The sequence below is a fragment of the Stegodyphus dumicola genome, chromosome 3 (genome assembly GCF_044657685.1).
Source record: "Stegodyphus dumicola isolate Sdum_Otavi_A_Nest chromosome 3, ASM4465768v1".
In the NCBI taxonomy this organism is placed as follows: domain Eukaryota; kingdom Metazoa; phylum Arthropoda; class Arachnida; order Araneae; family Eresidae; genus Stegodyphus; species Stegodyphus dumicola.
Genome location: NC_140770.1, coordinates 92,726,616 through 92,839,782, shown reverse-complemented (window position 1 = coordinate 92,839,782; position 113,167 = coordinate 92,726,616). Strand labels below are relative to the sequence as shown.

The 113,167-nt window shown below is 31.7% G+C and overlaps 1 protein-coding gene across 1 annotated transcript; it reads left to right on the top strand.

Moving 5' to 3' along the window:
• The first annotated feature begins 32,152 nt into the window (after nt 1-32,152).
• LOC118190746 (MARVEL domain-containing protein 1-like) lies at nt 32,153-67,897 on the top strand. Its single transcript, XM_035361520.2, has 6 exons — nt 32,153-32,296; nt 37,239-37,371; nt 46,152-46,328; nt 48,636-48,734; nt 57,397-57,557; nt 63,250-67,897. The coding sequence occupies exons 2-5, from the start codon at nt 37,255-37,257 to the stop codon at nt 57,553-57,555; spliced, it is 552 nt and encodes a 183-aa protein (XP_035217411.1). The 5' UTR covers nt 32,153-32,296; nt 37,239-37,254; the 3' UTR covers nt 57,556-57,557; nt 63,250-67,897.
• The last annotated feature ends 45,270 nt before the right edge of the window (nt 67,898-113,167 follow it).

The window sequence follows — 113,167 nt, the reverse complement described above, 5'->3', positions numbered from 1 at the left end:
CTTTAAAATCGTTGAGTTTGTTAATCAAAAATTAAGTATATAATAAAACAAATTCGAGATTCAAAATTCAGTGTTAAAAGTGCCCATGATTGATCTAGGTACCGTCGTTTTTTCACAATGCGAGAAACATGCAGAATATATATATTCATGCAGATTCTTTATTAATTAATTTCTTTAAATATAACACAGGGCGATAATATTTGATGGCAACAAATTAAAAATGGATACGCTATTCATGGTGAGCCGAATCAAAATGTCGTTTCGAAGTTAATAGCACTTCTGGGCTAAAAAAAAAGTGAAAAGAAAAAAAAAAAATTAAAAATTTCCCGGGAGGCGGATTTTTTACCGTTAGGTGAATAAAATAATATTTAAGCATTGTAATGAAATGTGAATTTCTATAACGTATTTATTTTAATTTGTGAATATTATTTATTAATAAGAAATCAAAAAATAAAAATTTCACTCAGCCAAAATAGTTTGAAATTAAAAAAAAAAAAAAAAAAAAAAAAAAAAAAACTATTTTGCACAATTTTTTATCAACTCTCATGTACCCCAATAAAGGTTTTGATCCAAGGATTGCTCACACCGTTAGCTTTGCAGAAATGGGAAAGAAGTGAGCATAGAAATACATAATTTCAAATATAAAAAATCCAATTGAATAACAGAATAAGTTAAGGATTACTATGGTACTGCATGAGAGTTTTGATAAAAGGTTCAAAATGGCAAAAGCAAACTAATAGTAGACTAGAGTTCAGTAATGAGTATCTCAGGATTACGTTTTTCAACGTGAATCTCAGTAAACAATTACCAAGCGGTGAGAAAGTCATTATGTGCGTTTAATACGTCGAAGCGTTACTTTTAATATGCACTATCAATCATGCGTTTTTAAAAATTCTTCGTTTTACTGCGAGCTACAAAATTCCGGGAATTCTTCTAAGAGTATCAGAGAAGGAAGCTGCTAGTTTACTTTCCGTATGTATTTTGAAAGGCAGTCCACAACTTTTTTGCAACTTGAAACTTCCTTGCTTTAATTATATATATATATATAAAAACAACCTCCCCCGGGAAAAAAGTCGGAATAGGTTTATTTATATATATATATATATATAAACCTATTCCGACTTTTTTTCCGGGGGAGGTTGTTTTTATATAGAAACAAAACTTTATCGATTATTGTAGGTACAAAGAATGCAAATTTAATCTTTTATGTTATTTCAGGGAAGATAAATAATATGAATAATGTTGAAGACGAAGTATATAAGGATATAGACGAAAAGACTATGGCTGTTGATGGTTTCAAAGACAAAGTGAAGAACTGAAGTAAGTATGAAGACGATACACAACGAAGAAATCTTCATAGGAAGCGAGCAAAATCAATTAAGACACTAGATAAAATGTACTAAGGAAGGAACCAAATGAAGATTTTTCTTTCTGCTGTTGCACGAAGACGAATTATCTAGATTTAATGAAATTTATCATCCTACATTGAGAGATTCATCAAATACGGATTGACATAACTATATATATATATATATATATATATTTAAATTTAAATTTATATATATATATATATATTATTTGAACCATTTTGGAATTAAACAAATTTTAATTTTTTTTTTTTTAATTTATATTTTTTGAAGCCAAAAATTCTGTGACAGAATGATATAAAAAATATGGAATAAGCAAAATTCACTTTAAAAACATTATGGATTCAGTGTATTCCGCGAAATGAACCAAAAATTCAGCATTTCAGAGAAAAGAATTAAAACCCACCAATCCAGGTATAATTAACCATCCATTAGATCATTATTAATATAGAAATGCTTTTCCGAAGAATTTTTGCCATTACGTTAAGTTACAACATTGATACATCATTCACTTGCGCTTGTAAATGTTGCCATAGCTTGAAACATAAAGTGCTTAATTTAACTTCCACATAACTTTCCCATAACTAGTTCTCGGAATGCTGCCATTTAGAAAAAAGTTGGATTTTTACTTATTTTTAGAATTTCATTAAGCTGTAATTGCTCAACTACTCTATTTCCCGCAGCAGCAATGGAAACATGCGATAAGTGTCTTCTTCTTTTTTTTTTTTTTTTTTTTTTTTTTTTAACCACGGTAAGGATCCAAAGTGCAGTTCTAGCTATCTACCTATAATTCTTTTAACTTTTATTAATAAAGTATTTGAAAGAGTTATTCAAAAAGAATCTCCGAATGTATAGAAAAATGTAATATCATTTAGAAGTTCGACTTTCGTACATGTCATCAAGTTCTGAATTTTACTGAATTTATCTCAGCTTCTTTTTGCAAGGAGGATTCAGATGCTGCATGCTTTCTCGACTTCCAGAAGTTATTTTGCCGAGTCTGACATCAAAGACATTTGCAAAGTTTAAAGTAATATTAATTTCAAAATTTAAATTAGAAAAATTAAATTTTATTTTTAACTTAAATTTTATTAAATTCTTTCCATGGTATATTTAAAGCAAAATTAAATAAAAAAATTCCAAATAATTCCTGAAATTATTAACATACTTTATAAATCAAATATTTTCATTGAAATGTTTTGTTGTTTGTTCATACTATAAACATATATGTAATTCTGTGAATCAAAAGATAAATATTTCAGTAATTCACTAATTAAGATATTATCTTGCATGATTGTAGGGGCAAATTCTAGTCTACTTGTTTAAACATTGCTCTTTTGAATGAAAATAAAACAGCAAATTAGGCAGGTGCACATGCTTAACAAGCAGGTGCATGGCTAGTGATATCTATTGCAATTGGAAGCAAGTTGCAGTGCTTGAAAATAATCAGTTTTATTCATAAATGCTACCTATGTTTTAATGCTAAGCAGCTTAAAGAAATAAATATTATTTGCGAAAAATGTACTGTAGTGATCCAAATATTAGACGATCTTGAAGTTTTGAAGCCATTTTTGAAGTTTGCGGGGGGGGGGGAATAGACTGTAGAAATTGTTAGGTTTTCGAAGCCAGAAAATACTAAAATACAAAAAAAAAAAAAAAAAAAAAGTTGTACTGTCATCGGAATTTTAGCCATGGATTTTCCAGTTGCTATCTGAGTCTTTTAACCACTTTCACTACAAAACGCTGTAATTCTTACGAGATTTGCATATGAGAATGTCTAGAGCAGGTCTCGGCAACCATGACCCGGGAGGGGGGTTGTCACCGAGACACTCATTTCATAGTTTCAAGTGACCCACGTGAGTTCCAAAAGTAAAGTATTATAATATATAAAAAATAAATTATAAAACATAAATATGAAACGAGCACTTGAAGAAAATAAAATAAATAAATTGAAAACAAATAATAATAACAATTTTGTTTGATTACAAAGTTGCAGTAACGAAAATGCATTTTTATTTTTAAAAATTAAAAAATTGTAATATAATTTGAAGGAGAAATTGATAAGTATAACAACGCTGATTCATAATCCACAGGCCCGCGCCAAGCCTAATCGGCGCCGTCGTGCAAATTTTTAGCGAGCGTCTTTATGCAGTCACGATATTAAAGGGACATTGCTTATGGTTAACATTTAAAATGAAGCATTATTAGCATAATAATGTGAAAAACCAAAAAAATTACATTTTACCTTTTAATTTGTCTAAATGTGCAAAGATTTTGTGTTTTGTTAAAACCCACATTCAAACATATTTATTGAAGAATTATACTAATATTTTTGTTATAAAAAGTCGCCCAACCGGTATAGTGGTTAGCGTTGCTGACTGGTGTGCCGAAGGTCCCGGGTTCGAATCTCGGAGAAGGCATGGATGTTTGTAAATGCATTGTACCCGTGCTGCATGGGGGCACTCCAAATATGCGAGGTAAAAGTCCTCTCGAAAGGGGAAGAGAGGTGGGAGACGCTTGGACCCATCCCCTAGGATGCTCTCCATCAAAATTGGGGGCGAAACTAAGCTAAATAACTCTGTCACCTGTAAAGTGCTCAATGTTGTTGCCAACTACAGGCTTACCTTGCGCTGCTTAGATTACGAGAAAGTTCGTCGGCTTGGGCTGACTATAGGTTAGACAAGTATCTAATAAGTTTGCACTGAATAAATTATTGTTCGCAGCGTAGTATATACGACTAGGTTCAAACGATGATTACAACAGAAAATAAAAAATGCTCTAGGGCTGTAGAGCTGATATATTCAACATTCTTTTTTTGCACACCGCTATGTTGTTACCAACGATGTAGCTTAGAGTTTCAACTGGCAATGCGACATTTCCTCCAAAAGTTTGCAAAAACTGTGGTTCATGCATAAGATCTATAGTATTTATATCGCTTTGATTTTTATCAGTTAATGCTTTTGCAGTTTTTAGCATAAGTTGAGCCTATCAAATATATGTGAACGAAAGTACCTGATGCCTATGCGCATGTAAGGGTAGACGCAATCGACAAATCGCTTAGTCCTTATTTTGTGTCTGCTGTTGCATTCGTAGTAATCTGTGCAACATTTATCTTTTTTGTGATTTTTTTCGGTGATTAATTGTTGTTATTGTTATTCTACATAAAAAAGTTAAGTGTAGTTACATATTATGTTAAACTTAGATTTTTAATTAAGAAAAGCGACGATTTGAGCATAATTACTCGAAAAATGTTTTTGTACATGAACCATTTGTTTATTAAACTAAAAAGTATTATCTTTCGAGAAGTGTGTGTGTGTGTGATTATGGCAAAGCCTCGAGGGCTATCTGCCTAAGGGAAGGGATGCCTTCGTGGAGGACTTTCTAAGGGAAACTGGCTCGTATACACGTTATACATGGGGAAAACCACGAAAACGCCCATACAGCCAGCCCGTTCGCGGGATTCGAACCTCGAACCAAACTACCAGTGTTCAGCGACTTTACCGCTCGGCCGCTGGTGGGCACCTTTCGAGAAGAAAGTATTAACATTATTACAGAGTTCCACTGCATTTTAAATATACCTATCCGAGAATTGAAGAAGTAAAAATATATAAGGTATTCTAAAATCAAAAATTGGCCATTTTCCGATTTTTAACTATATGGAAAACCGAAGGAAAATGTTCCGTTATTTCATTACGTTTTAAATACATACTTTAAATTTGATTTATTTACTTTAATAAACAAAAGAGTACTACCTACTCCTTGAATTATTTGGTATTGATCTAATTGTTCATATATTTTCCAAGCAATGGTTTAAGATATACTCAGTTTTTCAGAAGTAAAGTAAAATATTTCAAACAGTGACTTTTATTTACGCAATAATTCTTATAATAATTATTTTCTACTTTTATTTTTTCTTCCACTTCAGTTTTCGCTTTTCCTCAGATGTCAGAAGAAAAACATAAAAAACTGTCTGAGGATCAGAATGCAATGAAGAAAAAGAAAGTGAGAGGAAGACTTGATAAACCATAACTTAGTTTTCTCCAAACCCAGAGAATACCCAAGCTGACGCTACTAGCACTAGTTGTCCATCAACGTCTCAGCTGCCAGTGAAATTACCAAAAGAAACTAAAAATCAGACCCATAATCCGAAATGATCTATAATCCGGACCTCAAAGCTACAAGCTTTCGCGTTGACGCATGCGCGTAAGACCTTTACGGCTGCGAATATGCTTGTGCGCGTGCGCAATATATGTTTACGAGTGCGCGTTTAATGTATAACGGACGGTATAAGCTAAGCTAAAATTTTCTAATTATCTATTTGAGTTAATGTTGCAGATTGCGTTGTTCCTTAATCTTCGAATTGGATCCGGCTTATTATTTTTTGCAGACTGTTAGATCAACTTTATAAAAGTAAGCTTGAACTTTCGATTACGTCAAATAGAATTTCTGATATATATTTATTAATATGTAAAGGATCTACAAAGCGAAAGTATATTTCGAAGTTCATTAAACAAAAAGTGGAACTACTTTTATTTTTACTTCCGCTTCAGTTTTCGCTTTTCCTCAGATGTCAGAAGAAAAACAGAAAAAACTGTCTGAGGATCAGAATGCAATGAAGAAAAAGAAAGTGAGAGGAAGACTTAATAAACCACAACTTAGTTTTCTGCAAACCCAGAGAATACCCAAGCTGACACTACTTAGCACTAGTTGTCCATCAAACGTCTCAGCTGCCAGTGAAATTACCAAAAGAAACTAATACTCAGAAAGATTTAGAAAGTGTTTTCACCTGGGAATTACTTTTAACTTCAATGCAGCCGGTCGAAAAAACAAAAGAAATACAAGTGAAATCTACACTTTCTGCAGTAAATACGCATTTTCCTATGCCTGATGATTCCGGCTTATGCCCAAGTCCATTATTGCCATCCCAAGTTCAAGCCTTAATAGAAAATGTTCCTGGATATCCTGGTTTCGAGTTTCGGTTTCCCAAAAGACAAAAATGGACGTAAGTGTTTTTAAATGTACTTTTGTCGAATCTTGCCAAACAACAAAAGAGTTGAAAGGTTGCTAAATTCTGCTGAAAAAAATTATGTTTATTGTTTTTGTTGCAAAATTTTTAATAGTTTCAGCAAAGCAAAACTGAGTAGTTCTGAATTTAACGAAAGGAACCACTTAAATGAGCACTTAAAACTTCATGGAAAAAATTAAATTCATTTCCGGATTCTACATCTTTACTCCGATTTCTTAGAACGATTACGAAAAAATAAATCTGTTGATTCGGTATTTCAAAATTTATTTAAAAAAAGAGACTAAGCATTGGCGCGATGTTATTAAAAGAATTATCTATGCCCTTCAGTTTTTAGCCAAACAAAATTTAGCCTTCCGGTGTTCCAGGAATAAGTTATTCGAAAGAAATAATAATTTTTTAAAGTGTATAGAAATGATCACAAAATTTGACCCTATCATGTCTGTACATATTAATAAAATTCAAACTGAAAAAAAATATGCTTCATTATCTTGATCAAATTCAAAATGAAACAATTAACTTATTAGGGGATAATATAAAGCAAATTATTTTAAGTAAGGTCAAACCAAAGTATTTTTCTATTTTACTTGATTGTACTCCTGATGCCAGCCATCAAGGGCAGATATTAATTTGTATGAGGTATCTTAATTTAGAAAATACAGACATGAGCATTGGAGAAAGGTTTTAATATTTTGGTGTTACAACAGATACAACCGGTGAATGACGAACAACATTCTTATTAAAGAATTTACAGGAAAATGGTTTATATATTAGTAATTTATATGGTCATATGGTCCCTGCCAAGCCTGAAACAGCCTGAACCAGTCATGACTCCAGTCCTGCGGAGACTGATTTTAAACACCCGTGGCCGAGACTGCCTAGGTACAGATCCCAATTAGTAGCTTCCCAGGTTTTACTTGAGTCGACCCCGAACAGGCTTTCAAATAAGAAAAGACAAGCAGCGAAACGAACTGCTTGTTTTAATGATTGCCCGGTGCCTCTTTGACTCGCCGCCGTCGTGCGCCGCACGACCTTGCACCTGTTGTCGGCGCGGGCCTAATAATCCATAATTTTAAAAAATGGCTTTGACATTCTGTCCACATTCAGTTCAACTTATAAGTGCAAGCAAATATTTTCACACATGAAACTTATTTTACGCTAGAGCAGGTAAAGATTAACTACCGAAAATTCAGATGCTTATATTCATCTTAAGGCGACTAAATATACGTCAGATTCAATTAAATTGCCGTCAGAAGTTTGGCTCAGAGAAACCACTGATTATCGAAGAGAAAAATAAAGTTCGTTCAGTTATGCTCTTGTATTTGTAATAATTAGAATTATAATTTTAATTTTTATGTTTAAATTTAAAGGGAATTGTAATTATTTCCTTAAAAAACCTTATTACTTACCAACAAAGATTGTTGTAGAATGAAAATACCACTGACCTGAAACATCTTAATATAAAAATTTTGTCTGATTTTGATCCACAGCCAAAAATGTTGCCGACGCCTGATCCAAAGTAATAAGCTTGAACCTACATTGACAATATATTAGAGAAAAGACAATTAAATTATATCTGGAAGGAAAATTAAGTAAAATTATTTTATTGGGTGTGAAAGTAAAAAGGCAGATAAAAAATTATCTTCATGTATTTAAAAAAAATTTTAAACACATAAAAAAATTGAGTTTTTCAAGAATTAATTTTTACAAGTAAAAAAATTTTTCTGCATTCAAGTGAGTATGATACGCTGCTATGTAATTAAAAAAAAAATCCTACCTCAGTTGAAAAAGAACATTAAATGTATTTTTATAATGGATAATATTCATTTAAAAGATAAACTATATTTTTATAATGAGTAATATTAATTAAAAAAGGTGAACTATATTTTTATGAACAATACTGAATTAAAAACCATAAATGTCAGTAAAGCATTGTTAACCTTAGGTAAGTCATTTATTTATGTAATTTAATTGCTAATAAATTTTATCAAACCACTGTAATTTGACTTCTTATCTTCCTTGCAATACATGAAACTTTTCATATAAAAATATGACATGCAAATTTTAATTCAAAGCTTTCTTTTATTATTGTTTTGAAACAATTGATAGAGTAATATCTTTAGTCTAGTAAAGTCCGCTCCACTATTCTAGTACAAAATATCAGGAAAATTTCTCTTTATAGTACCTATTTCTGAAAATTATTTCAATATATTAGTATAATTAAGATATTATCCTGCATGACGTAAGGGGAAAAAACCTAGTCTGCTTGGTTAAATATTGCTTTTTTTTAATGAAAATAAAATAGAAAACTACGCAAGTGTACGTATTTAACCACCAGGTGCATGGCTGCTGATATCTATTTTTTCATATTGCTTTTTTTCAAAGTAATATTGTGATTTATGACGATCACTATCAAAAATATAGAGTAGCAGTAACTGTTTATTAAACTCTACTTTTACTTCTATAATGAAATCAGAATCTCTGCTATATCCTAGAATGAATCTAACAGAAGTAGGGCGTTTCTTTCCTGATAGGAAGTTGTTCAGCACTTTTATTGATGAGTCATAATGAAATGAATTGCAGTAACCGAAGGAAATGACTGTAGCGTACAGAACTTAATCAAATGAACGCGTATAATGTTGATGCAATTAGAAACTCTTTCAGTTATCCAATCAACGACAGTTCTTTCTGTGAAAAGGAACACGCAGGTACAATCATGCCATGCTCCTGGCAATAATTTTATATATAAATTCGAACTCGGTTGTTATATGAATATCCAAATGAAATTATATTATATTAAAAAAATTTCTAGATTTGTATGAAACAAGCAGACCTTAATCATGGCGCTGCGTCTTTTCTCTCTTTAAAATAAAAATGATTTTCAATATATTTCTCTCCGCAACTTTCATTTCAAATTTCCAAATCTAATATTAAGTAATCGACGCGTTTTCTAAGATAACTTCAAAACTAAGACTCCAAACTCAAATTATTATGAAACGTTTGTAAGGTATTTTATTTTAATTAACCAATTATTAAAATTCAAGTCTTTACTATAACTTTCCATAGTCCTCACCAAAATCAAATTAGCTGCTTTTTGTATTTAAACAGAGGATTTAAATGTTTAGATTAGAGTTTCTGGCAGCCACGTCTTGCTGTTAATATCTTTCGTCAGCTATGCCTAAGTTGCATTCTGGCTTTTGAATTTTGCTATTCGACCTTTTAAAATACGCGCCGTTAAAAATTTGGGCCAGCTCGAGTAGTCTATTTTACACGAAGTCTCCGACTACATTACCTACAATTGAAATCTAACTTTCTGTTATGTTAATTTTAATTCCCGAAAGTCGAGGAGTGTCGCACAAGCTGACCCTTCTATGCTTTTAAGATTTAAATAAAATGCTTGTTTTAACTTGATTCACGTCTGTGATTGTTTTTCAAACGCTGTTGCAAGGTATTTTATTTTAATTAATTAATTATTATAATTCAAGTCTTTACTTCTCTTTTCCATAGGCCTCACCAGAATCAGCCCACCAGCGGCCGAGCGGTAAAGTCGCTGAACACTGGTAGTTCGGTCCGAGGTTCGAATCCCGCGAACGGGCTGGCTGCATGGGCGTTTTCGTGGTTTTCCCCATGTGTAACGTGTATACGAGCCAGTTTTCCTTAGAAAGCCCTTCACGAAGGCATCCCTCCCCTTAGGCAGATAGCCCTCGAGGCTTTGCCATAATCACACACACACACACACACACCTCACCAGAATCAAGTTAGCTGCTTTGTGTATTTAAGCCGTGTGTTCAAATGTTTAGATTAGAGTTTCTGGAAGCCGCGTCTTGCTGTAAATATCTTTCGTCAGTTCTACCTAAGTTGCATTTCGGCTTTAACGTTTTGCTAGTCGACGTTTTAAAATACGCACCGTTAAAATATTTGAGCCAGCTTAAGTATCCATTTTTATATGTAGTCACCGACTATGTTACTTACATTTGAAATCTAACTTTCTGTTAATTTTAATCCCCGAAAGTCGAGGAGTCTCGCACAAGCTATAGCCTTCTATTCATTTAGGATTTAAATAAAATGTTTATTTTAACCTTTCTTGTCTTCTGTGATTTGTTCAAACGAAATGATAACTCGCTATCAGTTTGGTAGGACTTCAGAACGTTGATGTAAGCTTTTAGATAAAGTAGAACCCTACAAGTTCCTTTTAATTCTTTTTACACTTCAAAACCAAATACCGTATTTCTTCTAAAGCTGCACCATTTTCCCATAATAAGTTCGCTAAAACTGAGTAGGTCTTGGCATCGATGGCATCTTAAAATTTTTCTGAACTACCCAGATTTTTCTGAACTGCTAATTATTCCGAAGTAATGAATTTTCAAAAATTACTAACTTAAATATGTATACTATATATGAGGGTTTTATTTCGTTTATTTTACTTGTTTAGGATCTTGTTAAGTCTTTTATTCCTTTGGTTGTACTGACTCTTACCACAGACGTCGTCTTAGAGGAGTTAAATGTGGTTAATCAAATGATTTAAACTTAATTAATCTAACATGGGAAAACTCGAATTCATTAATCAAAACTGGGAATTAAAACTGATTTCCAACACAGTTTATCACTGACTACGTTTAGGTGTAAAACTGTTTTAGATAAAATAGCAATGCACTGCTGTAGAATTTTCGATGTTTAATAAGAAACCCGTTTTCAGCACCTGTATAAACTTCTGAGATAACTGAAAATGTGGTTAAATAAAGCATAACTTTTGTTAAGACACGAAAAGAGGTTTTTGTAGCTTTGGTCTTCAAAACAACATTGAAAAATTTTTGTAACAAATTACAAAAATTTTTCAAATCAAATAATCCGCCATCTCTCCGCTCCCCAAATAATAAAAGTACAGGAAAAATATTATGAACATTTTCTATTCTAAATAGTCTTTAGCCGTTCTACTTTATTCAGAACAAAACTGAAGAATAATCTTCCGGGCTACTGATATCCAAATCGCTTCTTCCTCATTTTAAAACGCACACCAGCGGCCGAGAGGTAAAGTCGCTGAACACTGGTAGTTCGGTCCGAGGTTCGAATCCCGCGAACGGGCTGGCTGCATGGGCGTTTTCGTGGTTTTCCCCATGTGTAACGTGTATACGTTCCAGTTTCCCTTAGAAAGTCCTCCACGAAAGGCATCCCTCCCCTTAGGCAGATAGCCCTAGTGTGCTTTGCCGTATTCTCAATACACGCACACATTTTAAGACAAGTAAAATACTTTTTTAAAGTTATTCATATCAATTTTAAAGTCATTCATAAGTTACTTCGTTGATTTAAATAATTTAAAAAGATAATGTATTGTTACGAAATGTACAGGCGCGGTGAGATGACTTCCCCGCAAAGCAGTTTTAGGGTTGCCATAAAATGGCAAGGGAAGGCAGGGTTTCCTCATTTGTTGAGAAATCGCCCATTTGGCGACAAAATTGGCGATATGCCATGGACTGATGGAGAACCTTCTGGAACGAATTCTTACCGGTTTAGCCCAAAATGTTCTCGAACACAAGCCGAAAGCTATATAAACCCTGCTGGTCCGCAGTCAGTGTGTGTGTCTCGTCTAGCCAGTCAGTCCGTGCGGAGTCGATCGAGTTGACAGCCGGGCAACGAGTGCCGAATGGGTCGTCGAGTGCACCGAAGGAGTCTCTTAGTGTATCGCGGTTAGCGCATCGTCGAGAGAGCGTGTTGAACTCCGGGAACGACTGAACCGAAGAGTCGGGAGCTGTGCTCGTGTGTTGTCGAGTGCATCGCGAGTTGTGGCGTGGAGAGTCTCGAGAGTACGTGGAGTTCCGAGAACAACCAAGTAGAGTCAGGAGCTGTACTCTGGTGGTTTTCAAGAAACTGTCTCCATCACTATTGCCTGACAGTGTGAAGACTGCATCGCTGATTGTTCCAGCGTGTTTATAGTAGTTCATCGACGACTGTAAAACGTGTTTTGGAGCTGTTCTGACAATATTGGTAAATAAAGTGTGTTTCGATACTTCATCAAGTGTCGTTGTTATTCACTCCAAATCTACGAACACCGTACGAATGTGAAGGAAGGATATATGCAATAACTGGTGTCAGAAGAAAAGAAAAACCGTAACAGTATTATAATATACATTTTTCTAAATAAAAAAAAATTAAGCTAGTTTAAATATATGTGTACATGACATGTAGTGGTTTAAATGTATAATACGTGGATTGAATCATGATATTTGGCAAAAATGCGTAATAAAAGTTTCTATTAATAAAAGTTCTATTTAGTTCTATTAACATAATCTTGCGAGTCTAAATTAAGCAAATATTTACTGTATATACAATATAGCACTGCTTCCTACGTATCACACATGCAACTCCGTGCAAAAATTTTAGAACAACATTATAGTTTTTATTTTTTGGAATTACGCAAAGTATAATTAAACACATGTACCATTTCATTCTTAAGAATGTGTAGTTGAACTTCAAATAAGCGAAACCTTATGGGAACAGAAAACTTTCAGGTAATTTAAAATTCGATTTACCGAAAAAATATATCATTAATTTCGAATTCCATATCTTAAGTTCGTCTTAATAAAATTTTCCCTTTTCAGTGTTTTGCAACAAAAGTAATGTAATACCGAAAATTTCTATTCGAGCTACTTGCCGAAACTATTTTAATGGACTTGTTATCAAATTGCATCTCTTGAGATTATTTTGGATTTTAAAAGTTCCTGCTCTACACGACTGCTAACCGCCACCGATTCGACGTGGCTGTTTCGCCGTCATGCCACTTCGCCATTTGGCTCTTTCTGCATTTACAAAGCCCTCATGTATGTCTACAGTCAATGCTGTCTTCTTGAATAAGGCATCTGTGCTCTTAGGCACATAGCTGTTCAGTATTTTGCAAAAGAAAGTAAGGTAATACCGACAATTTTTATTCGAACTACTTGTCGAAATTCTTCTACAGGACTTGTTACAAATTGTATCTCTTGAGATAATTTTGGATTTTAAAATTCCTGTTCTACAGAATCGCGCAGAATGACAAAAGAATTGGACCAGCGTACAGACTCGGTGAATTTTTAAGGGGTTAGGTTTTGTTTGCCGCCGTTGTTTCGACATGGCCGTTTCACCATCATGCCATTTCGCCGCTGTACTCTTTCTGTATCTACAAGGCATATATGCTTGGAGTCAATGCTGTCTTCTTAATTTATGATCAGTTTGACAAAACGCATATTTATAAACTCTAAAGTAGGTAGATTTGATTATGACTATTCTAATTCTATTAATTTTTAGTTATTTCAGAAATATACTTTCGTGTGATGTGATACTCTCGTGATACCTTCGTGTAAAGATGTGCGCAAATTTTTCAAATCCATATACAGATAGGATCATGGTCTTAGTATGTTGACTACGTACTCTGGCCATAGTAAGGGCTAACCTGTCGTAATGAACAGCTTTAGGCATAGAATTCGATGACTTACGAATCCGAAATACGATGTTGTTCAGCCTGTTTAATACTGCATAAGGACCATCCCAAGGTGACTGAAATTTAGGAGAGCGTCCTTTCCGTCGAAGTGGATTCCACAGCCACAGCTTGTCACTTTCGTGGAATCGATGCCATGTGGCTCTTGTCTCAAACCGTCACCAAGTTCACTCGTTCTCGTGCAAAATTGTACATCACTTCAAACCGTCCCTGGAGATCTTGGATGTACTTATCAGGCGATGAAGGCGCATCCTTAGAGCGGCCAAACAAGAGATCACAAGACAGACGGAGGTCACGATCAAAGAGCATCCGGGATGGGGAATAGACAGTAGTCTCGTGGACAGCACTACGACAGCCAGTAAAAACAGAGATAACTTCTCGTCCCAGTCCTTTTGGTTTCTAGAAACCACCAACAAGAGGCTATTAAAAATAGTTCGCTTAAATATCTCTACCATGCCGTTTCAAATAGGGATGTAAACGTGTCGTTTGGATTTTGTCGATGCCGAGTAGCTTGCAGAGTTCTTTAATTACAACAGATGAAAATTCCTACGATGATCGGAATGTAAATTAGATGGCACTTCGAATCTGGAAGTTCAATGCTATGTCATTACCTGTGCTAACGTGACAGCCTCTTGATCAGGAATAGGATACGCTCCAGGTCACTTGGTGAAGTAATCAATGGCAACGAGGATATATTTGTTGCAACTAGTAGCTCGTGGCAGAGGTCCCAGCATGTCAAAGGCAATACGTTCAAAATACATCCTACATTGTAACGTTTCAGCTTCTCTCAGCTGCGTTTCTTCGGTCTTTTTCAACCCGAACAAGCATCACATGATTGACACCATGTTTCCACGTCAGCCCTTGCCTTAATCCAGTAGAAGTGCTCTCGAACTCTATGCAAAGTCTTCATTATTCCGAAGTGGCCTCTTGTAGGACTGCTTTGTAATTCTTTAAGAATGTTCCGAACCAAAGATCTGGGAATTATCAGCTGCCGTCGGAATACCTTTCCGTCATCCGATTCGAGCTTCCGGTACAATACGCCATTTCGAATTGGAGTGACTCTCAAAAAGCCCAATATTGTTTTGTCGTAGGGCTATAGATGGTAATGTCCTGGTTTCCTATTTGAAGACTCCATAAATTCATTTATGGGTTTAATGACTCCGTCTTCCAACTGATCTTTCCTGACTTCTTCGTCACTCCATGGGTTTGGTTAGACGATGTTATATTCCTAACGTGCCGTACTATCGAACTAATCAGCTCGTATTTCGCTTCGACCCTGGAACAATATCGGCAGCTTTTTGGGCAGTCTCTTATAGACAGAGCATCGGCTTTTCCATCAGATGATCCCTTCCGATGGTGGATATTTTTGTCATATTCCTGGAATCTCTCTATCCACCTGGCTGTTTCACCTTCGAAATTCTTGAAATTTAAGAGACATTTCAATGATGCATAATCTGTGCGGAGCAGGCATTTTCTCCCGTAGAGGTAATGATTAATACTTGATAGATTATTCTCTAAAAAGTTAACTGACTAAAACTTTAGTCAATCTTACTTCGTTTCTAAGATAGTAGACTTTCTTTCTTCCAATTTGTCGCTAAAAGCGCTGCAGAGTTGCTAAATCTAGAGCTCCTAGTCACTTTCCAATTATTTACTTTCCTTATTCTACTAAAAGCAACTCTAGGAAAATTTAATTCGTTAGACCTATAAAAAAACTCCATATATAAATTTTCTAACTTGCAAACGCACAGTATTTTGCTTCTTGAACAGGAGGGCAAGCAGTTGCATTCCTCAAAAGGCCGGAGTGCTTCTATAAAACCAACATCATTATAAGGTTGAATTTTAGACATTGTTAAATGGAAGCTCATTGTTAAAACTTTTGTAATATATGTATACACTCATGCACTCATGCGCTACCTAAAGCCGCTAAATGCATCTAGCCGCATTGAATTTTACTTTTGATCACAGGAGGGCTGTCTGTATGAAGGTTTTCGTTTTTTTTTTTTTTTTTTTTTTTTTCGGGGGGGGGACGGTTTATCATAAATAAAAGCAGTTTCCCTTAAATTTCCTTCATGAAAATATTTCCCATAAGTAGACTAATTCTACTTGTCAGAATTCTACATTTTTTTTTTTTTTTTTTTTTTTTTTTTTTTTTTTTGGCTCAGTTAACGAAATATTTAGGTCCGGTTCTATGGTATAACTAAAAATCAATTTGAATATTTGTAACTAGGGGTATAATTAATTAGCTAATTATCAAAATATTTTGTTGCATTTTTAAAAATTGGCATTCAGATCTATTTCAGTTATTATTATTAAGTAAAAAGCAATATTCCAAAACACCACTTCTGAAGAACTTAATAAGGAAGTTTCGGATAATTTCATTTTCGATCAAGCAGAACTTTCATACAATTTTCAAAAATATTATTGAGCTTTCTTGCAGGGTAATTAGCTTTGACCAAAAGGGAGCTTCACTGCATTTTTTCCTTTGAGCAAAAGCCGTTTATTTTCTAATCTAAGCCCCAGATGTGGATTACTTGTTATTTGACCTTAAGTATTAATAAGCGGCCAAGAAAGAAAAGTGAAGGCTAAAACAGTTGTTAAGTTAATGAGACAGCAAGACCGAACTGAATTGGTACTCTCTTCCTGAGTAGTTGGTTCTGCTGCTTTTGTTTGATGTTGCGTTCTTGTGGCAAACTTCTTATTGTTACAAATAACTGCAGAGTATTTCAATGAGAAGTTTCAGCTGACATGAATTTCGATAATATCTTGAGAGATATAAATTTTTTTGCACTATAGCGTGCAACACTATAGCATCCAACAGAAGTTTTTAATTTTAAATATCAGACTTTAGAATATTTCATTCTTCATCATCGTACTTTATGCAAATAATCTAACTGTTTTTGCTGATTTAATCTCTCAGTATTTAATTTATTTAACTTTTATTTGCAAATTCGACACACAATATTTTGTTTGCAACATTCTGTGAATAAGCTGTTACCTTATAATAGAATAATTAAGCAAAATTGTACAAAATTCTAAATCATATTAAACACTTATGCTGCGAAAGTCTTTTTAATCCTGGAAAAATAGCTTTATAACCCCTTAATTGCATGATAGTAAATGAAAGTCTTCTTTGTTGTATTTATTTATTATTCATAATATAATTTCATAATAAATGGTTGCAATAACTATTATAATTCACTAAAATAAAAATTTCTGTTTTAAATAGGCGAAAAATGCATTCATTTGCAATGCATTTATAACACATGTTTCTTAAATATATAGTTCATTATTTTAAGCATGTGCATATGAATAAAAAAACACCGGAAAATATGTTTTTTGCATTTTTTTAAACTTCAAATCGCCCATGTACATATTTATAACGCTTGCATCGACTTCGAATTTCTTCTTTCGAAATTCTATACATATTCATAAATTAAGAAAATGTAATCTACACAGATAAGCCACAATATTTCATTTTATTCTCTTTTTGAGTTTTCTTTATTTTATGAAATTTCCAATCTAACTAGTATTTGAAAATTATTATTATTATTATTTAAAAAGCTGCGTATTGCAAATATTTAACAGTATAAAATAATTCTAAGCTTTAGAAAATGGTACATTTAATGATTGATTTTTGGAGCACTCATGTTTGGCATCGTGAAATATTGAATAAATACAATGACATTTCCTTTCTTTATTGCTTTAAAACAAGGTTTTACTAAAACTAAAGTTATAAATAACTAAAAAATAAAATCTTAATTTATGAAAAGAATTTCAAATTAAAAAGTGTTTTATAACAGATTTGTTTTTATTTTTTGTAACTTAAATTTAAAAGTTTCTTAACAACAGTTATACTGACTGATCAAAAGCTGCGTACATCAAAATTTTAAGAACTGTACCAATTCCAGAACGGATATTAATGGCAAATTACTTTAATGAATGAAACCCCTATACTCTTGTTGTTGTCGTGTCCATATTACATGGAAGAAGATTGCCAGAGCCTACTTCAAAGAGAGGCTAAACCACACGGGAGGAGTCTCGGCTCGCCGCATGTTTAAGGTGACCCCATGCCGCACAGATACTATACATTTATAAACATCCATGTCTTAGCGCAGTAGGCTCCCCTAGCCACTATACCATCTAGGCGACATCCCTGCACACTTACAAATAACATATCTATTGAAATTGCAGTTGCAGTCTACGCAGTTAGCTATACGCCTAGGCGAAGCACGTTTTTATAAATGAGCATTATTTTGCAACATATTCTTAGGGGAACATTATCAAAATATTTAAAAGTTTCCAAATTTCGAGACAGGAACCTTTCATCATAAGAAATGAAATTCTCTTCTGAATTCGAACAAAATGTCAAAAAAAGTTTGTAATAAAATATTGCAATTATTAACAAAAAGTTTAAGTAAGATGGCATCGTAATCAAATTTATGTATTGCGAAATAATGATCTATCATAAAAAGTCGCTATGTTTAGGAAAGAATCATTTCCCCTTTGCACCAAAGAACGTTTATTAAAGCTAACGTCATAAACTATAATATCAATATAAAGTGATATATAACTTGTCAAGTATGGGGCGTCACCTATTGAAATTAAATACCATTAATATCCACTTTGGAATTTCCACAGTTTTCGAAAGCTTCATTTGTTCGACTTTACTTTGTAGACCAACCTGTATAAGGCACATGAGAATTCGGATTTTATTTTTCCTAACAATACAGTGATTAATCTTCGATGTGTCTTTTGCACATAACAATAATGTTATAAATTTTCATAAGTATTCCTTCCGTAAATATGTGTAATAATATTCTGCTATTGTGCTGTAGATAATTCTATATTTGTCGGGAAATACAGCATTCGGATACCACATTACAAATCACAGATGTATTCATCCGTGCCGTAGATCCCTATTGTTTAGGGATTTAATGACTATGGCGAAGTATCTCCGATGCGTTAGCAATTAGTCGATATCTCAATCTAGAATTCATAACTAATCCAGCTAAACCATAATATATAAGGAGTTGAGATAGGCATTCTGAATTTATTTTTTAACCAATTATGATTAGAATGCAAGGGCTTTCCGCTTAACATGCCTAAGAATTGAGAATTTACTATTTACAAAATTCGGTTAAAAACTACAGTTAAGAGCTTTACCATGAACATTCGCAATGAATGTCTCTCTTTGGGGGGGGGGAGGGGGATAATAATAAAAAATAAATAAAATAAAATCTGAAAACTTTCAGATCTTATATTACGAACAAACGAACTTCTTTTCATTTACAGGCACATACACGTTTAATAATAAAAAATAAATAAAATAAAATCTGAAAACTTTCAGATCTTATATTACGAACAAACGAACTTCTTTTCATTTACAGGCACATACACGTTTCGAAAGCATTTGTGCTAACGCTGCACTGTGCTAAAAATATTTAAAAACGTCATGTCTTTAAAATTTTTTAATGACAGTCTCCCACGTTGGAGACAAAATTGTTTTATTCCCTACAGTGTTTCCACTGCTCGCTTTGAAATTGCTGAGTTTTTAATCAAAATTTTGTTAAAGTTTTACAAAATATGAAATAGACAATAAAACAAATTCCAAATTCGGGCTTTCAGATGCTCGGGAGGAGGACTATGTTATTTAAAATTTGATGACTCTAGGTACCGTTGTTTTTCACAGTGCGAGAAACATACTTACATTCATGTAAGTTCCTTATTATTTAGTTTTTTTTAATATAATACAGAGAGATAATATTTGGTGGAAACAACTTGAAAAGTGATTCGGACATTTAAAATTATCAAACGCAAAATGCCGTTTTGAGCCTAATAGCCCTTTTCGGCTAAAGCTCATTTGAGATTTTAAAAAAGTGAGAGTTATTTTAATGAAGGAATTATTTTCGATGTTTGATGATATCTCCTAATAGTTAAACCTTTATATTTTCCAGGATGATGCACCATCCTTACGTAAATCGTAATAGTCTGATGAACGTATCGTAATAGTCTGATGAATCGTAATAGTCTTCATGAACGTATTTCTTCTTTGGGGCAGGAAACAACAGAAAAGAAATTATCATGGCTTAAGTTTTATGGAGTTATCACACCCAGCGACGCCCAATAAAAGAAAAAGAAATATTAGAAAAAAAGTTTCGAGAAAAGAGCTTCTTCCGCTATTGATTTAAAGAAGGGCTATAGTAGAAATACTCTCGCTGGAATCGACGTCCCATCGATGTACCCAGAACATTCTGCAACTTAACATAATGTACTTCACTTGTTACTCTGTAGACATAGGTGGTTTCGCTTTACTCAAACAATCATATATCCCCGAAATGTTTTTTGCAATGCTCAATCACGGAGAGCTTTTAGGTCTGATAAGGCTTTTACAATTTACATTGTTCTGCAGAAAAAGAAAAATGAAAAAACTATTTCTAATAGCTCTATCTTATTTATGATAAAGAAAGAATATATATATATATATATATATATATATGATGGATGCAAGGAGTTATAATTTCTTGAAAGCAAATTTCTGTGAGATTTTACTTTTTCTTCCTTTATGTTGGCTGATTACATTGCTGGAGACAAAACCATTGTTATTTTTCATCTTGCCTGCTTCCAATTAACCTAATGTCTCTACAAGTGTACTGTAATAATACGTTCTTCTTTTATCTCCAAAATATTTTCCGGCATAGCAGCTGGAAATCATTGCCTTCGAAGAATACTATGACTAAAAGCAACTCTGTTTTAAAGCTATAGTGCCCATAACACTTGTTCTTCGTTTTATTGTTGTAAATATTAGTAACTGCTTTCAGACTTTATATCTAGGCAGTATGTTTCTGAAATTAGTCTCTGATTAATTTCAGAAATTCGAATGTGTAGTAATTAATATTAATGACTCTGTTAATTTTTTTGCTTGATTAGTATGTTTTGTTTCGCAAGCTTCTAAATATGATGCATAGTACTTTGACAACAACAATGACATTTGATTAACAATTATAAGTCTTATAGTTAACGTCAATGCTTGCTCTAGATTGCTGGTGAAAAAGCTACAATGAAACATCTTTCATCATCGACTGTCAGCAATGTACGCAGTCCTACAGCTAGTGATTTGTCTTCGACATTATGCATACATTTAACTGCTGTAGATTATCCTTTTATTTTGTAAATTATTTCACACAAATTTCCGAATGCTTGAATGTCCCCTTTCGCAGTAATCATCTTGATAAATCATTACTCATATCATGATATTAAATTTCTTTTTAATATTTCTCTGATATGCTTCGAGATTTAATTTAACCAATTTTATAAGTAACTAAAAATGGTAAGTGCTGCCAGAAGTCAGTTTAGTACACCTCAAAAGAATAAAAAGTTATCATCCTATCCATCTTCTAATAATATAAACATCAATGCTTCCGAAAAAACTTCAAACTGATTTTTAAAGTTAAACATACATAATAACTACGTATTTTCATTTTTAAATGCTGTCAAAATATTTAATTTTCTAGGTTAACATTGAAGATTTCAAACATAATTTCCTCTAACACCGTTATTCAATACAACACATACTATTCATGATCCTGGTAACAAATATAAGTTTGTCAGATTTGTTTGCTTATTTATTCAGATATCATTCGTTCGTATTTACATTCCCAAAAGTAAGGGAAGCAAGTAATTATCCTTCTCACGTTATTCTTCTCACGTTGATTTATTGGTATCGGGTTATTTAAATTCAGTTTATCGTAAGAGTTCTAAGAAAGATATATCATGTCGACACTATTTCAGTTTGAAATATGTCATCAGTGAAATATGAAACTGCATTTCGGAGATAAGAAATATTGCACTGGGATGTTCTCTGAGTAGCAAATTCTGCCTGTTCCTCGAAAAACGAAGAATAATTTACGTTTTGCAAGAAAAATACCAAGCTCTATCTTTGATAAAAATTCCTTTCGTTAGAGCAGAAGAACATTCAATTAGGTGGAGGATATTTTCTCATCTTTGCAAATGTAACTTTTAATTCCCCCTCCTTTTATTATCCATATATGATATTTTGCAGATTATTTCCTGTTCTCTAAAGAGATCGGAGTACAATATCTTAATAGCACTTCGAAAATGCGGAAAACTGCAATGCCAGAATATAAAAAAATTCCAAAATTAGTTTCTTCTAAAGAATACTGACGTTCTAGAAGTATACTAAGAAATATGCAAGGAAACTTACAAAAACTTAAAATACTATGGAAACTTTAATGTTTGCTGAAAATTCATTAAACAATAATCAAGTTTTTTCTGTGAAGTATTTGTTTTTATAAATTCATATCTTAAACTTTGTAGGTGTATTGTGCATACTTTAGAAATATAGTAACCTTCTGGGGGGAAAAAAGCTGAATTGATGTAGCTGGATGATTGCAAGTGGCTCGCATTATTTTTTTAATGCTAGCAAGATTCGATTTTGTACAATGAAACTTTTTAATACGGAAAATATGTCCACTCAAGAAATCATGTTCACGCGGAAATTTTGTTCAATAAATATATTATATTTTTCATTTGCTTCCTTTCAAAATCCACTCAAAAGCAACGCCTCTTTTAAAATTTCTCCTTCAGTTAGTACAAACGAAATTTCTGTCACAAATTAGAAATTTCGCCTTTATTGATATAATCGCATCTTTCTCGGTTTATTCAAGATTACCACAAACTTCCTAATCTAGCGTTAATTTTCAAATCTCTCAGACTCTTTTGGATTTATACCAATATTTCTCACTATTTGAACTTAAAAATTTTAGTGATGGGAAGATAGAATATTTTAAAGCATTTTACTGCCTTATTTCGAGTTTGTTTTATATATAAAATAGCGTGTTAATTAATGTTTAATTTAAGTTTATAAATACGTTTTCTTAGAAATATTGTTCTGGGCTTAAAGTATAGTAGTTTAGTAACCTGTCATCATTATCTATTAATTGAACATATAGAATAATCTTAATAACTATTGGTAATATTTAGATCTAATGAGTATCTTTTTTATATGAATAAATAGCATAACAAAGTTAACTTTCTTTAACTGTATTAATATTCTAAACGGTTTATTAAAATAAAACTATGAATAATAACTAATTTTTAGTTAATCGGGATTTAAAAATACAAAATTTTTACATTACTTATAATATTCGAAAAAAGATTCAATTTACTGGTGCCATTAAAAACAATAATAATACCACTTAACAGATAATACTAAAGAATGAAATATTTAATATTATTTATTCCTTATTTTAAAATTTATTTGTCATTAAATGTAATTTTAAGTGTTTTTTAGAAAGAGAAAAGTATTATAAACTGTAAACGTGATGAGATTCAACCAAATCTTTCGGGTTCGGCAGAAATAGTTGCCAAACATATTTTAAGTCAGAAAACCAGTTATTAAAATAGAATTTTAAATATCTAGCATTTTATTGTTAGACAATTTATTGTTATTTAGTAACTAATTTTATGGTTTCTTTACTCAGCGAACCGTTTCTTGAAATTTTTTAATAACTCCAATCATTATTGATCTTGATCTAGCCTCTTTGATTTATTAACAAAAGGTTAAAACAAAGCCTCAAATGTTTTGTCACTTCGTAAATCATTTTACTTTGTAGGAAACAATAATACAAAGCAAATGCCTTAAACCGTAAATATATCCCGAAGTTAAAAGCATTAAGTGGTTTCAAAACAGAAGAGTGATCCTCGTCAGCTGTGTAAAACAATGGGGAATGAACTGTTTTTTCTTCACCTTCTTTCCTACAGTTATTGCCATATGATATAGAAAGAGACTCATTCTTTTTGAAACAAAAGACATTCTTCTTGAATTTTATGATTTGGAGCTTGAGAGTGTGCTTGTTTTCAGTCATTCGCAATGCATCTAATACAAAAACAGCATTTCGCGTTTACTGAAGAATAAAAGAAGTACTTCTACTAATCGCTTCAGAATAAATATATTTGTATTCTTCTTACCTGCATCTTTAAACTAGTCTTATCGAATCCTTTGTTCTATATTAGAAGTACTTCTGAAATGATAATAATGTCGGTGAAAGATATATTTCTTGTCTGTTACATAAAATTATCTACTGTTCTTAATCTGCAAACAAATCTGATTTAACCAAAAATTATCTGCTAGAATTAAACTGTAAATATCGCATACAGTAATCTAATATTTAGAGGATCAGGAGCATTTAAACAGTAATATTTATTTGCGCTCTCATTATTACAAGCAAATTAAATAAAAAAATCTTTAAACTATTTTTTAATTATAAGCAATAAATGGCAAAAAATTACATCACTCAAGAAAGTAATTCAAAGTCAGAATGTAAAGAAAATAATCGCACGAATTTTATTGATCAAATCTATACCTCTACATTGACTGATGAGTCAAATCAGTTAAAAACTCTTTTCCGATTTGAATTAAATCCTAGCCCTCGATGTAGATGCTATTAAGCAATTTCAGATGCCCCACATTGACGTCAAGTAGTGAAAGCTAAAGTGCAAAATTTTTCACTTATATCATTTTACCTTTATTAGAAACTATTTTTGAGAACCATGAATATTCAAGGTATATACTCGCAATTCTTCTGACGGGGATTATTAGCCTACATTGCAGGAAAAGGCGAAGCGAATAAAAAATACGTTAAATTGAAGAACTGTTCTTATAATTTTCAATAAGGTAAACAGTAAGATAAAATTTACAGTATACAAAAAAAGGGAAACAAAAAATATCTGAAAGCTTTCAGATTTTACATTACGCCCAAAGGGGTGTTTCTTTAAACTTTTATGCGTTACCTTTATTTATTAAATATAATGTTCTTCGCATTTAAACCATAAATTCTATTCAACAGGAATATCGCAAAATAATTTTTAAATGAGCGTATCTTTAGATTTCCGATACACAGTCTTGTGCGCTGGAGATAAAAATGTCCCCCCCCCCGTGCAGTATTGCCATTGCTCGCTTTGAAATTGTTGAGAGTCCTAATCAAAAATTCGTTAAAGTGTTACAAAATAGGAAATCGATAATAAAACAATTTCCAAATTAGCGCTTCTAGATGCCCATATTCGGTGGGGGGGGGGATTACGTTATTCAAAATTTGATGGCTCTAGGTCACGTTCTTTTATCACAATGCGAGAAACATACTACATTTAAGCAGATTCTTCGTTATTTAATTTCTTTAAATATAACGCAGGGCGATTATACTTGGTGATGACAATTTGAAAAATGAAACGGACATTTAAAGTTTTCAACGGACAATGCCAAAACGAAATTAGAAACCTTTCTGGGCTAACGCCCTTTGGGCTAAAAAATACGAAAGGCTTCAGATTTTATAGAACGCAGGAAGGGGCTTTTTTATTATTTATTTATTTTATTTATTTATTTATTTATTTAAACAGCATATCTTTAGAATTTCGGATAATAGTCTCGCGCGCTGGAGTTGAATTTTTTTTCGGTACAATACTCCCATTGTTCAGTTTGAAATCGTTGAATTTGTTAATAAAAAATCCGTTGAATTTTCGCAAAATATGAAGTAGACAATAAAACATATTCCTAATTCAGGCTTCGAGGTGCTCTTCGGGTGGACTACGTTATTCAAAATTTGATGGCTCTAGGTACCGTTGTTTTTTACAATGGGAGAAACATAAATACATTCATGCAGATTCTTCATTATTTAGTTTCTTTAAATATATTAGAGGGCTCTAATATTTGGTGACAATAATATGAAAAATAATACACCATTTTTAGTGATTCAACGCAAAAGGCCGTTTCGAGACTAATAGCCCTTCTGTGCTAACGCCCCTTTGGGCTAATAATGAGTTATAGCAATCAGTGAGAATATCATTTCTCACGAGACTATTTATGATTCAGCATAGCGTGTGGCCTAAAACTGAGTTAGATAACTTTTAGCAAACAAAGTATCACTCAGCCTTAGATGACAGCTTATTCAGAAGTCAAACAACAAAAATCAGTGTTATATTTACAAAATGTTCACAGGACTAGTTTCGACGGTTTTACCGAACCACCATCCTCAGCTTCAAAACCGCAAATGAACAAGATTTTGAAAATGTACCTGTGAATTACCTGTGTTTGATGACCTGTGAAAATTTTGTAAATATAACGCTGATTTTTGTTGTTTGACTTCTGAATTAGTATTTGTTCGGCGTGTTATTGTGTCTTAATGACAGCTTATGTTCATATTATGGAGAAGAACTGTTTACGTTCACATTATGTTGCAAGAAATAAAAGATATTCCTCCTACGAGCCTATTGTGACGTATTCCTTAGCTAATTCAGGTAGCGTCTGAGAGACTTTGGTTCAAATCTTAGCGAAATCACAAAAGAATTTTTAAGAACTTCCTGCTCCAGATTTCTTACTGACTCTGTAACGTGAAATTGTAAAGAGATGAAAAAATTCAGTCTAAAAATTAAAACGTACAAGCAAAATTTTACACCTGGCTGGGGTTTCTTTGGAACTCACAAGAGCTTTCTCAAGGAACTGTTATTGCTAGAATGTGTAAAAGCAGAGAAATCTTATAGCTTTGTGAAATGTAAAATCTCCTTTTCATAATCTTATCTTATGGACGAGAAGAAAAGCTTTTACTCTAATATGAATATAACAACAAGGTGATTACACAATCAACGCCATATTCTAGAAAAAAGTTACCTCCATACATGTTGTTGCGAGCTAGGGATTCTTAGCCGTTTCCTCTCTCTGAAAGCTTGGGAAAAATCAATCTTAAGGCTTCGAAGATGCATTTTCGCAAATCTTCCAGAATGTTGGCAAGTTAGCGAGAAATTGTTAATGTCGACAACTTTACAGTAAAATCTGAGGTATTTTATGTTATTTAACCAATTATTACGATTTGAAATTTTACTATAACTTCTCTTTTCCGAAGTTCTTACCAGAATGCAAATTAGTTGTTTCTGTATGTAAGCTGAGGGTTTTAAATGTTTAGATAAATTCTGGGAACATCGTCTCTGGCTAAGCTATATTCTGGCTTTAGCATCTTGCTAAACAACGTTTAAAGAACGCGTCGTTAAATACCTTGAGGCAGCTCAAATAGTCTATTATGTGTGTAGTCTTAGACTATGATGACTTCATTTGAATCTAACTTTCTGTTACGTCAATTTGAATGCACTCAGGTAGCGGAGGTTCATTTGTTGCACAAGCTGTGCGTTTCTGTAAGAAAAAATGGTTATTTTAACCTTCTTTAGACTTTAGACGACTTCTTCAGACTGAGCGATAACTTTCTTCTAGTCTAGTAGAATCTACACGACATTAACATAAGTTTCTAGACAGTGCAGAACCCTACAAACTGTCATCAAGGCCCGTCAGAAGCATATTTGCTTATATCTCGCGTTCTATTAGAGCTATTTTTAGACTTTAAATTTTGTTGCGCTTAGGATTGAAAGTTCTACAATTCTATTCTAGAAATAAACCCTTATATATAAAACATTGTGTCAAAAATTCAGTTAACCATAAAATAATTATGCAATGAATATAGTATAAATAACTAAATAAGAAAACACACTCTATGACAATAATTTATAAAACAAACAGGGTAATTAAACTGAGTGATATATTTACAGAAATTTACATCATCATATAACGCAGAAAATTTCTCATGGAGAAATCTAATTCATGCAAAAAAAATCATCATTTAATGCATTAAATATTTATTTATATGCCAGTCAAATGCAGAAGGTAAATGTCCCGTCGTTACTAATTTATTATCACTCCTACCTATTTTTATCACTTGCTACATGTCTTTTACTACCATATTTCATTTTTTGGGGAGGCGGTCAATTCAACTCGAATATTCGACTATTACGGTAAAAGAAATTATTATAGTAGGCTTGATAAATGATGCCTCCAGTTTTTACGAACAAAGCTTCATTCTTTATTATGTATCATGACAGAAGGGTTAAATGGATCCAGCTAGTATACATTATTTCTGTGATAAAAATTCCTTTCTGTTTATGCAGGGAAACAGGATTTTGTTATACCATTGGTAAAGTGATTTTAGTAATTTCTGAAGATAATTTATTAAACTTAAAAAAATTTTCAGTAGTAATTTAAGATTAAAAATTTAGCTTCACCGTCTTCGTTTTCATGGAAACATTATTAAAGATTGAAAAAAATAGCTTCATTGTTTTTTCTATTCTTGTTGAAGAACATGAAGGTGAGGGCAGTGTTACATTCGTAAGTGGTACATTCATAAGTAAGTGCCCTACTTGACCTGAGCTTTGAGGACCTTTCCTTTTAAAACGCAGGATGTGTTTGTTATTTTTTAATTAATTGGCCTTAATAGTATAAGGCTTCCCTGAAACGAGGATCGTTTTACGATAGCAACTAGCACGACCCTTGAAATCTATGTCTGAATAAGATGCACCAAAACTGAGAAGCAGAAACTAATGTATTGATATGTTATAAGGTAGTATTATGGAGAGGACTTCGCAATAGTAATATAGTTGATACAATATTTACTTCTTTAATTACAAAGTCCTTGTAATATAGTTATCACAATATTATTAGGACTTGCAGTAGAAGTCAAACGATTACTATTTACAATTCTGTTAACTATTTAGAGTTAATTTATTGTTATTATTATTCTTGTATTAAATTTAATTTCTTTTTTTAAACTCAAAAGAGCTATTAGTCTCGAAACTCGATCTGGCGTTGATTCACTTTAAATAACATCCATGTAAATGAGCTGCTTCACTTTCTATTTGAGTCTGTTGCCATTCAGAAAACTGTAAAATATTTATCTTTCAAATTGAATCGGTCTGTTATTAATTAAAAAATTAAGCTATTCAAAACAATAAATACAGTTCTTAAGATATTTCACTTTTTAATCTGATTTGTATGATTGATTTAAATAAAAATGCATTTAATTTATGATACATCTAGTCAGTATTTTTATAGAACTGAGTCACATATTTCAAGTATAAAGAAAATATATAACGTTCTCATGCAGGTCTAAGGTACTATTCGGTTTTGAGGGCCGTAAAAAATCGCCAAACTATTGTTGATGCCAGTGCTGTCAAAAATAATTACGACAGCCCTAATGCAAGAAAGGAAGTATATAATAGTAAATAACTATCTAAGATAGATGTTTTAATTTAGATGAAAGCTTAAATTCATATAATACTTTTTTTTTATTATAATTTATATAAAAAAAGGTTAAACATGACTGAATGGAAGCATAAGAGTAGATAACTATTTCAGATCATTATTATAATTTATATAAAAATTGCTAAGCATAACTGAATGGATGCCTGCATCGCTATTTCGCTATTAAGTTATCGCTAAGGCATAATTTCATCTCGTTGGTTGTTCAAACATAATTTTCTATGATGAATGATGCTTTTTCTTTGAAAAAATTCTCGGTAAAGTGCCGAATCGCCTACTTATTTGTTTGCCGCTTTTTACAACGGTAAAAACAATTGGATTTTTGTCAACTTTTCTTTTACTAAGTGAAAATAGTGAAAATTTTTAAGTGAAAATACTTTTTAAGTTGATGTGTACATAGATAAAGTCAAGGGTGTGCGCAGTGGCATTTTTGTACAATTCTGGAATTTCTTTCCTAAGTGAAAATAGGTCGATGTGTACATGGATACCGAGTATGTGCAATTCTTAAAAACGCGTCAAGCAGTAGGTGATTCTGCACTTTACCCAAAATTCTATTGCAGACTTTTCGTCATGAGCAATTCCCAAATTATTAAATCCATAGGATATCAAAAAAGATTTAAAATCAAAAATGGATTTAAACTCAAAAAAGGATTTAAAAATTAAACTAGTATTTCAAAGGCGTCTTAAGAATTATAGAACTATATAAACTTACGCAATCTGAAATCAGCGCGTACGCTAGATATGGCGCGCTTTTAAATGGGCGCGTTTGCTAGATTTGGTGCTTTTGCGCATACATTTTCGCTGCAATTTTTTGACCGTCCTCAAAACGGAATAGTACCTTTTATTTTCATCTTCAAGCATCCTATAAAATGTTTCACTATTCCACCCGAGTCATCTATCTCTACTGATCGTAACCACTGATAAACCACATTAAGCTTAAAAAGAGCCCTTTTGGACGACCATTAAAATTTAAATCCTTTCAGAATATTTTTCTTGGTTAAAATTTTGAAATCAGTGTTTTACTGCTCGCAAGAATTCTATCAATTATAATTTTTATAATATTACACACATACGTATTTCCATCAGAAATATTTCATGCTAATTTTTTTCAAATTTCCATACGCTATTTTAAATGCCTATTGTCAAAATCCTATTAAAGCAGGCTTTTTTTTTTTTTTTTTTTTTTTTTTCTTTCGAGTTTACTATAAAATTGTATTAGCGACTATTGCCAAATTATAATACATGACATACTTCATCATCATCAGATCGTATCTGTTATAATTTAGATATTTCTTTAAGTCTTGGATGTTGCAACTGGAGCCCATTTCCAAGAAACCTTGTAATGAAATTTTGTGCTTTATTCATTTTTTAATCTTATTTAGGAATTTTTCATTACTCTGAAGCTAGGTTTCCCAATTGAACTTCAAAAGATTCGATGCTTGATTTTCTTCTTTATTTTTCTACTTTTCTTTAAAGTCTGTCCTGAAAAAAACTTTTTTCAATTATTTATTTTGAGACACTTCTGGACATGAAGTCAGTCATATGTATGGCACCTAGGATATTTGCACTAGGAGCATTTTATTTAGGATTTATTTTTATCAATAGCACATAAAAATTTTCTGTCTACTGACTGTACTCAGTTTCAAAACTCTAAATAATTTCTGGATCAAGAGGTTGTAACTTTGATATCTGTTTCGTAGGCGAAATTTTATTGCGATATTTTCTAAATTTAGAAACTTTCTAAATTTAAAAACAATTAAGCTAAAAGAGAATTTTCTTCCTCTCCCCAAAACAATAGTTTTATTAACTCCCTTTCGTTGATAAACAAATCTTTCTGTAATCATCCAGCCTTCATTACTTGCTTGGTACGAATTTGATTTTAAAATTTAGAGAAAAAACTTCGATTCTGTTTCCATCGTTTCTAGCACAAACTTATTTATTTATTTATTGAAGTTTTAAACAGCAAATTCTTGATTAGAGTAGTATATTAAATCTAAAATTTTTGGACTGCGGTTCTTTCGAAAGAGATTTGAAGTTTCCACTTAACATATAAGTTCCTCTCTCAGAGAAATGAAATTCATAGATATGATCATAATCCACAAAATGATGAACGGAAGAAAATTTAGATGGAATTCTTTGCATTGCAGTTGCGAGAAGCTTCAGACCTTTTACTTTTCCCTTGCCTTCTTTCAGTAGATTTTCAGAGTACTACTATTAGATAAAATATAAAATCTTTTGCTTAACTTTCAAATTTGAGGAATTGTTTACTGACTAACAAACTGAGAAATTTAAAAGCAATAAAAGCACATCTTGATAAATTGTGCTTTAAATATGCTTTCGTGGTAATGCATCTAATTGTTATCATTAAAATGTATTAAATTTGAAATATTATTCAACTGATAAGTTGTATGAAATTTTGCTTATAGTAATAATAAAGTTCCTAACATCATATGCTTATGTAACTAGAAACAAATTGTATTTTAAATTTTTATGTTGTTTTACGTTTTTGAAATTATTTCATGATAAACCCTTCTTTAAGGTACTTACTGCAATTTGAAACGTTCAAATTGCAATTTGTTTTCATAGTATAATGTCAAATGACACCAAAAATAAAACTTTGGGGCAACCCTTAAAGAACTAAATTGGCAAATTAAAAACATTTTAGAGACCTTAAAAACTACATCAAAATATCTTACTTATGAATGACTATATTCAGTTATTTGCATTTACCTTTGACCATTTTGATTTAAGTCTTTATCATTAAAACGATTTTATTTCGAGTTTCAGGTGACCTTTGTTATGATGATTATGTAATTATAAAATTTTTAATAAAATTCAGCTCTTTATTTCTACTTTTCAGTGCATTTTACCATAATTATATACTTTAAAAGCCTTTTTATATGCAATTTATTAAATATTTTACCAAAACCAAAATTCCAAAAAAAGGAAATTTAGGATAAAATATTTCACACAACAACACATTAAGAAAAAAAGACGGTTTTTTTAGACTTCTTTCTTCTTAGAAGTTTGATTTAAATGCATCAGATACAAATTAATTGCTTTAACAGTATGCAACATGAATTTACTATCTCTGAACTTTGCGGTTTTAAAACTTATGAATAAAAGGAGGAGGAAAACCTTTTAAAGTATACTCCTAGTTTTGTTCTTTACGGTTGGCGTGTGGCAACATATCATTCATGTTTTTATTGCCACCGCGTCCGCGTAATGCTCGGTTTATAAAACCTTCATAAATTCTAATTCTGGGAGTGTCAAACTAGAGTGACATTTTAGCGGTAAGTAAATATGAAATATTTTCGTTTTGTACGTTTGCGTTTATAGGATCTGAGCATGCTTCTCATTAGTCGTGTAGCATTAAAATTTGTGCATTTTGTTAATTAAGAAGTATATGCGGTAAAATTAATATTCTTTAAGAGTTCATAATATCTTTTAATTTGTTGCCGTCTATAAATTCTTAAATAAAGGAAACTGAACAAAATTTTAAATGTTTGACCTGTTAAGTAACTGCTGTTAGAAGGAATTGCATATTCAGTTTAAAGCTAATACACAAAAAATAATTTTTGATTTGAGTTTGTCGTATTAAGATAAGAGGTTTTGACGTGTTTTAATACTTTGAAATGCTTTTTCACGTGTTTTAATAATTGGAAGTGTTTTTTAGGAGTGTATTATATGCAAAATATGTGTTCTGTTTTTTAGCAGTGTATTCGTGCTTAAAATTTATTTCAGTTTGTTTTTAATTAGTGAAGAGTCGAATATATATGGCATTCAAATGATAAACACCAAGTCTATTGCACTCCGTTTTTGTGTCTTGTATACTATAATATGGGTGCCTTAAAACACTAAAAATTTTTATTTATTGTTTAGTAGTAAATATTTGTACACAGTAGAGGAGGAATTAATTATAATTAGACTTTCAATTCTTTAGAAGAATATCCATATTAAAGTTAACACATTTGAAGGCACTTCCCATTAGAAAAAAAGAAGAAAAATTCAATTTATCTTTTTATGTTATTTATTTATTGTGAAAATTATATTGATAATGCTGGTGTTGAATTTCTGTATTCTTCTTATTTTTTTTTTTTTTTTTAACTCAAAGTTTGAGTCATGCTAAGATTACCTGAAGTTGAAATAATTTTTATATTGAATTGTTTATAAAATTCAGACACATTAGACTAGGTATAATGTGAAATGTAAATTTTTATATATTCAATCAAATGTAGATCTTTATCACTTTTGATAGTTGTTGTTAATTTCAGTCTGTCTAAAATGAGAAACAAAATTCTGAACAGATTAAAATTTAAAAGGGTTATATAGCTTTTAACTTGGAAAAGAGTATACACAAATTAAATTTTGTGTGTAAATACTGATGTATTTGATATGTGAAAAGCTTTTTGCATTTACATACCAACTAATGATGACTTCTAAAAAATTTTTTTTAACATATTTATAAGCAATATTGCCTCATCGTCTATGTTGACCAGCAAAATATACTGAATGTTTGTTTCCATTTTTTTTCTTTTGTAGACCAAGAAATATTCAGATTTCTCTTTCTCTTTCTATTTTTTTTTTTTTTTAATGGAAATCTGACTGTCTTGTGCATTTGTATCTTTCTAATAAAAAATAGATCTTTATCTCAGTGCACAGCATAATAATTGTTATTTTGTTGCATTATGTGTATTTTTAATGTAATTTTAACAGTTTACTTTGAAGTAATATGGTTACTTGTTCAATTAAATTTTAATTATGCCATTTGCTGTTTTCTTTTTAATTGGAAAGGGATAAATACAGAATCGCCCACTTATTTCCTGTTTTTATCGATATGTACACTGCGTAAAAATAGAAAAGGGAGCCAGTTCTATATCTCCCGTTCTACTGGGCCGATTGACGAAATTCAAATTGCATTCTTCATGTCTCGAAAGTGCGACTTAGGATATATATTAGATTTATATAGAGCTCTATTCTAACATTCTAACATCTATTATTTTCACATAAAATCGGACTTTTTCTGAAATAACATACCAATTTTTTTCCATATTTCGATTTTACGACTCAAATTATGCTTAAATATGAAATTTTGTAAAATTTGGTGAGAAATTTATGGAAAAATTCATATGTTGGCTCTTTTTTTTTTTTTTTTTTCCAGTTTGTGCCAAGAATAGTTAGTTCACTTGGCGAAATTCTTAATATATGGCAACCTATTTTTCTTTCCCGTGAGTGGAAAAAATAGTTACAATCCTTTTTTTTTTTTCAAATAATGTTCTTCATATTACATTTTTAATTGTAATTGTTATTATTTTAAGTAATTTTTAAGTTATTATTTTAAGTAATTTCGAATTTCATTTTAATTGTTTGTTGCATGGTTTCTTTCAAAAAACTTTTAAACATTTGGCTAATCTTTGGAATGTGGTAACAGGTAGTTTGGCGATAAAGGTTACTACCTAAGACTTTAGCAGTGTACAAAGTCAAGAGTGTGCGCAATGCCATTTTCGTGCAATTCTGGGATGTTTTTTAAGTGAAAATAGGCCGACGTGTGCATGGATACTGTGTATGTGCAATTCTTAAAAACGCGGCAAGCAGTTTGCGATTCTGCACTTTCTCCCAATTTCGCGCCTAATCTTCGTCATGATTAAGCACTTTTGTTCCATAAAAGTTCTAGCATAAGCGTAATTCGGCTAGCAGATTGTCGGAAAAAAATGTTGAGTAAAAAAAAAAAAAAAAAAAAAAAAATTTCGTGAAACTTCTAGTTTTTGTTTGGACGCCTTTACTTCGTGAAAAGAAAATGGCGTCCAAACAAAAACTAGCAGGGTTGGTCGCCAAATTTTCACCAAAAAATCGCCAAGTTACCATAATCCAAAGATTAACAGAAAATTTCTATTTACCCATTTGAACTGCGTAGTTTAAATAAAAGGTGCATCGTTTATTTTTTTCAAATAGTTTTCTTTATAATTTTTTTTGTCTTAGTAATTATTTTATGTAATTTTTAGACTTTTATTTTAATTGTTTGTGTTGCATTGTCTCTTCAGGTAATTGTTTTAAAATTTTCTATTTATTCATTCAAACTGAGCATTTTAAATATATTTATTAATATAAATTTTCCAGGATTTTATTTTATTTATATAAATTGCGGTTCTTTCGGAAGAATACTTTGTGTCCCAGACTACGGTGCATCTGAAAACTGAATATATTCAAGAGAAAATACAGTAAAGCACAGTTAACACGCCTTTCAATGTTCCGTTCAGAAAAGATATATAAATGAGAAAGATGTATAACCGACATTTTAACTTAGGATGACTTGCATATATTGTTTTAAATAGCTTTAACATTGTGCTCATTGCTTTACACAATTTTATCATCCTACATTTACTTTCTTAAAATGTTATTCATATTTTAGTCAAATATTTTATTTTTGAATGGGATAATTCTATATTTCCCATTATATTGAGCCGTTTGACAAAATTGAAATTGGGTTTTTTTTGTGTCTCGAGGTATTTTGACACAAAATCTGACTTTTCCTGAAATAACATACCAATTTTTTCCCATATTTCGATTCTATGACTCAAATTATGCCTAGGTATAAAATTTTGTAAAATTTGGTGGGAAATTTATGGGAAAATTCAAAAATTTATCTTGGCACCTCTTTCCTATCTTTTTATGTTGTGCATGAGGGGGTTCAAAGTCGCATCATTCGTACTTTCAGATAATTTTAGAAACCACATTTGATGTTTTATCACTTTCAACAAATATGCAAAATTTCAAAACATGCCAATATATAAATTTACGTATATCTTCGGAAATTTTTGAATAAAAAACTAATTTATTGCAGGTATGCTTAGAAATACGTCTACTTTGAGATGATGGTAAAAAATTTATAAATAATAATTCAAATTTTTTTTTGAAAAATTTAAGAATTATTTTAAAATAAATCATAAAAATGGGTAATTTTATTTGGAATGAACCTGAATTTTGAAATGTGAAAGGAAGAATCAAATATGTTTAATACAAAAGAGAGATTAAGAAATATATGCCAAACTCAACATTGTGAGCTAAAATTTTGAGGTCTAATCTTTTAAAAAACTACTTGTGCGATTTTTACAAAAGGTGGTAGTTTGGCATAATTTGAGTCGTAGAATTGAAATATGGAAAAAAAAATTGCCATGTTATTTCAGGCGATTTTTACAAAAGGTGGTAGTTTGGCATAATTTGAGTCATAGAATTGAAATATGGAAAAAAAATTGGCATGTTATTTCAGAAAAAGTCCGATTTTGTGTCAAAATACCTATATTAGAACAATGCTATATATAAGTCTAATACATATCCTAAGTCGCTCTATCAATACATAAAAAACACAAGTTGAAATTCATCAATCGCCCGAGTAGAACAGGAGATATAGAATTGCCCCCCCCTTTTTTTTTTTTGCGCAGTGTACATGCATTAAAGATAAACGTTACATCCAAAGTGGATATATATTTATATTCAATTAATTATTGCATGCAAAACTTAAAAGAAAAGGGGGGATGGGAATGCCCATTCTTTTGTTATTTTCTGTCTTTGAAAAGCAATCTTATTTTAACTAATTTATTATTTTCTTTCCATTAACTGAATTTCTTTCCAACAGAATCCACTGAACAAAATGGAACTGAATTTTTTGCAGTTGTGATTAAGATGACATAGTTAAAAATCATATCGCTGCAGTTTGTGAACTTTTCCACAAGCTTCCGAAATGCGTTTTTCTGATTGCTAACTTTGTCATCTCGCTGTGAAAAATTCATATCCTTGCTGACATTAGGGCGGAATTCAGGTAAATTTTCACAATTATGATGGCTGAATTAAGTCAAACAGAAACCCATATTTTTGTAAACATATCGCAAAATGTGATATGTAAAAATAGAAGCTTTACATTGGCCAAATTTGTACATCGTAATTTCGAAAATTTAGCTGAATTCCGCTTTAAAAGCTATGAATTTATGAAATATAGATTTTTTGTGTTCATGCGATAGATTAATGAAGAAGCTAACATAAACCTGACAGATTTTCACTGTACTGATATTTTGTTTAAAAAAGTTCATTAAAGAAGGAAACTTAAACTTTCTATTCGATTTTGGGGGGTCTCTAATGTGGGGTGGCTATGACTTATTAAAATTAAGTTTTAATTGAAGTATGTTAGGGAAAACAATGAGTTATTTTCAGTTTTAACATGTTTGATATTTACACTTATAGATTATCCTCCGGGAACATGACGACTAATGTGACCATTTCAGCTCAGACTACGACAACAAAAATATCTCCAAATATTCGCTTCGATCCAACTTACGTAAAAACGCTTCCTGGTATTTTGAAAATACTTGAAGTTGTAAGTAAAATTAATTTCTTTTTAAATATCAAATTTTTCTTTTGTATATATTTAGTTTATGGTAGTGTTTTCGGTTGATCTTTACATTACGATAACTTGGCGATTTTTTGGCGAAAATTTGGCGACCAACTCCCCTACAGCAACCCTTTATTTTTTTTCCCCCGCCGCCATTTTGTCTTCACGAAGTAAAGACATGTTTCTTTTCTTCTTATCTACTGAACACTTCTTCCAACAATCTACTAGCCGAATTACACTTATGCTAGAAATTTTATCAAACAAAACTGCTTAATCATGACAAATATTCACTGCAAAATTCGGAAAAGTGCACAATACCATACACCTTACGCGTTTTTCAAAATAACACATACACATAAACCATGTACACGCCGACTTATTTTTACTTAAAAAAACATCCCAGAATTGCACAAAAATGGCATTGCGCACACTCTTCACTATATCCATGTACACTGCTTTTTTCTCATAAATTAGAAAAATTTCACGAAAATGCATGAAAATTTTGTGAATCTTTAAATCCGGTAAAAAGGACATATATGAAATTACCTGATTGCAAAAAAGTATATACCCTTTCCAAGGATGAACATTTGCACGTATAAAATAAATAAAATATCCAAAAACTTTTACCTCTAAATTATCTATTATAAATGTCACCAACAAATTCATAACGCAAACATTAAAAATGGTTGCAAATACTTAAATTATTGCCATGCACGTTTACTTCCACTGAAATGTATACGAAATTCCTACAAACATATAATTCACAAAATAACTATCATTTCATTAAAATATCACTGAACCATGTACACGTCGACTTATTTTTACTTAAAAAAACATCCCAGAATTGCACAAAAATGGCATTGCGCACACTCTTCACTATATCCATGTACACTGCTTTTATCTCATAAATTAAAAAAATTTCACGAAAATACATGACAATTTTCTCAATCTTTAAACCCGGTAAAAAGAACATATATGAAATTACATGATCGCGAAAAAGTATTTACCCTTTACAAATATGAACATTTCCACATATAAAATAAATAAAATATCCAAAAACTTTTACCTCTAAATCATCTATTACATTATACACGTCACCAACGAATTCATACATGAAGCATTACAAATATTTATTATCAAATATTTAAATTATTTCCATGCACATTTATTTCAACTTAAACATACACCAAATTCTTACAAGTATAAAATTCACAAAATAACTATCATTTCATTAAAATATAATTAAATTCAAAAACACCACTTAAAATATACATGAGCACATACATTCAATTAATAAAAATTACCTTACAATCCTAATTACTTTAAACTAAATCATTGCTAATAACAATTTTCCCAATAATACCAAATTCCTTTCCTTCTTACATTTCCAACAATGCATAAAAATAATTAAAAATACTAACTTACCTAATCTCCTTCAGAATCTTCATTACGTGGCGGATACACTTTTCTTCATTCTCTTTCAGAATCTTTAAAATCATACTTATCTTTCAAGGCAAGATACCACGTAAAATAAATAACATAATAAAACATGTTTATTTCTCTCTCACACAACCTTAAAAAACATTTCTTACTATCCTTTTCAATACCACTAAATACCCATTTCGAATTCACTTTACTTACGGCCATGGGATCCAAAAATTCACAAACACTATTTCACACAACACAGAATAAAGCCAAATACAAAATTCCCAGATTTTTCCCCATTAAAGAACAGTAATTCGTCCATTAAAATCACATGACATATCCCATCATCTCTTCTGATTAAAGAACCGTAATTCGTCCATTAATATCACATGACATATCCCATGATCTCTCATTTCCCCCACACAAAATAATGCGTAATCGGAACTCAGTACTGCTCACATTATTACCAAAGTCCCAGGTAGTAACCTTTATCGCCTCCAAAATGTCGCCAAACTACCAGTTACCGTAATGTAAAGATCAACCGTGTTTTCATTATTTATAAAACATTTTAAAATTATGACTTGTGTTTAATGAACTAAAAGCTAGTTGTATCTAGTTGTTTGTAAATGCTTATCTGTATCAAATTTGATTTTTAGTGGTTAAAATAATTATATAAATTCAAAATATGGTTAATCTTTGCATTATGGTAACTTGGCGAAAATTTGGTGACCAACTGTGAGACAGCAACCCTCTATTTTTTGTTCGCCGCCATTTTGTCTTCATGAAGTAAAGACATGTTTCTTTTCTTTTTATTTACTGAACACTTTTTCCAACAATCTGCTATCCGAATTACACTTATGCTAGAAATTTTATGGAACAAAACTGCTTAATCATGACAAATATTAACTGCAAAATTGGCAAAAAGTGCAGAATCGCAAACTCCTTGCCGTGTTTTTCAAAATCACACGTGCACATAAATCATGTACACGTCGACTTATTTTTACTTAAAAAAAATCCCAGAATTGCACAAAAATGGCATTGCACACACTCTTAACTTTATCCATCTACACTGCTATTTTCTCATAAATTACAAAAGTTTGCATGAAAATGCAGGAAAATTTTGTAAATCTTTAAACTCTGTATAAAGCACATATATGAAATTACCTGATCGCAAAAAGTATATACCCTTTCCAAGGATGAACATTTCCACGTATAAAATAAATAAAATATCAAAAAATTTTTACCTCTAAATTATCTATTATATTATAAATGTCACCAATGAATTTATACCGCAAACATTAAAAATGGTTACAAATACTTAGTGTCAAATATCTAAATTATTTCCATGCACGTTTACTTCAACTGAAACGTATACCAATTTGCTACAAACATAAAATTCACAAAATAACTATCATTTAATTAAAATATAACTAAGCCATGTACACGCCGACTTATTTTTACTTAAAAAAAATCCCAGAATTGCACAAAAATGGCATTGCGCACACTCTTCACTATATCCATGTACACTGCTTTTTTCTCATAAATTAGAAAAATTTCACGAAAATGCATGAAAATTTTGTGAATCTTTAAATCCGGTAAAAAGGACATATATGAAATTACCTGATTGCAAAAAAGTATATACCCTTTCCAAGGATGAACATTTGCACGTATAAAATAAATAAAATATCCAAAAACTTTTACCTCTAAATTATCTATTATAAATGTCACCAACAAATTCATAACGCAAACATTAAAAATGGTTGCAAATACTTAAATTATTGCCATGCACGTTTACTTCCACTGAAATGTATACGAAATTCCTACAAACATATAATTCAAAAAATAACTATCATTTAATTAAAATATAATTAAATTAAAAAACACTACGTAAAATATAAATAAGCACATACATTAAATTAATAAAAATTAGCTTACAATCCTAATTACTTTAACTAAATCATTGCTAATAACAATTTTCCAATAATACCATATTACTTTATTTACTCCTTACATTTAGAACAATGCATAAAAATAATATCCTCAAATAATTAAAAATACTAACTTACCTAATCTTCTTCAGAATCTTGATTACGTGGCGGATAAACTTTTCTTATTTCCTCTGCTAAATAAAAAGCAATCGTATGTGCGCCTGTTTCAGGATCTTTAAAATCATACTTTTAGTTCACAGCAAGGTACCAGGTAAAATAAATAACTTAATAAAACTTAATAAGCAATTTTTACTTCTATCTCTCACAACCTTAAAAAAAAACACTTATTACTACCCCTTTCAATCCCACTAAATACCCATTTCGAATTCACTTTAGATAGGGCCATGAGATCCAAAAATTAACCAACACTGTTTCACACAACACAGAATAAAGCTAAATACAAAATTTCCAGATTTCCCCCCTTTTCCGATTAAAGAACTGTAATTCGTCCATTAATGTCACATGACATATCTCATGATCTCTCATTTCCCTCACACGAAAAAATGCGTAATCGGAACTGAGTACTTCTCACGTTATTCCCAAAGTCCTAGGTAACCTTTATCGCCTACCAAAATGTCGCCAAACTACCTGTTACCATATTCCAAAGATTAGCCCCCAAAAATTTTTATATGAAGTTGCATTATTGCTAAACAACCCTTAAAAAAGTTTTACATGTTATTTTGCAAATTTTAAGTGATATTGCTCTGTATTAAATAAATATTTTTACATTATATTTCTGATTTAACCAGCAATTAGCATCAGGTATTTTATGTAAAATTTTTAACTTGATGGCAAGAGCCTATCAGTCCAATTACTGAGAATGTTTTAGCTCAGAAAGCTTGTTAGTCTCAGAACAGGATTTTCGTTTAAATGTGATCCATTGTAAAATGCATAATTCACTTTTTATTTGAGTCCATTGCCATCTGGCAAGATGTGAAGTATACATGTTTCATTTTTTTGTTTTGTTATTAACTCAGCTTTGAAAAAAAAATGTATTTTAATAAAAATATTATTGTGTGCTTACGGGTTTGTAATAGATTGAATGCTGATAATAGGTTAATTTATTCTTATTGAAAGAAATATATGAGAATGCTTGAATTTTCCTCGGAGATATTTGTACAAGTATTCACGATATTGCGCAATATAATCAGTAGTTATACTTTAAACTACTAAAAACATTAACATACAACGCAATACGAAGCATTATCAAAAGTGTAAGATAATTCAGGTATCTCAATTCACGTGGAACTGATTAAATAGCAATAACAATATTTAAGCTACTAACTAAACAAAACTGAGTTGAGATGTCTCTCTCCAGCTTTAAATAGTTTTCAACCGGCCGTGGGAGATAGTTCTAGCATTTTCTGCTTCTCAAGATTTCTGGAAATCGATAAAAGAATGGAATTATGGTTACAGCTAACATAGTGGTCATCAATATCAAAACAACTTACGGAGATATCCATTTATTCAATGTTAAATGTATTCTGTATTTTTACTTTTCCAGCATAGCTTTCTCTTAAAATTTGTCTTGCGCTGTATTGCACGAGGAAATAAAACAATTTAAATTATAATTCTACTAAAATTATCTATCGAAATACAAAATTCGTAACAATATAATTTTTATACTTTAAGTTCTTTTATAGAGTTGTTACATATATTTTCATTTTTTAAATATGTAGAAGATATAGTGTTCCAATATTAGTCAAGATATGTATTAATATAGTATCCTGTAAAATGTTTCACTGTTATACCTGGGCCATTTATATTTATAATCTACTGAACTTAAAAAGGAACCCATTTGAGCAACTGGTAAAATCTAGACCCTTCAGAATTTTTTCTTTCTTTTTTTTAATACATTTTTTCATAGTATTTTTGTGACGTTTACTTGTTTAACGTTTTCCTTTTGAAATATTCTTAAAATACAGCATCCGATGAATATGGATACAGGAGGGGTTGACTTTCCAGAGCCAGATAAATTGCTATTTCTAAATTAAATTTATGTGATGAGATATGTAAGAGAGAGAGTGTAGTCTTGGAAAATCAGATTTTATCTGAACAGAAATCTCTTCTTCTTTAATTTTATTGGGCAGTCTTATTTTCATAATATAATTCATAAATTTCTCTTTTTTCTTGAGGAGAATATATAAAGCAATAAAGTAGTAAGTCTAACTTTGTTATTTAGTGAGTCTAACCAATATTAAAATAATTTAATGTCATTCCATGTGTCACTTGTTTAGAAGCTTTGTATTTTGCTTTTGTTTCGTAAAAAAATTATGATATTTATTGATATCAACCACAGCCACACTTTTGGCCCTTGAATGTTTGTGAAGGACTCGGATTCATTTTATCTGAGTAAATTAATACGTAAAGCAACAAGACATATTTGTTTGGAGTGGGGTGTTGCTCATAATGATTTTCTTTCATTGGCCTGATCGTTGGGGGGGGGATTTAGAGTCCAAAGAACTGAAGTTCCGTCAACATAGCTACTTACATTCGTAACCCTTTGACGGGCAGTGGGACGCTAGGTATCTTAATCAGTTTATCTCCCTGATAAAAGCTGCAAAATTCCATTTAAAATACATACAATTATGCCTTTTAGTTCTCTAAATGTATAACAGATGGCAGCACCAGTTTTAATTCATGGAAATAATGTAAAATAAAATTTCTTTGCAGACCTAATTTTGAAGCAGTTTTTTTTTTTTTTTCTTAATTTCTAATGCAATTTAAATGGTCTGAACAACAACATTTGGTGTTAGAATGAATATTTTTATGTGAAATTTTCCTTTTCTAATAAAAATTATTATTTGAATTCATATATATTAATTAAGAACGGTTTAAATTAAAAGGTGCGACAAATACATCCCACAGCGCATGTAGGAAGTCCTGCTACTAGATGGCAGCACCGTTCAAATATTTTTTAAATCAAGTGTCACGTTCATTTTATATGTTGAATATACAAATTTATATTTTTCAATAAATTGCAATAATGTTAAAACTTGAAAAATATTTAGTATTTTTCCTGAAATAAATGAAAATATAACTCTGTAACATGAAATGTCATTGTAACAGGTTGCTGAATGGATATGTGAGTGTGATTTACCATAGAAAAATATCCTAAACATAGGAAAGAGAGGTGAAATGTAAATAAACATGACGGCCTTCTAAATATCTTCCTTAGCAAAATAGCAAAACTGTAATTATAGCAAAATTATGTAATTTTTTTTTAGAAAACTTTTATTTTATTTTTCGAATGTGATAAATATTTTCTAGATAATTATTCAAAAATGTTTTTTATATCTTACATTTTCATTTGGTTGCTAAAACTAGCACTTTAGATAAGTATATTAGGAAAATTTACGCTCACATGAATTACCTTAAAGGTTTACCTGTTTTTTTGTTTTTTTTTCCATGAAATAACATTGTATTAGGGGCTAATTATCTATGTGTAAAGTTATTTTTTCCGCAAAAAAATTGTTTTTTTATGCTCCGAACCTCAAAGGGTTAAACTTTATAATTTATTAGTTTTGCAGGCTGTTTTTATTACAGCTATCTCATTAAAATTAAAGTTTGAATTTTTGTTTTGCCAAAAAGTTACTATTCTGGATCTTCAAAGCAAAAGCATATTTGGTACTTTCTGTCTATAACAGCTTTGGAAAAATTCCAGCTTACGAAAGTGCAATTTTGAAATAATTGAGACCATTAACATAGTTTTGATGTAGATTTTGAATGCTACAGAAGGGGAAATATATCTGTCTGTAAAACTAAAGAAAATATTATCACAGTAACAGCTAAAACAACCACATTGAAATAAGTATTTAATAACAAACAAGCAATTATTTAGCTCTTTTTTTTGGGGGGGGGGTAAATTTAGATTCCTTTTAGGTCATAAATGCTTAATAATTTCATATTTTTAATGTGATAATTTCTGCATGTTATCAATTTAGATTTAAACCGGTGATCTAAAATATGGAAATATCCAAAATCCAAAATTGTCAAAGTCCTGATTGTTCCATATTTCAGACTTTGTACTGTAATTAATGGTCAAATGCACTGATTTCTCTTTGAAGGAAAAAACATTCTTTAGTGTATAGAGACATTAGGTATTTTGGAAGCAGGCAAGATGAAAAATTAGCAATGCCTTCGCTGGTAATCGAACCACGGACCTCTGGAATACCGGTCCAATGTGCAGAACCACTGCACCACGAAGGTACGTTAGAAAAGGCGGGAGAAATACCGTATATACTTCCCTTTTTAAAGAGCAACTGGGGTTTTAGGGTACCCAATCACCAAATCCTGGGTGAGGAGAATCATCATCCAACACCTTTTTAGTTCGGGTGCCACTGTAGAGACATTACATATTTTTAGGAAGCAGGCAAGATGAAAAATATGCAACGCCTTCGCTGGGAATCGAACCACAGACCTCGCTGGGAATATATTCTTTTTTCATTTATGAGCATAAAAATTAATTTGAAAATATTCTTTTTTGATACATATACATTTTTTTTAAATGTGGAGTACTGGATGCATATACATTTTTTTAAATGCTGCATTTCTTTAAAAAATTTTATTATTTACTTATTTATTTTTATTTCCTCTGAAAGTTCCCTTTTTTTATCTTAGTGCGGTTTTTCTTGAACTGATATTTTCCTTTTATGTAATTAATTGTACATAAAAATGGTAATACTCTTTTATTTCATAAATCTTACCTAATTCTTAAGATATGAATTTGTTCTGTTTAATTATTCATATGCAAATAAAACAAAATTAAAAGACATGGTTTGTAATCTGAAAAATTCTTTAATCTCTGCAAACCCTTGGCCTCAAGATGTGCAGATTATATTCATTATGAATTTTATTTTCTTTTTTCCCCTTCCTAAATTTTTAGTTAAATTTGTATTGTGTGAAAGAAAAGAGAATTCATAGTGTGTATGGATTATCAGAATTTAACTTTGTCCTGACAATGTATAAATATGTATCTGTCTGTTTATTATTAGCCCCAGAATTGGCCGAATGGTTAAGATGGCAGAATACTGATATTTCAACACAATTCAATCACTGATGAATAGTTAGTTATCATGATTTTCTTTGCATGTAACATGAATATGAGCCACTTTCTCTTAAAATGACCTCCAAAAAAGTATTCCTACCTGTAGGCAAATAACCCATGTGTGCTTTGCCATATTCAAATGATCATATGTAATTTGTTGACAAAAAACGTTGCTTAAGGTAGAGCATATAGTACTTGTCATGTCATTGTATGAGATTCTTAATAGTTGCAGACTTTTTTAAAAATTAACATAATAAACTGCCTTTTATTTTCATGCAATCATAATGCAGAACTCTATTTTTTAGGTTGTATGTCTCATAGGATTTATATGTGTACAGACAATACCCTTTGCAGCATATAGATCAGCTGGTGGTTGGTATGTCTTTGTGGCTGTAACTGGATTTTGGGTCACTTTATTATTATTCCTTGCATATTTGTTTCATTTTGTGGAGCGATTACATTGGCTTCCATGGTTACTAGTAGTAAGTATATTAATTTTGCTGTGCAATTTATAAAAATTTTATCTAGTGATAATATATGTGTGGACATCAAATCCAGTTCCAAATATTATAAGAATTTTAAGCAATATTGAACGAAACAAGTTATTGAAATTGCACCAAATGAAGTTAGAGAAATCATTGCATAGAATCGTAATATATGTTATAAAATAAGCCTAAATTGAATTCTATTTTATTATTTTTTTTCTAATGTGGTTATCAGTTCACTTGCAAAATGCATAAATAAATCTGTATATCTTATTTTGCCAAATATGAGTTATTCACTTACTCTTTGTAAAAGTGAATAAGTTTCTTTTAACTGTTTTGCATTTAGAAGCTTTATGATTTTTTGGACATCAGAATCCCTCATAAATTAATTTTATTGCTTTGATAGTTAGTTAAATTATCAAAATCTCTATCTTGATGAATTTGATATTCATGCATGTCCATTAAATTACATTTCTGTATTACCTATTCTGCTTTTCTGTTAATTTCTGTGTTTTGTCTTTAATATTGCAAATCAGCATACAGTACAAAGTCCGAGATCTGGACGTCCAATATCCGGAATGATCTAAAATCTGGACCTCAAAACCCCCGCCAACTTTTTTTTGTTAATGCTCTACGCTTGCAGATTTGGTTTTCTCCCTCCCCCAAGCAGATAAAACATGTGGAGAGTCCTGATTCTTAATTTCCCTTGGGCACTAAATAAATACCTTGTTATTGAAGAAACAATAATTTAGCATACATTTGTGTGATCAATAGTTTTGCCTCGTAGCTGCATATCTGCTTTGTCATATATCTGACACCAAAACATTCTAGATAAAAACATTGTTGATTTTATACCTACTAATTAATATATTATATCCCTGACACCAACTGGCAAATCATTATTTATATTATTTTGCTTTCATCACTGCATATTTATCAACACATGACAGCTTGAGTAATGGCTCATGCAGCAATGCCAAAATTTTTTTTATATTAGTACAAAGAGTATAGTAACCTGGCATTCTTATGCTTGGCAATGATTACAGATCTAAGTTGAATGCACTAAGAAATATTGACGAGGAAAAATTAAACAAAAATTTCTTTCCATATGCCAAAAATAGATTTTGTTAATGATACTCAAAGGCCAAAAGATTACATTTAGTGCTATTTGAATTAAAAATAATACCCCCCCCACGTAAACCCAGAACTTATATGGCCGCACCGGGCAGCAGAATTTAGGGAAGATAAGATTTTTGGAATTTAGAGAAGCAACGAGCAACAAAATTAAAGGATGAAAATATTTTTAGAGTTTAGGGAAAGCACTGGGATCCAAAGTTTAGGGGCCTCAAAAACTTGGAACTTAGGGAGGCATTTGGTAGCAGAATTTAGGACCTACAGAGATTACATCAGGCAGTAAGATATCTAGCACCGATCCTCAGCCTTAAATATATGTAGGAATTTATTTATTCAAGATTCAGATAAGCCTTAAGATTTATAAAAATTATGTTCAGAATATTGTAGTGATCTACTAGGTTGTTCATGTTTCTTTAAATAATGACTCGAGCAGGAAGAAAGGAACAGTTATGGGAATGAGCAGAATATGCAGCACACACATCACAATGATAGCTGGAAGAAAATTCAGGGAGAGTGCATATATTTAGTAATTTTTCCTGAGAACACACTATAAGTCATAATCCTCAAATGACTCTCAGGAAAACCGTAACTAGCAGTTCAGCTAACCGTGAAGTCTCACAGCTGATTTGCAAATGATTCGCAGCTGAACTCCCTAGCTCTTCGACCTGTATTTATACTGTGCATTATGGGCTCGGAAAACTTCTGAAACAAACAATTGAACGGTTTCAAAAATATATTTTTCAAATCTTCCAGAAAGTTGCCATGTTGGCAAGAAATGTTGCCAAGTTCCCCTCAATTACAACTTGAGATATATGCAACAAAATTGCATATATCTCAAGTTGTAATTGAGCTATTTTTACAATTCCAGAGCCATTACATTCAGAATTGCAACATTTGCAATTCTGAATGCGCACTTAAAAATAAGATAAACTGAAAATAAGCCAAGAGATGCCATATACGCATTTACGCCGTATAGAGTTCAACAGCAAAATCACCAAAGTTTAAAAAATAGGATAGCAGTATATGCATAGTGTTAAGTGTTGGAATATATTTATTGTTGTACACACACACATGAGCTGAATTTTTATGCACCACACCGTATTATTATTATTATTTTTTTTTTAATATATATTTACTGAGTTTCTCTATATGATTTCTTTTTAATTTCAGGAAACTGCATACAATGGTACCTGGGCTGTATTTTTCTTCATTGCATCTTGTGTATCTGCAGCAAATGCCAGTACTGATCCAGGATGGGGTGCTGCTGCTGTAATTATTATTTTTACTATTACTCTTATAACTGTATCTTATAATTTTACCAATATGAAGAATTATATGAGTTAGCCATACATATTATCAAATTTCGGAAACTGAAATTTAATTATGAAGGGAAAAAATTTGTTCATTGTAGAGCATATGTTACTAAGTTTTGAGACTGAGTTTTTCCAAATAATCTCAAACAATTTTCCAAATACTGATTACCAACACACTTCTTCCATTCTGTAAGGCCCACCAGCAAACAAGAGGTACAGGTGACTGCATTAGAGTATTGGAAACATGTGATAACAGATGTCTCAGTTGGAGAGGTAACTATGCAGGGAAGTAAATGGAAAGTGTATCTGAATATCCCCCCCAAAAAATTATAATTTTCTGCAACCAATTAAAAGAAAAATAATTCTTGTATTCATATATAAAGTGTTTAAAAAAAGTTTTCAAATTCAAGTCCCCAAACAAAATTTCAGTGATAGAAAGAAATGCTGCCTATACTGGTTCAAAATTTAAACATTTTTTCAAAAACTATAATATTACACAATTATTAGCTACTGCTAATAGATCACAAACTAATATCAAAGTAGAAATAGTTAATTAATTTAATTATAACCAGATTACATGTAAATTGAATTTTTATCAAGGTAACATCACATGAACAAAATTGTTGCCTCAGGTTTCCAAAAAATATATTAATATATACCTTTTGTAACAATATCATAACATTAATATAATTTGTAACACTATAATATACCTTTTGTACAAAATTCTCACAGTGTTATTTAATGTATGAAAAATTACCATATGGTCCATTAATCGAAGCTCAAGATCTGCATCCATTAATTGAAGAAGCTAAAATTTCTCAGTAAAGGTCTGAAAATTACCATAATGTAAACAAGCAAAGATATGACACCTGTTTTAATGCAATTAATTTTAAACCTGGTGATTTAGTAATGTATGAGAAATTTCAATATCCAAATACCAGAAAACTTTCTTTTCCTTTTTCAGACATTTACAAAATTTTGAGACAATATTCTAAAATTACTTTTGAAATATATAAACCAAATTTTCTTACTAGAAAGAATGTAGACCTTTTAACCCAGCAAACAAATTGAAATTAATTCTTAGAAATAGTAGAATACCTTTTGCTACTAAAAATTAATTAGCTTTTACTTTCCAAATTATTAATTAAAATTACTTCAGACTTATTAAAAAGAAATTGTAACCTTTTCACTTCAACAAGACCTTAAATCCTAATTGTGAAAATTTTACTCCCAAATTTGACTTCTATGGGTCTTCCTTATCTTCCCAGAGTTTTTCCATTCAGAATTTTTTGGGTATGTTCTCCAAAGCCCAGAGGTAAGAAGAGGAAAAATTCTAATCCAATGTTTACAATCTTTTGTTAACAATCTCTTCTAATACCAAATTCTTAGAAGATGAAAGTTTTTTTTACTGTGCTCTGACCCAATTATTACATTATGTGTATTACTCCTTGCATTTTTTCTTTATGGAGTATGTCAGCAGTGATAGCACATGACCATTCTCCTCCTACGTATGCTTCTAATACTGAAATTAATTTTTTAGGAGAGTGAGCTACAGCTATGAACTGTTTCACCGGTCACATTCCTCTAGTCATATTTTAGCAAAAAATGCTATCCCCTCCACACGCACACTGCACAGGTTTAATTTTTTTTTTTACATTATTATTGTTGGGTAATGTAAAATTTTATTAAGGTCATACAGAAATGAATGACAGAAATGCTGCTGCAGAGCGGAATACAATTTAGTAACTAAAAACTGATACTACATCAGAAATAATCCCCACCCAAGTCAATACACTTCTGCCATCTGTCTGATGAGGGGCTTTGGTAAACCAGTCTGTGGGGGTGTTAGTGCACCACCTATGGACAATTGCATGCAATTCGGCAGAAGATTCAACATCCTGGCCCCTGACTGTGTCCTTCATCTTCTCAAGTAAGGCATAGTTCGAGCTTCAGCTCAATGCCTCGTGAGTGCCACGGGTGTTCTGGCTGGTGTGGGGATGTGCTGCAACAGCACATGCCATACCTGTTTGCCTGGACAGCGCTGTTGAATGTGGCATCGCATCGTTCTAGCAAACTCACAGTCGCTGTTGATAGTGCACTCAGGCTCCAGCTAGTACACAAGAAGAATACCCTGGACGTCGCATTTGTTTCGCGTATTTAACGCTGGCCTAGGCTTCTTGCAACATGAACTTGATGTGTGCTTCCACCTCATGGAGCTGTGCGTCGTGCAAAAACCAAGAAACCAAGACCTGTGACCAAGCAGGCAAAGAAGTCGTCCGGATCGGCATCATGCTGTGCAAGAAGTTCTTTTCAGATGTCGATGCACTTCGCCTTTTCTTGTGGTGCAAGTGCCTCAGGCACTCACTTTGCACACACACCTTTGTCATCTCCAAATCATCATGCACTTGCAGTGTTCCTTGCTCAAGCCCTGTCTCTTCCTGCATCTTGTTGAACATTATGCAGCTGTTCGCCATAATCAACTCCGACACGGGGGCTACGTTTGCTGCTGTATGTAATGTTGCTGGTCATCCAATGTGGTCTCCACATCACTGCTGAACTTTGGCCAACCAATGGGGTATGGTACGCTTTGAGGGTGCTTTGTCTCCGCACACAGAAACTATGCAACAATGGATATCACTATCCTTGTATACCTTCCTTTTATAGGAACCACGCTGACTGTGATCACCTTCCATCATTACTGTCATGATGACGGTGAAAAGGACGGTGCTGACTTATACCGTTCACTTGTGGCCAGCGCCATCTATGCATTCTGAATAGCTCATGCCCCCTTGTGTTTATTTCACTTGTCTTCCCTGCCACTAGTGTAATAGTTTTTGTTGTGAGAGCTGTTGTATTGATCATTTCTTTACGATCCAGGTATTATTTAAATTTGTAAGACCAAACTTAAACATACAAGTTATTAGTCTTAATATGAATTTTTATATATTTTTATTTCAGTTATGTAACATCGAAGAATTTTATCGCTATACTTCAGAATTAATAATTTTGATACATTTTTACAATGCTAAAAGCCATTTACCTTGTGTAAGAAATGAAGGTTTTTATGTATAATTGTATTTAAGCATCCCACAGCCATCAGCAAATACACTGCTCAACTTTCAAAATGCAACAAGAAGAAGGAGTGGTCAGAAATTTATGGAAATTTTAGAGTAGACAAACAGCAAGGAGTTATGCGAATGATGTGAAATGCGCAGCTCTCCAACGCACGTGAAGTAAGATATAAGGGAAGGAAAGTGCATAATGGGCAATATTCGGGTCGTTATTTCTGCCAGACGAATTATTGAAGAAAGTTGATTTTTGTCCCGGAGGATAAGTGTAATATGAGAGAATGCCAGGCCACTGTCAACAAAGGCATTTCCAGCAGATAGACGATTTTACGAGGAGTATGGTGATCGGACTGAGAAGGGCGGGTTGATCCGCACGCCAAATCGCAGCTGATACCCAAATGGATGCGAGCACGGTGCATCGGCTATGGCGAACATTGTTGGAACAACGAAATATGAGAAGAAGGAGGGGTGCAGGTGCAGCCAGAGTGACATCAGCACTTGTGGATCGATGCATCTGCTGACAAGCTGTGGCAGTCCCGCAAGTCACTTTAACCGCAATTCTGCAGCATGTGCAAGATACCCTGGATGTTCCCGTTTCGACCACAACCATTTCCCGTTGATTGGTTGAACGTGGCCTGCACTCGCGCTGTCCGTTAAGAAGACTGCCATTGACCCCACAGCATAGATGCCAACGTTTAGAATGGTGCCAGACTGGAGTGATGTGGATGACAGAATGGCGAAACATCATGTTCTCAGATGAGTCGCGCTTCTGTTTATGCAGTGACAGTCGCTGCGTACGTGTGTAGCATTGACATGGAGACAGATCTAATTAGGCAGTAACTCTGGAACGCCCCAACAACGTGGCATAATGGTTTAGAGCGCTATTGCCTATGATTCCAGGTCACTTCTAGTTTGTATTCAGGGCACTATGATGGCCCAACGATACTTGGATAATGTACTGCGGCCGGTGGGAATCTCCTACCTTCAGGGGCTGCCTAATGCAATTTTTCAGCAGGATAACGCCTGACCACACAGTGCTCGCATCTGCCAACATGCTCTGCAAGGTATATAGATGCTTCCTTGGCCACTGTACTTTCTTGACCTGTCACCAATCAAACATGTGTGGGATGTGATTGGATGCTGTTTGCATACTCTGCCCCTGCCTCGTTCAGAAGATGAACTGTGGCAAATGGTTGAAAGGGAATGGAGAGCCATCTCTCAGGACACCATCCACATTCTTATTGACTCTATGCCTAGAGGTGTTTCTTCATGCATTGCTGTCTGCGGTGGTCCTACATCCTACTGAGCCAATGCCATTCTCGCTCTGTATTCTGACTATCATTTTGAAATAAAGATCACTTATTGCTGCTTGCTGTCTCTGTCTTTTTTCCAAATTTCATCACTTTCTGACCACTCTCTCCTGGTGTTGCATTTTCAATGTCGAGCAGTGTAGTTATGCTGGTTCGCTTGTGAGGACCGCCCCCCCCCATATTTTTTATCAAGTAGTATTTTCTTATTGTACTGTATTTTATTATTTCTGTTTATTAATTTCTAAATGCCATTTTACATTGTTTCACAATAAGAAAATGTGTTTTATATTGAATATAACACTTTTGCCAAAGATTTTCAACAGGACTATAAGATAATGTTATTCAAGCAATATTTTCAAGAAATGTAAAATTTACAATTTGTTGAAAACATGTAGAACACTCCAAAATTAGGACAGTTTTATGATACTTGGAGAGAGAATTTTAATACCTTTAAATCCAATTTAAAGAAAACAAATACTTTTAAAAATTGGTTGTAGATTTATTGTAAATTTTTTGTAGTGCTTTTAAATTATATTTTTATATGTCATTTTGTATGCTTTAAGATATGAGAGAGTTTGGATGCGGCATAGTAAAACCGAAAGGCTTTGCCCTTGAGGAGGGACATTTTCTTTCTCATTGAAAAACATACACAGTCAAAAGTCTTTAATCCAGACTGTATTCCAGATTGTCGGTTTTTCCGGATTATAGATCATCAATTTAAATATGGTAAGATGACATGCAGAAATTATAAAATTAAAAATATGAAACCGTAATTTATGAAATAATTATGATCTAAAGAGTATCAAAATTTACAAAAAAAAAAAAAAAAAGCTTGATATTTATTTGTGTACTTTATGAAATATTTCTTTCAACGCGCGCATACATAAAGCATACATTACACATAGTCAAAATTAGAAAATTGCAACCAGAAAACTATTTGATGTGTATTCGTAATATTTATAATGACGACGAATTTGATTTAAATCATATCAAAGACGGAGTACATCGAGATGAAATACTACATTTAGTAAGGATGTAAGCCGAATAAAATAAAAACATCTGCCCTGAAGATAAGGATAGTGCTGACAGATCAACTTCCAGTTCATTGCGCGCTGCGACGTACTCCCCCCCCGGCAGAGCAGTGTGAAATTGATAAACAGATTTCAGAATGGTTAATGAAACAAAGGATATGCCTTTATCCATTTTTTGCAGCAATTCCACTTTTTGTTTGATGGACATCGAAACATGCTTTCGCTTTTTAGATCCTTTGGCAGCTCCAAAATCGGAAATTGTTTTTGACATAATCGAAAAGTTCAAGCTTACTTTTATAAAATTGCTCTAACAGTCTGCAAAAAATAAGCCGGATCCAATTCGAAGATTAAGGAACAACGCAATCTGCAATATTAACTGAAATAGATAATTAGATAATTTTAGCTTAGCTTATACAGTCTGTTATACATTAAACGCGCATGCATAAACGTATTATGTGCATGCGTAAACAGATATACGCATGTGAAAACGCATTATGCGTTTATGCATGCGCAGAAAGTTTGTAGCTTTGAGGTTCAGATTATAGATCATTCCAGATTATGGACGTCCGAATTAAAGACTTTTGACTGTATTGTATATATTGTATAGAAATAATCTTCATTTTCTATTGCTTTTTTCTAAAAATATTTTTTGTCACCAAGCCTTTTTATCTTTGAAGGGGGGATATGTAAGAGATAAATTATGAAAACAAATTATTAAATTTAACAGTAATCTTAATTCTTCATTTTAATTTGGCTCTGTCCTCTTCCTGAGCTAAAATTACTAATTGTTTATAATATGTGAATCTAAATTATGACATCTTAAAATTTAATCAGTTTCATGCCATCTTATGTAAACTTACCATTGCGAGTATTTCTTCCTCAAAATCAAAAACTTTTGATTATATATCTCGTATTTTCATGAATGTGCACTTACTTTCTCACTTTCCTTTTATTCTGCTAGCATATGCAATTCACCACTCTATTTTGTCCACTGTCTAAAGATGTGAATCGCTATGCAAAATTGTGGAGATCTTATTGCACCCAAAATGATATGTGGTTGAGAATATGTATCTCAAGAGTTCTTAGTAATAAGTTTTGCTTTGTTTGCCATGTTTTGTTTTGTTTTGCCATGTTTGCAAGTTTTTCTTCTTCATTATGCATCTATGTTGTTGCTGGCTTTTGACAGGTTAATACAATGAATCAGCACTCCATATATGCAGTAAAACATCTCAAGTTATTTATAGAATTTATTGCATGTATGCAGTACAAAGTTTAAAATCCAGACTCGTCAGGACTTTGACGATTCCAGATTTGGGAATTTTTTGGATTTTAGATCATCAATTTAAATCTAGTAAGATGACATGTAGAAACTGTAAAATTAAAAATCTGAAATTGTTTATGAAAAATGAAGCATTTATGATCTAAGCATTCTTGAGGGAATCAGAATTTGTAACAAAAAATTACTGAATATTGGTTTGCTTTATTAAACATTTCTTTTAAGTTAATACTTTTTCTTTGATTTTACAGATAGGCATAATTTCTTGTTCAGTTACAAAGTCCTGTAATTACCATGTCGAGAGTTCTCAGTAAATTGTCAGTTTTTTTTTTTTTTTTTTCCTTTCATCAATCACTGTTTATTTCTTCACTATCTCTAGTGAAATTTTTGGATTTGGAACCTTGCCACAGATTTCGCCATCCATTCATTGTTGCAATGGAAACTGTCATTCATTGTTATTGCATTGGAAAACATGTTATTGCATTCTTTATTTATTACCACTTCTCCATAAATTCCATTAATTGAGAAATTTTGCTTTTTGTTTGCGATATCTGAAAACCTACAAATTGGCGGTTATCGTAAAGCATAGTGAGCATCTGCTGTATACTATTAATGACTAAAGAAACGTTGTTCCACTAAAATTTATCTTTCTTCTATTGAACTCTGAGGAAATTAAGCCTGAATTATATTGTTATTTATTATATTTACATCTGTTTCCCTTATATGCTTAAGCCTTACCCAAGTCCTGATGAAATGACTTCCCTACGTACATAAAGTGGTACTTTCCATTGTGCATGCCATGAATTTTGGCAAATAATAGCTTATAGATAGCAGTTGCACACCCCATGTCAGGTGATGTCTTATAGAACATCACTTGCCATATGCAAAATATGGTGCATAGCAAAAAAAAAAAAAAAAAAAAAAAAAAAAATACCCGTAAGGCTTATTAATAATAAACCACTTCTTAGTTTGAACAGCACTAAATGGCATATGGATATCATTTACAAAATCTATTTTTAGAAATTTCTGTTAAATTTCTTCGTCAATGAACTTAACACTTCACAATGCAGTTGACTTAAACTTGTAATCATCACTAAACATAATATCAACATAAATGGTTGCCATGCTGTTTGATAGTCATTTATTGATATATAAAACATAAATTGTTGTAAATATTGCTATGTGAGTTATTTTTCAAGCTGCTGCAAGTTGATATCCATGAGTGCTGAAAGCAAAAAATAATAAAAAATTATTCGCCAGGTTGGCATAAGATTTTATATGATATTCAGTAGGAGTAAAATCAGCGATAAACTTTGATAGAATATTGGTTTGAGATGTATGCCGAGCAATAAGATGGCAATGTAGTCAAATTATTCATTATACAGATTTATGCTAATAAATGATTGTGTTTCTTCAACATGAAGATGTTTTATGTGATACCGAAGTGGAATTAAAAATAAGTACCCTCTTCATGTTTTATTATAAACAAGTGTCTACCATGCATGCATGAAGCATATACTACCATTGGAATATAATTCTTTCTGCCTTTTCAAAAAATTTCTGAAAAAAGAAAACTTTTTTTTAGAAAAATATTTTTAAAAAAATTGCTGCTGGTGACCATTGGAATCATAATTCTTTCTGCCTTTTCAAAAAATTTCTGAAAAAAAAAAAAACTTTTTTTTAGAAAAATATTTTTAAAAAATTGCTGCTGGTGATTTGGAGGTCGGGATATTAGGCATCTGGATTTGGGACTGGTTTGAAATTTATATTATTGTATTAGTTTTGCAATTCAAATAGTTGATAGTTATATTATAATGTGTTTCATGGGATGTCAAAATATGAATATGCAAGCTGTTTTTCTGTAATGCTTGAAAAAAGTTACTTTGTTCTTCATTATGTTCTTAATTTAGACTGATTTTTTTTTTTTATTTAGTTTTTTGGATTTGGGAACATGTTCATATTTGGCTTTGATACCTATTTGAAGTTTAAAGCATGGCGAGGTGGTGAGATTGCCCAAGGGGAAAGGACTACATCACCTAGTTCAGATCAAAATACCCCATCTGCAACTGGTCCAAGCTATCCAACATACTAGAGGTAAATTTTTTCTGTACTTCACATTTTTTTTTTTTTTTTTCTATTTCTAAGGTGCTATCTGTTGTTAAAATGCATACATATGTGTTCAGTACCACTAACAAGGTAATCTTTTTGAAGCAATTAAGTATATTAAACAAAAGGCTAAAACATATATAACAAATGTTTTATTATTACAGAATTTGAGTAGTGTTACTAGTTTTATCAATTTAGAATCCCATTCTTTCAAGTTGATGATGATATTCAAAATCAGAGATTACTTCGCATTTAGTGTCATATGTTTTGGTAGTGTCTAGCCTGATTATCTCTTAATGTCATCACCTAAGCCTCTGAAATTTTCAATGATGCAGTATTTTCTAAAGCAGGAAAAAAAATTGTCATGGATCAAGTACAAAGTGAGATAAAATATGAAATTTTGCTTCTGGGAGGCATCCTGTATTTAGAGATGTTTATATAGAGCTAAAGTGCATTTGAGAATTGAGAAAGTATTGCAGTTATTTAGTAATGTCGTTGATTATTGCCTATGATAAATAACTTAGCAGTACTTTTCTCCTTCAAATTAATTACCCCTTAATAGCTTAAAAAGAAATATGCTCAGCTAAATTAGTTTTAAAAAAGGAATAGAGCTGACAAAAAAGAATTCCAATATCCAAAACTTAATTTTTTGTTCTCTTGAGTTTCTCTAATAGATGCACACAAAGGTGAAAAAGAAAACAGGCTACAATATTTACTGTACAGGGTGGAATTAAAAAATATTTAGTTTATATGTGTGTTTGTGTGTGCATATGCAGGTATGTGGGTGCATATAATGAAAATGAGCCTTTGTCATAGGTGAAGCTTGACAAATTTTTCAGTTAATGTGAAGTCACAGCCATTTGACATTATTATATTTTGTTTTTCATTTGTAGTATAAAATACAATAATATAAGCACAGGTTTTGCATATTAAAGCATTGCTCAAAGGAGGGATGGCAGACAGCATATTTGTTTGGTAGAAACAAGTGTAAAAAAATTCAAAGATTAGGATATTGACACTAGATTAAAAAGAGTTATAGTTTTATGTAATTTCTTTTGGTTGATTTAAAACTTTATTTTGAGAATTTATTGTTACTCTGCGAAAAATGACTTCTATTTCACTTTTTTGATTATGTAAGTTATAAGCATAAGTAGCATTTAAAAAAAATCATATGACAAGGTTTTATTTGAAATGGCACACTTGAAAAAGATTTATTTTAAGCATACTACTATTTCTGAGATAGAAACAGGAAACAGCCAATTAAAAAAAAGAGACTTAAAAACTTATTATAAAGTTAGTATTTTATCTTAAAGGTACACATATACGCACATTCACAAACACTATTGTGGGTCAAAAATACTCATGGTCACAAACAATCACACTGTGTCAAAAAATGCACCTTTTTAGTAAAATCATTTGACAGTCTTGAAATGTTCATGCTAGCCAATGAGCATACAGAGTGGTTCTAAAATGCATAGGAAGCTTGTATCCCAAACACATATGAAATAGAATACTGGTTGCTATGTCAGTTCGGATTGCTTATGATCTATTATTTCCACTGTTGAAGAATTAAAAGGCATGTTCAGTTAGAAAGATGTTAAAATAAAATATTCTCTGTTCACATGTTAAAACCACATTTAAATGAGCAGAATCGGAGCTTTGCCAGATGACCAGCATGCTTTATGAGCTGGGTATCAGTTCTTAAATGTACAGCAAACCTGCTGAAAGCAATAAAAGAAAGGAAATTTAATCGAGCCATTCATTCCAGCTCCTAAGCAAATGGGTTATTTGTAGAAGCTCCTATTTAACTTGTGTTTAAATGCTATTTCGAATTATGAATATAAATACCATAAAAAGATATCCATTCATTGGTGGTACAACCAACTGAATGAATTGAACAAAGATCATATCACTTTCAGATAAGTAAGCAGGTCATACCATTAAATTACCGTGCATGGTGATTAAAGCAGTGATGTGGCCCAACGATATTGTTACCAGAATTTGCAGCAGATGTTCACAATCATTGTGGAGGTAGCTAAGCTTAGGATGACATCTGTGGAACAAATGCAATAGTGAGAGGAATTGTCATAAATATTACACTAGCATCACTGTCATTCAGAACCTCTTGTCCAGATCTGAACTCTAAAAATTATTTGTCCAAATGAAGAATGCCCTTGTGGAAGACTTTCTGAAATAAATCAATTTGGAATTACTTAGTGTTATATTTTAAGCAGTTAATGGCTGATAGTTTTTCTTTAAATCTAAGAGTCATTTATCACTTATGCACCAGAGATGTACATACGTATGTTTTTATAACTCTGAATAATAATATCCAAGAACTGCATAGGTACATTCAAAATATTTTATGCAAGAATTAGTTTATTTTATGCATGATAGCTGGACCATTAGATGGCAGCAGTAATGATTTTTGGCATTTGCATGACATTATTTACAAGTTAAATTTTCTTTCAGAGAGAACTGTGTGATTGCTATAAAAGGATAAAAGCTTGGTTTAAAATAAAATGGATTTAATATTATACATAGAATTTTTCTAAATCCAAAAGAATTATTTGAAAGTGAGGTGGATTAATGCATTTCTGAATTTTATTTCCTAATGTTTTGGTAAAATTCTGGAGAAGAATTTAATACTTTGATTTGTGTAAACTTCTCCTACTACTGAAAATATCAAATTCCTTTATGCTAATTCCATTACTAAAAGTTGGGGGGGGAGGCAAATGGAAAAGTTATATTGTCAGTAATGAAAATAAAATACTCCAGGAAAATATGCTCAAGCTGCCCTGAAAATTCTGCATTTTGCTGCATTCATTGGGCATTCTTTTGGGAAACATAAATAAATAGATATCTTGTATAAATAAATATTGTGCTGTTATTCAGAACTAAGAAAAGAAATATAAATTTTCAAGATTTTCAAAAAAATGCTGGAAATTATGTGGCCAAATAAGAATTCAATAACAGTGTTGTTGGGTGTATTGTTGCGTTTTTGTACAGGTATGTGGATTTGGACTAATTAACGACAACATTTGATGAGGAATGAACACACAATTTATTAGCCAGTATTATTTAGGACAGCTCCAAAAACATGTTTACAGTCGTCAAAAAACTACGACAAACACACTGAAACAATCAGCAGCACAGCTTTCAGGCTGTTAGGTTATAACAGTGAAGACAGCTTCACGGCAAAGCACTGGAGTAGAGCTCCCGACTCTGTTCGGTTGTTCTCGGAACTCAACGTACTCTCGAGTCTCTCCACGCTACAACTTGTGCTGACACTACTTGATGGCCTCGCGATCGACTCGATAGACTACGAGACACTACTCTACTCCGCATACCAGCAGGGTTTATATAGCAATTGGGCTGCCTTCGAGAACATTCTGGGCCTAACCAGTAAGAATTTGTTCTCTAAAGTTCTCCATCCGTCTATGGCACATTGCCAATTTTGTCACCAAATGGGCAATTTTGGGCCTGCCTTCCCTTGCCATTTTCTGGCAACCCTAAATCCACTTTGAGGGGAAGCTATCTTACTGCAGCTGAACATTTTGTAATAGTATAATTATATTCACACATGTAGGTAGTGTTGTAATGAGCAGTTGTTTGTTGTTTTGCTTTAGGTTCATTTGCACATATTAGAATTAAGTAGTGTTTGCCTTGAAAATTTGTTAAATTTTATAAATATTGCAGTAAAATGAGTAACAATCTGCATTTAGGTGACCAAATGAGGTAAGATTCATTAGTGTATTTAAAAGCTGGGCAGTCCCAATTTCAGATTCTAAAAGAGCTTAATGTAAGTTCAGTGCCCTTTACAATTTAAGGAATTAATTTCAGGAGACCAGATCCATATGAAGAAGGCATGTGAAGATCCTAATGCCTCAATGTCCAATGAAGATTGGTATTGGGCACCTTCAACTAAGGGCCAAAGGATTACATAGCTCTTTCATGAGCTCCCATCTGTCACTGTTTTTAAAGGCTATTATTTCCAAACTCTTCATGATGGCTTCAAAGCTCTTTTTTTTTTTTTTTTTTTTTTTTTTTTTTTTTAACCCAGAAGACCAGCTAGTTTGCATCCTGTTGATTTCCTCATATAAAAGAGTGTATCTCTCATGGTGCAGAGAATATTGACCCTGGACCTAAATTCAATGAGTCCAAGTTCTCTTCAGCGATGAGTCCAGATTTAGATATTTTACCGAGTCTTGATAGACCTTCATTTAGAGAAAAGTGGCAATCTATTCTATTCCTCCAACATCAGGCACAGTGACCCATTATGGTGCCAGAGGGGCATGTTGTAAAGGCATCATATTAGACAGCCTCACAGCACTCCATACATTTGAAAGGGGTTTCCTGATCAGACAGAGGTATGGAGTCTCTGAGCATTATTACTTTTCAGAGGCACAGTTTGGCTTTAGTTATTTATTATGGATAACAATACTTGTTGAATAGGACTTAACTGGTGATTAAATATATCTTAAGTGAAAATATTTGACAGATAGATTGTGCAGCCAATTCTCCAAACATATAAACCTTATAAACCACTCTGTGTCTCAGACTTATAAACCACTCTGTGTATGAATCACAGAGTGGTTTATAAGTCTTTATCTGGAGAGACCCTGGGCCAACTATCATCCGTCTAAACATAAGGGGCACTGATAACTCTGAAGGAAATGCAATCCTCGCGTGGGTGAGGCATCAAATTAAATGATCACACACCACTGCACATATTCAGTGCAAGCAGTATAAACCATACAATGCTATAAAAATGATGGAGCCTTTTAGAGGGAGCTGTCTGAGAGGACTTCGTTTTTATGAACAACAATGCAAAGCCAACTCAGTTGTTCAATTAACAGAACTCAGTTGTTCAACAATTTCCTGGAGGAAGATGGTATTCATCACATTGTATGGCCAGCAAAACCATAATTCCTATAAAGCATACTAGGAATGCACAAAAAAGAGCCATTGAATGATATCATCCTCCGAAAATCTTCCAGACATTCAAATTCTTGCTGTTAAAAGAATTGGATTAGCTGTCCCAAGTTGTGACCAGCAACTTCATTTACTGTGTAGTTTCCATTGTGATACATGTAAAACTTTGCAAAGTAAACACATGCCTTATTAGTTGGATCAATCTAGAAATATGAGGTGTCATGTTTTGGTCATATTTGGTTTCATTTGGATACCACAAAACATTTAGCAAAATGTTCAAATGTCTCATTGGGCATCTTTGTAGAAAATTTCCTTACATGTATTTCTAACCTTAATTTTGTGTGTTAGTATATTTAAGAATGTTTTTCACTATTTTATTACAATTCATGGTTAATATTTGATATTAAAGTGATCATAACAGTAGATTTCTTATGCAAAATTGAGGTTCTGAATAAAATCTTAATAAGAAAATTAATTTTGGAAGAAATCATACTGTGAAAAATGTTTTAGCTGCATTACTTGTGTTTTAAATTGTTTTGAAAAGGTATTTTTTAAATAAGCTGAATAATTAATTTTATGTATTTTTCATTCTTTAATGTTATATTTAATGAAGTGTCTTTATATATTTTACTCTAATAAAAAAGTGACTAAAAATAAGATATAATAATTTCTGTCTTTATATAAATTATTTCTAATATGCTCTTATAGAGGTTGTTATTGTCTTCATATTTAATTTTTTTTACAGATGATATATTGACTGAAGCATAATATAAAAATGGGACAGCAGCTCCTTGTCCTTTGTAACATTTGGCATTGATGTCTATTTTAATTGTTAATTTTATTTGTTAAATGATTTTTATTTATGAATTTATCATGAAAGATTGCAAATGCATGTGCTAAATATAAGGTGTAATTAAATATTTAAAGTTCACCAACCTCATATTTTGTACAAACTTTTGTGTTTATTGTGTCTAAATATGAATATAGATAAATATATGTATATTTGATCATTTTTGTTCTAACAGAACTACAATGTGTATTAGCTGTAAATGGACTGCTTTTTTTTTTCTTTGCTCAAATTGTTTTTAAATTATTATAAATTCTCAGAGTTTATAGAACTGTTCTCAACATTTCATAGTCTATATGTCAAAAAATCACTTTATGTAATAAAATGTGTAATACTTAACTTTATTATTGAAATTAGTTCTCAGGGTCTGATTTAATGCACAGTAGGAAATTTTAAAATAATACTGTTTAAAAATTTTTTGCTAATAAATTTTAATTAGCAGTATTTTTCTGTTGCTATATGACTTGCATTTAATTTTAAAAAAATTTCCACATCTTATTTAACTACTTGGGTATTAGATGGTGTTTAGTTTATTGGTGTTTTACAGTAAGTATTAAAATGTCATGCATTTTCTTTGGGATTTTTTTAAAATTCTAATAAATGATGATTTTTAATTTTTATTCCGCTACATAATGCAGATAGTAAACTGTTTCATTAAATGAATAGTTCTAGCGAGGTGTGACTTGATCTTAACTTCATAAGTATAGAGTTGAATATTGGCAGGTCTGGTGTGAAGAAAATGAAAGTAAAGAAGTTGTCTTTATTGATCTTTCCTTTTGGAAATGTAGTTCTGCAGCATCTGTTATTCAAAATGATTTTAGCTTTCTAAGTCACAGTTTAAATAACATATCATGCTATGCTTATTTGTAAACAGCTTTGTTCTAAAAGCTTGAAAAATGTATATGGACCTTTTGTGTACTTCATATTTACTTTTCAGCATAATATATATGCATATATTGTATTTGTTCTTTGAAAGGATTTGTGTCTATTTTTGAGAATTAACATGTATAAAATAATTGTACTAATTCATTTTTTAAAGAGATTATCTTCCATTGTTAAGTAACATTTCTATAATGTAAATGTATGGTTAAACTGCAAAATGCATGAATATAAATGATGAATTTCTTGGACTTCAAATGCATTATGAATTTTCCCATTTTTTGTCTTTCAATCCAGCAACCAACACTTTATATACTGAAATACATATCTTAGAATATTATCCCTCTTTATAATAGTATAGATTTAAAGCTAAGAGAGAATTTAATAATTCTGTGTAAAAGATCTTTTTGTATATGTTTATTACAAAGCAAATTTATATGCATTTATATAACATGTAATACATTTATTTGCATGGAACTTTTGAATTTGTGAATAAATACGAATGGATTGTGGCTGACATGCTTTTTTTTTTTTTTTTTTTTTTTTTTGAAGTTTTAGAATTTACCATATTTCTGTAATGCATGCTTTATAGTTGCATGTATCTTTTATAAGTACTAATAATAAAAGTGCCTTTCCCTAGTTTTCCTAGATAGTTCATTTTTTTAAGCAGGAATTGATACAGGAAAAATAAATTTAAGGATTTAACTCATATTAATGAATTATTGGAGTGAATATTATGAAATATTTATACTATATATTGATTGCTCTGAAAGTATATAATAGTGAACGAAAAAGAAAATATTTTTAAATGGATATTTATATTTAAGACTATTTTATTCTGCTTATTGCAATTATATATCATTTCTTGTAAAAACTATGTAAAATTATTCAATTTTCATATAATATAATAATAATGTACAAAAAATCAATGATTCTAATTATATTAAGTCGTATCTATATTCGATATTTTAATTTCCTATCCCCTAAATACTGTAAATTTCAGATTTTTAATATATTTCTAAAAATATTGTGAAAATATTCTAAATTGCTGTTTTCTTATATGAAAAGTAAAATTATGAAAGAATTGCTCTGCAGTAAAATGAAACTAATGAAGGTCATTTTAAGTAAAAAAAAATTTCTGTGGTAACAAAGTTTCAATTAAGAATAGAGATAATATATTAATGTAACATGAGAGAAATAAAAACTCTGTACCTTTTATATTGCATAATGGAAAAAAAAATTTTTTGGAGGGGTTATCATTCCTTTAGAATACAAAGTTTTTGAATGAATAGCTGTCACTTTGCTATATTTTTTCTAGTTAGAGGCAGGCTTGGCAAATGAATATTTAAATGCATCGATAGCATTTAGTTTTTTAAATGCAGACTATTTTGAATAGTAAATTGCATATCAATACCTGTGGTAAATTTTTATAAAAAGTTTTTTGAAGTTGTAAATTAAGTATAATATACATTTTAACTGAAAATAATAAATTTCAATTTTTATGTGTACCTTTATATCAGATATACGTAAATTTAATTTTTGCTTATGAACCTCTGTATGAGGTATACTTAAATATTCAGGAGTAATTGGCCTATGTTATATTGCATTTAAACTGAGATGCAAAATTAAATGCCATTTTTCATCTCCTTTCTAGAAAATATTTCACATTCACCTTATTCATAAATTTGTCCTCATATACAAACTAAAGTGCTCTTATGTATTTGATATTAAGAATGTTAACGTGTTTCTTAAAAATTTATGCTTTTAGTGTAACATATATTCTGAAACTTAACAATATTTTTGTGCAGTAGCATGCATTAGTACTTTTGGAAAAGTAAATAATTCTAAGCATTTAATAATTGATGTAAATTTTTATATTGTTTATTTGTAATCACTGAAATACATGTGACTGATGTTTTGTCACTCAAAACAAATGTCACGCTAGAGCACTATATTGTTGGCCCAAAAAATATGTATGTTCATCATATTGTTATTACTGCCTCTTTAGGAGGGGTATTTTGTATTGCTGATTGTAGGAAATTCAGAATACATCTTATAGTACACAAATTTCAAATAAGCATGGATTCATCTAAACCTGTTGAAAACATTCCATATTCCTCCATTGTAAATTTCAATGTTTTATTCGGTAAAGTATTCAGAAATATAATTTTGTTCCTAAATGCTCAGTTAATCACTTTAAAAATATTTATATGTTTGATTTCTTAATTCTGCTGATTTCAGATATTTCTTTTGAAAGATTGTATTCTTCTTTAGTCTGATGTCTGCTATTTATGGAATTCTGGTCTTGTTACATAGCAGCCAACTCTACCGGTTTTACAGGATGATTAGCGGTCTTTTATCACATTTCCAGGTTTTTAATTTTTAGCTTTATTTAGGTATGTTTTTCCCAGCATAAAAAAGGAAAGAATATGATACTCAACACACAAAAGCAGGTGTGTTAAAAATGTGGCTTTTATCCTAACTAATTGAAATTCCTGCATATAATTTTCTAACACTCCTGGCTGGGGAGTCCAATAACAATACATACTCCATGACAAATCACAATACATTGATTAATATTGGCCAGGATCACACTTTCAACCATTGATTATGGCCAGCGTTATGTATTTTACATATTGCTGGCCATACTCAATTGTAATTGCTGTAGGTCCTTAATTTTGCTACCCAATATTTTGCTAAATTTTTTAAACTTTTAAAACTCCCTAAATTTTTTGTCATCCCTAAATTTTACTGCTGCCCCAATCCTCTCCTAAATTCTAAAATTTGTGCTTCCTTTTTTGCACCACCCTGTGGGAATGTTTGCATTTTTCTATCTGATGTAAACGACAACAGAAGCCCCGATACTGCCATATTTTTATGTCGTCTTAATAGATTTAAAATGACGTTTTAAAATCTAGAACAACTGAAGTCCCATCCATTCTGGATCTCTGATTTTGTATTGTATTAAGAAATTTATCCACATGACAATATGTACTAATAATTTTATTTTTGACGTATTTAAAATTGCTTTAGTAGTAAAAGCTTCCCTTTGTTATTCAGGATGTTCTCGGTATAAAAGTGTAAGAAATTTAAAAAATGAAATGAGCCAAACTATATGAATTTTAGAATATATAATTAAACATTATTGTACATCAGAATCATATTAGTTTAGTTCATATTAGATAGTTCAGTAACCTGAATTATGCAAACTTAAATTTCATTTTAAGTCAGTTTGGAGGTTTTTTGAAATATCATTACCACACAGAATGAAATTCTCTTCAAAAACTCTTGGGTTGGGGCTTGAGAACCCTCTCCCCCAGTGTTTCAAATTTCAGGGTTGGCAGCTTTGTAATAAAACTAAAATTTTAGAATTTAGTAAATATTTGACTATGACTTTTGAAACAGAAAAAGTGAAAATAAAATATGAAGTCTATAATTTATATATATTTTTCTCTCATATATACTCATTGAAATGAAGCTGCATTTTCTTTTTTAATTCTGTTTATATTGGCTTTGGATGTTAATATTTGTTGCTTCTAGATAAACTTGTAAAATGGAAGAAACTTTTCATAATTATCTTCTATGTGTTTATTGTACTATCTTCATATTACAGTTAAAATAGTTGTAGCTTAGTTTAAAAATGCAAAAATAAATTTTTTAGCAAAGAGATTTGTCTGTTTACTTTTATATTTCAATTCAGTATTGAGCCGTTTTGTCATGTTCGGTGCTTTATTTTATCTTCTTTTCTTTTAAGTATGAAATTAAGTCAATTGTTTAAAAACAACATGTAATTAAAAGCATTGCAATGAATTTTATTACCGTATATATTAATATAATTAAAAAGGGTATTTTTATTGCCAAGTATATTAAGTACTTCCGTTAATTTCTGTCCAGTTCTATATTACCCATATCACTTTGTTGTTTCCATCAAAAATAAAACCTAACAATAATTTTATACAGAAGCATTTAAATTAGTAGCTGTTTGTTTTCCCCTTTTTGAATTTTCTAAATTATAGATTTAGTTTTATTAGATAGGTATAGTGGATATTATTTAAATTTCAAAAGAGTAATAGAATATAATATTTGTATTAATTTCTTTGTGGTCTGCATTTTAGCAATGCTTAATTCAGCATATTCTATATATGAGATGATCCAAAAGTCGAGCACATCAAACTTTTAAAAACTGTGAAAATCCTAAAAATTTGATGGCAGATTGTTTCAGTTGTTGACATTCCCATAGTGAAAGTACCTTGGTGGTCACTCTTTCAAATGTGGAATTTCAAGATTTGAGAAATCGCATGTACCATGTCATTTTACAAATATGCAGTTTTAAAGATTAATACCCATGATTAATTTATAATCTGAAAAGGTTGCATAATTTATTAGGAATTCTGAAGAGATTCCATTAAAGAATCTTTCGACATTTCTATGGGAAGAGTGTGCTTCAAAAACCATTCTGAAGACTTGGCTTGAACAGCTTCATCAGCAACAAAGAGATCTGAAATATCCCAAGCTAATAGATGCTGAAGAGCTTGTAGTTTTCACAAAAAGAAACTTCTTTAACTGTGAAATTAAAATCTAATGGAAATATTTGGATTGAAGAACTCCATTTCCTTAAACCTGCTCACTATGTCACCAAGGACTTTTTAAAATCTGTATTTAAATCATGTACTAAACGAAGTAAGCGAAAGTTTTGACCTACATTTCTCTTACTTACTTCTACAAACTTAGAATGGAGTGTTGCCTTCGAAACTGAATTTTATGAATATTTTTTAAAAAGTTATGTTCAATTAAATGTAATTTTCTTGAACAATGATCTCAAGACTCTCTTTGTCAAGTTCAGACATTATTTAAATGAAAGATCAAAGAAAAAAAGCATTTAATCTATAATTATCAGTTGCATAAATTTTTAAAAATATGTTATTTAGTACGATCCTTGATTAAGAGAATAATAAAGGTTGTTTTGTTGCTGTTCCTTAAAAATGTGTCATTAATTGCAGACATGGATGATGACAATGTGTGTGTGAGCTCTCCAGCAACCATGCGTATGCTTGTATGGCCAAGTATTTCGAACTGTTTTAGGCTTTGAGGTTTACTTTCAAGCTATTTATTATTTGTTATGGTGTCGAATGTGGAATTTGGATTGTGATTATGAAGACATTAATTATATTTCGGATGTCTTGGATTGTGATATTGATTATACTCCAGCTGCAATGGATCAATTTGTGACAGATTTTTTTAATAAGGATCATTATGGGCAAGAGCAATTTACAAATGGCGCTAAACTTTCGAGTAATTTGCAAGACCATATCAATTATTTTTGGAATGTTTGCGATATCTTTCTAAAGAAAACTCTCAAAAGGATGCGAGCGAGCATCAAGCAGTATTGGGTTTGCAATCTTGCCATGCAAGATAGATCAAAATATTGCAAGATAAGTGTGAAATTTTTCGGGCGCATAATAAGTCTACTGCAGATTCATGTCTTAATAATCTTGCAGGATGGGGTTTATCGTAAAAATTCTAGTGCTGTTGGTTCTAAGGAAAATTCTTATGTTGTTAATAGTGTTGAAATTCTGATGTTGATAATAGGAGTAAAATTCAGAACGTTGCTAGTTCTAGTAAAAATTCGGATGTAGCACTAATTCTGGCAAAAAGCATGGTTCATGTGATGTTGATCGGTGATGGATTTGGCTTCCCATGAAAAACTGTATGCAGTGCTAGAATTTAAAAAAACAACAGTGATATTAATCCTGGAAATTAATTTTCTTTTTTGAATAATGCTTATATGAACCAGGGGTCGCCAACCGGTGGTCTGTGAAACCTTTTGATGATCCACAGAAAAATTGGGACATTATTTATATTTTGATGAAGATTCTTTTTTGAATAAATTATAAAAGCCAGGTAAAATTATAAAAGATATTACAAAATATCCAATTCTGTTTGAATGGCACTGACATTATTTATATTTTTATGAAGATTCAGTTTAAAAAATGACGAGTAACAAAACCTAGTACGGAATATGGATTATACTTCTTTTAAAATTTTAGCTACTACTTTTGCAGGTGTATCTAGTGACATTTGAAAGTGAGAGTTGGCATCCATGGATATGCTGCTGTTATCAATAACAGCGCTAACTGGAATTATCTTTCCTTTTGAATTACACACATATGCTATTTGTGGTCAATAACACAGTTTTTCTCCGTGTCACTAAATGGGTGATGATGGATTTTTATGAGAACCATCTGCATTCTTGTTTATAATTGCATTACTGGAAGTGTTTCTTTTTGTTTTGTCTAACTTTTGATCAATGGCGCCATTACTAAGTAAGCGATGATTATTATGTTTACAATACTTAAAGATTGGCCGCATAACACTGTCAGTTTATTGATATTGCTTTGCGTTTGCCGGTTTGTTCTTGCTTTTCGTGAAGTTCCTTTTCAGTGATATGGAAATGTGAAGGTTTCTGTACAAGATGGTACGATATTTGTACTTTCCGTGCAATTTTTCAATGTGAACGAAGTATGTGTAGTTTGTGATTATTACTGTATAAATGTTTAAAAAAATTTTTTAAACTTTTTTTTAAAAAATTCATATTAGTGGTCCGCTAAATATAAAATTATATATGTATATAAAATATATATGTTCGTGAAGTTCTAAGGGTTGACGACAGATGATATAAATATTACTGTTGAGAATATTGGTAAATAATGATGTAAAAAATTGTTACTATGGGTATTCCAAGAGCACGTGCAATTAAACTAATTATGATGGAATTTAACGAATGGAATTATGCGGCCACAGATGGAATTTAACGAATTTGTTATGAAACTTAAAGTTGAGGTTAATGATATTTTTGCAACCAGAATAGGAGGTGAATTTCTTAAAATTTTCGCAATTGACCCTGATGTTCACGTAGAAATTACACAGTACTTAGAAGTGAATGGTGTTCAACATTACGTTGTGTTAGCTAGAAAAACCAAACAAGTTTAGTTTAAAAAGGATTGCCCTCTCACACTCCTGTTGATAATCATAATTCAGTGATGGGCAAACGTTTTCGGTCGCGGGCCAAAAAGCGAAAAAAAAAGTTTGGCGGGCCAAGATAAATTTTTCTAAAATTTTAAAAACTATATACAAGTATTACAATTTAAATATGTTAATGAGATGAATGAAATTGCGATTTCATTTTTGATGATCGAAGTGAGATGTATTGATTCTAAGGAACGAGGCTACATGCTCATCTGTCAATGTACTTCTGAAATAATTCTTTCTAAGGTTCATAGTTGAAAACATTTGTTCACATATATAAGATGAAGCGAACATAGCACTTATTTTTTGGGTGTGAGATGTTAAATTTGGGAAACTTACTTTCAATAATGATTCGTAAAACTCTAACTTTGGCCATATTTAGAAACAACTGTTTGAGATGATTATTAGATTGCAACTCAGTTAATTCAAGCTACAAATATGACCTTACTGATTCACAATTTACGTTGAAAGGCATGGTAAAAATATCCAATTCTGTTTGAATGGTACTGAAATCTTGAAATACGCATTCGTACTTAAAATGCAGTTTTTTCAAGCCATCTTCATTTATTGAGAGTATTGAATTTAATATCGGGAAAAGAGACAAGTCGTTCTTAGCTAGTTGCACAGCAAACAGATTTAGTTTAAAAGCTTTGAGATGGGCCCAGATATCGTCGATAAATTGACTTTTCCCTTGCATCTTGACATTCAAGTTGCTCATATGTCAAAGGTGATCTGTAAAAAATGTAAAGTCAGAAAGCCATTCTATATCTTCTAACATTTCGCGCTCCGCAGAACACCGTTTCTCATGGAAGAACGACGCAATGTCGTCTTTCAGCTGCCAAAGTCGCTCGAAAACACATCTTGTACTAAGCCACCTTACTTTCGTATAATACAGTACATCAAATTACTAACATTGCACGGACTGAAGAAAATCTCGAAATTGCCTGTGAGTAAGTAAGCCCACGAGATCAAATAGTGTTTAGAAGCTTCACGTCTGCATCAAGCACGGGTTTCATATTCATTGCAGATTTACACAGAGCATCTTGATGTATAACACAATGTAGAAAAACAACATTGTTCTCGGGATAGTTTTGATTAGAGTCCAAGAAATCCAGATTTTTTTTCCCTGTCATATTTGGTGCTTCATCGGTCGTAATATTACATGTATTTGTTATAGGCACTTTCTAAGTTAAAAGCTTTCCTGAAATTAACGAAAAGTATCACATCTCGTTGTAGTTCCCTTTAAAAAACGCATGTACGCCAATCCTCTGTAATTTCAAAGTTCTCATCAACACCTCTTATAAATAATAGTAATTGAACAGTGTCATTTATATCAGTGCTTTCATCCATAGCTATGGAGCAAAATTTAAACCGGTCAGTCCTTGACTAATTGTGATGTCAAATTTTTATCGATGTCTTCGATTCTAGAAGTCACCGTTTTTCGAGATCAGCTTACAGTCTCAAAATTATTTTTCTTGTCTGGATATAAAACATCACAAACTTAGAGCATACATTGTTTAACGAACTCCCCATCACTGAGAGCTTTATTATTTTTAGCAATGTAACTTGCATGTGTAGCTGCTTCTTAGATCAGGGATAAATAGAAGGGCTAGGTCACTCCTTTGTTCGACTCCTCGCCGACGCGAGCCTCATGGAGGGGGTGACCTGGAAGTAATCTGACGTGTCTCTGTTGCACCTGCTCTTTTCGCGCGTTTAAAACTGTAATTTCATTCAGTTGCGAGACGATTTTCTGGAGGTCGCATATCCCAAATTAATTTTAATCATACATATTTGTCTTCTAATAATGCAAATATTTAAAATAATTTGTGTATATATATATATAGTTTTAGTCAGTTTTCCTTTTATAAATTCTATATTTAAAGTATCCTTTATGTAATATGGCTTCTTGTGCTGTAGCAACGTGCCGTAACACTTATAGAAATACGAAAGGAAGAGAGAGATATTGTATTTCGTACTTTCCCAAAAGACAATTTGCTTTTGACGAAAGAATGGATACATAAATGTCGAAGACAGGATTCTATTAATGTGAAAAACGCAAGAATTTGCAGCGAACATTTTCTGTGCAGTGATTATGAAGATGACATGAGAAATCGCTTGCTTGGATTGCCGCGAAAGAAACTGTTGAAATGCAATACTGTGCCGAAAGTAAATTTATCGTGTGCAGTAAACGAAATAACATCAAGAAATCGGAGACTTTTGAAAAGAAAACTAATGCAGAGTGCTTTTGAAAGACTACACGAATTAAGCCCAAAGAAAATTTATTTTGAGGCCGAGAACGAAATTGAAGCTGACAATAATAAATCAAATGTGAATGATTTTGAAATAAAACTCACAAGTGACAATGCCCTATGTGACAATATCTCTGAATGCCCTAAGTGTAAAGATAAACAAGAATGTATTGATAATTTGAAGAAAAAAATAATATCCTTAGAAAATTGTAATAAAATATTGAAAAATAGAGAAAAGAAAAATTTTAGAATGTTTGGTCAGCGACAAAGAAGGTGGACGACATCTAGAAAGAAATTTGTATCGGAAATTCAGAAATTAAAATCCCAAACAGCAAAATTTAGGAAAAAACAGCACAGATAGGAGAATTTGGAAAAACGTCTTAAGCTCATTTTTACAAAGACGCAGATTAACGCATTGCTAGAAAAGAAGGAAAAAATCAGGTGGACTAGTGAAGATATTTCACGATGCATTGTTATAAGAGCTCTGTCATCTAAAAGCTACGATTTTTGGAAAGAAAAAATGGGAATTCCTTTACCTAGCACTAGCACATTAAAGAGATAGTGCGCTAAATTTTCATGTAGTCCAGGAATTCAGAGTGATGTTCTTGCTGTAATGAAGGAAAGATGCGAATATTTGAATTCTGTAGAAAAAATATGCGTTCTCAGTTTCGACGAAATGCACATGGATTCTAAACTCTGCTATGACTCTAAACTGGACCAAATTCTCGGTCCTTTACAAAAAGTGCAGTTTGTTTTAATCAGAGGTCTCATTTCGCAGTGGAAACAACCAATATTTTTTTATTTTAACACTCCAATGAAGAAAGAACTTCTTTCTTCACTCATAAGACATATTCAATCATCTGGGGCCCACCAGCGGCCGAGCGGTAAAGTTCGCTGAACACTGGTAGTTCGGTCCGAGGTTCGAATCCCGCGAACGGGCTGGCTGCATGGGTGTTTTCGTGGTTTTTCCCATGTGTAACATGTATACGAGCCAGTTTCCCTTAGAATGTCCTCCACGGAAGCATCCCTCCCCTTAGGCAGATAGCGCTCGTGTGCTTTGCCATAACTCAACACACCTACACCTACCTACCTACACCAATCATCTGGAGTAGAAGTGAAAGCAATATTGTCTGATTTAGGAGGATCTAGTACTTTGTGGAAAGAGTTACAAATTTCGATTAATAGTTCTCAGTTTCCAAATCCAGTATCGCAAAGGAAAAAAATATGGGTTTTTGCAGTTTTAGCGCACTGCCTCAAATTACTGAGAAACCACTTTTAGATAAAGGATTTGTTTTTGAAGATGGAACTGTTTTAAATGTTGATATTATTAAAGATGTTTTAAATAAAGATTCAGGAGAAATTATATTGTGTCAGAAACTAAAACCAAATTATATAATAGTCAAGGGAAACGAGAGACAAAAAGTCGCTCCAGCGAAAACATTATTTTCAAGAACTACCGCAAAAGGTATACTCCACCTCACAGGAAATTAAAAAGCATCCGACTTCTTTGAGTTAATCGACAATTTTTTCGATATTATGAATAGTACCAAGTCATACCCTCCTTCAGATAAAATACTTAAAGCAGAATTTGGATTAAATGAACATCATGAAAAACAAATTCAAGTTTTGGAATTAATGAAGAAAGTCATTGGTGGATTAAGAGTTCAGGGAAAAGCCAACTTACTGCCTTTCCGAAAAGGAATAATACGTAATTTCAATAAATTCTCTTTTTGGCCTACACCAGGATTTGAAATCATCGTATGATGCTAAATATATTTTAACCTCTAGATTAACTCAGGTTGGACTTAAAAGTCTCTTTAGTCAGATTCGAGGGCTTGGTAGGTTTAATGACCATCCACCACCTAGTGAAGTTATAAGCCGCTTAAAGCAATTAATACTCGCTATAAGCTGCCAAATTTATCTTCAAAAGTATGCATGACTAAAGAAAGCAGAAATATTGATTCATATTTAACATCAGAAATACTTGAAAGGGCTTTGAAAACTGAAGAGGAAGATGCTTTTCTATTAAATACTATTGATGATTTGGATATGGATTTCATAGAGGAACCTACTCCTATGGCATGGGAATTAGGATTCAATTCCGACAGACAATTTTCGACCCCCGGAAAAAAAGCATTAACATATGTTGCAGGTTATATTGCCTATCGTGTGCGAGACAAAGACCCATCATTGGGAACAATATCTAAAAATAGTGCTGATGAACCAATATTTAATTCAGAATGGATTAAATTATTGTCCATTTAGGAGGTTTGTCTACACCTTCTCATTCATGGATGAATACAGTTTATGAGTTCGAAAACATATTTTGTGCAGTTCATGGTACAACTTACTATAAAGGGAACCATGTAATTGGCTCTTTAATTAATAAACTGGAGAAACATTATCCTGAAGTTAACAGAGAAACAATTCGTTATTTTGCAGAGTGCGAACTTTTATTAGAATACGTTTCTTAAATAGAAATGCATATGTTTTTTCCCAAAGAAAAGCAACCCAAAAGGGGGGGAAATGGATCGCTTTGAATGTGGCAGCCAATAAATAATAATGTTTCAACAACTTGTAGTTGCATTGCGACTGTACAAGTAAGCATATACGAGTATAATATGTTTTGATTTGAAATATTTCTAGATGACATTTTAGAAGTTAATAGCGTAAAGCATATTTCAAATGAGAACTAATTCTGTTAAGTTATTGTTACAGTTATTTTTATTGTATCCTCTGTTATTATTGATTCGATTTTGTGCTAGCTTAGCATTCTAGATAAAATATATATAAAGTATAACATTAAAGTAATTGGCATAAGAAGACCTGCCCCCTTAACCCCCACTTTTGAAAAATTAAATAATTTTTTTTAGGTACTGCGAGTAAAGTTGTTTTGTCTAAATTAAGATAACAATCTTACATGTATTTATTTAAATGAAATATTGATGCAAGCCTAAGTTACAAAATTATTAAAAAAATATATGTTATTATATTGAATCGGGAGAAAAATATGCCAATGTAAAATTTACAATTAGGTTGAAACTCAAACTTAGATTAGCAGAAATTTTGCCATATATAACCGTACATGTTTAAAACTATGCCGATTTAAGGTTGTTTTTTGATTAATTTTAAATAGCTGTTATTATAGTTATCTTAGAAGCAGTAGTACAGTTCTCTTAGTTAACATGCAGATAAAGAAATGATTAGAAACAAACAGGCATTTAAAGAAAAAAAAAAAAAAATCCCTGCGAATTAAAAATAAAAAGGAACTTTATGCTAAGAGTAGCGCATTTTATCTATTATTTTAAAATTGAGTAAGTATTATTAAATTTTTTAATATTCAGTGTAAAATGCATACTGCAGCAACATTGTCCCTTCCAAAATATAGCTATCTTTCACACACAGCTCATTTTAAACGCTGGTTCTTCAAATTTAAAACGCTAATTTCTATGTTGTCAATTGCATCTCCGCGCTCAGTGGCATCATTGCTACGTCATCACTCCCCACTGCCTGTTTCAGGGGGAAAAGCTCTATGAGCTAGCCCTTCTCTTTTAAGTCCTGTTCTTAGATACTGTTTACTTTCTTGAAAAAATTTTGTCGACTTGATAATTTTTACAAATACTTTCTGCATCTTGTTTTCTTCCATATTCAGATATTGCTTCGTAATTGGAATTCTTATGCTTATATGTGAAATGAAGGGAAATGTTATATTCTTTGAAGACTGCTACAGCTTTACTGTAGATGAGACACACTGGTTTATCTTTTACAACTGTAAAAAAAAATATTTCCAAGTCCATTCATCAATAAAAGCATGGCACTCTGAATCAATTTTACGTTTTTTAGTAGCCATTTTGGGGTTGAAATATTTTGCGAATAACCCAAACAAGCACTACCTACGCTACACTTTTAATTAGTTTCACCTCTATTCACAATGATGCTATATGTTCGCAATCTTTCCATACTCAATAATATTAGAACTCGAGACAGAAGAAATAGCGGCTGGCTCGAGTTTAAAATGCGCAGTCTGCCCAGGCTCGTGAAAGTTCGCAGATTGGGTCCCCGCGTGTGATCGCTAACCCGGCATAATGATGAAGATTTTCGAGTCCATGAATGTTACGAAAAGTAGATAAACAAACATAACGGAGTTAAACGTCCGCAGTACGGTAATAATCACGTGATGATGAGTTCAGACGAAACACACCTGCGGCGCAGGCCTAAGACGAAGGTAAGTGCGCAAGCAAGATAAGCAGTTACATGGCATTTTTAAAGTGATGTAAGAAGAGTAAATCAGTAAATATAGTAAATAAGTAATAAAATAATAGAATGCATAAAACATTGGCGCTATACTAACAGCTACATATACAGCAAGATATGTCTACAGCTATAACTAACAAAGAAATTCCGCATTTAATACTTTACCTATTAAAAGTTGTCTGTGCTTGCTATTTCCGTCGATTTATGTTTTGGAGAACAAAAATAGAGAATGTAAAAAAATCATCAGTCCTTTGAAAAAAAGGAAGAAAAAAATATAATTTTTAAACGAAGTAGAAAAGGAGATGGATACATAATATATAAATATGTATTTCTTTTAGTTTGCCTCGAACCGGCAAATTAATATTCTATCCGCGTGCCGGATAGAACCTTCCGGCGGGTCGTAGTTGGCCCATCCCTGTTATAACCGAATTAAGTCAGGAAGGTTTTTTAATGTAATCAAAGTTTCTAAAATGATTAATTTCAGAACTTGTGTTCCCAAGCCACTGTTCCAGATTCAGTTGGTTAACGGACCTTGAGTTGAAAGTATCTATGACATTCAAATTATGTTGTGTTTTTATATCTCTGTAGAAAGTTACCAGTTTGAAGATGATGTTTGACAATGTCATAACTACCACCATTTCTTCCACTCTTCGGCAGAATGTAAAAACTTGGCGAGATATGCAATGCATGTTGCCAGCTATAAATCTTCACAATGTGAGATGAAGTGGATAAAAAGTCTTAAATGTTGTAAATGTAATTTGAGTTACGCAACCAATTTTAAGCAATATCCCAAAATACTATAAATATGAAAAAGAGAGCTTAAAAATCTGAATTTCATCACATGCGTGGATATGAAAATTGATCCTATATCGTCCATTCTTAATGAAAAGATTGTATAAAATTCTCAAAAGCCAGTTAAAAAAACTAGCAGCCAAGTTCCTGATGATAAAAGTTTTGAAAAACCTAAAACAAATATTCTTAAATCCACAGTAACACAGAAGAGGTCTAAAAAACCTGCTTACGGACAACAGAAAAATTCTGAAAATATCTCGAGGATTCTTCCTAATGTCTTTAAAATAACCAAAGAGGTAAACAACATGCTTACTGATTTCTTAATTCTAGATATCATTCGCACAATGGCTGGAAGAATGTCAGAAGTCAAGGACGCTCCGACACCCATTGATAAGATGTTCGTATTGTTTTATCTCCGAAAACATTTTTAGTACAAATGCATTTGTGTACGCAAATTAATTCTACTTTTCGTATCTTATGTATATGATATTTTGGATTTTTATTATAGTTTTTCGATTTAACCTTTTTGTGCGTTTTAGTGTGCTTTTCTTTGTTTGGTATCTTTTGCTGTTCGATGCTGTTTTGTCTTTGGCTTTTAAGTTTTATACTAACCTTTTACCATGTAAATTTCCTGTAATATTCTAAATCTTTTAACACCAGTTCGAAAGCTTTTTATGTTACGGAGGCTTTGAAATGCGCTGCGATTATAACATCTGCGTAAATTTGTTTTTAGCATCACTTATTGCACATGTTACTTTTCGATGGAAGTTGGATCTCCGAATCAGAGTACTCCGAATGATGCATCACTGTTATCCCATATAGCTACTTGTCTGACCTCTGAGAAGTTATGAAACATTCATTTTATCTCTTGTATATGTTCTTATCATTCTTGTACATATTTCTAGAATCTTTATATATGCAGACTATTAGAAACTCGGGTATTATTTCCATGCCATTATTAAACCTATACAAATGAATATTAGTATACACTAATATTCATAAAATAATAACTTAAATTATAACATCTGTTGCAATACTAGAAGGAACTCTGGCTCAAATATATCGGGATCCTCAGGTTCCTCGGTAGCTTCGAGGTGTTGCTGCTTTGAATTGTGCTGGGAAAGGTCACATTAACACAAAAGGAATCCAGAAATGGCTGCAAGTCATGGATTCTTATACATTGCATAAGCCTTTGAGGCACGGATTTCTCAGGAACAGAGTAATTGTAGGAAATTAAACGAGCAATTTCAGTCTGAATTAGTGGATATGCAATCTTTGGCTTCTTTTAATGATGGCTACAAATGTTTACTGACCTATATAGATATAACTTCCAAATACTCTTAGGCTATCCCTGTCAGAGATGAAACATCTGCGTCTATCAAATCTGCTTTCGGAAAGATATTTTCTGAACGTACACTCAAATCTTTACAAACAGATGCAGGAAAAGAGTTTACGAATAACCAAGTTAAGGATTTTTTGAAAAAGAAATGCTTATGTAGTGGAAAGATTTAATTGAACCCTTAAAACTAAAATATAGAAACTCTTCACCAAAATGAATGCACAAAGCTATATTGATGTTAAAAATAAATTTATAACAATACATAGCATCGAAGTATGAAGACCGAGCCCGCATCGGTTATATTAAAAAATCAAGAAAAAAATTTGGAAAACATTGTACGGTTAGTAATCAACACACATACAAAAAATTTTTTTCAGATTTAAAGACTGAAGATACGGTTCGCATCAGCCGAAAAAGAAGCTTCTTCGAAAAGGATACAAAAAAAAAGACAATAGAAATCTTTACTATCTATAAAATTATTCGGCGAATTTCTGTTGCCTACAAATTGAAAGAGCTAGCAGAAGTTATACGAGTAACCTTTTACAAACAAGAACCCTTCAAAAGGTTTCAGACTGTGTTTATTATCTCGTAGAAAACATTTTGAGAAAGACGAAACGTCGGAGGAAAGTAAAATACTTTTTGAAATCTCAAGTGTACCCCGAAAGGTTCAATGCTTGGGTGGAAGATGTTAGAGTGATATGAAAAACCCGTACATTGCGCTTACCTGTCTTTCTTTGTCACACTGATCATTGATAGCTCCATGTAGTTTTTCCATACAAAAAAGTACCGGAATTTACCGCTCAGCTTCCTACTCCGATTCATTCATATAATGAATGGGGATTATCTGTTGTGGACTTTATCTACCGTCACACATGGTATAACGTCCAAAAACAAAAAAAAACAAAAAAAAAAAAAAACTTTGTTTGGATTTGATTTGGATTAAGGAAAACTGGAAGGTCGAAGAGTCTATTCATGATGTTATGAAAAGATACCAGATTTATTAAAATGCATTAAAATACTCTCCCATAAAAGTAAGATTGAATTCAATTACCATCCTTTTAAGAGAAAAGTGACCATTAAGACAAACGAACACTCCAGAGTCATTCTTCACGAAGGATTAGCGGAACTTCTAAGATTCGAGCCTAGTGTTAATTAAATCCTTTCGAAGCTGATCTAAAAGTATCAAGTATGGGCATCGTAATCTCGTGGAGCCTCAGATTGTGGGAGATCTGCAAGCTCTATTGTTAAAAATTGTCACTGTAGAAGAAAATGGTAGGGACATCACGAACGCTCATTATCGCAGACCATTTTACTTGCCAGTCACCCGTCAGCAGTTTTAGATTATACATATTGACGTAAGACTGGACTGGAGATTTAGGACCGTTCGAAAGTGCAAAGTGTTTCTTGTGTAGCATTTTCATCTGGGACAAATTCTATAAAAGAAGCATTCATTAAAAGATCGATTTCATTTGGGTTTTGTATGCAAGATTAGAAGCATCAAACAAGCCGTTCGATAATGTTCGATTTTTTTCATGCAACACGGTACTTTATACGTGTTGCATGAAAAAAATCGAACATTATTATGTAGCTCAAACCGGAAATGGGTTACCTTACTATCAGGGAATAATTTTACAGAAAGGTTATGGCACTGGTGGTTTTTTGTAAAACTGTTTCGCAGTGTTATATCTTTCTTGACGAGTGGAGCAAAAATAGTTGAAAAAGAAGCTTTACAGATTGGAACACCGATTACAAACGACAGGTTGTCAGGCGAAAATTTTAAAGTATCCCTCAAAACCAACTCTAAATTAGTTGGACAGCAGACGAGATGATCGGTCATAGAAGCCCCAAACCTTTCATTTTGTCCAAAGCCTGGAAGGTGCAACAACGTGATACTTTTGACTCGTAATGGCTTTTTTGTTAAAAGATTCTCCAGAATGCTCAAAATCTGAACTGGATTTATTTCTGTTATCTCCCACAAAAGCAGCTGTAGAAAGAGGTCAGTGGGTTAAAATTAATTCATTGGCCAATGTGTGGGAAGGAAGTCCTGCAGAATTCAATGTTTCTGGAAGAGAATACGAATATCTTGACTTAATTACTGAAGCATAGTTTTGATGCGAAAATTTCTCAGCTTTCTTCAGAATTGTCTTTTAAAGATACAGCAGTGAATGTTATGAATGTTTTTGATACTGAAGACACTCAGTCTACTGGATGATTCAATCAATGAACAGGAATGTTTAAACGAGTGCCTCTGTCGATATGATTGGCCGGTTTCACTTGGATACTTGTACATGTTTTATCACCAACGTTTTGTGTTGAATTATTGTGATATGAAAATTGAACTCATACGCAACAAACCTGATTTTTTCTTGCCTCTCTGGGAGAGGGTGAATATAATATTTCATTCAAACTGCTTCTTTGTTAAAAAAAAGTGACAGTCAGTCCTGGTATTTTTCTTGAAAATCCAAAAAGCCAATATTATTTATTTATTGCTACGCGAGTTATCAATTTAATTCAATAAAAAATTTTAATTTTGAAGAAGGATTGCCATCTAATCTGCAGACACTCCAAAGTGTTTTAATTACTATAGACGATTTAATGTTTGAACTAGCAAGCGATACTCGTTTAAGCAAACTTTTTACAAAAGGAACTCATTAACAAAATCTTTCACTCAATTTTATAACTGAAATATTTTTTGCCAAGGAAGGAGGTGAGACATGTTCACTTGAATCCCCACTGCATTGCATTACATAAAAATCATAAAGATAAAAGTCAGATCATGTATTTAGCTAGATAACTGTTTTCCTGAGAAGTAAAGGCCTTTCAAGAAATTTTTCAGTATGCTACTTAAACTCCTTTCAGTTACTTGCTGATTGATTTAATATGAAACAAGTGAAAGGTTTCGCTTTCGCACTGGTGCCCTTCATGAGGATAAATACTATGTTTATCAGCCGTATTATTTCATTTAAATTTGAGACTTCGAGTACATAATATGTCTTCTCCAATCGTTATCGATTTCGAAGGCTTTCTGTTGATGCTGCACTGTTACATTATTAAAATGATGGCATTTTCCTTCTCCATGCATAAAGGATAACATGGCTGCTGATTATTTTTAACTCCTTACCCTAGAAAAAAATTACCACTCCGTCAACAAAAGTGTTTTGCCTGGGTAGGAAAAAAATCGTTATCATATTAATTTGAATAATGATGGATTGTCCTTATACTCATGTATGAATTATTTTGCAATACTTGTCATCTATTTACTTTGTCATATACGTGAAAGGGCTAGAAACTATTTTTAGAAATCTATTATGTAGAGACATCATAAATTTGGATTGTTCTAAGCTGTTGGATTTGTCACCTGTGCAAAAGAAAGAGTGAATGAATAAGAGCTCATTTGTATTCAGAATGTTTTATTAGAAAGATGTGGATTATTTAAAACTGTTAGTAAAATATCAGACAAAAGCAGCTGTACTAAAAAGTGCCCAAATCATCTCATCAAATCATTCTGTGTTTTAATTTTTTTTTTTTAAGGAAAAGCCCCCAATCACAAAACGCATAAAAAATCAACTCACTTCTTTTAAGGAAAAAAAAAAAAAAAACTATCGGACAAAAAATATTTCTTTTTAAGAAAAGACGTCTTTTGGTTCAAAAAGGTGATGGTTTCTTATCTTTCTTGATTCCTGTAGTAGTAAATGTCTTATCCTCCCTTATTCATGGAAGAGTAAGAAATTTGCTCTAGTGCCTCTGCAATTTGAAGATGAACGTTTGCGTGATTTAGATACGTAAATTCAAAACATTTTTAAAGTGAAAATGGCCGATGAGGAAAATTCAAATTGTACACCCAAGTTCTGCAAATTCAAATTGTACACCCAAGTTCTGCAAATTCAAATTGTACACCCAAGTTCTGCAAATTCAAATTGTACACCCAAGTTCTGCAAATTCAAATTGTACACCCAAGTTCTGCAAATTCAAATTGTACACCCAAGTTCTGCAAATTCAAATTGTACACCCAAGTTCTGCAAATTCAAATTGTACACCCAAGTTCTGCAAATTCAAATTGTACACCCAAGTTCTGCAAATTCAAATTGTACACCCAAGTTCTGCAAATTCAAATTGTACACCCAAGTTCTGCAAATTCAAATTGTACACCCAAGTTCTGCAAATTCAAATTGTACACCCAAGTTCTGCAAATTCAAATTGTACACCCAAGTTCTGCAAATTCAAATTGTACACCCAAGTTCTGCAAATTCAAATTGTACACCCAAGTTCTGCAAATTCAAATTGTACACCCAAGTTCTGCAAATTCAAATTGTACACCCAAGTTCTGCAAATTCAAATTGTACACCCAAGTTCTGCAAATTCAAATTGTACACCCAAGTTCTGCAAATTCAAATTGTACACCCAAGTTCTGCAAATTCAAATTGTACACCCAAGTTCTGCAAAAGTATGTTACTTTTCCTTGTGTTTATATTTCCGAAGAACAATCTCCTAAACAACTTTCTGCGAAAGTTGTAGAAAAGGAAGTTATACAAACAGTTCCCGTAAAACAGAGAAGAATTTTACAGACGACAACAGACTTTCTAAAAGAACATCAGAATTTCTGGACACAGAATAAAGAACTACCCCAAACGGTAATATGTTTTCCGGCTCCGACACTGTTCAACTAATAAATTTTTTACTGAGAAATAGAACTCAAAGAACTTTTGCCTTTGAAGAGTTTAAAAGTGTTCCGAACGTCAATAACTTTCCTGAAAACTTTGCGAAAAACAAATATTTATTTAATGCAAAATTATATATGCTAGACCTAAAAGAAAACAATCTACGAAACTGTACCTTAAATTGTAATGAAATATTTAATACTTTGGGGTGTGAGTAAAAATAATGGCTGATCACTTGGGTTACATTTTTATTTTCAGATTAAGCTAACATATAAAATAATTTTTGAAAAAGTATCATATAATAATTATTTCTAGAAAATATACGGAAAAACTTGTATGAAATGTTTTCCAAGGGGAAAGAGATGAAAAAAGTGCATTACTTTCACATTTACAATGCTATTTATTTTTGCTGAATGATAAGTTGTACACACTTATTTCTTTCAACCATGGAAATGCATTATTTCGTACACAGTCGTTTTTGAAAAATCGCAGTCTTTTTCATAAACAAAATGTTACGATATCATATTTCAATTCACAAAAGTATTTTAACGTCCTTCTTACTTATAAATACAGTCCATTTTGTAAAATACTTTCTCAAAAACAATGTTGTAAAATTCTCCTGAATAATTCTTTTATCAAACAGGATTTTAAGTTTTTGTCTCTGATCTGTTGACAATTTTTCTCCGCTTCGCTTCCCGAGTAATTTTTGCTGTATTTTGCAGAGGAACTGTTTATTTTGGTCCAGACTGCATACCGAACTTTTGATGACATCAAAATTCAGTAACTAAGAATTCCTGAAATTCAGAGAAAATCATGTCACTTTTAACAAGTTTTCCCAGTCCCAAATCTGGTACGCATATTTCTTGGTGCCTTCTGAAAAAAGGGCATAAAAATTAATGAGACAAAAGATACTACTAACTACATAAAAGTATGCAATATTAAACTTTTTTCTGCTCTTGGGAAAAAAAAAAAAAAAGACTAGTACATATCAAACGGAACAACGAGTTCTTTAGATCAAAGACAACAGGATTCTTACCAGAGACGAATGTTTTAATGATCTGTCCATCTAGTTCTCCACGAAATTTCCCAAGGGGGAATCATTTCTGCCATTCGATGTGCAGATAATGAATCCGTTACGTGATACAGGACATCTCTATCCAGTTTTTCCGTTCCAGTAATACCAAGCTGTCATGAAAGAAGTTAGAAAAATATGTGTAAAATTATCATGTGGCACAAACTCCTTGGCAGACTAGCAGTGAATCGAAACCACTTTAAGCATAGGGAGAAATACATCTTTGATTCTAAAATAAAATAGCCAATGAGTTAAAAAAAAACTGGCACCGGATGTATATGTGAATTGTTCTTTATTCATGTTTACTCCCCATCTGGAAAATAAATCCGATATAAAGGACAATGAATAAAAAAAAGCATGTTAAAAGATTTTACAAAATTTTAGGTCCAAAAAATATCAGCTTATGTGACTCAAAACTATTCAGGGCCAACTTTGCTTACTTGATGATACCCAAGGCTTTTAGAAATGTTTTCAGTGTCTAATCTGACGCCCTTTCTCTCTTCATACTGGCGATCTTCATTTCTCTTTATACTCTGTTCCTATTGTTGCGTTCGTACGAGTTCGTAATAGATTGAATGCAGAAGTCAGATAGAAAGTTAATAAAATTTATTGTAATCACAAGAAATATAACAAAACGTTGGATTTACGCTCAAAGATATTCGTACAATATCTCAATATCACGTAATACAAGCAGTAGTTATATTTTAAACTACTAAAACGTTAAATAGAACGTAATCCAAAGCGCAGAGAAAGCTAATCCGATCAAAATTACAGCAGGTAAATAAACAACAACAGCTCACTAAAACAACTGAGCTCAGATGTTCTCTCTCTGGCTTTTATAGCTTTTCAAATCGGCCGCACGAGAGAGTTCTAGCAATTTCTCGAAAGCAAAAAGCGTCGAATTACGGTTACAGTTAACATTGTACAATTACATTTATTCAAATTAAATATCTATTACGGATGTAAACTTTTATTTTAAATGTTAAATGTATGTGCTCTTGTTTTCTTACTTTTCCGGCGTAGCTTTCTCTTAAAATTTGTCACGAGCTGCATTGCACGGGAAAATAAAACAATTTTAATTACAATTCTACTAACAATTAGCCAACTAAATACAAAATCTGTAGCAATATTCTCTCTCTTCATACGCTAATATTTCTTCCGCCGTCTACTACACACAGTCTTCAGGCATTCCATCTCTTTCCTGCTTGATCTCGAAAGCAGATGGATATACGACCGAAACAGGCAAGGGGAGGATGCCTGGAAATGATTAACTTCGTAAAAGTAGAAAAAAATAAAGTAAACTTCGGTTATGACAAATAATTAAAAACAAAATTTTTAAAAAAGGATATTTAAATGTATGACGCGGTAGCTTTCCTTTTTTGCTAGCTTCACCTTTTCAGATACCCACGTTCCGGCAAGAGCCCAATAGTTGTCTGTGTGCGTTCAACCCACACACGAACTTGGAAAATAGAGAAGGGCGCAGGTAGAAGAGGAGCGTTACTTTCATTAACATATAAATGTGTAAATTTAGTTATTTAAAAACATATAATACTAAAAAAAAAAATTTAAATTAGTTGTTAGTTTCCTATAAATAATCCCCCCCAATTAGATATTGTTACGAATATTGTATATATGTAAATAATTTTAGTGAACTTATATGTGAAATTGTAGTATCTATTGTATAACGTAACATGAAATGCCTGAACAAGGCGAAGCTCTACTTGAAAAATAAGGTTACAGAGGTAAGATTATTTAACATTAAAGTAAATGGCTATCTCGCTAAATTGGTGAGATATCGCCAACCTGTTGATGGTTTTGGCAACATTTTGGTTCAGTGCTGTAATTGAATAAATGTAATAGATCCCTATCTGTAACTGTAACTTCATTCGGCCCTTATATGTATCTTTAACCGTAAATGCCTTCTAGTGATTTCGAGAAATGGAAGGTACTAGAAACCGGAGATCCGCTAAGTCCGGAGAGAGTGTCAGTTCTCAGTTTTTAATTCAGAGCTGATTCGGAGATCTCCGTGCGAGCTTCGCTATTTATATGCGCTTTGCATTACGTTGTGTTTAACATTCTTAGTAGTCTGAAGTGTAACTACTGATTGTGCTCTGTGATACTGAGAAGAGTTGTAAGAATACTTTAGTGGAACGTTTCAGAAGTGTAAGGTGTTTCTTTTGGGAAGATAAATTTCCGTATCACGGTATCGTCGGTTCTGTGTGCATTCGATCCATTACGAACCCATGTACACGCAACAATATAGAGTTTCTAACTACCAATCAATAAGAACTTACGACACAATTTGGCAAAAGATTAAAATTTCTAAAAATCTGAAACAGCGCTACATCGCCAATTATAGTCACGTATACATATTTTCATATTTTGAATAATTTTCTATTAGTATGGATTTAGTCATTACTTTTTGATATTATGTGCTGCTAAAGGATCAGAAAACCTTTGGAGTTTTCTACGTATTGTTTTATTTCTATAAATTTCAATGTTTTATCGAAAACGCTTCCTCAGTTTTTCAACAAAACTACAGTCTACACTTATTTTAAATTTTCAACTCATTCAGAGAGGGGGAGAATACAGTTGATTTTACACACTCGAAAAAGATAAATGTAACTTAAATTTAACCGAAGAAAGCTTATGAATTAAAATTCTTACAGATGAAACAAAAAAACATAAAGAATAGAGAATGAAATGCAATTCTTAATCACTAAAAGCAAACTTTCTGTCAGGATTTGTTGAGCTTTAAGAATTCTTTTCCTTCGACAATCTCATTAGGTCAAGAAATTTCTATTTTTGCCAACAACAAATAACTTAATTTAAACTTTCAGTCGAAGTAAATGAATAGTTACAATTGCCAAACTAAAAATGCATGAATAATTCGATTAGATTTTTAATTCTGCATAATTAAAAGTCGATCTAATCCAACGATACAGTTTATAAACAATAAAGATTTATTTGTAACATATATCCTTATTGATGGTATAAACACATGCAAGGCGGGCAACTAGGCATTTCAAATTAACAGATTTTGCGCAACTGAAAAGTCTGGTATATGAGACATACACACACACACACACACAAAAAAAAAAAAAAAAAAAAAAAAAAAAAAAAAAAAAAAAATTGTCGAAATTTAAAAAGAATAAAGGACCCTCACTTCATTAACTGAGGATGACTCTTAATATGAATCAAATAATATGTTTGGACAGAGATTTCGTTAAATAATAAATCCCGGGAAGGCGGACATACATGTTATAGGATTATAAGGGAAGACATTAATATTCCAGAGTAACATAAGATGGGGGGGGAGGAAAGAAATGTAACCTGCGAAGTATGAAAAATAAATTTAAGCAAGTGAAAATTTTACTTCAGTTTTAGTACCGAGAGATAGATCTCTTAGTAATAAAATAAATAAATAAATAAAGATGGATCACTTTTTAAGAGAACTACCTCGTATTCACAAAAATCTCATGCAATCAGCCTGTTCGTCGGGATTTAAACCGAGGTCGAATCACCAGGGCTCGAACTCGTGTGTTTGACCATGGTTACCAGCAGCCACGGCTTTATCGCTCGGCCGCTAGTGAGTTTGCATATCTGAAACTTTTAATTCGATTCAGTTCGCTGTTTGCAACTGCGTAAAACGAGATTGCTTCTCCGATCATTTTCTTATTGCGCCTCATTAGTGCCCTAGCTTAAATCTGTAATCAAAATATTAATTATCCCGTAAAGTGTGTATTATTTGCAACGAGTTGAAATGACTGTAATGTGAGACATGTTTCTTAGGTGAGGTATAAGCTTCTGAAGTGTCTTGTATTCTGATCAAATTTTTAGAAAACTAAATTTTCATAATTTTTTCGATCTTTTCATTTTAAGTTACTGTGTATATTGTTGCGTGCGTACGGGTTCGTAATGGTTGAATGCACAAGTCGATAAAAGGTTAATAAAATTTATTCTTATTCAAAGAAATAAAACAAATGCTGAAATTTCCTCAGAGGTATTCGTACAATATCGCAATAGCTCACAGTAGTTATATTTTGAACTAGTAAAATATAAATAAGACTCAATTCAAAACACAGAGAAAGCTAATCCGATTTCACCGCGAATTCGCTAAAATCAATAACAGCACTAAGTAAACAACTGAACTGAGATGTTTTAATCCGGATTTTATAAGCTTTTCAATCATGCATGAGAACATTCTGGTATTTTTTTGCTTGTCCCGGATAGCAAAAGAGCTTAATTATGAGATATCAATTTATTAAATGTTAAATGCTCGTGCTCCCGTATTTTAACTTTTTCGGCGTAGCTTTCTCTTCAAATAAGTCTCGTGCTGCATTGCACGGGGATATAAAACAATTTTAATCAATTCTACTAAAAATAGCTAAATAAATACAAAATCCGTAACACTGAACCCTTCCCAAGCACTGCACATCCCGGGCAGTACAATCCCTGAACAGGAAGCGAAACTTAAAACTAAGGCAAAAGTGCAATAATAAACATTACATTACGAACAACATAAACAATAATTTCAGTAAGTAACAAATCAAATGCTAAATACAAATCAAATCAGATACAAATTTAGAGACAAAAAGGACGAATACAATTTACCATTATATACACTATGTACTATGGCCAAGTCGTTAAATGAACGACTTTAGGCTTAGATTTCGATGACTTACGGATCCTAACCACGATGTCGTTCAGCCTGTTTTTTACTGTGTGCGAACCATCCCAAGGTGACTTTAGTTTCGGACAGAGTCCTTTCCATCGAGTCGGATTCCACAACCACACCTTGTCTTCTAAAGATCCTTCATCCCTAAAGATCCCTAAAGATCCTTCACTTTCGGACCAGTCAAAAATAAAAACTGTGATCAAATCTTCACAAATTCTTTCAAGCAGCTTAAAACATTCCCTTATCCCATCTGTTGCGAATTGTGCCAGATTATATGCTCTTCCCAAAATTCATAAAAGTGTTATTCCTTTCCGTCCTATTGTATCAAATTTAGGTACTGCCTCATATCCGTTAGCTAAATATTTAGTTTCTAGATTTTCAACAATAACAATAACAATAACAATAACATTTACACCATAAAAAATTCAATAGAGTTTGTAAAAAAGGTTAAAACCATTTCTCCTAGAAATTTATTCATGGTTTCTTTTGATGTAAAATCATTATTCACCAATGTTCCAGTAAAGGGTGCATTAAGATGTCTAGAAACCATACTTCGCGAATTTCATTTCTCTTGCATCGAAATTGATGAGCTAATTTCTCTCACTCAACTCTGTTTGAAACAAACGCATTTTGTTTTCCAAAATAAATATTACAAGCAAACTGGGGGATTAGGCATGGGAAGCCCTTCAGTCCCATCCTAGCTGATATCTACATGCATTATTTTGAATCAAAATTGTTTGAAACTTTAAAATTCCCGGCATGGTTCCGCTACGTAGACGATACTTTTACCCTGTTCGAAGTTAATAAAGATGATTTAAATAAAGTTCTTTCAACAATGAATTCCATTGATCCTGCTATTCAGTTCACTTTGAACCTGAGACTTGCAATTCTCTTCCGTTTCTCGACATTCTGGTCACAGGTAAACACATCCAACTTCAGTACTACGATTTACCGTAAACCTTCATCGGTTTGCCTTCCACCACACTTCAAATGATGTCATCCGACTAAACAAAAGTTAGCTTCATTTTATTCCTATGTTTTCCGTGCTCTTCAAGTTTACTCCTCCAAACTATCCCTTGACGAAGAACTAAATTATTTAAAAGCAATAGCTATTGACAGGGGCTTTTCACCCAACATTATTAATCAAGCAGTTAAAAAATCTCAACGCACCAAAAGGCACACTCTTGTTTTAGGAGATTCTCTTGTCATTCCCATCTTTCCATCAATTAGCTATAAAGTTGCACGTATTTTGCAGAAATTTAACTTTCGGGTCGTTTATTCTCCTATTAATAAAATTCCGAGTTCCATACTCAAGGACCCCATTCCGGATATGAATTCTTGGGGTATTTACAAGATTCCTTTTCAGTTAGGTTTAATTTACATTGGCCAAACTAAGAGAGCCTTAAAACTTCGCGTTAAGGAACATGAGGCATATGTTAGGAAAAAGGAAACACAGAAGTCTTCTGTTGCCCAACATTGCTGGTCCGAAAATCACACTTTCAATTTTTCTGCAGCCAAAGTTATTCAAAAAACATCTTCCATTGGTGAAGTGGATTTTCTAGAGGCATTTCACATTAAAAATCTTTCTGTTCTAGTTAACGACTCTAATTCCAATCCATCTTTGCCTTCGGCCTTTAAAGAAATTATGTTTTAGTTCTGGTTTCTTCAACAGATGGCGCCAGTAGCTTATCTCTTGTCCAGGCTTTCTTGTCTTATCTTATCATTATATCTTATCTCGTTCATTTGCGCTTTTGCAGCTTAGGATGATGGTTCGGTAAAACCATCGAAACTAGTCCTGTGAAATTTGAAAATATAACGCTGATTTTTGTTATCTGACTTCTAAAATAACATTAATAAAGTTGTTGAACAGGGTCAGTCATAAAAGACTACCTTGAGGAACGCCATATAGGAAGGAACGGGGTGCCGAAAGGATAGAATTAACTTGTATAGAGAAAGAACGATTAGTGAGGTATGAGTTAATTTATGTGAATAAGTTGAACCGAAAGATCAAATCGCATGAACTTAATACCCATATGTCAAGTGCTATCAAATGCTTTGGCAATATCAAGAGAAAGGGCGCCGGTAGACATTTTGCTACGAAAGCCTTCATGAATAAACTCCACTGTCCTCAGAATCCGGTGCGTTGTTCAGTGCTTTACTCAGAAACCAAATTGCTCATCACTAAGGAATTTTTGTCTCCGGAGAAAATTATTCAGGCGTTTAACTAGCACAAATTCGTAAGTATTTGATAATGAAGACAGGAGGCTGATGAATCCGTAATTTTGAGGATTTCAATGGCACTGGCCAAGTTTTGAAATAGGCACTCTGAGTGCGAGCTTTCAGCTTAGAGGAAAATAGCAGTGCAATAACATATAATTAATTAACATCACTAAGAAAACTGATGGGAAGGTACTTAATCATGCGATTTGAAATAGAGTCCAGTCCAGGTGAATTTCTAGATTTAAGTTTAGCAATGTATTCGCTAGCTTCACTCAGTGTTTCACTCAGTTTTATATACAACACTGAATGAAGCTAGAGAATGCATGGCTAAACTTAAACCTGTCTCTCGTTCATGGAGAGCTTAAAAATTGTTCAACATCATGTTGGAAGGAGTTTGTGTTGTTCACAAAGATTTCTTCATTATGTGGTGGGAATTCTGTTTGGAGACTATTATCAATTAATAGTCTAATTAATTTTTCTTTCTCCGTGTCTGTATGAGCCACCACTGCATCTTTATGATTGTTGTCATTGGTCGTTGAGGACAGAATGTCGTGATTGGGCAAACTGGTCACATGATACCTTAATCTTATTCTGGAGAGTACGAAAGTAGTAACCGGAGGTAACCGGCCGGCGGAAGTGACGTCACAGAAAAGGGGCGTGGCTTGGATTACGTGACCGGAAGTGCCGCCATGTTGACGAGTGGAGTTGAGTGGTTTCGAAGTGGAAGTGTTTGTTTGAAAGTGGAAGTAGGAGTGAATGGAAATTTCAGAATTTAAGTTTTTTGGAAGTTTCGTTTTTATGGTGTGGCAACGATTATTTTTTTAGGTTTTGTGGCAACGAACTCTTGAACCATCTTGGTTCAAGACATCTTGGAATGACATCACTTTTAATTTATTATTTTTAATTATTTGACATGTGATTAATATTATTTTGTTATTTGATTAATTTTTAATACGTCATTAATTTTAACTTTTTAATTATTAACTATTTAGTACATCATTATTTTACTTATTACCTTTAATGAATTTTTGTGGAAATTAATATTATTTTCCCTGAATTTTAAAAGTAACTCCACCGCTGGGATTCGAACTCGCTATCTCTGGGATGGGAGTCTAGCGCTTTACCGCTCGGCTACCCTGTCCCCTTATCAGACTTGTTATTTGAAACTCTCTTTGTTCCTTTGAGTTTTTGCACCATTGATGACATAAGGCTGAAAGTCTGAGCATGCGCTTTGACATGAAAACCGCGTCACACATTTGTTTTTACACGACGGCTAGGATTTCTTTTGGCTTCTTAATCATTATTTTATTCATTGCTGTTTTAAATGTAAGATTTTCCCACGGTTTAATTTTTTTTATTATTAAGATATTTTTAATTGTTTTCAATTTTCATCTCATTCTTACTTTTTTTAAGTTATTAGTTAATTTATTAATTTTTATTTTATTTTTTTCCCTTTCCCAAACATAAATTTTATTTTTAACTTTCGAAAATTGACGTTTACTTCAACAAAAGTGAATTTAAATTTTCTTTTTACTTTTTATCTTGCAAAGTTTATTTTTTTTTATATTTAATTTTCTTTTTGGTTTTACAAAAGTAATATTTATTTTTACGAATTGAATTTTTCCTTTTCACTTTTTTATTTTGCAAAAGTTTTTTTTTTTTTTTTTTCCAAAATTTTTTCCTTTTTGTATTTTTACTTTATTTTAATTTTTTGTTTAACTTTCTTTTTGGTTTTACAAAAGTAATATTTTTATTTACGAATTGAATTTTTCTTTTTCACTTTTTTATTTTGCAAAAGTTTTTTTTTTTTCCCAAAATTTATTCCTTTTCGTATTTTTACTTTATTTTAATTTTTTGTTTAAACTTTTTTTGGTTTTACAAAAGAAATATTTATTTTTCCACATTTAATTTTCCTTTCCGCTTTTTATTTTAAAAAAAGTTGTTACTACATTTTTAACTTAATTTTTTTTACAAAAGTAATATTTAGTTTCATAATTTTAATTTTTTTGAGTTTTTTGTTTACACAAATGTTTTTTTGTTACATTTTTATTTTACCCTTAACTTTTTTCCCTTGTTTTAAATACAATATGATGTTACATTTCCATTTCTCCAAAAGTAAACTTACCTACATTTCTGTGTCTTTGAAATTTTAAGCTGGAATTTACATGCATATAACTTCACTAGATAATATTTTCTGTAACATTAAGCCAATATACACAATGCTCTTTCTATATAGTTTAACTGGAATACTACATTTCTTACTTTTTTTACTACTAAGTTGGAGATACTCAGAACTTTTCCTTCTAATGCATTGTACTAACTATTAATGCCTGTATTAACTTTTTTGGCCAACTATACAAAACTTTGTTGATTCCCTTTTACACGTCTTACTTTTATTCAAAGGATTCACCAAACTATGTCTGACAAATGTAATTTTTACACTTTCCATTTACACATTTACCCTTATATTTAACTTATAAAACATATTCATGCTGTATTTCTGATTCCTTTTTCCCACAATAAATACAGACTTACACATGTTTCTTTATTGTAAGACTTACTAACTTTAAAACAAATCTTACAAGGAGCAATAAATTTTCATGGTATGAAGCCCATTCAAACCAATGCATGGAGCATTTCTACCCAGTTAAGTTTAGATACATACCAATAGTACTTCATTTTTTCTTATTTTACTCTACAGATATTTATACATATATATTCAGAACACTCCCTTTCATTCAGTAAGATTCATTTATACTACTAACACAAATTTTGCTAACTCTTTGAAATATTTTACGAAAATATCTTGTATTTTCTTGCACACATCCTACTTAAATTACCAAACATACACTGAACCTTGATTTTTCCTTCATGTGAAAACGTCACTCGGATTTTTAATATGATTCCACCATTTACTGCAGAACTTTATAAACACTACTCTATTTGAACTTATCACAGCCTAACTCTCTTAACAAGGTACAGAAGATTGAATTATATTTTAACTACAGAGAAGAATATCCACATTGTAATGAATTATTTTAAATTTGAATTATAATCACATTTTGTGAAGGAGAACTTAAAGTCTATAATACACATGGAATTAATATTCAGCCATGGAAATGAAATTTTATTGCCTTTTTCCCAATTTGGAATATAAAAATTTGTTAACTTGGAATATTTTTAACTTATTCATTGTAACTTAACTGAAAAATACTCATATTTCCCATTGTCAATAATTTATTTAGCACTGAACTCTTACAGCCTTTTGAGAACGAAATTTAATTTATCATACCTGACAAATGACTCCTACATAGTTATGATACATTACACGAAATACTGAGTAGAGTTCCAAATAATGATCTAACATAGTAATTAACATAAAAGACCTAACACAAATAATTTTAAGATAGAAATTTCAAACTGACATTGCTTACTAATGAACTTTTACAGCTTTTTTTGACTGACATTTAACTTCTCATAGATAATAAATAAAATTACACACAAATAATTATACAAAATAGGTAATAATGACAGAAAGTCCATATAATGATTTACTATAGTCACCAACTTTAAAAATTTTAACGCATTTCTAATATAAGAAAGACCACACTTTTTTGAAAAGCATTATTTTAATTAAACATTGGAGCCACGCAGTCCTGCGCACATGCATAACATCTTTATTTATCATGAGCATGACACATAATAAGTAAATAAAATTTTCACAAAGTACGAAACACATTTCTCTTTTAACTGAACTGTACTCTTAAGAAAAATGCAGTATGGAATGCTTAGAACACTCAGGGCCACAGTTCCTCATTTCCCCACGCATTGACCAAAATATACATGTACTTTAAAATCAGTTAAACAAATTCAAATGTTAGTATTCAAAGAGGAATACTTCACAAATTAGATGAAAGAAAGGTACACAATGAACTTGAGTGAAAAATACACAAAAGCATGTAAGGACCGAGAAAAAGATGTATTCGTGGAGAACTTTTTTAAGATAAACTTGATCTATTTTTGCACATGGGTTACATTTTGCATTTCAGATTAAGGAAACATTCAAGATAATTCCTGTATAACTAGGGATTTTATTCACACTTGTTAGTACTGTAATTTATTAGAACAGTCACAGACATATAGGACAAGTATGCCATTTCCAAGGAAAACAATTTTCCCAAGCCAGACTTTAACAGTGAAATATAAAAGGGAATAAGAATATCCCATATTTCAAACAAAATTAGTATCTGAGTATGTAAAAACATGAACAAGAAACGAATATTTTTTCTGAAAATGTTCCGAATGGTTTAAGTCAGGACTAGTTTCATGAACAGAGCATGAAAAATAATGATGAATTTTTAATTTTATTTTGTCTGTAGTACATTTACTTATGCTAAAATCTTCCATTTTGGTTGACTGTACTTTACATTCAGACCTAACTTGATAAATCAGAGTGATTTTGTGTTTTAAAGCTTCAAATTCAGAAATACTACAACTCAAAAGCAAAAAGATTAAAACGACAATATACTGCAAGCAAGCGAACGTGATAAATGACTTTTGGGCTGAATTTCATGAATTCATAGATGGGGTGCAAAATTTTAATGCACTGTATATGAACTATTTTTCAAATGTATTACGATCACCAACTTTACATAGACTTTAAGTAAACATTTCATGTTAATTTACCATTTTATCTATGTATTTACTAAATTTTTGCATTTTGTTTATAAATATAAAAACAAAAGGACATAAGAGAACATTTGTTTCTTGAAAATGTCCATAATTTTACCCAACTGTTATTTCTTTCATAGCTTTGAAGTAACCTATTAAACACATAGTTATCTTGTATTGACCAGACAGCCGTTGGTCTTGCCAATGTCTGAGGGAAGTCACAAAGCTAGAGAATATAAGTAATATTTTACCAGTACGGAGAACTTCTTACGGCGTTTTCGATGAAAATTGACCGAATTTAGTAGTTCATTACTAACCTAGGAGCCTTTAACTATTTTTTTTATTCGAAAAAAAAACACATCAGAAATTATCATCAAGATTTTCCATACACATATATTGTACTACTTTTTATGCCATTACATTTCAAATGAAATTTGATTCATTGTCAGATAGTTAAATGTTTGTTATTTTTTCGCATACGAATGCATTTTCGTGTCTCACATACGCTCATTACATATGATTTAACAAAATTACGAACAAGTTAGAAGTTAAATGAATATTTCCTGAAATACTGTAATTTCATTCCGGAAAGTTTACATGAGTACCTTCATTTCGAAACCCCTAATGTTTCTTTTCCTGAATTCAAAGTAAATTTTGAGTGTAGAATTTTCAGTTTTGACAGAAGTTATTTGTAAGTGGCTGTGATGTGTTCGTGTTTTCATAAACCGTTTTTGTGAAACACCCTATTGGTAACCTTTAGAACAGTTTAAATATTACCATTTTTTACCTTACTGCCACTGCAAATCATTGAATTTTCAAATATTTTCCTTTTTTATCGTTTACAGTGCCTCGTAAAGTCTTGAGAACAATTTTTTACTAAATACTTATATCATTCGATTTAATAATTTTGTTACACGTTTGGAAGATTTAACTTCACTATCACGCTAAACCAGAAGTTAAGAAAAGAAATGTAATTGTTATCTTAGTATTCTATGGGGATAGATTAATTTTCTCTGACATTGACGTATTCGTATGTAGATAATAGAGACTTTTAACCCAGCTTAACTTTTCTTAACTTCTGGTTTAGCGTGATAGTGAAGTTAAATCTTAGCGTGATAGTGAAGTTAAATTTTGGGAAGTTGGTGACTATAGTAGATCATTATATGGACTTTCTGTCATTATTACCTATTTTGTATAATTATTTGTGTGTAATTTTATTTATTATCTATGAGAAGTTAAATGTCAGTCAAAAAAAGCTGTAAAAGTTCATTAGTAAGCAATGTCAGTTTGAAATTTCTATCTTAAAATTATTTGTGTTAGGTCTTTTATGTTAATTACTATGTTAGATCATTATTTGGAACTCTACTCAGTATTTCGTGTAATGTATCATAACTATGTAGGAGTCATTTGTCAGGTATGATAAATTAAATTTCGTTCTCAAAAGGCTGTAAGAGTTCAGTGCTAAATAAATTATTGACAATGGGAAATATGAGTATTTTTCAGTTAAGTTACAATGAATAAGTTAAAAATATTCCAAGTTAACAAATTTTTATATTCCAAATTGGGAAAAAGGCGATAAAATTTCATTTCCATGGCTGAATATTAATTCCATGTGTATTATAGACTTTAAGTTCTCCTTCACAAAATGTGATTATAATTCAAATTTAAAATAATTCATTACAATGTGGATATTCTTCTCTGTAGTTAAAATATAATTCAATCTTCTGTACCTTGTTAAGAGAGTTAGGCTGTGATAAGTTCAAATAGAGTAGTGTTTATAAAGTTCTGCAGTAAATGGTGGAATCATATTAAAAATCCGAGTGACGTTTTCACATGAAGGAAAAATCAAGGTTCAGTGTATGTTTGGTAATTTAAGTAGGATGTGTGCAAGAAAATACAAGATATTTTCGTAAAATATTTCAAAGAGTTAGCAAAATTTGTGTTAGTAGTATAAATGAATCTTACTGAATGAAAGGGAGTGTTCTGAATATATATGTATAAATATCTGTAGAGTAAAATAAGAAAAAATGAAGTACTATTGGTATGTATCTAAACTTAACTGGGTAGAAATGCTCCATGCATTGGTTTGAATGGGCTTCATACCATGAAAATTTATTGCTCCTTGTAAGATTTGTTTTAAAGTTAGTAAGTCTTACAATAAAGAAACATGTGTAAGTCTGTATTTATTGTGGGAAAAAGGAATCAGAAATACAGCATGAATATGTTTTATAAGTTAAATATAAGGGTAAATGTGTAAATGGAAAGTGTAAAAATTACATTTGTCAGACATAGTTTGGTGAATCCTTTGAATAAAAGTAAGACGTGTAAAAGGGAATCAACAAAGTTTTGTATAGTTGGCCAAAAAAGTTAATACAGGCATTAATAGTTAGTACAATGCATTAGAAGGAAAAGTTCTGAGTATCTCCAACTTAGTAGTAAAAAAAGTAAGAAATGTAGTATTCCAGTTAAACTATATAGAAAGAGCATTGTGTATATTGGCTTAATGTTACAGAAAATATTATCTAGTGAAGTTATATGCATGTAAATTCCAGCTTAAAATTTCAAAGACACAGAAATGTAGGTAAGTTTACTTTTGGAGAAATGGAAATGTAACATCATATTGTATTTAAAACAAGGGAAAAAAGTTAAGGGTAAAATAAAAATGTAACAAAAAAACATTTGTGTAAACAAAAAACTCAAAAAAATTAAAATTATGAAACTAAATATTACTTTTGTAAAAAAAATTAAGTTAAAAATGTAGTAACAACTTTTTTTAAAATAAAAAGCGGAAAGGAAAATTAAATGTGGAAAAATAAATATTTCTTTTGTAAAACCAAAAAAAGTTTAAACAAAAAATTAAAATAAAGTAAAAATACGAAAAGGAATAAATTTTGGGAAAAAAAAAAACTTTTGCAAAATAAAAAAGTGAAAAAGAAAAATTCAATTCGTAAATAAAAATATTACTTTTGTAAAACCAAAAAGAAAGTTAAACAAAAAATTAAAATAAAGTAAAAATACAAAAAGGAAAAAATTTTCGAAAAAAAAAAAAAAAAAACTTTTGCAAAATAAAAAAGTGAAAAGGAAAAATTCAATTCGTAAAAATAAATATTACTTTTGTAAAACCAAAAAGAAAATTAAATATAAAAAAAAAATAAACTTTGCAAGATAAAAAGTAAAAAGAAAATTTAAATTCACTTTTGTTGAAGTAAACGTCAATTTGCGAAAGTTAAAAATAAAATTTATGTTTGGGAAAGGGAAAAAAATAAAATAAAAATTAATAAATTAACTAATAACTTAAAAAAAGTAAGAATGAGATGAAAATTGAAAACAATTAAAAATATCTTAATAATAAAAAAAATTAAACCGTGGGAAAATCTTACATTTAAAACAGCAATGAATAAAATAATGATTAAGAAGCCAAAAGAAATCCTAGCCGTCGTGTAAAAACAAATGTGTGACGCGGTTTTCATGTCAAAGCGCATGCTCAGACTTTCAGCCTTATGTCATCAATGGTGCAAAAACTCAAAGGAACAAAGAGAATTTCAAATAACAAGTCTGATAAGGGGACAGGGTAGCCAAGCGGTAAAGCGCTAGACTCCCATCCCAGAGATAGCGAGTTCGAATCCCAGCGGTGGAGTTACTTTTAAAATTCAGGGAAAATAATATTAATTTCCACAAAAATTCATTAAAGGTAATAAGTAAAATAATGATGTACTAAATAGTTAATAATTAAAAAGTTAAAATTAATGACGTATTAAAAATTAATCAAATAACAAAATAATATTAATCACATGTCAAATAATTAAAAATAATAAATTAAAAGTGATGTCATTCCAAGATGTCTTGAACCAAGATGGTTCAAGAGTTCGTTGCCACAAAACCTAAAAAAATAATCGTTGCCACACCATAAAAACGAAACTTCCAAAAAACTTAAATTCTGAAATTTCCATTCACTCCTACTTCCACTTTCAAACAAACACTTCCACTTCGAAACCACTCAACTCCACTCGTCAACATGGCGGCACTTCCGGTCACGTAATCCAAGCCACGCCCCTTTTCTGTGACGTCACTTCCGCCGGCCGGTTACCTCCGGTTACTACTTTCGTACTCTCCAGAATAAGATTAAGGTATCATGTGACCAGTTTGCCCAATCACGACATTCTGTCCTCAACGACCAATGACAACAATCATAAAGATGCAGTGGTGGCTCATACAGACACGGAGAAAGAAAAATTAATTAGACTATTAATTGATAATAGTCTCCAAACAGAATTCCCACCACATAATGAAGAAATCTTTGTGAACAACACAAACTCCTTCCAACATGATGTTGAACAGTTTTTAAGCTCTCCATGAACGAGAGACAGGTTTAAGTTTAGCCATGCATTCTCTAGCTTCATTCAGTGTTGTATATAAAACTGAGTGAAACACTGAGTGAAGCTAGCGAATACATTGCTAAACTTAAATCTAGAAATTCACCTGGACTGGACTCTATTTCAAATCGCATGATTAAGTACCTTCCCATCAGTTTTCTTAGTGATGTTAATTAATTATATGTTATTGCACTGCTATTTTCCTCTAAGCTGAAAGCTCGCACTCAGAGTGCCTATTTCAAAACTTGGCCAGTGCCATTGAAATCCTCAAAATTACGGATTCATCAGCCTCCTGTCTTCATTATCAAATACTTACGAATTTGTGCTAGTTAAACGCCTGAATAATTTTCTCCGGAGACAAAAATTCCTTAGTGATGAGCAATTTGGTTTCTGAGTAAAGCACTGAACAACGCACCGGATTCTGAGGACAGTGGAGTTTATTCATGAAGGCTTTCGTAGCAAAATGTCTACCGGCGCCCTTTCTCTTGATATTGCCAAAGCATTTGATAGCACTTGACATATGGGTATTAAGTTCATGCGATTTGATCTTTCGGTTCAACTTATTCACATAAATTAACTCATACCTCACTAATCGTTCTTTCTCTATACAAGTTAATTCTATCCTTTCGGCACCCCGTTCCTTCCTATATGGCGTTCCTCAAGGTAGTCTTTTATGACTGACCCTGTTCAACAACTTTATTAATGTTATTTTAGAAGTCAGATAACAAAAATCAGCGTTATATTTTCAAATTTCACAGGACTAGTTTCGATGGTTTTACCGAACCATCATCCTAAGCTGCAAAAGCGCAAATGAACGAGATAAGATATAATGATAAGATAAGACAAGAAAGCCTGGACAAGAGATAAGCTACTGGCGCCATCTGTTGAAGAAACCAGAACTAAAACATAATTTCTTTAAAGGCCGAAGGCAAAGATGGATTGGAATTAGAGTCGTTAACTAGAACAGAAAGATTTTTAATGTGAAATGCCTCTAGAAAATCCACTTCACCAATGAAAGATGTTTTTTGAATAATTTTGGCTGCAGAAAAATTGAAAGTGTGATTTTCGGACCAGCAATGTTGGGCAACAGAAGACTTCTGTGTTTCCTTTTTCCTAACATATGCCTCATGTTCCTTAACGCGAAGTTTTAAGGCTCTCTTAGTTTGGCCAATGTAAATTAAACCTAACTGAAAAGGAATCTTGTAAATACCCCAAGAATTCATATCCGGAATGGGGTCCTTGAGTATGGAACTCGGAATTTTATTAATAGGAGAATAAACGACCCGAAAGTTAAATTTCTGCAAAATACGTGCAACTTTATAGCTAATTGATGGAAAGATGGGAATGACAAGAGAATCTCCTAAAACAAGAGTGTGCCTTTTGGTGCGTTGAGATTTTTTAACTGCTTGATTAATAATGTTGGGTGAAAAGCCCCTGTCAATAGCTATTGCTTTTAAATAATTTAGTTCTTCGTCAAGGGATAGTTTGGAGGAGTAAACTTGAAGAGCACGGAAAACATAGGAATAAAATGAAGCTAACTTTTGTTTAGTCGGATGACATCATTTGAAGTGTGGTGGAAGGCAAACCGATGAAGGTTTACGGTAAATCGTAGTACTGAAGTTGGATGTGTTTACCTGTGACCAGAATGTCGAGAAACGGAAGAGAATTGCAAGTCTCAGGTTCAAAGTGAACTGAATAGCAGGATCAATGGAATTCATTGTTGAAAGAACTTTATTTAAATCATCTTTATTAACTTCAAACAGGGTAAAAGTATCGTCTACGTAGCGGAACCATGCCGGGAATTTTAAAGTTTCAAACAATTTTGATTCAAAATAATGCATGTAGATATCAGCTAGGATGGGACTGAAGGGCTTCCCATGCCTAATCCCCCAGTTTGCTTGTAATATTTATTTTGGAAAACAAAATGCGTTTTTTTCAAACAGAGTTGAGTGAGAGAAATTAGCTCATCAATTTCGATGCAAGAGAAATGAAATTCGCGAAGTATGGTTTCTAGACATCTTAATGCACCCTTTACTGGAACATTGGTGAATAATGATTTTACATCAAAAGAAACCATGAATAAATTTCTAGGAGAAATGGTTTTAACCTTTTTTACAAACTCTATTGAATTTTTTATGGTGTAAATGTTATTGTTATTGTTATTGTTATTGTTGAAAATCTAGAAACTAAATATTTAGCTAACGGATATGAGGCAGTACCTAAATTTGATACAATAGGACGGAAAGGAATAACACTTTTATGAATTTTGGGAAGAGCATATAATCTGGCACAATTCGCAACAGATGGGATAAGGGAATGTTTTAAGCTGCTTGAAAGAATTTGTGAAGATTTGATCACAGTTTTTATTTTTGACTGGTCCGAAAGTGAAGGATCTTTAGGGATCTTTAGGGATGAAGGATCTTTAGAAGACAAGGTGTGGTTGTGGAATCCGACTCGATGGAAAGGACTCTGTCCGAAACTAAAGTCACCTTGGGATGGTTCGCACACAGTAAAAAACAGGCTGAACGACATCGTGGTTAGGATCCGTAAGTCATCGAAATCTAAGCCTAAAGTCGTTCATTTAACGACTTGGCCATAGTACATAGTGTATATAATGGTAAATTGTATTCGTCCTTTTTGTCTCTAAATTTGTATCTGATTTGATTTGTATTTAGCATTTGATTTGTTACTTACTGAAATTATTGTTTATGTTGTTCGTAATGTAATGTTTATTATTGCACTTTTGCCTTAGTTTTAAGTTTCGCTTCCTGTTCAGGGATTGTACTGCCCGGGATGTGCAGTGCTTGGGAAGGGTTCAGTGTTACGGATTTTGTATTTATTTAGCTATTTTTAGTAGAATTGATTAAAATTGTTTTATATCCCCGTGCAATGCAGCACGAGACTTATTTGAAGAGAAAGCTACGCCGAAAAAGTTAAAATACGGGAGCACGAGCATTTAACATTTAATAAATTGATATCTCATAATTAAGCTCTTTTGCTATCCGGGACAAGCAAAAAAATACCAGAATGTTCTCATGCATGATTGAAAAGCTTATAAAATCCGGATTAAAACATCTCAGTTCAGTTGTTTACTTAGTGCTGTTATTGATTTTAGCGAATTCGCGGTGAAATCGGATTAGCTTTCTCTGTGTTTTGAATTGAGTCTTATTTATATTTTACTAGTTCAAAATATAACTACTGTGAGCTATTGCGATATTGTACGAATACCTCTGAGGAAATTTCAGCATTTGTTTTATTTCTTTGAATAAGAATAAATTTTATTAACCTTTTATCGACTTGTGCATTCAACCATTACGAACCCGTACGCACGCAACAATATACACAGTAACTTAAAATGAAAAGATCGAAAAAATTATGAAAATTTAGTTTTCTAAAAATTTGATCAGAATACAAGACACTTCAGAAGCTTATACCTCACCTAAGAAACATGTCTCACATTACAGTCATTTTAACTCGTTGCAAATAATACACACTTTACGGGATAATTAATATTTTGATTACAGATTTAAGCTAGGGCACTAATGAGGCGCAATAAGAAAATGATCGGAGAAGCAATCTCGTTTTACGCAGTTGCAAACAGCGAACTGAATCGAATTAAAAGTTTCAGATATGCAAACTCACTAGCGGCCGAGCGATAAAGCCGTGGCTGCTGGTAACCATGGTCAAACACACGAGTTCGAGCCCTGGTGATTCGACCTCGGTTTAAATCCCGACGAACAGGCTGATTGCATGAGATTTTTGTGAATACGAGGTAGTTCTCTTAAAAAGTGATCCATCTTTATTTATTTATTTATTTTATTACTAAGAGATCTATCTCTCGGTACTAAAACTGAAGTAAAATTTTCACTTGCTTAAATTTATTTTTCATACTTCGCAGGTTACATTTCTTTCCTCCCCCCCATCTTATGTTACTCTGGAATATTAATGTCTTCCCTTATAATCCTATAACATGTATGTCCGCCTTCCCGGGATTTATTATTTAACGAAATCTCTGTCCAAACATATTATTTGATTCATATTAAGAGTCATCCTCAGTTAATGAAGTGAGGGTCCTTTATTCTTTTTAAATTTTCACAATTTTTTTTTTTTTTTTTTTTTTGTGTGTGTGTGTGTGTGTGTGTGTGTGTGTGTGTGTATGTCTCATATACCAGACTTTTCAGTTGCGCAAAATCTGTTAATTTGAAATGCCTAGTTGCCCGCCTTGCATGTGTTTATACCATCAATAAGGATATATGTTACAAATAAATCTTTATTGTTTATAAACTGTATCGTTGGATTAGATCGACTTTTAATTATGCAGAATTAAAAATCTAATCGAATTATTCATGCATTTTTAGTTTGGCAATTGTAACTATTCATTTACTTCGACTGAAAGTTTAAATTAAGTTATTTATTGTTGGCAAAAATAGAAATTTCTTGACCTAATGAGATTGTCGAAGGAAAAGAATTCTTAAAGCTCAAAAAATCCTGACAGAAAGTTTGCTTTTAGTGATTAAGAATTGCATTTCATTCTCTATTCTTTATGTTTTTTTGTTTCATCTGTAAGAATTTTAATTCATAAGCTTTCTTCGGTTAAATTTAAGTTACATTTATCTTTTTCGAGTGTGTAAAATCAACTGTATTCTCCCCCTCTCTGAAGTTAGTCTTTGAGAGTTAGCAAAATTTGTGTTAGTAGTATAAATGAATCTTACTGAATGAAAGGGAGTGTTATGAATATATATGTATAAATATCTGTAGAGTAAAATAAGAAAAAATGAAGTACTATTGGTATGTATCTAAACTTAACTGGGTAGAAATGCTCCATGCATTGGTTTGAATGGGCTTCATACCATGAAAATTTATTGCTCCTTGTAAGATTTGTTTAAAGTTAGTCTTACAATAAAGAAACATGTGTAAGTCTGTATTTATTGTGGGAAAAAGGAATCAGAAATACAGCATGAATATGTTTTATAAGTTAAATATAAGGGTAAATGTGTATATGGAAAGTGTAAAAATTACATTTGTCAGACATAGTTTGGTGAATCCTTTGAATAAAAGTAAGACGTGTAAAAGGGAATCAACAAAGTTTTGTATAGTTGGCCAAAAAAGTTAATACAGGTATTAATAGTTAGTACAATGCATTAGAAGGAAAAGTTCTGAGTATCTCCAACTTAGTAGTAAAAAAAGTAAGAAATGTAGTATTCCAGTTAAACTATATAGAAAGAGCATTGTGTATATTGGCTTAATGTTACAGAAAATATTATCTAGTGAAGTTATATGCATGTAAATTCCAGCTTAAAATTTCAAAGACACAGAAATGTAGGTAAGTTTACTTTTGGAGAAATGGAAATGTAACATCATATTGTATTTAAAACAAGGGAAAAAAGTTAAGGGTAAAATAAAAATGTAACAAAAAAACATTTGTGTAAACAAAAAACTCAAAAAAATTAAAATTATGAAACTAAATATTACTTTTGTAAAAAAAATTAAGTTAAAAATGTAGTAACAACTTTTTTTAAAATAAAAAGCGGAAAGGAAAATTAAATGTGGAAAAATAAATATTTCTTTTGTAAAACCAAAAAAAGTTTAAACAAAAAATTAAAATAAAGTAAAAATACGAAAAGGAATAAATTTTGGGAAAAAAAAAAACTTTTGCAAAATAAAAAAGTGAAAAAGAAAAATTCAATTCGTAAATAAAAATATTACTTTTGTAAAACCAAAAAGAAAGTTAAACAAAAAATTAAAATAAAGTAAAAATACAAAAAGGAAAAAATTTTGGAAAAAAAAAAAAAAACTTTTGCAAAATAAAAAAGTGAAAAGGAAAAATTCAATTCGTAAAAATAAATATTGCTTTTGTAAAACCAAAAAGAAAATTAAATATAAAAAAAAAATAAACTTTGCAAGATAAAAAGTAAAAAGAAAATTTAAATTCACTTTTGTTGAAGTAAACGTCAATTTGCGAAAGTTAAAAATAAAATTTATGTTTGGGAAAGGGAAAAAAATAAAATAAAAATTAATAAATTAACTAATAACTTAAAAAAAGTAAGAATGAGATGAAAATTGAAAACAATTAAAAATATCTTAATAATAAAAAAAATTAAACCGTGAGAAAATCTTACATTTAAAACAGCAATGAATAAAATAATGATTAAGAAGCCAAAAGAAATCCTAGCCGTCGTGTAAAAACAAATGTGTGACGCGGTTTTCATGTCAAAGCGCATGCTCAGACTTTCAGCCTTATGTCATCAATGGTGCAAAAACTCAAAGGAACAAAGAGAGTTTCAAATAACAAGTCTGATAAGAGGACAGGGTAGCCGAGCGGTAAAGCGCTAGACTCCCATCCCAGAGATAGCGAGTTCGAATCCCAGCGGTGGAGTTACTTTTAAAATTCAGGAAAAATAATATTAATTTCCACAAAAATTCATTAAAGGTAATAAGTAAAATAATGATGTACTAAATAGTTAATAATTAAAAAGTTAAAATTAATGACGTATTAAAAATTAATCAAATAACAATATAATATTAATCACATGTCAAATAATTAAAAATAATAAATTAAAAGTGATGTCATTCCAAGATGTCTTGAACCAAGATGGTTCAAGAGTTCGTTGCCACAAAACCTAAAAAAATAATCGTTGCCACACCATAAAAACGAAACTTTCAAAAAACTTAAATTCTGAAATTTCCATTCACTCCTACTTCCACTTTCAAACAAACACTTCCACTTCGAAACCACTCAACTCCACTCGTCAACATGGCGGCACTTCCGGTCACGTAATCCAAGCCACGCCCCTTTTCTGTGACGTCCCTTCCGCCGGCCGGTTACCTCCGGTTACTACTTACGAAGTAGTAATTTTAAGCCAAGACGCCTAGTTCTTTGCCAAAGTCCCCGCACTTTGTTCTTTTCACGAATTTTGAATCTGAGTTCTTCTGGAAGTGTTGAAAAATTGAGACGAAGGGTGGGTTTGGATACTTCTTTGTAAGTATCAGTTAATGTAGAAGTTAACTGATCACTAACTTAAGTTAACTACCTTTTCATTATCTTCACTGGATTTAATTTCGAGGGAAGGCAAACTTTTATTTTTATGTTTAAACCGAAAATTGTCCCAATTCGTAGAGACGAGTGCCGGAGAATTTTGATTAAAAGATATGTTTGATAGGTTTATATTCTTTTTCTTATTAAAATGCTCTCAGCTTTAAACCTTAATCACGAATAATAATATAAATCCTTTTTATAATGTATTAATAGCTTACAAAAAGCTCAATTAATGACATAGCCACAGTAGTTTTTCTGGATCTAAAATACGTGGCACTGTTTTTTTCTACCCTTGGTTTTTATTATATAAAACTCCGTAACTAGAATACAAAAGAGTGTATGAAAATTGTTTCATTTCCAGAAACAAATTATACGTGATCGCTGGGACTATTTATTTTTTATCTCTGTCGATGAAATATCGATTTCAAGTTGCCATGGAATTTCACTGTTGTGCATTAACTTTCAGAATGACTTTATGCTAAATGTTTTGTTTCATATGTCAGTACATGGTTAAAAATTTATGGGAATTCGATAAAGAAGCATTATCAAATCATCGGAAAATCATTTTTAATATTTTAATCATGCTAACTGTCCGTTCTGAGTTAAGTTTTTGAAATCAAACATTTGCAAACTGAAAAAGGAAACCAAAATCATTCAGGCATTTAAAACAAAGGGGAAAAAAATCTGAAAGATTTCAAATTTTAAATTACGTCCAAATTAGTTACGCTTTTTATCATTTTGTCTGTTACCTTTATTTATTAAATATTACGTTCTTACCACTTAAACTATAAAATTCAGTTTAAGAACAATATCGCAAAATAGTTTTAAATTGAACATATCTTTGGAATTTCCGATATGCAGTCTCACGCGCTGGAGATAAAAATGTTTTTTCTGTACAACTTTGCCATTGCTCGCTTTGAAATCCTTGAGTTTGTTAATCAAAAATTCGTTAAAGTTTTACAAAATATGAAATTGATCATAAAACAAATTTCAAATTTCAAATTTGGGCTTCCACCTGCCCATATTCGCATTAGGATTACGTCATTCAAAATTCAATGGCTCTATGTATCGTTGTTTCATCACAATGCAAGAAATATACATACATTTATGCGGATTTTTCATTATTTAATTTCTACAAATATAATGCAGGACTCTAACATTTGGTGGCAACAGTTTGAAAAGTGAAACGGACATTTATAGTGAACCAACGCAAAAACGAAAACAATAGTCCTACAGGGACAAAGCCCCCTTTGGACTGATAATCAAAGAAATCTCTGGTAATATGGAGGAGATGATTGCAAAAGATAAAAAGAAAAAGAAATTCTGAAAGCTTTCAGATTTTATATTACGCCCAAAGAGCGTTTCTTTTTACGTTTTTTGTGTTACCATTTCGTTATTAAATATCATGTTCTTCGCATTTAAACCACACACATTTCAATTCAACAGCAATATGACAAGATATTAAAAAACAGCATATCTTTAGAATTTCCGATACACAGTCTTGTGCGCTGGAGATAAAAATGTTTTTTCCGTAAAATGTTGCCGTTGCTTACTGTGAAAGCGTTAAGTTTGTTAATCAAAAATCGGTTAAAGTTTTACAAAATTTGAAATAGATAATAAAACACATTCGAAATTCAGATTTCGGGCTTCATGCATTCATGCATTATTTAGTTTTCTTTTTAAATTTAATACATATCGATAATATTTGGTGGCAATAGTTTGAAAAGTGAACCAACGCAGAAAGTGAAACGACGCAAAATGCCGTTTTGAGACTAATAGCCCTTTGGGTGTAACACCCCTTTCGGCTAAAAAGAAAGGAAAAGAAAAGAAAGAAAAAGTCTGAAAGGTTTCAGATTTTATCGGTAACCCAAAATTGTTTGTTAAGGTTTTACGCTGTCGCTGAGCTCGCAGTCTAACGATCTGCTGCTATACTCATTCCTGCAAACCAACTTTCCTTTCCCCTTTTCAGCTTATAGTTACGCGCTTACGCCATGTACAGTTTATGCCATATACGCATTTACGCCGTATAGAGTTTAACAGCAAAAGCACCAAAAGTTTAAAAAATAGGATAGCAGTATATGCATAGTGTCAAGTGTTGGAATATATTTTTCTATGTTTTTCAGTCTTTGCTGAGTTTATCATATTATTGCTCAGTTTTCTTAGAACTCTTTTTTTTTTTTTTTTTTTTTTTTTTTTTTTTTTTTATAATTATCCTTTTGTATGTTGACTTTATTTATTAAAGATCAGTTTCTTCGCACTTACGTCGCAAAAAATTCAGTTCAATAACAAAATCACAAAATATGTTTTAAAAACAAAAAATCTGAAAGCTTTTAGATTTTATATTGCTCGCAAAGGGCATTTTTTACTTTCTTGTACGAAGTAAAGGAAGTATTGTAATCATGAAAAATTCCAAGTATCATATTTCAACGAAAATATCTATTTTGACCGATATGGAATGAAATTTAGCGATGTTTTCGCGTGACATCTCTAGGTACAGACAGAATAAAAGACTCTTTTTCCTCAAACGAATTATAAAACTGATTTAAAATGGATTCAGAAGAGAATTTTTTGTGGCTTTTGTACGTACGTACGTATGTATGTATGTATCTCGCATAACTCAAAACCGAGTGGCTCAGAACGTTGAATTTTTGTATATAGGACTGCTATAACATGCAATTATGCATCTCCCTTTTGGTTGTAATCGGCCTCCCCAAAAGTATATAAATATATATATAAATATACATAGCCACTCTATTACTCGGCTGAATAAGCTCAGTTTTTTTTTTTTTTTTTTTTTTTTTTTACGTTCTTATATGTTGGTAAATTGTGCATTTTTTGATTTAAAAAATGACTGAATTATGTTGTTCTTATCTTCCGATTTTATGATCTTAAGGCTGTTATGCCTTTAGTTAAATCTGCATGCATAGAGAATTAGCAACGATTTAAAAGTTGTTTAAGCCTAAGTCTTTTACCATAGCCGCCATATTTGTTCACATTTGATATTTTGCTGATTAGTGAATTAAGTCTTTCTGCAGCTTCACTGTCTTTTTGCCGAGTGGGACCAAAAAGAAACTTTTAGTTTTGTGCACCGAAAAACCTGCCTTCTTACCTGCTGGCCGAACTGCTTGTTTTTGCGTAGAAACTGTAACTTTAATTTTTTTTTCTTTCAAATTTTAATGAAAATATTTTGAGATTTTATGTAGTTTTGCCTTTCCACGAAGTGAGAAATGAATTAATTGAATTAGAAATATATCTGTAATGAAATTCGAGGAAATATGGTTAAATGAAATGCAGGAAAAAATGCGTATAATTTAATATTCCATACAAGGAAGTCATCTGGTGTACATATCAGATTTTTTTATTGTATTTCCCTTCTTTCAATCCCTAGCTGAACATCATTCACAGAATTCTTCAAAAGATCATTCGTGGAATGAAGAAATCGCTTTGAATATTGAGTTTCGTAAATTTAACGTAATAACTATGTTATAATGAAAACTCTACTTAAAAAAAAAAAAAAAAAAAAAAAAAAAAAAAAGAATATGACTGAAGTTTTTTTTTCTGACGCCTGTTTTAGAGTGCAAAGCATTCTTTCACTTCCTTGTACGAAGTAAAGGAAGTATTGTAATCGCGAAAATATTCGGGTATCATATTTCAACGAAAATATTCATTTTGACCACTATCGAATGCAATTTAACGATGTTTTTGCTTGACATCCGTACGTAAGGCCAGAACAAAGCACTCTTTTACCCAAAACGGGGTGGAAAAAGTATGTAAAATGGATTCAGAAGAGAATTTTTTCGTGATGTTTGTACTTACGTATGTATGTATGTATGTATCTCGCATAACTCAAAAACGAGTAACCTCAGAACGTTGAAATTTTGTATATAGGACTGCTTTAGTTATTATACCTTTAGTTTAATATACCTTTAGTTATTCTGCATGCAATAGCTGTAGAATTATCAACAATTTAAAAGTTGTTTAAGTGCAGCTAAGCTTTATTTTTTTTTACCATAGCAGCCATATTTGTTTACATGTGAAACTTAGCATAATAGTGAATTTAGTCAGTTTCTTTCACTGTTAAAACTCTGTAGTGCCACACTGTAGCTAGCGTGCCGCGGGTTGTCCAGCCCTGGGCTAGATAATGATGTATATTAAGGATTCCAAGAATGTTGTTGTGTTTTAAATTTAGTAAAGTACGCAGTATTGTTGCTATAATTTTTATGTAATTATTACAGAACGAATTGTGTCTCTGATCATAAATAATAGAATAATAGAGGCTGATACTGATATCATAATTAACAGAAAGCGTAATATTATGAATTTACTTCTATTTTCAAGCAGCTTAATCTGAAAAATAAGTTCATTAATTTAAACTACGTCAGGATTCAAAGCATAAAGTAATTAACATTTTTAATAAGAAAATAAGAATTTTGGATATGTCACAAAACATGTGAAAATGTTTAAAATAAAATTTCATAATTTCCATTAAATCTTCTGGTTTTATTTTTTAGATTATAGTTCAGAATCAGAGTTTTTTTCCCTATCCCCTAATTCTTTATTTTTTACATA

What these genes read in the sequence shown, in the direction of transcription:
- LOC118190746 (XM_035361520.2), top strand. Translation starts at nt 37,255, where the DNA reads ATGACGACTAATGTGACCATTTCAGCTCAGACTACGACAACAAAAATA. An exon ending in TTTTGAAAATACTTGAAGTT is followed by an intron (nt 37,372 to 46,151) that starts GTAAGTAAAATT and finishes TCTATTTTTTAG; the next exon opens with GTTGTATGTCTCATAGGATT. An exon ending in GGCTTCCATGGTTACTAGTA is followed by an intron (nt 46,329 to 48,635) that starts GTAAGTATATTA and finishes TTTTAATTTCAG; the next exon opens with GAAACTGCATACAATGGTAC.